The sequence below is a fragment of the Notechis scutatus genome, chromosome 2 (genome assembly GCF_049901735.1).
Source record: "Notechis scutatus isolate UNSWTSFEM ecotype Mainland chromosome 2, rNotScu1.2, whole genome shotgun sequence".
Classification (NCBI taxonomy): Eukaryota; Metazoa; Chordata; class Lepidosauria; order Squamata; family Elapidae; genus Notechis; species Notechis scutatus.
The window spans coordinates 194,190,895-194,335,073 of record NC_142010.1 but is presented as its reverse complement, the minus strand read 5'-3'; the positions used below and the strand labels follow the sequence as shown (position 1 = coordinate 194,335,073).

Below are 144,179 nucleotides of genomic sequence, written 5' to 3'. Positions count from 1 at the left end.
ATGTTGTACGTAACCATTATTTGAGCTTTGCTTAATGACTGCAACTGGAAATTCTTTAAATGCTGTCATCAGTTTGTGTGGTCACATGAGATTGTTCCTTACAACTGTGTTTCTTAGCGGCACAGTTCCCCAGCTACAATTACTATCATTAAACATTTAAAACAGAAGTACTCAGGGTTTACAGGTGTCCCTTTTAAGTGTTCAAAGTCAGTGAGGTCTTTGCTTTATTGGGAGGACATTGTTGGTTTAAAGCATGGGCGTCAAACTTGCGTTATCACGGCATCGTCAGGTGATGTATTGCGACTTTGCTAAACTGGGCATGGGAATAGCCAATGCATGATGCATCCAGGCCACTGGCCATGAGTTTGACACCACTCGTTTAAAGGCTCTGCAAGGCTTCAAGCATTTGCCATTTAGCCACTCTGCCAAATCCTCCCCCAATAAATGGGTGCCTTAAAAGGGCGCCTACTGTGGGTGCCTTAAAAGGGACACCAGTGAGTCGCAAGTGTTCCTGTTTTCAAAGAGGTAAAGGTGAGTTCTTATGCATGTTACAAGCAATGACTCTTTCCCCAACTCTTTTCATTTTTGCAAACCCATTTTAAAAACTCGTGAATTTATTCTTTTTTTTTCTTTTTTCTTTTCCTTCTGGGAACTAATCTATAAGGAATAGCTTTGTAGCACCACTTTGATATTTTTTTTTAATGTGTGAATGATTGTCTCCTAGCAAAGGATAGCTTTTGTGGTAGTTCTCCAATAGAAAAATCTCTGCAGACATGCACATATATACCTGATGGTACATGCTTTTTGCTTTTTGACTTCCTACAGAGATGGCCCTTATCCAGCACTGCTGGAATGCAGCCTCATACTGTGTATTGTCTCCTAATATAAGTGACTCCCAATCCAATTAAAATAACATGCTGTATTCTTTTTTTTTTTTCAAGGGGGACAGAAAATGATTGCAAAGCCAGTGAATAGCTTTTCCTTGGAACATTTCCTCTGCATTTGGACTGATAATGAATTGGATGAGTCCTGTGATGACAGCTTCTAGTGCAGTTGCTGTGTATTGAGGATGACTGAAACATTCTGATCTGTCTGTATGTGTTAATGTAAAAGGAAGGCACAAGAAGATATTTCTTTTCCTTCCTTCCTTCCTTCCTTCCTTCCTTCCTTCCTTCCTTCCTTCCTTCCTTCCTTCCTTCCTTCCTTCCTTCTTTCTCTGCATACCAATTTTTGCATCACATGCCCCTGTTCTGCATAGCTCTACATCAATGGTTTAATTCTCCAGAAATCACAAGTAATGTATCCTATATTTGCATTACACTAAAGATAAGAGAAAGAAATGCAGTTGCTTAGCTATTTGCATCCCTTGCTCTGAGTAGGTCTAAAACATGGGTGTCAAACTCGCTGCGTCACATTGCCATCACGTGACATTTTGCAATGTTTTTCCCATTTGTGGAGCTGGGGTGGGCTGCATGCATCTGGCCCGCAGGCTGCCAGTTTGACACCCCTGGTCTAAAACATATGCTTTTCAATTTATTATATCAATTTATAGAGCCACTTAGCATCTCTGGGCAGGGAGCAGATGATTAAAACCAATAGAATAAATAACAACTATGATTCAAGGATAGCTCAATCAAATCCAAACCACATAACCATCATTGTCAGAGAAATTCACAATGATGGGTTCATTCAAACTGCAGGAACGTCAAGTGTTCAAGCCTTTTCAAAATATCAACATAGTCAGGACCAAAAGATGCTAGTGGTGAAGTATGATGTTCCAAGGGGTTAGCATTGCCACAGAGAAGGTCCACATCCCACTAGATAGCACTGCTTAGAATAGAATAAGATAGGATAGGATAGGATAGGATAGGATAGAATAGAATAGAATAGAATAGAATAGAATAGAATAGAATAGAATAGAATAGAATAGAATAGAATAGAATAGAATAGAATAGAATTCTTTATTGGCCAAGTGTGATTGGACACACAAGGAATTTGCCTTGGTGCAAATGCTCTCAGTATACATAAAAGAAAAGATACATTCGTCAAGAATCAAGAATCATAAGGTACAACACTTAATGATAGTCATAGGGTACAATAAGCAGTCAAATCATACTAGGAAACAGTCAATATAGATCGTAAGGATACAAGCAACGAAGTTACTGTCATACAGTCACAAGTGGGAGGGGATGAATGATAAGGAGTGATGAGAAGGTTAATAATAATAGCAGTGCAGACTTTGTAAATAGTTGGACAATGTTGAGGGACATGGAGAATGTCAGATTTTCTTCCTCCTCATTTTATTCTACTTAAGTGTTTCTCTCCTTGTGACTTGATTTTGCTTACTACTGCTTACTTGCCATGTCAATAAGTCCATCTGTATCATAGTTACCCCTGTCCAAAATTACAATCTATTACTAGACATTAAGGTCTACAATACCAGGCTGTAAAAATCCAAATGTCTTCTGGGTAACAGAAAATCCTGAAACGTTCTACATCTCTTTGCTTTCATCTAGAGGTTCTTTAGAGTTTTACAACCTAGCTATGTTAATGCCCACTCCAGAAAATCTTGTTCCCTCCATTCTTACCTCATACACACATTTCTTTATTCCTTATCACGTTGTGCAGGCAAACCTGCTCAAATGATTCATTGATGTGTGGTAAGGCAACAATGAACTCCTTTTTTTCAAGCAGATGCTTTTCAGTCCTTTTCTCTTCATAGGCAGATGATAAAATACCTGATTGGTACCTATTGTTTTGCACATCAATGGCTAGTTTATCATTATTGTACTGTCAGTATTACACATTAATCCTTTCTTCTTTTCTATATTCTAAGTCCCACCAAGTCTTAGGGTCATGATAAGCAAGCCATTAATCATTCATTCACCAGAATCTGACAAATCCTCTTTCATTTGGATCTACTTCTGTTGCATTTTGTTTCTATTTAAAAGGGGAGAACAGGTTAAGATAAAAAGCAGAAAATCAGGCGTGCATACAGAAACACCAAACCCACTGTCACCTAACAAATTTAGAGCTCCTCATTTTAATAATTGATTATATTTGAAATCCTGTTGATCCCTCTGCCTAGACATCATGTAGAGAATTAATGAATAGCAATGAATAATGGGATAGAATACATGTTCACATTCCCATTTAATTTTATTTATTTTTAGGGTATGCTAATCCATATGCTTCTTGCAAGATTTACCACAGATCTATGTCTGCTTGTGTGTGACATATATACATAGAGCACTGCTACAAATCACAAAAGCACTTAGATAGATTGTTCTGTCAGTGCTCTCAAAGCAGTAGCAACACAGAAAAATTAGAATATAAGAAGAGCTCTAATGAATCAGACCATGGGCTCGTGTTAGACATTTTTTTAATTTGCTCCTTGCTTTCTTTTATTACCTCCAGAGTGACACGATCCTAAACATGTTTGTATTGTGCTGAAGCTCAAGAAAATAAATTAGAATTTTTTTTTTGCCCTGTTAACCAGTATTTTCACCCCTTGCACACCTCTGCCATAGGGCAAGCAAGGATCCAGGGTGGAACATCAAAATAGACCAAAGAGAGGAAATAGTGCATTGATGTGTAAAGGAGATATTATGGTTATATACTCTGTTGGTATCTCTGAATTTTGGAAGGCCAGATGAATATAAGCTTTGTTGAGCCAGGCTTTAAGTCTCTCAGACCTAGCATTATGTGACAAATAGTGGCCCACTAGATATCTTTAGGAAGCTTACAAGATTGGACTGAAAAGAGGTAACTGCTCTCTACTGTTGCTTTCCAACAGTGAGAGAAGGTTCCAAATGGATCCAAGAAAATCCCAGTTTGTAGAGATTTGGGAGACCATCCAGATTGGCTACTATTGCTATAAATGCTGGCAGAGTTACACATTTTAATTGTGCATCATATGAAAAAAATAATTTATTTCTGTTGGTTCTCCATATCCCTGGATTTTGTTTACATGAATAACATCAAGTTTGAAAATTGTGAGAGAGGGAGAAAAATGCCTTGTTCTCCATGTTATTTAATATATACCCAACTTTATATCTCTCCATCATGTCTTCCTTTATTCTCCTTTGTTAATAGCATCTCCAGCAGTTCCTCAGAGAGAACCGGTTTGATCTCCGCCAATCTTCGGCACGACCAGAACGGGGCCGAACCGGTAGAATACCACCACTGCTTTAAAACCTATGGACTTCAACTCCATGGCTGACTGGGGGATTCTGGGAGTTGAAGTCCACAAGTCTTAAAGTTGCTGAGATTGGACAACCCTGATCTATATCATTTGAAGAATTAGTTTGTGTTGACCTACACATTCTGCTTATTGGAAAACATGGTGAATCTAAACTACAACATCAGCCTTTTACTCTAATAAACAGATTAACCACTGATGTCCATTTGACAGTGACTTGGAAAGGAAGTTTTCTAAGCCAACCCTCTTCCCAGGAGGTATCTGAGAAGGAAAGTGAAATCTTGTTGAAGAAACATAAATAAGCTAAAACTAGTTCTACAAAGAAATGTTATGAAAAAGCAAGAAAATGGTTCACATTGGTCAAGAAGAAAAAGGGAAAAGAAAAAGGAAGAAAAAGAAATTATGACAGCTTCACATGCACTTTTTGTTAATTATCTAGTTGCATAAAGTACTTTTCTGTAATCATTTAAATTATTGTGACTTAGATTGGTGCAGAAAAATTTAAAAATCATTTTCATTTCTCATTTTACTGCTTTTAAGGAGGGTTGACTTTGCCTATCTTTCTCGTTCTCTTTCTGAATCCTAGTCTACTGATCTACCAGAATAGCTTCAAAATAAGCAGAGAAAGGTTGATCCACTGTGTTTCAGTGGTAATCAATTGTTTCTTGATGTCTCTTTCTTTCTGTTATTTCTCCCACTTGGAACTTGGCCCAGGACAAGAACTTCAAGGTGTGGTTTGATAGTTCATTTCTTTTTATCTGCTGCCCCATTCCTACTATTCTCAAGGTTTTGTTTTTTTAAGCTGTCATTTTGGAATAGGGCATAAAACATTCTGGTCCCTTATTTAAGTAGCAAAGAATAGCTACATTTTAAGCAAAGATTTGAATAAAGTTTAGGCAGTGACATCAAGAAAATGGTTAAGTGTACTACATTATCTTTATAATGTCACATTCTAACTTTCAGATTGCTCTATTCTTCACTGTAGAAAAGTAAAAAAAAAAAAAAGCTAGAACAATTACTACAAAAGCATTTTCACCTAATTATATCAGCGGTGTTACCAGATTTCAAAGGTTTCTTCCTTGGATTCTGTTTTATCTTTTGTCTGTCCTAACATCCATATATTCTCTGTTGCCACTATTTGATTCCTATGAGCCACAGTGATGCAGTGGTTAGAATGCAGTATTGCAGCCTAATTCTGCTGACTGACAGAAGTTTGATCCTGAATGGCTCAAGGTTGACTCATCCTTCCATCCTTCCGTGGTCGGTAAAATGACAGCCCAGATTGTTGTTGGGGGCAATGTGCTGACTCTGCAAACTGCTTAGAGAGGGCTGTGAAGCACTGTGAAGCAGTATATAAGTCTAAGTTGGATTGCTCTGATGCACTTTACCTGGGACTGCCCTTGAAGAACACTCCAACTGGTGCAAAAAGCAACATCATATTTGGACATGTGAGAATTACCTGAGTTATACTTCTGTTGCATAAGCTGCACTGGCTCTTAGTATGCTATTAAGGCTCTAGTTCTCACCTTTAAAATCTTTCATGGCACAAGAGCTCCCGTGAACTCCATGCAGAACTCAAAAACCGTCTAGACAATGGAGAAAAGGACCTATACATAGACTACAGAGCTGATTGCATCAAAAGAAAGTCACACAACCCACAACTCTGCATCCAACCCCACCCCATCCAATCCAACATCACTCAAAAATAGGCATGCACGCCCCTAACTACCTCTATTCCAACCACAACTGGCCTTAAATGCAAGCTACTCAATGCAAGATGCCTTGTAAATAAAATACCTGAATTTCTTCTCTTACTAAATACAGCTAAATTCAACATTATATTTGTCTGTGAAACATGGCTGAATGCATCTCTCCCTGACTCCATTACCACAGTAAGAGACTATCATGTTTACCGATCAGATCATGAAATCCGTAGAGGAGGTGGTGTTGCTATATTCTATAAAAAGTCCCCACATCTAAAAAACATCCAATTTACCCAGGAGCTTGCTATTCCTGACACCATCATCTGTGAATTGTCCTTAAATATCACATTTCAGTTCTTACTATGTTACAGAGCCCCTGATTATGACATCGAACATGCAAACAAGCTAAATACACTACTAACATGGGCAGCATCCTGCCCACATGCTTTTATCTTTCTTGGTGACTTCAATCTACCTCATATTAACTGGACCCTTAACGAATGTACAACTGAACCCACACATGCAACTTTCTACAATGCAGTAACAAATCTGGGATTAGAATAACCAGTAACCAACAACATTGGACTTAACAACTGCCTCGATCTCATCTTCTACAATAGTTTGAATTCAATTTAGGGAATACAAATTAAAGAACCCTTTTCCAACAGTGACCACAACATTGACTTTTGTCTCAACATACGTCGACACAAAAATTATCACAATGACGGAATCCCCAATTATAACTTCAAAAAAGGCAACTATGATCTTATAAACAATGATCTCTCATCCCTTGATTGGCAATTTCTATTCTCTGGATGCAATACTGTAGAAGACCATTACAACATATTTTTACTTGAAGTCAAAAGAGTAATTAAACTATATGTTCCATTAACAACTCCCAAAACCAGAAAAAATAAATTACCCATAACAATAAGGAAGCTTCAATCCAAAAAGAAATCACTTTGGCAGAAAAACAAATCTGGTCACGTTGCCAACTTCAAAAGCCGATACAAAAATTTATGCCACCAGATAAAAACTGAATGCATCAATTATCACATTAAACAAGAAGAAAACCTTCTATGCACCAATTCCACCCACACTTTCTACAATTTTGTAAAAAACAAACTAAAAGACTCAAGATCCATCCCACCCCTGAAAGGACCTAATGGTAAAGACTGCAACGACGACACTGTTAAAGCCAACCTCTTTAACACATTCTTTGGCTCAGTATTTGTAAACAGCAATGGATCATGCCCAGTATTTCCTAGTTGAACCACAGACAACTACAATGATCTAATACATATCCATTTTACAGAAGACAATGTTGAAAAAGCACCATGCAATCTAAAACCATCTCTATCTATTGGACCGGACAGAATATGTGCCTACTTCTTAAAAAAGCTATCCACTGCCATAGCCGAACCTCTAAGCATAATCTTTGAAAAATCTTTCAGGACGAGCTCCTTGCCAAAACTATGGTCACAAGCCACGGTCATCCCCATTTTCAAAAAGGGAGACCCCAGCCTAGTTGAAAATTACAGACCAATCTCCTTATGCTGCATCACCTGTAAAGTCATGGAATCAATTATTAACCAATCCATTATCCTCCACTTAGAGACAAACAACCTACTCTCTAATAAACAACTTCGTTTCAGGAAAAAACTATCCTGTAATCTGCAACTCTTACACTGCAAAAACATATGGACTACACAACTTGATCAGGGTAAAGCAATATATGCAATCTACATAGACTTCTGTAAAGCCTTTGATTCAGTGGTACACGACAAACTACTCCTAAAACTAAAATCTTACGGTATCTCTGGACACCTGCATAACTGGATAGAAGCATTCCTCTGAAACAGACAACAAATGGTCAAAATTGGGAGCGTCCTATCAAATTCTGTACCTGTCAACAGTGGTGTCCCCCAAGGCAGTGTTCTAGGACCAACTCTTTTCATACTCTACATAAGTCACCTCTGTGATCATATCAAGAGCCACTGCGTTCTCTTCGCTGATGATGTAAAACTATTCAACACCACAGACAATACTGCTACCCTCCAAAAAGACCTTGACTATGTATCAGAATGGTCAAACAAATGGCAACTTCAAATCTCAACAAATAAATGCTCTGTCTTACATATTGGCAAAAAAAAATATCAGAAAATAAAATACAGGCTGAATAGTCAAGACCTTGTTGATGACCCAAACTCTGTCAAGGATCTTGGAGTACTCATCTCTAATGACCTAAGTGCTAAAGCCCACTGTAACTACATAGCCAAAAAGGCATTAAGAGTTGTTAACCTAATCCTACGTAGCTTTTTCTCTGGTAATATCACACTACTAACTAGAGCATACAAAACATTTGCTAGACCAATACTCGAATACAGCTCAACAGCCTGGAACCCACATTACGTATCTGATATTAACACAGTTGAGAAAGTCCAGAAATATTTCACAAGAAGAGTTCTCCACTCCTCTACTCATTGCAGAATACCTTATGCCACCAGACTCAAAATTCTAGACCTAGAAAAACTAGAACTACGCCACCTTCGGTCCGATCTAAGTATAGTATATAAAATCATATATTGTAATGTCCTACCTGCCAATGAATACTTCAGCTTCAGCCATAACAACACTAGAGCAAACAATAGATACAAACTCAAGGTTAATAGCACCAAACTTGATTGCAGGAAATACAACTTCAGCAACAGAGTGGTCAATGTCTGGAATACCCTACCTGACTCTGTGGTTTCTTCTGCAAACCCCAAAAACGTTAACCTTAGATTGTCTACTATTGACCTCACCCCTTTCCTAAGAGGTCTGTAGGGGGCGTGCATAAGCGCACCAACGTGCCTACCATCCCTGTCCTATTGTTTCTTTTATTTTTCTTATATGTATCCATGTATTCATAACTATGTTTTTACTTATACCTATTATCTTGTAAGCAATTGACAAAAATAAATAACTAATATATATATATATATTCTTTCTTTTCTGCAAATCTTTTTTCCCTTCTTATATTCTTTGTAGGAAAATCTCCAACTAATGCCTTCTTAAATTTTCTACTGGCTTCTAAATCTTACAAGTGTTGCTTTAGGCTATAGGCTTTAGATCTTGTTGTTATGTCTCAATAAGATACTTAACTGTGTCATTTATCATTAGTCTACATCATAGTTTTCTGTTATCCTCGAGATCTAGAGCACTCTAGTTTGTTATTTTGTGAGTGAGCAAAATATTTTTATGTAAAACATTATTTTTGACTACCATTTTACAGAATAGAATTGTAGAATATTATTGTCTATTACCATGTTACAAACAAATATTTCCAAACTGCAAACATTTTCAGGAAGGAATTTGTTGTTCTATTTACCTACTGATTTTTTTTTTAATTTCAGGGAACCACAATTGGGATCATATCGAGGAAAGTCAGATGAGACACCTATATTAAACTCTTCCTGCTTTTTTCTTGCAATCTAAAACACAAAATATGTTATTGCTGCATACACTTCTATTAAATCATCCATGTTATCTATTAGTTATTTTAAGAATTTACCTAAAGGATGCCTGGATCCATAAAAACCAACCAGGTTATTCACTATACTTTACAGAAGTAGACTTTACTTTGTGAGGGAAGAACAAAAGAATGACTTGGATTGGTGGGATTCACATTTTTTTACTACCAGTTCTGTGGCCGTGGCTTGTAGGTGTGGCATGGCATGGTGGGGATGGCTTGGTGGGCGTGGCAGGAGAAGGATACTGTAAAATCTCTATTTTCACCCCACTCTTGGGGGAAGATTACCACCAGTTCTCCTAACTACTCAAAATTTCTGCTACTGGTTCTTCAGAACAGGTCAGAACCTGCTGAATACCACCTCTGCTTGGATTCCTGTTGGTTGGTTGGCTGGCTGGGTGTGTGTGTGCTGATGGTTGATGGACAGGCTCTCTTCCTCATTGGAATGATGAGTAGGAGTATAGTTTTCCTCGTGGTCCATAGTTCCTTCCCCACCCCATCCACAACAAAGTAATGGGTAGTTCCGCAGGTCAGTCAAGGAGGAGGAAGAAGAGGAAGAGGCCGTGGCTGTTACCTCAGAGTTCTGGAAAGTTGTGAAGGGAGGGCAAATTGTGCAAGCTTAAATCAAATGTGGAAAGATGAAGGACATGTGAATAAATGGGATGCTTCTTGAAGAGGTAGGACTGACTGGAGGTCGCTGACGATGGGTGAGCCCACTTCCTCCCTATGGAAGGAATATCCCCATTATATGTGAGAAGAAGAATGATGCAACATGCCACAGTTTGTCTAGTTGAAACTTAAAAGTGAAGTTTGTTCTTAGACTCATCCATACACTGAAAGCCCTATAGTTATGTGAACTTTGGATGTTATATGTTTCTGTAGACAAGCAGATTAAAAAAAGGGACACACAATAAGAATCTTAAGAGTTCTGGTGTACTGTTCTAGATTGCATTTTAGTGTATATGTACAAAAAAGAAATGTGCACTATGAAATATTGTATAAAAAGAAGATCCTAGAATCACACAACTACCTTAAGAAGTATGATTCCAGGTGCTTAATATAGACAGTATGGCATATCCTAAGAATAGATTGTCAAGAAATCAGAGCAAAGAGAAACTAACAGTTACAAACACAGATTTTTCAAAGCCACTTCTCAAATCCCATCTGCAATATGGAAGAACTGGGCATATAAAATGCCTGTGAACTGTCATTGCTAATTTTTAAAAATGTAAATTGAAATGAAAACTGGACAAAATTATTTAACATTGTTATGTCTCTTTTCTAAACTAGTTTGTATGTTTTAAAATATACACTCAACAATTTATACATATTTTATGAGCATTTTTCCTAACAGGTATCATTTATATGTAATGTATATTTCTATATATACAGTAGGAATATTTTACAGTCTGCAAAAATATTCCTGGTTTATATTGTTTTTCTTAATATAATGCATTTTTGCAATTTTGTCCTAATATATTCATTATTTGTACTCCATTATTTGCTAATGGACGCTTTCTGTGGGGGTGTCTAATTGCAGACTGCATAATTACATTTGAAAAAGTGCAGATACTAGCGCACTATTCCTCATATAGATTTGAAATGTCTAAATTGGATTTCTTTGCATTAAAATGCAAGTTTAATGGGTTTATTTCCATTCCTAGATCTGATTTGTCAACAGCATTAATAATTATACCTAGATAAAATCAGCAGTGATAAATAAAAAATAAATTTTAGGCAGCTTTTTTAAAGATTAATTTCAATATTATTCAATATTAAATCATGGCTAATTTTCTCTGGACTGAGAGAGGTATTAGTATAAGTGTTATATTCATTTGGAACAACAATGCTATAATGAAGCCGCAGTGGAAGTACCCATTACTAAAACATAGTTATAATTTTCTATGAACTTAATTTACATCTATTTCACCTTCGCATACTTTCTATTATTGTGTATGTAGAAAATAAAAGCTTGCTAGGTAAAGTCTTTATCTGTGGAAAAGTGGCAATGTAACTCCAAGTTCTGATTGAGATGAATGTATTTTTGTGGTGATTGTGCCTCTTATGCACTAATTTGAGGACTTCTACACTGACAAATGGGAAAGCATCTGGATTGTACAACAATAGGGCTGGAATAGTCATTTTCATTCAGGGTTGAATGAAAAACATATCCTATAGAAACATACAGGTGTATTAAAAAGTGCAAAACAAGGTATCAACTGGTACAGTGGTGCCCATGCAGCTGAGGAGCTAAAGTCAGCAGCAGAAGAAGGAGCAAAGGTGTCACATCTGATAGAACTGTATCCTTATTTTAGAGCACCCAAAGAATAGTTAAGAAAATATTTATTACATTTTAAATAGTATCCAAATAAACCTGGAAAAAATGCTTCAGAAGACCTGGGCATTGTGTTATGTGCTGGGAAAAGAGACATGGAGTCAAAACACACACACACACAAAGAATATTTAACTCTCAGGCTGGATATCTAGAGTAACATTTTTCTATGGCAAGGTCAAAGTGATTGGAGACCATTTATTGATTATGACATCACTTGCACAATTTGAATCACTGATGTATTTTTACCGAGGCAAGGAGTTTTAAGATTATGTGTGCAAAAGGAGGAACATAGCAGCAATCAAGCATTGAACCTACCCTTTTAATATCATGTATATGCATATGCATATGTATATGTGTCATTTTAGCCATTGTCCACCCACTGGAGGATGAAAGCCTCTTCCATATGTTTCCAACCAAGCTTTATTTTGCCAATTGGGCCTTTAACACTTGCTGATGTCGATCCATCTTTTTTTAGGTCTCTTTCATGGATGCTTTTTTATTAAGTGGGATCCATTCTATGACTGCCTTGGTCCACCTGCCATCAGTTCTTCTTGCTATGTGACCAGCCCATTTCCATTTCAATTCTTCAGCTCTCTTGATGGTATCGTATACTTTTGTTTGTCCTCTAATCCATGTGGAGGTCTTTCTATTTTTTCTTGTAATGCCGAGCATGTATCTTTCCATGGCTCTTTCAATCACTCATAGCTTTTTTATTGATTGTGAGGTTACTGTCCATGTTTCACTGGCATATGTTAGAGCAGGTTAGCACACACTGATCGAAAACTCTTCTCTTTAGGCATAGGGGGAGGCTGTTCTTGAAAATTATGCTTAGCTTGTCAAATGCCTGCCATCCACATTTAACATGCCATTCAATTTCCTTTATTGTATCACCTTCCGCTGAGATCCGTTGGCCAAGATATATGTAGTGGTCTATTACATCTAGTTCTTCTCCAGATATATTTTTTTCTTTCTTTGATGAATTTGGTTTCTTTTTAAGCCTAAATGGTTCTCCTGCTTTGTGTCGCTCTTGTATGCTGACTCTGAAAACTGTTTAGAGAGGGTAGTAAAGCCTGTGAAGAAGTATATGTCTAAGTGCTATTGTTATTGCTATATATACTGTTCTGTATTAACATACTCCAAATACTGACTTCTGATTGGTCCTCACGTACAGCATTATGATTGGTCAACTAAACGGCAATGATTGGTTTGCTGGGAATCAACCGCGATTGGCCGAGCCGATTGCGGGAGATTCAAGGACCTGTCATTGGCCGGCGAGCCGCGAGCAATCCCTATATGAAGGGCTGCCGCAGCTCCGAGATCTTGTACAGATCTATACATGAAATAAAGAGCTTGAAGTACACTGGTCTTGCGTCTCTTTCGTGCCCGATCAAACATACACTGTATTAAAACTAAAGCTAGATGGGGGAAAAACAGGCTTCTCTTTGATTTATTTTTATTTTATTAAATTTCTATTCTTCCCATCTCATTTTCAGCGTGAAAGTCATGAGTTGTAGTATTGCCTCTGCCTGATAGCAACACACAAACACATGCATAGACACATATTCCCTTTCTCATCCACTTTCTCCTATTTTGTCTGTTGCTCTCAGAAGCTACACTTCCTTTCTTATTCACACACACACACACACACACACACACACTGCACCCCCTCCTATTCATGTGTGTGCACTCACAAGCACACACCCACAAGCACATTTTTTCTGTGTCTCTTATTTTTTCTTCCTGTTTTACACACAGAGAGAGATTTACACACACACACACAGTTGCCTCATCTTCTTTATTTGTAGCAGGCACCAATACAACTCACCGACATTCAGCCAGAGCATATCTATCCATATTTCATTTGGCCAAGGTGGACAGATTTCTCCAGCCAGTCAAAATACCCAAGAAAAGAAGTTTTGCCTTCCACTTACTCCTTTAGTCTTTTTGCTCTAATGCCAAACAACAACAACAACAAAAAAAAATAGTGGTGAAAAGAGGCACCTTGCTCGCTCTGCAAACAGCGGTAAGCATACACACAATCACTTCCTCTCTCCTTCTCTCTCTGTACTATACATTATCTTTTTTCCTGCTCTCTCTTTCCCTCTTGGTCTTCTGAAAATAATAATTAAAAAAAGATGGCTCCCATCCCATTTCTCTTATTAAAAATACGTTTCCCTTCATTGAGCAAGAGACAGAAAAAAATTAAAGGCTGCTGGTGGACTGTGCTGGAAGAGATATACTCCTTTAGGTGGTTGGGAGAGTTTGACTTTAATCATAGCTATGTGGGACGGGCAATTGCTGTGTTTCAGAAAACCTTGTGCTGTTTTAGAGGGATGCAGCCAACAGGCAGAGTAGGAGGAGATTAAATAACTAATACTGGAATGCTTCAGGAAAATATAAGAGCCGATTAATTTCATTCAAAAGCAGTGGCACTATATGGCACACAATGTTCCCAAATTCTGCTTTAGGAAGATAGCATGAGAATCATGTAGACATGTTTTTAAATGTTATCATAGGAATTTACATGAGAAATCCACATGCCAGACTAAAATAAAAAAAGTGGCAATTTAACACACTGCCTGAAAAAATGGAAAACAGTACTAGAGGAAGGCTGAATCAGTGTTAATGAGATTCAAACAATACAGACTCAACTGACTCCAGATAAAAGACAAATGCTGGTGTCTCTGCATTTTAATCAGACAGATCACAGTTTCTGATCTATGTTGTGGAGGAGGAGATGAGGTAAGCCTGTACTGGAATATAGTTCCACGAAATTTATTGAGCAACGTTAATTACATGACACCTAACAGTGATGGGTGGAGATGTTGTACATGTGTTCAAGCTATTAAAAATAACTTTCTTTAAAATTACAAGGGCAATGTGCGGTTAAATTACCTTTCTGATTTCTTGCCATTATGATCTGTCAATTAGTTTACTAAAACATTCATTGGAGCAAAAATGCATCTTTACAATATAACATGAAAAGGGAAAGGAAGGAAAAGGAAGGGAAGATAACCATTTTTTTACCCTAAAATGCTTCAATTTTATTTAAACCTAAAACTTGCAACTTCAGATCAAACTTACTATTAAGATAGTAAAGGTGTTAATTACAAGCAAAAACAGGTGTTTCAGATCATTAGAGATGACTAGCAGTTCCTCTTTTGTCTCTTGGGCTATACAAAAGAAAGGACCAAACTAATATATAATATTATATTATTTGTTTTGTAACTTTCTTGTCCCATCTTAGTTTAGTTTTCTATTTATTTTTTAACATAAATGCTTGATGGTAGCAATTATATTTATTTTGAAGTTTGGTTTAACCTATCCACAGTTTAGCCTTTCAAATATCATTTGAAACTAATGGAGTCAAAAGTTCCTGTCCCCATTATGCCCTATATTTCTGATTAATCCCAGATGTTTATTGATTTATGAAAAACGTCTGGATAATGAATGGGAGAATTACAGAGGGAAATACGCAGCAAAATGTATTACTTAAAAATGAATTATTTTCTGTTTAATCACATTATGTTTTCAAGTGTTCTCCAAGCATAGTCTATTATGTCAGCATTCCAAGTAATGCACCCATTCAAAACAGAACTCCGAAGCAGTTTCCTCAAAGAACAATTTATGGAATACATCATATTGGCACAACTGGTGAAAACAAGAGTCTGAAAGTTTCCATGGTTTTCATCTAATTAAAAAGTGAAAGTTTTTCCCTTCCCTCATGTCGTCAGTCACATTGTCCAATAGAGGTGCTAGCTGGTTGCTTGGTTACTCTACTCCTCCTCTCCTAGCCACCTGTTGGAATGATCTTGGTTCCCACAGGAAAACTTTGTTTTGGCAGCATAACCCCAGCTAACTATTCCCCCTTCCCTGTCCCATCTTCTGCCTTGTGGCAACCCTGAAGCCACAAAGATGGCCTTGGCTTCAGGGTTGCCAAAAAAAAAAAAAAACTTGAAAAGAGAAATAGATGATCGATCAATAGATGGATGGAGAGAGAGAGAGGGAGAGGGGAGGATATGTCATTTTAATTACACAGATCAGAAACAAGTAGAAATATATACAGAATATGTATCATCACATATTAAATTCCAGAACCATGTTGTTAAGGCTTCTTACACAATTTAGCAATTATTTTTTTCCAAGGGATCACATGAGAAACTGAGACTGTTGTGGAGGGTTGAACCAAAAGGCTGAACTTAATTCTGCCATCATTGTCCACGTGTTGAGGGAGGAAGGAGCATGGAGCCTTACCTCAGCCTGGCCACCACTCTTCTGCTGCAGGCACAGAAAAGCGCTTTCTCTCACCAGCCGACTAAAGAAACACACTCAGCTTCTTCCCCTGCTCCCTGCAATTTTCAATTGACCACATGCGGGCCAGACAGGGATAGCCAAAGGGCCGGATATGGCCCGAGGATCATAAAAATGCCCAGGTCTGATTTAGGATGACGCTAACCTTCAGGATTGTTGCTTTGCCATATTATTGTCTTACTGCAGGAGTGGGATTCAAAAAATTTAACAACCGGTTCTGTGGGTGGGGCTTAGGTGGTGGGCGGGGCTTGGTGGTCATGTAACTGGGTGGACATGGCTTAGTGGTCATGTTATTGGTTGGGTGCCAACTCAATATCACATCGAGGCACGCATCTCCTCGCCTGGCTTCTCATGATTGTGGGGATGCTGCAACAGTCGAAAGTGTGAAAAATGGTCATAAGTCACTTTTTTCAGTGCCATTATAACTTTGAATGGTCACTCCACACAAACAAAGTACCAGCAAAGAAGGGGAAAAAAACTCCAGAGAAGTTCCTGAGACAGGAAGTCTAGTCCTGCCAAGAATGTAATAAGGGTTAACGGAGAGGCAGTTTCTGTAAGCAACACCAGAATGTTTCCTTTCTGCCTTCCTTACAAGATTAGGCCAGGAATTTCTTCTAACAACCAGTTCTCCTAACTGCTTAGAATGTTAACAACCGGTTCTAGCAAATAGGTGCGAACTGGTAGAATCCCAACCCTGTCTTACTGCTATTTTACAATGTAGTATTGCATCAAGACAGTAATATTTGTCTGTCTGTCTGTCTGTCTTGGTGAAGAAGAGACTGTAACCAAGCAAATGTCAGTTTACAATTCCTAGGCAATGCCCTGCAAGTGATTTTTCTAACTGGAGTTCCAGCTCATTTTTTTAGCATTCCATTGGGCCCTCTTGAAATGGAAGATCCAACTGGAAATCAATAATTTATGTCAGCTCCAGTTGTGCCTCAGGTTAACTTCCAAAGCCCAGCAAATAACTGTTCCTTGTAAGGAGCCGTTCCTGGGTCAGCCATCCCCAAAAGCTTTCCAGAACAGTTTCCCTAATCAAATTTAATTTTCACAGCAGTAGTTAATCTTCAGTATCTTTGCATTTGCAAACCCGACTACAAACAGTTTGTATCTTTATAATGTTTCTAAATGTCGATAACGTTGACCTGGTCTTCTCTATTAAATGTACATTTTGGTTTATCTAAACCATAAATTCATCTGCTATCCCACCCAGGGTGAGATTTAATACTTCTAAGTGGATATTGAACAGTATCTACCACAGGGAACAGGCCAAGCAGTTTGAATCAATTTCCTTATTTTCAGCATACAATATGATAGTCTAGAGTCTATATTTAATATATTTTGTGTGTGATAAATAAACTTTAAAGTCCTTTAAAAAGCGGGGTTAGCACAGTTCTTGTTTTAACAGTTACTTTCTCACTATGGTTTTCTTTCCTTTCCCCCCCCACCCCATCCTTCAAAAATAGTCTAGCTGGAACAGCATGTTTCCTCTGACTAACCACAGTTTTAGCCCTAACACCTCCAGAGACAAGTTGCAATAATTTCATTCTAGAGGAGGCTGGGACTGACTCCAAAAGCCTAGAGCATTCTGGGATGCATTGATTCCTTCCTGAAACTCTCCATTGACTAAAGGTAAATAGGGCAAGGCATTCTGCCAACCATAACTGAAGCCACTTAATGGGGCTGGGAAGAAAAATAAAATAAAAAGCAACATCTATTCTAAATGCTTGCTTTGCAGAATGTTCCCTTTGATTCGGGAATGAAAAGTAGGCCTAGAGATTCTGTTATGCCCAGGCCCAAGTGCATAAAGTTTCAGTTCTGTACATAGCCGCAAATTAGAGGGAATTTAAGGACAGGAATGAATTTGAAAGTTCAGATTTAAAACTTGAGAATCGTATTGATTCTGTGTTGTGCCCCAAATTTGAAATAACCATGGTAAAATTACATTTGGAACAACAGCAGTGTGGAATCATTCTGATCAGACAAGTGTTAGCCACACTTCTGTTAAATTACTTTATCAAGCCCAGAATTAAGAAACTTTAGAAGTGTAAGATCAGATCACAGAAAAAAAGGACAAAACATTTCTCCCTCACAATTATCTTCTCTAGGGTTTCTTTTTTAAATATTTTTTTAATCCTTGCTCCTCTTATTTTCCCAACAATCCTATTGTGAGGTGAGTTTGGCTGAGACCAAATGACTTACCCAAAGTCACCTAGCCAGATTTTGATATCTACGGTGGAACTAGAACTTAAACTCTCCTGGTTTCTACTTCCAGCAATCTCACTCTCTGAAAGATTCTAGGGAGTAGCCATAATAAAATTCACACTCCACAGAGCAGTTATTATTAGTGTTAACATCAAAGCTTGATACAGGTATTGAGAAGGTGATATTTCTAGAATACTGATCATCTTTAATCCAGGGTTTCAAACCATTTTGGGCAAAACAACATATCTATGATTTTGAAAGCGTGCCTATAGTATTCCAATATAATGACTCCCATGGGGTACAACTATCAGAGCCACTGATTTATGGAACCTGAGATATTCTTCCCCATGTCTTTTGTAGCTTCTCCTTATTTACCCTGGGCTTCCCTTTCTCTTTTTTCAAGATGGGGTGAGGGGAAAGCACTGAATCACTTCCTTTTTATTTTTAAAGAATGCTTATGAGAGCCACGAATCCCAAAGATACCCCTTGAAATAAAGAATCAGAACAATTTGGAAGAAACCTTGGAATTCTTCTAGTCCACCCCCCTGCCCAAGCAGGAGACCCTATATTATGTCTAACAAGTGGCTGTCCAGTCTCTTCTTGAAAACCTCCAGGGACGAAGCATCCACAATTTCTGAAGGCAAGCTGCTCCTCTGCTTAATTGTTCTCACTGTGAGGAAGTTTCTCCTTAATTCCAGGTTGCTTCTCTCCTTGATTAGTTTCCATCCGTTGTTTCTTCTCTTGCCTTTTGGTGCTTTGGAAAATATCCCAGAAAAGGAGCCAGTGGCAAACCACTTCCATAATGTAGCTGTGTGCACATGTCCACAAAATCACCATGAGCTCAGCTCCATTCAAAGAAGGCTTTACCTTAAGAGCCAGAAAATTACCCAATAGACAGAAACCTACTGTTTTCTCTGGCCACTGTAGAATTCCACTTGGTTAAAGAAAAAAAAGTATATAATGTTTGGTATATAAGTATATAATTTGGAAAATAAATTGATCCCCTCTTCTTTGTGGTAGCCCCTCAAATATTAGAACACTGCTATCATGTCTTCTAGTCCTTATTACTCTAAAGTAGCCAGACCCAATTCCTGCAACCATTCTTCATATGTGATGCTAGAGGCTGGTATTTTGTGTAGCAGCTTATTAACTTTCCATTTCCATGAGAAGAAAAAGGTAAAAGTTGGCAGAAAACCTGGGAATTATCAAAAGAGATCCACAAGCATTAGTTGTCTGGGGATACTGAAGAGTCCAGGAGCCAGCAAACTGTAGTGTCAGCCAAAGTGATGAATGTGGGCAGTCTGCCAATCTCACCCTTATGTACATGCATCCAGTGTTTAGCACGAGTATGTTACACAGGGGGTGTGTGTCACAGTGTCATGACATATGTTTTTCATTCTCTAGCATTCTCCAATGCTAGAACTATAAAACCTTGTCAAGAATGCCAGGCAAGAAGGGAGTAAATTGTGTCAAATGAAAGGTTGTTCTCCTTACTTTAATCTAAAATACAAAGCTTGTAAAGTTATCAGCATGTTGTTCCTGTTTGATGCACATTTGCTGCCTTCAGAGGCCCTAAATCATATCCTATCATCTGAGCCATTGTTGGCTGAGATGACGGATGCTTTAATGGAGCAGGAAAAATATCTAAGCTATCAAATGTGCCTTATGGAACATTTGGAAGCTTCAATTAATGCAAAAATCCACGTTAGGATAGCGAATAGTTTTGGGACAGTATTTCTCCAAAATACGTTTGCAGTAGCTGCCAATTTGTCTGAGGTCTTGGTGTCTTGAACAATATGCTTATAGCTTTACATTCAAAGTGCTGACCTTAAGCTTTGAAATATGGACTCTTTTTTCTGCATCTCAGAACAATAAAGATGTTAAATACGTAGGAGTGAGCATTCATTTTTGAAATAATTCATTTTTGAAATATTTTAAGCCCATTTTTTTCATATATGTCTCAAGATGGCAAACATTCCAGTTCTCCTTCCTCCTCCTCTTTTCTACACAACAACAACAAAATAAATTGTGTGAGATGCATGGGACTGTGAGAGAGAGAGAGTACCTGGTCCAAAATCACTCAGCCATTTTTTTTCATGGTTAAGGCAGGAGTAATGCTCACAGTCTTCTGCTTGCTAGGCCAACACCTTAACCATCACGCCAAACTGTGTCTCAATTTTAATTAAATATGAATTAAAATACATTTCATGCTGGCCTCCGTAACTTGTATCCTAACCCTACTTTTTAGCTTCCTTTTGATTGTGGCCTCTGGCACATCACTCAGGAATTAAGTGTGGCCTTCAATCCTACCCCAACCCAAAGTTTGACAGCCTTACTTTAAAGCTTTAAATTGCTTAGACCTGAATATCTGTGGGACTTTCTGTGAATACTAAATTGTCTGCTTCACTTACATACTGTAACTATTTACACAGGCAGCACTATCACTATCACTGTTTAGCTTCAGGGTGCTGCCAGAAGCTGCATAAAGAACACTTGTGTATTGAACAAAGAACCTGGGTTTCATGGAGGTATATAAAAAGCATGGGAAAGGGAAAAGAAATCAGAGAGAATCAGCGAAACACCACTATAGCCCCAGATCCTACACTAGTCTTTAAAAAGCAGAACAAACCAAACAGACATATCACCAGTAACACTTTGGAAAGGCAAATTTTTGAAAGTACATTTATCACTTTTATCATCAAGAATATGAGAAAAAGAGAAAATTCTTTCACAGAATTGCTCTAGTTAATAATGGTGAGGTTCAGAGATAATTTATTAGAGAGTGTATAATCACCTTGAAGGAACTATTAGTAGGATACACAATACTACACATAGATTTTCAAAACTGATTGGCTGCCAGATGAGAAGATGTAATCCTGTAGATGGAACCAGGGGTGGGATTCTACCAGTTTGCACCTATTCACTAGAACCGGTTGTTAACATTCTAAGCAGTTCAGAGAATCGGTTGTTAGAAGAAATTACTGGCCTAATCCTGTAAGGAAGGCAGGAACGAAACATTCTGGTGTTGCTTACAGAAAGTGCCTTTCCGTTAACCCTGATTACATTCTTGGCAGGACTAGACTTCCTGTCTCAGGAACTTCTCTGGAGTTTTTTTCCCCTTCTTTGCTGGTACTTTGCTTGTGTGGAGTGACCATTCAAAGTTACAATGGCACTGAAAAAAGTGACTTAGGACCATTTTTCACACTTACGACTGTTGCAACTTCCCCACAATCATGAGCAGGGGTGGGATTCAAATTTTTTAACAACTGGTTCTGTGGGTGTGGCTTAGTTGGTGGGTGTGGCTTGGTGGTCATGTGACTGGCTGGGCATGGCCAACTCAACATCACTCACATCGAGGCACGCATCTCTTCGCCTGGCCTCTTATGACTCGGGATGCTGCAACAGTCGTAAGTGTGAGAAATGGTCATAAATCACTCTTTTCAGTGCCATTGTAACTTTGAATGGTCACTCCACACAAGCAAAGTACCAGCAAAGGAGGAAAAAAAAACCTCCAGAGAAGTTCCAGAGACAGGAAGTCTAGTCCTGAAGAGGCAGTTTCTGTAAAAAAGTTTCTGGTCATGAGAGGCCAGGCAAGGAGATGTGTGCCTCGATGTGAGTGATATTGAGTTGGCCACACCTAGCCAATAACATGACCACCAAGTCATGTCCACCCAGTCACATGACCACCAAGCCACGCCCACCACCTAAGCCACGCCCACAGAACTGGCTGTTAAAAAATTTGAATCCCACCCCTGGATGGAACCTACTTTTTCCTTCCATCCCGATTGAGTTTGAGATTACACCAAGAACCCTGTTGGAGAGAGCTAGGTAATAGTTCTTCCAACTTTGCTCACCAATGTATCAGAATCAAGTTGGCAAATATCTTCTTTCATCATTGGTGTTCAAGCATCATTTCCCATTGGCAATCTGGCATTCCCCCTGAAGCATATAGGGTGATATGATGGAAGTGTTCCATTTATCTAAGGAGTTGCCACAAAGAATAGGGAATCAATCTATTCTCCAAAGCACCTGAAGGAGAACAAAAATGGATGGAAAGCAATCAAGAAGAGGATCAAACTGGATATAAGGAGAAATCTCTTGATAGTTAGAATGATCAGTGGAACAGTTTACGGTCTGATCTAAGTATAGAATATAAAATCATACAAGGTCCTACCTGTCCTACCTTGCAATATCGTACCTGTCAATGAATACTTCAGCTTCAACCATAACAATACAAGAGGAAACAATAGATACAAACTCAAGGTTAATCGCACCAAACTTGACTGCAGGAAATACGACTTCAGCAACAGAGTGGTCAATGTCTGGAATACTCTACCTGACTCTGTGGTTTCTTCCCCAAACCCCAAAAACTTTAACCTTAGACTGTCTACTATTGACCTCACCCCTTTCCTAAGAGGTCTGTAGGGGGCGTGCATAAGCGCACCAACGTACCTACCATCTCTGTCCTATTGTTTCTTTTTATTTTTCTTATATGTATCCATAACTATGTTTTTACTTATACCTATTATCTTGTAAGCAATTGACAAACCAAATAAAATAAATAAATAAATAAATAAATAAAAAGTTGTCCATGCTCCATCACTGGAGGTTTTTAAGAAGAGCTTGAACAACTATTTGTCTGAAATGGTATAGGGTTTCCTGCTTGAGCAAGAAATCCAATGTCCCTTCCAATTCTTGTTATTCTGTTCTGAATAGTTGAACTGGATATTCATCTTTATGGGCTTGAAAAATGTCTCTTAGAAGATTTGATTGTCTTCTCTTGCGCTTAGCATATGGACTTTTTCGGATAATGAGATACTTGAAGCTAAGTCCCAACTTTGAACCAAGGTAGAATGGATTCAGTCCTGATTGCCTATTCAGGTATTTTTAGCAATATATAAAATGTCCTAAAATGAAAAGGAGAGAAAAAAGAACTTTTTTTCCCCATTGGTGCTTCAATTTCTTATTGTTTTTCTTTTCACTTAATTCCTAGGAGGTAATAAAACACGGAACAATCTCTTTTCAGTTTTATACAGGTTGACACCATGTTCCTTTATATTCTCTTCAGTCTCATTATCTCCTGTAAATAGTGTGTATTCCAACTGCGGTATTCATGAATTTCATCACTAGGTCTCACTGTAACAAAAACATCACTTGTGTAACAGATTGAAAAGTTTTTGTGTCGGTCTTATTTTTTTATTCAGCAATTTAAACTCACTTGAGCCAATTCTTTGTTCACCATTTTGCAGTAACTTTCAATGTTTCTTCATCAAATATCATTTTTTTAAAAAAATTACAATATTTCATAAACTCTTTGGACTGGTGTTCCTTTTCTGCCCACCAGTAGTAATAAAATCTCATATTCAAACTTTTTTTTTTTTTTTGCCCAAAGGCAAAGAAATTCACACAGGCAAGTTTGGCAAACATTTATTCATCACAGCAGCTCAGCTGCATGAATATTGCCCAGATATGTGATGTAGAAGGCATTCAAAGGTAACTTTTTTTTTTTTTTTTACTATGGAATGAAATGGTGGACAAAAAAGAGGAAAAACAGACATCTTTTTATTCTAAGAAGCATTTTACATCTTCCTATTGCTCAGATCAAACCAAATCAAACCTTTATTATTAGGAGGGAAGAGTACAAACAATTAAAAACATTAATTAAGTCTAAACAAGAATGTTTAAAAAAGACAGGCATACGTCTATAAAAAATTTCTAAGGAGAGGTATGATAATACAATATATACATTGGAGAAACCCATGCTCTGTTGTTAACATGTATCCAGAATCACAGGGACTTGTCTCTTTGGGTGAGGAATCTTCCTGTACTGGACATCAAGGACAGCTTAGGGGAAGGTATGATGTTGTGCCAGAGTAAAGGCCCTCCAGTGTTTAGTTCAATATGAAATATGTCATAGGGGAAGTAATCTGTTAGATTCACGGGCCATAAAGGCTGGCTACTTGCCTAGATCCAATTGGTGCTTGGAGCATGCTACATGCTATTTAATGAGTTCTTTGGACTGATTATATCCCAGGCTGAGTAGGAGGCATGGAGAGAAGCACAGATATGATACTTTAGTTGCCACTACCTGTTTCCATGTGAATTGAAAATGATCATAATTAGTGGGGCATGGCCAAGAGGAAAAGGGGATGGCCTTCCCAATGCTAAAATTCTCCATGCCTGACCACAATTCACAGCCTGTTTAAATGGCAAAGCTAGTTAGATTAGCATTTTTTGATGTAGTATGGAAGGAGAGCCTTGGAAGAGTCAGCACGAGCCCTTCCTTCCCTCTTTATTTCTCCCTTCCTTTAAGACATCATGATATATTCATCATATACTGATGATATATTACTTGCATGTACACTGAGAAATTATGCACTGGAGAAAAACCCCTTGTGTGTCCGATCACACTTGCTAATAAAACTAGTCTACTCTACTCTACCCTACTCTACTGATTTAGACAATGGTGGGATGCTGCTGGTTTAACAACTGGTTCAATGAGCGTGCACTTTGCCTAAAGTGCTTGCATGCAGCGCTGAAAATGGAGCATTCAGAAGCTCAGTGCTTATCTTCCAAGTCAGCAATGGTAAGTAGAACAACGAGGGAGGGAAATCAGCTGTGCCGCGTGATTGAGATGAGCTACAAAGCAGGAAATAAACGACAGGGTAGGGTGGGTGGGGTCAACTGATCATCGGAACTGCCAGTTTGCTCGAATTGGTCCGAGCCCGCAGAATCCCGCCACTGTATTTAGACCACATCTATTTTCCCACTGTTAAGAAGAAGATGCCCTGGAGATACTTGTATATGTTGAGAGGAGGAGAGATTGCAGCTGTGAGGAAAGGCGGGAGAAGAGATGGTTGCAGGTGGGAAAGAGGAACTGCCACAGAAAAAGACAGCTTGAAGTAGAAATGAAATGAGAAAAATCAGTGCAGAATTCAGATGCATAAGCAGTCCAAAGTTGAGTGCTGGAGACTAGCAGCCATACCAGCTCCTCCAGAAAGTCCAAAACAAGCAACAACAGATTGCTAGAAATGCTCCCCCCATCCCAGCAAAAAAAGCTGATGACTGTGAGATATTGAACTTCCTGCAGCAGGTCAGGATGGCAGCATCTGGCACAGTCCTGGAAATAACAAATGCTGGCAGCAAATCTAAAACAGCTAAAAAGCAGTCCCGGACAAGAGTGGTCAAGAATTTACACAGCTGTAAGGATTTCAAGCCTGCCTGTAAAGAAGGGAGAAAAGGAAGAACTGGATTTATGAAAACTGATAATAATTGCAAAGTCCTTAGAATTAAATAAATAGTGATAGGGATTAGAGATAAGCAGTTACTATAAGCTTTGTTTAAGTGAAGAGTTGTTTTTTTGTAGAATGAAACTTTCGTTGAAACAAAAGAAAACACAAACTATGCTCTTGTCTGTGCTTTACACCATTCCCCAAAAGAGTGTATTTAGGAGAAGCAAAGGGTGTAAAAGCATTGTAGATAAATGAGTTTGAACTAGGTCCAAGTACATAACAGAATTCCACCAGAATTTCAACAAGAGTAAAGTGGTGCAGCCCCATCATTCTCCTACTGAAAAGTTCACACGTGTAAAAGTTAAGTAAGGGGAATCCCAAAAAGTTCCCCAGTTTGGGAACCTTTATCCAAAGGCCCTTTCCCCATTGCTGACTTTAAAGTGCTATCCTTGAATCTGCTGGAAACTATATTCACATTGCTGAATGGTGCAGCTATGGATGTTCAGAACATGATGGCAAGTGACATCTAGTTGAATCTTTCATCTTTACTGATGGTTTCAGTTGATTGGTAAACAGCTGCTCATTATGGCACCGTAGCAGAAGTTGGATGAACATCTGTCTCTCATGTCCAAGTTCTTTTTTATGTCTCTCTTCCTACACCGAATTCTTTTACAGTACAAGCTGAACAATTTTCTTTAAAACACACACACAACCATATCAAAGACAAGAAGGGACTGGATTACAAGTAGAACCTTTTTCAAGACCTTTTTACATTGACAACAAAGGCCAACTTCCAGATTCCAGATTCTGCTTTATCTTCTAGAGCAATACTAGAGCCATCGTTCTACAATCTTTTTGCTAAACTTACAGGACAGGTAGTCCTGACTTATAACCATCCATATAGCGACTGTTTGAAGTACTGAAAAAAGTGACTTACAATTGGTTCTTGTACTTAAAACTGTCGTAGCATCGCAACATGATCAAAATTTGTGTGCTTGGCAACTGGCATGTATTTACCATGGTTGCAGCATCCTGGGGTCATATGGTCACAATTTGCAACTTTCCCAGCCAGCATCTGACAAGCAAAATCAATGGGGGAAGCCAAATTCACTTAATAGGACTAGCACTTAGACTTATATACCACTTCACATGCTTTTACAGCCCTCTCTAAGTGGTTTACAGAGTCAGCATATTTGCCCCCAACAGTCTGGGTTCTCATTTTACTGACCTCAGAAGGGTGGAAGGCTGAGTCATCCTTGAGCCAGTTAGACTCAAACTGCCACCCTACTGGCAGCCGGCAGTCAGCAGAATTCTAACCACTGCACCACTGCAGCTCTTACTGGCTGCACGGGTCACTTAATAACTGAAAAAGGTATTTTTAAAAGGTCATAAAATTGGGCCCAACTCATTTAACCATCACCTTGCTCGTAATGAAAATTCTGATTCCAATTTGGTCATACTTCAGGGACTACCTGTACCTCTGGATCAACAGTTCAAAGCTAATGTGCAATTATGATAGGCATTCTTTTAAATTTATTGGCTGCAGGTTGCTTCCACGTACAGATGTTACCACTATTAGTAAATGTGTGTGGTTGTGTCAGGGAACAAGCTAGAAAAGTTTTGCCAGGGTGACACAATGGAAGACCCTATTGCTAAAAAAAAAAAAAGTAATAATACAGCTTTGCAACTGTTGTGCAAATCCAAAGGCCCATTGGAACAGCCCTTCTGGGTCCAACTTTTTAGGAAGACAATACAGAAGGCTAACTGCAAATTGAAAAGGAAGACCTATGTACTATTGCTTTTACATACTTGCAGCTTACACAGTTACATTTTTTGATATTAAGAGATTTTATACACTTGCAGTGTTTAGAATGGTCCGGGGTGGGTGGGTGGGGGAACCACCTCTTTAATGCATGGGACCAGGTTTACCTGATGACAACATCATGTGGACTTAGCAAAAAGAGAAGCTACCAGATCAGAGTAATGTTAGCCCACTGAAATGATTCATAACAATCAAATGTTGACCAAAACAAGAACACAATATTTCCATCACCTACTTAAGTCTTGAACTTTGGCAGAGGTCCAGTAAAGAGAGGAGCAACCAAAAACACAATCATTGATCATGACCTAGAAATGATGCTATTGTGTCTTGGGATTTGTATAATACATTTGAAAAATAACACTGTGGTTGTTTTTAGATCAAATTACCATTTTCTTTTATAAGCTGAGAGCAGTATAATGTTCTCCTCTTCTTTCCCTTGTTGTAATTACTGTTGTTGCTACTACTATTAAATTTTCATCCCAAATTTTCATCCATCACAAAAGACAGATCTTATAAATAATATGTAGATATTAGCACACTCTCTCTGTTTTTTTCCCCCAGCCAGCCACTGATAAATCTTGGTTCTAGAGCATTTGGGGAGTTGAAATGGAATTTTGCCCAGACATAAAGTGCCTTGTTTTTATGTGACTTTGGAGCATGTGTGCCTGAAACATCAATTAATTCTCATTAAGCAAATGCAGCAATAGACATCCCATTTCTTCCAAGCCAGCATGTTGAATTCTCTGCTGACAGTAATTATTCAAGTTTAGGTTATTTCTCTAAAATTCTTTTGTTTCTGGCCCTTCATATCAAGAGGAAGCAAGTGCTGCTGGCAAACACTTCTCTTTCAGCTGGTAGAAGCTGAACTAATAGGAAGTTAAGTGTTCTCTGTTAGGTATTGAAAAATCAGCAAGCAAGCTTTGTATGAAATTCAGATCACGCATGCACATATGCATACACAAGTGTGTGTATGTGATCTGCATGTATGTGTAAATGTATATATGTATGTATATATACAAGTAGTCCTTGACTTACAATAGTTCGTTCTGTGACCATTTAAAGTTATAACAGCACTGAAAAATGTGACTTAGGACAGGTTTTTTTACAATTACAAATTACCGTTACAGTTACCATATTTTTTTTTGCAGCATCCTCATGTTTATGTGATGGAAATTGAGATGTTTGGCAACTGGTTCATATTTATGACCATTGCTGTGTCTCCAGGTCAGCTTTTGTGACCTTCTGACAAACAAAGTCAATGGAAAAGCCAGATTCACTTAAAAAAACTGGGTTGCTAACTTAACTGCAGTGATTCATTTAACAACTGAGGCAAGAAAGGTTCTAAAATGGAGCAAAACTCACTTAACAAATGTCTCACAACATTAATTTTGGGCACAATTGGGTCATAAGTCGAGGACTACCTGTATGAATATGTTTGGGTATATACTGCAAATAGAATTATTTTGGAAGTTTTGGAATTCTATCTGTATCTATCTATCTATCTATCTATCTATCTATCTATCTATCTATCTATCTATCTATCTATCTATCTTATATAGAGATAGAGATAGAGATATAAACAGACATACACATACATACAGTGTATACACACACACACACACACACACACACACACACACATACAGTGTATGTATGTGTATTTAGATATAGATAGATACACACACACATGCATATGTGTGTGTGTGTGTGTGTGTGTGTGTGTAGGTCTAGGTGTGTTTGGGTCTTTTCCTGTGTAAGATTAAGAGTATCTTGGCGACGTTTCGGCGAGGTCCCACTCGCCATCCTCAGGCTGGTGCTTTCGGCTTTGTGCCAGTGCAAGCAGTGTGTGATCGGAGCTGCTGTCTCTCTATAAATGCTGGGGGGTGGGGTGGTGGTGTGCTGGGCTGGTTGGCTGCACTGCTGCCTCTTGATTGGTTGATGGAGTTGATGTTGATATAATGGGCTGTGTGATGGCCTTGTGAGTTTTGTTGTGGAGAAATCCTGGATCTTGTGCTGTAATCTCCTGTGTCGTTTGTTTTGTAGTGATCTTTTTTCTATTAACCTCTCATGTTTTAACGGCTTGGGTAATGGGTTGTGTGATGGGCTTGCAAGTTCTTTTGTTGTGGTATCCTGGGTCCTGCGTTGTAATCTCCTGGGTCGTTTGTGTTTTGATCTCTTTTCCATTAGCCTCCTGTGCGCAGCCAACCAGCCCAGCACACCAGCCCCCACCACCAGTATTTATAGAAAGACTGCAGCTCTGATCACACACTGCTTGACTGGCACAAAGCCGAAATTACCAGCCTGAGGATGGCGAGTGGGACCTCGCCGAAACGTCACCAAGATACTCTTAATCTTACATGGGAAAAGACCCAAACACACCTAGACCTACATACCTGTACCTGTGAAAATCTACGAAAACATATACATACATACATACATACATACATACATACATACATACACACACACACACACACAGGCACAGACACAGACACAGACACACAGACACAGACACAGACACAGATATATACATATATATACATATATACACACACACACACGCTTAGATAGATAGATATATATATATGATAGATAGATAGATAGATAGATAGATAGATAGATAGATAGATATGACAGATAGACAGACAGATAGATATATACACTTACATACATTTACACACACACACACACACAGTATATATCCTTTCTTAAAAAATCAAAATATTGTTAGCATTAGCAAACAATGCAGATATTTGGTTTCCTCTTATGTTTGCACAGCTGTACATCATCCCTTCAGTTGTCCCATTGTTCACTTTACTTGTTTTATTTCAGCAACCTTTTCATCAATCAGTGTTTCAGAATCACTGTCTGGAGACTTACACTCTCTACCATTGAGCTCAAGGACCTACAAAAGTCATACTTGCTGGGTACTGAAGTAAGCAAACATTTCCTCAAGTTACTGACAGCATTGTAGCCCCTGCCATGGATTCAAAGCTTCATTTGCACAGCCTCAGTACAATGCTCATATTAAGAACTAGAAAGGGTTCGGGTTCGGGTTAAACAAAGTCAGCAAGGTATTTTCTTAAGCCTGGCAACAGGTTCATGGATGGAACTGGCTCAGTCACTACATTAGCTCCTACAACAAACAGACACAGTTTGGGAAGGTGGTTCAGATATCTCCCTGCAAGAAAAATGGCAGCTGAATTCCCTTTAGGTCAGAATGCCCTGACTTCACTGATGCTTCCTAAGGACTGTCATTTTTCTCTCTTCCAATTGATTGTCCTTGTAACAAACTGGAACTGAACACACTCAAAACCGTAGAAATGGTGGTAGACTTTAGGAGAAACCCTCCCATACTACCACCTCTTACAATACTAGTCAACACAGTATCAACAGTATCAAATTTCTGGGTTCTAGCATATCACAAGACCAAAAATGGACACCTAACATCAAAAATGTCATCAAAAAAGCACAACAAAGAATGTTCTTTCTGCGCCAACTCAGAAAGCTCAAACTGCCCAAGGAGCTGCTGATACAGTTCAACAGAGGAGTTATTGAGTCTGTCATCTGCACCTCTATAACTGTCTGTTTTGGTTCTTCAACCCAACAAGTCAGACACAGACTCCAGAGGGTAATTAGGACTGCAGAAAAAACAATTATCAACCTGCCTTCAATCGAGGACCTGTATACTGCACGAGTCAAAAAGAGGGCTGTGAAAATATTTACAGACCTCTCACATCCCGGACACAAACTGTTTCAACTCTTTCCCTCAAAACGACGCTATAGAGCACTGCACACCAGAACAACGAGACACAATAACAGTTTTTTCCAGAATGCCATCACTCTGCTAAACAAATAATTCCCTCAACACTGTCCAACTATTTACAAACTCTGCATTACTATTACTATTAATCTTCTCATCACTCCTTATCACCCATCCCCTCCCACTAGTGACTGTATGACTGTAACTTTGTCACTTGTATCCTTATGATTTATATTGACTGTTTCCTAGTATGATTTGATTGCTTATTGTACCCTATGACTATTATTAAGTGTTGTACCTTATGATTCTTGACTCTTGATGAATGTATCTTTTCTTTTATGTATACTGAGAGTATTTGCACCAAGACAAATTCCTTGTGTGTCCAATCACACTTGGCCAATAAAGTATTCTATTCTATTCTATTCTATTCTATTCTGTTCTGTTCTGTTCTGTTCTGTTCTGTTCTGTTCTATTCTATTCTGTTCTATTCTATTCTATTCTATCTAATATGGGCAATTCCTATCAGCAACTAATCTCACACGGTTCTTTATTGAGTATGCATTCAATAAGAGCCAGTTTGGCATAGTGGATAATAGTGGACAACAACCAGTTCCTGTTATATATGATGTATGCCATGTAACAAGTTTCTTATTGTATTATTATTATGTTATATATGATGTGTGCCATGTAAAGAAAAGCAACTAAGATGATTAAAGGCCTGGAAATTAAAACATATGAAGAAGGGCTGGAAGATTTGGGTTTGGGTAGTCTAGAGAAAAGAAGAACTAGGAGGATATGATAGCAGTATTCCAGTATTTGAGATACTGCCACAAAGAAGAGAGGGTCAATTTATTTTCCAAAGCACCAGAGGGCAGGACAAGAAACAACGAATGGAAACTAATCAAGAAGAGAAGCAACTTTGCATTGAGGAAAAACTTCCTAACAGTGAGGACAATTAACCAGTGGAACAGCTTGCCTTCAGATGTTGTGGGTGCTTCATCACTGGAAGAGACTGGACAGTCACTTGTCTGAAATAGTATAGTAGTATCTCCTGCTTGAGCAGGGGGCTTGAGTAGAAGACCTCCAAGGTCCCTTCCAGCTCTATTCTGATTCTGAAAACAGAAATGTGAAAAGGAACACATAGGTGCCATGAATTTGAGGCTATAGTCAGATGGATGCACTACTTGTGGGCTGAGTGCAGCTGGAGCTGTGAGCTTGGATTTTTGAGGATAGACAGGCCATTCAATTTAATATGTGAATGGGCATGGCCAAAGTTCTGATCATTATGAAAAGCTAGAAACCAGGAGATTGTGAGTTCTAGTTCTGCCTCAGCCACAAAGCCAGAGAGTATTGACCCATTCATGCTCTCTCCATCGTAAGGAGAAGGCAGTGGCAAAACACTTCTGAAAAATGAAATAATAGAAAATACTTGTAGCTTAAATTCTGGCAGTGGTTTGCTCTCCAAGCTTGTTTCAATTTAGTTTCTGAATGTTTTGTTACCAGACTGGGTAACATCAGCAGCAGGATTTTGGCAACAGAAATTTTGGGCTCAATTGTCATAAATCGAGGACTACCTGTATAAGTGCAAAGACTGGTTGTAAGTCACTTTCTTCTGTGTCATTGTAACATTGAATGGTCACTGAACAAATGGTTGTAAGTCAAGCTCTGCAAGTACTATGGAAATCAATTGCTTGGAGAAGTCCAGAAGATAGTGTTATCCTTCTTTCCTTAGAACAACCTCAGGAGGGAACCTTGTTGCTCTACTTCACAAGATAATTGTGTTTCATGACCTTTATGAGAAATTAGTTCCTCTCTCAAAACCCATTAGAAGGTTCCCAAGCCCAGGGAGGAAGAAAGTGATATAAAACACAATAGAATCCAATGAAGATTGATGTCATCTAACTGGCTAGAAGACAGGAGATTAGACAGGTAAAAGTTTATATTTGATACAGAAATTAAGTTCCCATTTCTCCTCTTTTATAAGAGGCTTAGTGTGCAATGATTTCATAACCCACAAAAGTGTCTTTTTATCATGTCCTGGATATACTCTTACAGAGAAGGATTAGTCATGAGTAATCCATCAAGTGTCATTTTACTCATTTTTCTCCCTTCAGTTTTGACTGTTAGATTCCTGGCTGCCCTGTATGAGTTTGTCATTTTGGAAAAGTTGACACAGATTTGGATTTCCAATCATGTACATAATTTTGGTAGCAATTTCCCCCCAATGTACTGCATTCTCTCCCCCCCCCCCACTTATGATCATAAATGAATCCCCTTTTGTCTACATTCTTCCTAGTACACACATTTTAACATGTTTTGAGTGGACAACTTCATTTGGAAGCAGAGCTGTAAAATTGCAATAGCTAAGGAGAAAGTGGTTCGGTTTTTGTGTGGCTCCAAGAACTAAATTACGCAGGTTCACATTAAAATAAACAAATTTCTTTCGCTCCCTAGCAACAATAACCAAAGTAACCTATTATTACATTTTCTGTTTTTAGATTGCATTCTCTTTTTTAAAAATAAATTTTAATAAGTTTCCAAATTTTAAAAACATAAAATAAAACTTTATACATTGTTATTAACATCAAGACACCTTTTGCATCTCCTCACATTTTTCAGTAAATGAATTTACTTATTCCTTTACCATTACATCTTACTCTTACTATAAATCAATATCTTTTATCCTTACATATCAATCTTCTCCATGGTATATTTACATATTTACATATTCCCTCATTCTTTCCCTAATTGCCTTTTTATTTTCTTTTTATTTCTAAACCACTCATACTAGGCATCCCAGGCCCTATAATAAATTGAATCTTCTCTGTCTTTTATTTTCATCGTTAGCCTGTCCATCTCTATACAATCAATTATTTTTTTTATAACCATGCCTTCCGGTGGAACCCTTTTTTCCTTCCAGAGTTGTCCGTACGAAATCCTTGCAGCTGTTAATATATGTAACATAATATATCTATCTGTTTTATTGCATTTTTGTGTCATTATACCTAATAAATTTTTTTTCCGTATTTGTGATTTCTTCTATCCATTGTCTAATTGTATTCCAATATTTTTTCCCTTCCTGGCATGTCCACCAGGTATGAAAATAAGTGCCTTTTTCTTTTCCACATTTCCAACAATTTGGGTCTGAGTTAAACATTTTTGCCAATCTAGTGGGAGGAAGGTGCCATCTGTAGAACATTTTGTATTGATTTTCCTTGTATGCTGTGGATGTAATTAGTTTGTAATTTGATCCCCACGTTCTCTCCCAATTTTCCAGGTCTATATTGTGGCCAACATTTTTTGCCCATACCACCATCGTCTCTTTGACCACCTCCTCTTCCATCTTAAAATCTAGTAGAAACTTATATATTCTTGAAATCATTTTCTTTTTCATTTCTTGTAGAATTTTATATAATTGATGCTTTTCCATGCAGAAACCAAATTGTTCTTTGTCCTTCTGATATCTCACCTGAATTTGCATGTATGGCCACCAATCTATCTTTATATTTTGTTGCTGTAATTCTTGTCTCGTTTTAATCTTCCTTGTGTGTCTAATAGGTCTTTGTAATTCCTCTTTTTTCCCAGATCCATTGCATTTGGGTAGATTTGTGCTTCCATAGTTGACAGCTCGGTATTTTAGTATAATGATTCTTTTTAATCTTGTTCCATGTCTGAATTAATGAATCTCTAATTATGTGTCTCTGTAAAAAATGCATGCTGTTTACATTTCCCATCCCATAGGAACCTATGCCACCTTCTCTGCAAATCGTGACCCTCTATCGACAATACTCTTCTATTTTCCAGGTTGATCCAATCTTTAATCCATACCATAGCTGCAGCCTGATAATACATTTCCCAGTCAGGGAGTCCAAAGCCACCCCTTTCTCTTTTGTCCTGTAACAATTTCATTTTTATCCTAGCTTTTTCCCTATCCCAAACAAATTTACTTATTATTCGATCTAATTCTCTAAAAAAGATTTTATCCAATCTTATTGGTACAGTTTGAAAAGATACAGCATTTTTGGTAGGGTAGACATTTTAATTGCCGCAATTTTCCCCAGTAGTGATAGCTGTAATTCCCCCCATATTTCCAGTTCTTTTTTTATTTGTATTATTAATTTGTCATAGTTATCTTTTTTGATTGAAGAGCATCTTGCTGTTAACCAAATGCCTAAATATTTTACCTTTTTCACACTTTGCATTCCCAATTTTCCTTCTAATTCTTTTTTTTTTTTTTGCTTATCTTTTAAATTTTTAGTCAATAATTTTGTTTTGTTTTTATTAATCTTAAGGCCTGTGACCTTGCCAAATTCCTCTATTTCCTTTATTAATTTTACTCCCGTATCATTTGGATTTTCTCAATCCAAAGATCAATATAAGTGCTCTAATCAAGTGGGTGATTTCATGAGCCCAGCTTTAGATTAGTTTTGCAGGTCATCTTTGTGCAGAAATATAGTATTTATTCATTTATTTCCCACATTTATTATTTTTATAAAAAATTCAAGGCAACAAACAGATCTAATATTTTTTCCTTTTCCTTGTGGCAACTCTATGAGGTGTGTTGGATTGAGAGTGAGTGATTGGCCCAAAGTCACCCAACTGGTGTGCAAGACGAGGGTGAAACTTGAGCTCACAATCTCCTGATTTCTAGCCTGATACCTGAATCACTAGACTTATATATTGAATATTATTTATGAAGACAATTAGAAATTCTGATTCATTTGTGTAAATTATACATTTTTATGCTTGCAGGTAGAAGAAACGGATAGGTGTGGTGTGTGGTGGGTTGATGATCTATAGCAGGAATATCAAACTCAAGGCCTGAGGTCTGGATCCGGCCCATGCGGTGCTTACATCTGGCCCTGGAAATTGCGAAGGACCAGCCTGCAACACCTCTTCCAGCAAAAATGGAGCTCATGAGGATTGTATGTTGTCCTCCCGAGCTCCATTTTCACTGGCAGAGGGTTGCAGGAGGCCATTGCAGCCGAAAATGGAGCCTGTTTTTGCTGGTAGAGCACTAGGTCCACTACAGGTGCCCCCAACACCAGTGACATCATGCTGGCCATGCCCAGCCAGGCCATGCCCAACCCGCACCTCCCCCTGAGGTCAAACACAACCCCAATGCGTCCCTCAATGAAATCAAGTTTGACCCCCACATCTACAGCTAAAAATGCTTCTTCAATGCTGGCAAACTAAAATTAGTTTGAATTTACAACACCACATAGAGTTGCCATGAAGAATGTGAAGAAGAGATCTTGGATGGAAAAGAATGGATATAGGAAGGAACTAGGCAGGGTTAAAAAAAAAAAAAAAAGGAATAGGATTTGCAGCTGGCTGAGAGATCCAGCAATCATCACAAATTTAATTTGTCACCCTTCTTCCAGAACCAGATTTAATTTCTGCTGAAATATTGGAGAGTTCACCATCTCTGTCGTTCTATTATTAGCAGCCATCAATTGGTAATTAATCTCATTTGTGGGCTGAGTTGTCTTTTGGATAAAGCTATACAGAAAAACACTTGTAGTGATTAGTGAGGTAAAAAAAAAGAATCACTTCATCACAAAACTGGCCAGGAGGTTTATGCATAGCAGTTCCAAGGTAAGTTGAAAACTATCAGTCCGGGTGGTATTCATATGTCTTTCTCTCTTTCAAAATATGTGGTAGGTGGGAAGACTTTTAAGAATGTATGAGGTGTGTCTCGTTTCTTCCATAAGCAGAAATTCCTTGCATGCTCGCAACATGGTGGGATCCCTACAGAGACTCTCCTTTACAAGATTTTTGGAACTAATCTTGTGACCATCCTGCTCATTTCAGGAACAAAATTAAGCAGCTTTAAGGTCCCAAGAATGCATGAAATATATTTGCTGTTAGAGAAAAGGCCAAGGAGAACCAACTACCATCATTATTATTTTTTCCAACAAGAGAACATTCCCACTATTGCCTAAATAGTCCAGAAACTTGTTTCTCTGGATTTTTTTTAAATTAAAAAGCTGCGTTTCAAACTCCTAGCATGGAACTCTGCTTGTACACAGCGAGCCTTGAAATTGATTAGGATTTTTGTGGTTTGAACATCCCTAACATAACAAATAGAATTTTATTTCATGATTTCTTTCTCATGGTGGATCATATGGCCTGGTTAATATTTATCCTGACTTGGAGCTATCTTTTAAGTCAGATGTTACTGGCGGTGGGATTCTACCGGTTCAGACCAGTTCAGGAGATCTGGTAGTTTTGGTGAGCATTTGGCCCCACCCACCTGCCCCTGGTCTTTCCTGTGCTTTATTTCCTGGTTTTTTCAGCACAGCTGATTTGTGCAGCAAAGCAGTTTGCTGCACCTCAGCTGTTTTAGTCCCAGGGGCCGCAGTAGAAGGTAAGTAATTCAGTTGAAAATGGGCTTTTTAAAATGTAGAGCACCAAACCAGTTGTTACACAGGTTGAATCGCACCACTGGATGTTATGTTATATTGGCAGGAAGGCCTGTGTAAATGCAGGACCACACTACTAAACTAGTGATTCTGTGATAAGCCCTCAGATATAATTAATAGAGAATATTCTGGAATGTTTTGCTGAATATATACTTCATTTGTTTTAACAATGCACATTGCTGTTCATTTCCACCTGCTTTGCTCCTAATAAGATATATGAGAAGGGAAAACAGTAATATCTCTTAAACAATGCCAGGAGTTATCTATATGTACAAAAATAAAACTTGAATGAGCAACCTTTAAATTGATGATTCCTTGGTGTATCATACAGTAAAAATGCTAAATGGTTTTTCAGAAACATAAAATACTTCTAGATCCGTAATGGCAATAATAAAGGAGAAAACAATCAGAACAATAAGAGCATTAATATGAAGAACGTCTCCTTTTTAATTTCTTGGCCAAATTTCAAATGATTTTCAAGGGCAGACTGTGTTTCTAATGTGATGGAAAAATATGTTTTCAAGTCTGTACTACAGAATTAGTCATTTCAGTGTTCTTTGTTAGTTATATTTGTTAACAGCTTGGGTTTTTCAATGTATAAATGGAAGGGAACATAGTGCTGTGCTGTGCTGTGCTATGAATTGATCTGTCTGTCTAGCGATCGATCAATCATTTTCACTCTGTTTGAAATATTGCTTCATTTGAAGGAATTTTGAACTTTTGCTGTTGCAATACAATTAATCCAACTTCTCACGGCTGTTGTTTTTCTACTAGAGTAGCATTTGGCAAACAGAACTACCAAGCAAAATTAATTAAGAAATATGTGTCTGGTCACATATTTATGTAATGATGCATATGATTACCATCTTTCCGATCTCCCTGTAGAGCAAAATGTTCATGGATGATAGATATACAGGTAGTTCGCAACTTACGACCATAATTGAGCCCAAAATTTATGTTGCAATCTGAGACATTTGTTAAGTGTAAGACATTTTACAGCCTTTCTTGCCACAGTGGTTAAGTGAATAATTGCAGCTGTTAAATTAGTAACAGTGTTGTTAAGTCCCAAAGGTGCTTTTTTCAAGAGGTGACTGGACTTTCTGGTTTTTCTTTGAAAACATTTTGCTTCGCATCCAAGAAGCTTCTTCAGCTCTGATCGGAAGGTGGGAAATGGAAGGATTATACTCCTTGCAGACAGCTGGTCATTTGCATTCTTTTAGCAGGTCATTAAGGTCATCTGGAGGTTTATCTGTGTCATGGGGTCACCTGAGTAGTGCAAATGGATGTGGAGCAGAGGTGGTATTCAGCAGGTTCTGATCAGTTCTAGATAACCAGTAGCAGAAATTTTGAGTAGTTCGGAGAACTGGTAAATATCACCTCTGACTGGAGATTTTACAGTATCCTTCCCCTTCCATGCCCACCAAGCCACGTCCACAGAACCGGTAGTAAAAAAATTTGAATCCCACTACTGATGTGGAGCCTTCTTGGAACTGTTGAAAGGACTGTGTTATAAACTGGGAACAGATGATGTTGTATTCTTCTCCCTCTGTTGAGATAGGGCTGTTCAATTTTACATAGATGGCCTCTTTGACCTCTCTTTCAAACCAGCTCTCCTCTCTGTCCAAACTATGGACTTTGTTGCCTTCAAAAAGGTGTACTGTGCCTTTTAAATGCAGATGGACTGCTGGATCTACTCCTGATGGGTTTGTTCTCCTATGTTGTGCCATGCGTTTATGAAGTGGTTGCTTTGTTTCCCCAGTGTACAGATCTGCACATGGCTCACTGCACTGGACTGCATATATCATGTTGCTCAGTTTGTGTCTGGGTGTTTTACCCTTGGGGTGGACAAGCTTCTGCCTTAGTGTACTTTTGGGTTTGAAGTGTGCACATATGTTGTGTTGGCTGAAGGTCCTCCTGAGCTTTTTCGATATGCCTGCAACGTACGGAATGGCAACGTTGCTTCCTTGTGATTCTTGTCACCTCCTCAGTAGTTTGCCTATGGCAAGACATAGCACAGTGTCAGGAAAGCGAGATTATAGTGTGTTTGACCTACATCACCAAATCATGACCTGCTTCTCTGAAAGAAACAGATCCTGATAGGCAATGATTCTTAAATTTGGTTAATGCTATGAGAACATAGATTTAGAGGATATGTTTCTCTCCATTGCTACTTTAGATTTTGCAGTATCCATGGAGACATTTAACTATTCCAACAGGTTCTCTTGGAGAGTGTTGGATGATCCATCTTTATTATATGAAGCACAGTAAAGAGCTCTGCAAAAAAGCAGAGCCTGTGTATGTAAAACTACAGGAAGTCCTTGATTTACAACAGTTTATTTAGTGACTGTTCAAACTTACAACAGCACTGGAAAAAGTGACTTATGACTGTTTTTCACAATTGCAACCATTGCAGTATCCCCATAGTCACATGATCAAAATTCAGAGCCTTGGCAATTGATTCATATTTACGATGGACACAGCATTCTGGGAGCATGTGATCAGCTTTTGTGACCGTCTGACAAGCAATGGGGAAGCCAGATTCACTTAACAACCTCGTTACTAACTTAACAACTGCAATAATTCACTTAACAACTGCATTAATTCACTTAACAGCTGTGGCAAGAAAGTTCGAAAAATGGAGCAAAACAAATGTCTCAACAATAGAAAATTTGGGCTCAATGGTGCTCATAAGTCAAAGACTACCTGTACTAATATCTAATATTTAAAATAAAAATTGCTTAATTCTCAAAATGATTATTATTTCTTTAGAAATTTAAAAAAAACCTTTACCTGGGTGAAATATGGAATCACATCTTAAGAAAAGAAATGAATTTCCTATAAACCTTAGAAAAAGTGACTATGCAATCATTTAACAGGTAGCTATCGTGGATGGAGTGGGTTTAAAAACCACTGCCATTTTGTTAGGCAAATCCACACACTCTGACCCAGTTTCAACTGCCAGGAAAAATGTGCTCATTCCCCCTTTCCTCCCTCATATGGTAACTTGGATAGCTTCTCAGAATCAGCTGTTAAATCTTTCCCTTTTGACCATCTTATTATAATAATAATCTATGGTCATTCTGAGTGACCTGTTCTCCAAAATCATATTGAGATCTGTTCTCCCATCTTCTTCCAGGGCAATCCAAAATCCTAATGGTGTCCTCCAGGAACTGATCCTTAAAGACAAATGCAGACTTTACACATGATTTATCTATGATGACAATATAATACTAAACTACATGCATGGTGCAGACAATCCATGCCTCAGATTCATATAATCTCTGAACATAACCATTTCTTATTGTTGCATCGTCTCCTAAAACTTATTACTCTCTCAATGTCCCTTTTCTGAGTATTCATAATACCTGTGGCATCATACCAGACTCTGAAGAATGAGTAAAATAGTTCCTACCTATTGTTTTTGTAAGCCTGATAAGCAATTTTGAAACAAAGGTTAAAACACAAATCACTAGTACTCCAGAGTTGTTCTGTTGGAACCTATTTGTAGAAACATAAATCTCTGACTAAAATGACTCAACTGGGACTATTTTACAGAAGGCTGTCTAGGTTTTGGATGCCATAGATGTTTGTGAATGTTGGTTACTGTTGGAAGCTGTTTCTTGCAAAGCTGAACAATAGAACCTCCTGTGGATTACATTTTTTTTTTTTTTTGTGGCAATGGCAAAAGCTTCAGTTACAGAATGTCTGAGAGCTGAACTTTCAGTCCCCAAAAGCAAGAAACACACCTTGTGATTCTTCCAAGCTGATTACTGAATTGTTCCATGCCTAGAGACAGAATCTTGCCAAATTGAAGCACTCTATTATCTATGTGAAGTGTACACTCTGAGAACCATTAGGGATGGCCTGTCTTCACCCTCTTTCTCTCACGCAAACTACCTGAACTGAGCTGCCTCTTATTCCTCTGGAACACATTCTGGCAAAGCAGCCTAAACATTCCATCACATGAACTTCCAGTAAAACAATGTGATTCAGTGTGATCCATTTCCTAATCTGGAATTATATTGGATGAGTTGTGATGTACTTAGATCCCGCTAGTGGCTTTGCTTTCCTGACCTGCTCTTATGAAAACAAAGGCATAAGAAGATGGGATCTTTTCTGGATCCAGAATGGCACTGGATGAGGCTCAATAAAATGCAGAACGCAGGAGAATTCTTCCTCTTGCAAACCAAAGTTATGATGCAGCATGATGCAGCACAATGAACAGTCTACAACTTTAATGATAAGCATTACATCATTGCATTTGGTAAAGCCATTCTCACGGCCTAGCCTAGTAAAGGGAGGTGGCAATTTTGTCTTTTACTGCCCTCTGGTGAATATCCTAAAAGCCATTTTATATTACCTCTAAAGACAGCTACTTATATTCTACACACATTTTGTAGAAATGAGACCTGAAAAATAGACAGATTCAAGAAAGAAGGTAGAAAATTTATTGAAAGTTGATCCATTTTAATTTATTGGTTTGTTTGTCAAACATGTACAAGATAACAAGCATAAGTATGAACATAAACAAGAACAAAGGAAATAAATATAGATAAATGGGGACAGTAAGATAGGGAAGGTAGGCACGCTGGTGCGCTTATGCACGCCCCCTTTAAGGACCTCTTAAGAATGGGGTGAGGTCCACTGTAGACAGTTTGAGGTTGAAGCTGTGAGGGGTTAAGGCTGTAACAATGGAGTCTGGTAGGGCGTTCCAGGCATTGACCACTCTGTTGCTGAAGTTGTATTGCATCAACTTTATAAACTTTATAAAACTCATATTGCATCAACTTAATAAACAATTTGTATAAACAATTATACAAATTCAAAAAACTAAGGAAACAATAGTAATGTATCAAACTCCTATATGACATGTATGCCCTATAAATTACTTATTTTGAACCGATATAGCCATCTACAGGTTATTGGAATTTGTTAAGCTTGTATAGAGACATTTCAGAACTATGATCCTCAGAAATCCCAATTATACAATTTGTAAATTTATTTTGCATTCATCTCCATATTTTCTTCCAATGTTTTACTGTTATATAGTCACTCTTCTTATATATCCATTAATTAATGTTCCTTGGTTGTGAAAATTGGTGAAGCCAGTTTTACTATAACTATCCCAGCTTTCTACACATGATGCAATCAGCACAGTATTGATTATTCTTCTTTTCTTCTTTTTTTGTAATTATCCTGCTGTTTAGATGTGTAGCATTAATCCTTTCCTCTGAGGCTTTTGTTTCAAAAATTAAAAGTCATACTAGAGTGTACCCTGAATATTGGAATATAACTTTGTAATATAAATTTAGCACATCATATGGAGTCCCAGTTTTTAATTACTGTATAATATACAATATTCTATATTTTATATCACATATTCCAATACAAACATGGAAACTACAGTAATTAAAAGATCTAAGTAAAAGTATTTCAGAGACAAACTCTTGGTGACTTCATGCACACATCTGCAAAATTTTCTTGATAGTGGTATAGAAATGGTTTGCTATCCTCTTCCAAGATTATTGTTGTTGTTATTGTTGTTGTTATTATTATTATAAACTTTTATTCATTACACATGAAACTCAGTCAACTGATCATTTAAAAATGCATCACAAATATTACTGACTGGCTCTGATAGTTGATAGGGGTTGCTGCCAGCATTCTAGGTGTCAACAAGTATCTTCTTAAAATGTATTTTGTTCTGAGTAGTGCAGCTCCACTGGCACTACAGCAAATACATCAGGAAGCTGCAACTTCTTGATGTATTTTGCAAAATTCTTGGACATGATACCAAGTGCCCCGATGACAATGGGTATCACTGTTACATGTTTCATCCATAATCGTGGGGTATCACTGTTACATGTTTCATCCATAATCACGTAGTTTCAATGGCCAGGTTGTGATATTTCGTGATTTTTTCCAGTTCTTTTTCTTCAACTCTGGCATGTCCTGGTACAGTGATATCAATAAATTGTATGTTTCAGTTTTCAGCAACCATGATATCTGGCATGTTGTGTTCCAAATGACAATCCGTCTGTATTCAAAAGTCCCACAAAATCTTCCCCTACTTATTTTCGACAACTTTCTCCACTTTATGTTCCCATGACTTTTCGGATACAGGTAAGTCGTATTTTTTACATAATAACCAGTGGATTAATTTAACAACTCGGTCGTGTCTAGCTTTGTAATGAGTTTGTGCAATTTTGCTGCACTCACATATTAAATGTGAAACAGTTTCAACTTTGTCATTGCAAAGTCAGCAGTTTGGATTGTCAGTGGATTTTTTATATCTTCGCTTTCATGACACTAGTTTGTAATGCTTGTTCTTGAGCAGCAAGTGTTAAACCTTCTGTTTCTTTCTTGATGGTTCCCATCTTAAGACATGCCCATGTCAAGTTGTTATCACATTTTCTTTCAATGTTTTCAATGCTGTCCATGCAAAGCTCTGGTTTTCCAACCATTTAATCTGTCATCCACCTGTTTTTCCTTATATTCTGCCTTTGTTTCTGTTGTTTTTATAATGTTCTCTGTTTTCACAGCCTATAGCAATTTTTATGTACTTTAGTTCACGTAGTCATTCAAACTTTGTTTTTCTTCTACAGTTTGATGGATTTCCAATAGCCCTCTGCCTCCTATTCTTCTCAGCAGATACAACCTGTCAATGTCACTTTATGGATGTAAAGCATGGTACACCTTCACAAAGTTTGCACGTTTTCCTGTCCAATTTTCCTGTTCAGCCATAGTCCAGTTGATGATTCCAGCTAGGTAGAGTATCTCTGGAACTGCCCATGTGTTAATGGCTTGAATTATGTTTCCAGCATTCAGTTTTGATTTTAATATTTTGTGGACCCTCCTGATGTATTCCTTTTGCATTGGCTCTTTGACTTCTCCATTCAATATGTTATCTGCTTCCAATATGCCTAAGTATTTGTAACCTTCATCCTTTGCTAATGCTTTCACGATGCTTCCATTTCCCAGTTCTATTCCTTCTATTTTCTCCATTTTTCCTCGCTTCATGGATAATATAGCACATTTTTCAGTCCAAAGTTCATTCTGATGTCGTTGCTGAACAATCAAACTGTGTTGAATATTGATTCAAGTTCAGTGGGGCTTTTTGCATACATTTTAAAATCATCCATGGACAGTAGATGGTTTATCTTGCCATGCTGGCTTGAGATTTGGTATCCCAGTTTTGTGTTTTGTAGGATTATAGTCAGTGGAATTAATGCAATGTTGAACAGTATATTATTATTATCATTATTATTATCTCTTTTCTTCATTCAATATGAAACTCAGTCAACTGAACATCTTAAAATATATCACAAATACCAGTGGCTGGTGCTAATGGTTGATACAAGTTGCTGCCAGCGTCCTAGGTATCAACTAAGTGTCTTCTTAAAATATACAATGTAGCACAATTTTTTGCAGTTCCGCTGGTGTTATTGCAGGACGCTGCAATTCCTTGTTGTGTTTTGTAAAATTCTTGGACATGGTACCAAGTGCCCTGATGACAATGGGTATCACTGTTACATTTTCATCCATAATTGTGTAGTTTCGATGGCCAGGTCATGATAGTTCATGATTTTTTCAAGTTCTTTTTCTTCTACTCTGGCGTCTCAATAAAAAAATTAATAAATTGTATGCTTTAGCCCTCGACAATCTGGCATGTTGTGTTCCAAATGATGATCCATCTGTATTCAAAAGTCCCACAAAATCTTCACCTTATTTCCAACAACTTTTTCCACTTTATGTGCCCATGACTTTTCGGATATAGGTAGGGCATATTTTTTTTACATAATGATCAGTGGATTAATTGTTGTTGTTGTTGTTGTCATCTAATCTGAAGACCTGCTATTTCTTGCTGATTTCCCATTTCACAAAGCTCAACTTAGATTCTGAGCCCAGAAAAACCGAATTAGCTTTATCAGTTTAAATACTACTTATACATTATTAAGCAATTATATCACTTAATTACTAATTAAATAATTCAATCTTTATATTTTAAATACATAAATAAATAATATCATATAACTATATAATAGACTCCACTCTATCATGGCTTCCCTGGCCAGTTGACAAAGTCATATTTAAGGACCTTCTGGAAGATCCATAGAGTTGGGCCAACCTCACCTCAGGGAAAATATGTTTCACTTGACAATTCATGACATAAAAGAATCTCCTCCTAGGTCCCTCCCAATGAAATTCCATGCCTCTCCTGCTAGACCTGATGGGATGGGTAGATGTACCTAAGAGAGGCAGTCCTGCAAATAAATTGATTCCATACTGTGTAGAGCTTTAAAGATCATAACCAGCTATTGAACTGGATCCAGAAGGCAGCAAGAAGTTGTTTTAATCCAAAGCTTTTAACAATAGGGCAGGTCATCTCAGCTGCTCAATACCTTCTGCTGTTAACTTTGAGGTGCCTGGTTTATAGAACCACAGAGATGACCTTGGAGAAAGAATGTACAGCTAGCAAAACATTATCTAATCCGGGGGAAAAATAAATATCAGAAAGAAATTTAAAGTGACTCTACCTTAACTCTCTTTGGTATAAAAAGGAAGGAAAGGGAAATTCTGCTGGGCTTTCAAGATAGATGTCAGCATTTCTAGGTAGGCAAGGTCAGGAAACTGATTCCACCAAAATACTGGAGCTGTATTTTGCTGATATAGGCTACAGTAGTATAAACCTGAAAGTCTGTCAATGTTTTTTTTTCCTTATTCCAAAATTTTTCAAGGCAGAGTCAGTATAAATTTCCTTCTAATGTTATTTGCTTTTTCTGGGATTAAACTGTGTTTTATGATAGCAGTGTTCCAATATCTAAGGGGCTGCCACAAGAAGAGAGAGTCCATTTGTTCTCCAAAGCATCTGAGGGCAGGACAAGAAGCAACAGATGGAAATTGATCAAGGAGAGATCCAACCTAGAACTAAGGAGAAATTTCCTGATTGAACTCTTGGCAACTAGCTTGTTAAAACATGCTTCATTATATGTATGTTACAGTGTCTTTTCTTCTACAAGGTAATAAAATTAGAGCACAAGCATGCTGTCTATGGGGCAGCTCATATCCCTTTCTTTGTTATGGAACAACACAAATAACCTCATGTTGCATCACTGGAACATACTTGGTTACTTGGATTATTATGCAATACTTGGCAGTAGCCACCAGCATCAATCTTTATCTGAACAAATAAATTAGTAATTTCTTTTATTACTTTAGCCATGGGAAACGCTTCTATGTAATGTATATGGTTCTCATTTGAATAGAGCTAATTTATTTTACTTCTCTCAGTCCAGCAATAAAGGGTTTAATGAAGAGCATCAAATTCACTTTCCTCTGAAGTTCACCATCAAAGAGTTGTTATAATTCAACTATGGCATTAGTTGTTGAACCAGGAGAATGTCTGTAATGTGGAGTGTTCCATTGTACCCAACAAAATACACAGGTGAGTAATTTTGAAAAACTGTTAACATATAATTGCAAAAGTAGAATATTAGCCTCTGAAAAGGTAGGAGGGAGGGCGGAAGGGAGAGAAGGAGGTGACAGAGATAGTTAGATGAGAGAGAGAGAGAGAGAGAGAGAGAGAGAGAGAGAGAGAGAGAGAGAGAGAGAGAGAGAGAGAGAGAGGGAGAACAACTGTACAGTCGACAAAATGCAAGACAATAATTCTGTGAAAACACACACCTTGGAATAATGAATTTTTCTATACTGTTACTTATCTAAAAGTGGCTCCATATTAATCCTGCCCCTAAAAAATTCTGAAAAAATACTATAGTCCCCTGATACAAATCTAGAGAATTGTACAAAGACTATGAAGTTGTAAGTGAGTGGGATTGGACACAGAGGATGACAACAAAAAGTGATGGAAGTGAAACATGATCAATAAATAATCATGACATAGTATAGATTTTCATACATATCGTTGGTCAGCAATCACAATCCAAATATGTCAGTGGTTTTGCTTTTAGTTTATTAAGCTGCATACTTCCTAAATTAGCCAAATATTTTTAATGGTTGTTTTTTTTCTATGTTTAGGTCTACATTTGAGAAAATGGCATGCTTCTTGTCAAATGGCTCAGGGAACTCAACAGCTTTATTTGATTCTTATGCATATTTATCAGAGGATTACATTATAATAATTCTAGAAACACATGAGCTAAGTGATTTAGGAAGATTAAAATTTAAAGTCATTTTAGAGTTGAGTTTGACTGCTTTAACATTACCTGGGTGTTTCTCACATTTCTCACTCCTGGATTTTTCTCAAACCCCCAGTTTTACTTATACCATGGGACTTCTTAGAACTGACCAGGCTGAGTCATAGAACATAGAATCACAGAGTTGGAAGGGACCTTGGAGGTCATCTAGTCCAACCCCCTGCTTAAGCAGGAGGCTCTATACCATTTCACACAAGTGGCTGTCCTGTCTCTTCTTAAAAGCCTTCAGTAATGGAGAACCCACAACTTCTGAAAGCAAACCATGCTTTATTGCTCTCACTGTCAGATAATTTTTCCACAGTTCTAGGTTGCTTCTCTCCTTGATTAGTTTCCATTTATTGATTCTTGTCTTGCTTTCTAGTACTTTGGAAAGTAGGTTGACCCCTCCTCGTCTTTGTGGTAGCCCTGCAAAAATTGGAACACTGCTACAGTATCTAGTCACCCCAGTCCTTCTTTTCACTAGACTAGACATACACAATTCCTGCAACCATTCTTCATAAGTTTTAGCCTCTAGCTTTCTAATCATCCAGACCCTGCTTAACTTTCTAGACCATGGGCTTGATCAACTTTGCTATACTTTGCAAGATATCTCTGCTTCTGAAATCAAAATAGTATATTGAGGGTTGAGAAATTTTCAGATTCATTTTTTCAGGAAATTAACTTAAAGACAAAAAGACTTCTCCAGAACAGGGATATCTCAGGCAAGGACCCTTCAGTGCGTACACACACACACACACATTTCAGGCATGCCTTGAATCGGGTAGATTCTATTTGGTCGCACACCTTAGATACCATGTTGGACTTTCAAGGTGATAATAGCACTTCCAGTTCATCCTTGAACAGAGCATGAAGACTCTTGTCAACACTTCTAAATAAGATACCTCCAACAGATAAAATGAAATTTGAGGCAAACAAAAATGTGCAAAACAATTACAAACATGTATAGTAACTGAAATTCGTGCAAGAGTGTTTGAGTTACTTAACATCTGATTTATTATCAATATTATTTTAAATGCATGTAAAATTAGTTTAAAAAGTGGTAAAATGTTACATGTTAGCAGACTCTGAGATGGGGAAATCACAACTAAATTTCAGACAAGAAGGTTGTGGGATTTGAGGATAATTGTGTGTGCATTTATAAAGCATGATTTAACATCTCCTTGAATTTTGTGGACCTGATTTATCGAGGTTGTGTAGTTGTAGAAGGAATGAATTCAGTTATTTTTTTTCCATGAGATCAATCAATCAATAAGCCAAGTCAACCAGTGAATGCAGCTAAAGAAAAAAAAATCAAGGTAAGAGATTAAATGATCAATGCCATGAAGTGATATTGTGCAGCGAGTCTATTTATCATCCACCTGTTCCCCCAAAATAAGACCAGGTCTTGTATTCTTTTGGGTCCAAAAATAAGCACTAGGGCTTATTTTTAAGGGCTGTGTTATTCCCCCCCCCCATGTAAGGGAAGCCCACTTCCTCTGCTTGTTTGTGGTAGGGCAGGAGGCCATGCAGCATGCCAGTGCTACTGCTGCAAGGCTGTGGGTGGTGGAGCTGCTCCCGTGTCCTGCACTGGCTTACCTCAGGGCCCCCGCAGCCAGGCCACCCATGCCACAATACCAACCTTGCCTTGCGGTGACACCTCCAGCAGCCTCATCCAGCATGGCCACCTCTGCTTGCTCGTGGTCGCAATGCAGCAGGAGGCCAAGCAATGTACCGGTGAGGTGGGGGATGGAGCTGCGCCATGCATCCCGCACCGGCCTACCTCAGGACCCCTGCAGCCAGGACATCCACACCCCAAATAGCTGCCTCACCTCGTGGCTATGGCACCAACACTCCACTTGGTCTTCTGTTCCGCTGCGGCTACAAGCAAGCAGAAGAAGTGGGTTGGCAGCCACGTGGGATCCTGTTGCACTTGGCTGCCACCGCAAGACTGGTGTCAGGGCATGGATGGCCTGGCTTTGGGGGTCCTGAGTTAAGCCGGTGTGGGGCATATGGGGCAGCTCCACCACCTTGCCTTGCCTCATGGCTGTAGCACTGCATGCAACCAGATGGAATGGGAGAACCATGTTTTATATATCTTATTTCTTATTCTCATTTTTCTCTTTGCACTTTTCTTTCAAAATATGTTTGAATATTAATAACTCGGATTGGTAAATTAGGATGTTGGTTTGAGCTCCGAGCTTGGCCATGTGCTTGCAAACATTTTATCACCATTCAAGGAGACATCATCAGTGTGCTTTGAATTGACCATTCAGACTGACGATGTCTCATTGAATGGTGATGAAACATTTGCAACCAAATGGCCAAGCTCGGAGCTCAAACCAGCAGTCTAACATCTCTTTTTCTTTTCTTTTTATATTTTTCTTAGTTTGTGCTAGTCTTTTATCTTTGTAAGCTCTAATAAAACTATTGCAAAAAAGAGGATGGATTGGCAGATTAATAGTTCTTCCTCAATGTTATGGGAGGTGGAATATGATCATTCTTAGCTGATGGTGCAAATTGTTAAGGAATGACCTTTCGGCATGCTAACCAGTTATACAACCTCAGGCTTTAAAGGATCGCAGATGGGTTTTTTTTTTTTTGGAAAAAAATCCTCAGAATGGAGAAACCTATAAAACAATCTTACTAAACATTAGCAAGTCAAAGTCCACTGAAGGACTCACAATCCCTGACATTTTCAGTCTGCGTCGACTTCCCCATCTGGGGAATCTTGTCACATCTGAATCTCAGATCTTAAATCTGATTTTGATCGTTGCTTATTTGCATACCCTTAGTCTATGTGGCCGAATCTTACATATCTTAAGGTAGAAAGAGCTCAAGAGAATATTTGCATTGCTCAAGAAGAATAAGGATATATTAATCAGAAGGCACAAAGGTTTTGCCACCAGTACAGTTAACGCTGTTCTCTTCACCTGCTGTCCCTTAAAAGTTAAAGGTACATAAAGACATGGTTAAAGAGCAATATCCATAAATTACCATGACAGTTGAGGTGATTAAAGCACATGCTTTGATTGCAGCCATTAATCTCTAAAAGTCTCCCCACATTTAATTTAATTATACCCAGGTGTATATTTCTTTTTAATTTATTAGTTTTGTCAGTCACCACTTTCATTGTTGTTCTAGAGTTTGTAAAGAGGGTAACACAGTTATACAGATTGACATACCGGAAATTAAAATATAAACACTGATTCTCAATGTCAAGCAGGGTTTTGTTTTTAAAAGAGACATTTCATGCACAAGACTGCCAGACACCAATGTTTGTCACTGTAACCACAGTTTAGTTTCAAATTAAGTGTATTTATCTTACATGGATTGTTTTTTTAAAGTATGCTAATATGTTTCCGTCTTCATTTGTTCATTCTCTGGGCTAATGTTTTTCAGTGTTATTCAGCTTTTAAGGTTGTTTGATTCTTTTAACAACAACAACAAAAATCTTTACACTTTTGAAAGTGGCATATTTTTTTCCTAGTCCGTATGGTTCAGAATCTCAGAACCATAAAAGCAATGATTAAACTTAAAACAAAATGGGGCGGCAAGGTGTAATAACTGCACACAGTGCAAATTATTATATCAAAATATTATTGGGAGACTATAAAAGGAAAATGGGCTTACTCAGCGGTCTAAGCACTGAATTTGCTTGAAAGAAAATCATCACCCTGCCTCCTGGGATGTTAAGGCAAGTACTGTGACACTTCATATATTTCTCAAAAAAAAAAAAAAAAATGTATCGTTGGTATATATAGACTTTTCATTTCCAGCATTCTTTGTCCTTAGTATTTTCTCATATTGCGCAGATACAGACTGATAGAAATAATGTGAAATCATTATTGGAATGACAAAATAATAACTAGGCAAAAATAGTGTCTGTAGGACTGCTACAGAACCATGCATTTGTGGCAATAGATAAAAATAGTTGGGAGAAATTGCAAAACTTCACACTATTTAAAGTGGAATGAGCATATTAAGCGGTTATAGAATTCTGTTGAATGGGGATAGAATTTAGACTGAGGAGAACAGAATGGTGTCTCTTGAAAAAGCACACTACTTCTTTAACTATGTTTGGGCATGCTCATTCACTTATAACTAACCTCATAAGGGAGTGGCAGGTGGGGCCTGGATGATGAGATTGAAAGTTTGTGGCTTGATCAAGATTCATCAGCAAGTTTGCGGCAGAGCCTTAAAGAGAAGGTATCTGGTTTGGAGTTTAGCTACATCCATGATGCAAAGCTGTGTCTCTTCATCATAGCTGCATCTAGGTCTTCAACAAAAGTGACTCTGTAATCTCAAAATTAGACTGAATATACAGGTAGCCAACTACTCAACAAGTGACTATAGTTGTAGGATGCTGGTAAAATGAGAATTGTGAGTCAAGCATAGGTGCTGTGTGCAATGAGTTGGATGAGGTCCCGGAAACCTTTTGATAATTAATTCATGTATCAGTTTTAGCTCAGCGAGGTATCTGGATTCACAATTACAGAATTACTGAGGTATCTTCTTTATTAGTGCTCTAAATAATTATTCTTGGACTGTCCAAGATAATTTAAATTACCAAGATTTGGTAATTTAAATGACCAAATACCATGTTTGGTGATTTAAATTTCTCTATTTTGTTCCAATTTTTCTTTTCATTATTATGATCCTATGTTTTTTTGGCAAACATAAAACATTTTCTTGCGTAATTATTGCAACTAGCCTTATTCAAGTCAGCTCATTGATCATCACATTTTATAGTGCCTTCTTTAGGGTTGTGGCCTAATCTGGAGGAACTGCAGATCGAACCTGGGAGAGTTCTAGCTTGGCCTACTGTTAGATCAGCTCTCTTGCAATGATGTGAGCAACTCTTCCTACTCAAGAGAGCTAGATTATCCCTCATCGTCCAAGTGATCCGCCTGTTGCTTGGTGGAATGGATTGGTGGCTTTTTCCCCCCCTCCTTATGTCAACTAGAAGCTATATAGTGAGCAGGACTATCGGGGTGATGGTGGAGTAAGGTCTCTGTGCTATGTGTAGGAATTCAAAGCAGGGGTGTATGGCTTTGATTGCTCTGTTTTAAAGCACCATTGTTTTCATAGCGGTCAGAGGCCAATGTCCCAGAACCAAAGAAAGACAATGATCTTAAATGGATAGAGGGAGAGCAAAAGGGAATTGAGAACACCTTGTTCTTCTCTGACTTCTCTTTTTAACATTTCCTCCTTCCCACTCTCATTCCCTGGTATGGACAGGGAAGGGATAGATAACTATCCCTTTTGGGGATAGATTGGGTGGGGTTTTTGGATAGAATTTTTCAACCTAGCCAGGACTAGGTTCAAAAATAATAATAATAGAGACCTTCTGACAACTGATCACAGACTCTCAGCTGAATGCATGTTATGTTCCTAATAGCCATTGCCAAATCAATTCTCCATAGATTTGTCTATTCAGGTTGTTAATCAAAGTTTACAATCAGTTCAAAGCTTGCTTTTCACTGAATAAACATTCTTAAAACAATGTTCATGTTCTCAGGAGTGCTGTTTTATTTTTTCAAAGTGATAGATTTGACAACCTCTCTTTAGACCATTATACATCGTGTTTAAAACTCCAGGACACAAAACTCCTGCTATTATTATTTCCACATTGGCACTCGTAAAGCACACAGAATGAAAACTATTATATGCTGGTGTGGTGTTTGTCCATTAGTTCTAATTTCTCATCAACAGTTGATAAAGAAATCTATATAATAAAGTAACTACACCAAAGGAATATTCTTAAGATCTTAAGTTCTAAAAATTGTCCCCAGGCAAACATTAATTTTTGGCAGCAGTCCTATTAGAGAATGAGAAGTACTTATTATCCTATATGCATAGTATGAGCGTGCAATTTGCAAAACATATGTTGTGATACCAATGAGCACATGACAGAGTTCTTATTTTAAGAAAATGCTAAAATAACAAAACCTAAAATAACAAAACATGAATGAATCCATGGCTGGTCATATCATACCATCTTTCAGAGATGGGAAGAGAGACAGAGATCAAATAGGACTGGAAAAACTTTAATTTTGCATTCTGCCCTCCCGCCTTTTTTTAAGGTAGGATACCATCTCTTTCCTATTGCTTATGCAAGTTTCTTTCATTTTTAATCACTTTATAATGACTGGAGATCGTTTGAGATATTTTGAGACTGTAGTTGCAGCTTTAATTACTCAATCCAGAGACTTTTGATAAGTAATGGAACTGAACAGATGCTGAAACTTGGGTGGTGGGTGGTTGGCAATGCATGTACCGCCTTAGTATTTGATTATGTTGAGAAAAAGAAGAAGGAGCTTTCATAGATTAACATGAATGAGTTGATTTGGAAATGAATGATGTCAGGGTGTCTATAAAGTAAGACAAATTATGTCCACCAATGAGGCAGGTTTCTTTTTATATTTGGAGATTCCCTTTCCTCCCCTGCCCTCCCTTCCCTTCCCCTGCCCCGCTCCCTACCCTTGCCCCTCCTCTCCTCTCCTCTCCCTTTCCTTGATGAGATAGTAGTGAATACTCAAAGGATATTTATTTACAAATGAAGGCAAATATACATGTCAAAGGATAATGTTGCAGGATCCAATCTGGGTCAGTCACTAGGACCAGAGATTTTGCCTTCCGAGATTCCGAGAAAGTAGTTTCCTGAAGAGGGGCTCCAACACCAGTCCAAAAGCTCAGAAGACAAAACCTCTGGTCCCAGTAACCGACACAGATTGGATCCTGCAATGTTTATTTAATTGTAGGAAATTATTAAAAGAATACATTATAAAGATGGGATGAATATCATTACTTTTCAGTATTTTTTGAAAATATATATATATAAATATATTTGGGTTCTGGGGATGTGATACACAACATAACTGTCATACATAATATTCATGTTCCATCATTTAATTATGAAAATATTCATTTTTAGTATAAAAGTATGTAATTCAATTATCTGAACAATATCAGAAATGTATAAGACAGCCATTTCCATGCATTTACCTGGGAATATGTGTTATCAATATCACTTGGATTTACATCTGAGTAAATATGTAAAATTGGAGCAGTTAAGATCACAACTATGCAGCTCCAGAACCACAGGCAACAAAAAAGGTTTTGGTTGCAGTCCAAAAATTGCAGCCAAATGGAAATTTTAATGTAACAGGTGGAAGAAATTATTAAATATATGAGACAACCTTATTCACTGTATTAAAACAAATGTGATTTTATTTTAATTATATTTAAAAAGCAGTTCAATGAAATAAAATGTTGTTTTTGCAGTCCCCTTACGCTCATTTATCCTACAAAGGTTCATTTATCCTTCATAATATGGTCTTTGACAGTTCCTTCATCTGAAGAAGATTGCTGATTCAGGGACACTTCCCAGAGGGCTGCGCTTTTCAGCAAGCAGCAGATTCATTAAAGTAGCTATGGCCTTGCAATGGCCATTATTTTTTGAAGGAAGGCCTGGGGAAGTGAATGCAATTTTTCCTGTGCTTTTTAAACTTTTCCTTGGACTAGTATAACCTCTGCTGAATCCTCAGGCTTCTTGGAGATTGTCACAGTACCTTTTCTTTTCCAATCGCTGTTTTGGTCAAGCTGGCTGCACGTGAAGGAAAAAGTCACACACTAGAAAACAACTTCCTTTGGAGAAGTCAAAGGCAGATTTCATCACTTAAAGAATTCAAAAGAAGTTGTCATTATTTCCATGCATCTAGGAATAGTGTCAGCGTTCCAACTAACCAACTCCAAACCAAAAAAGTCCGAGACAAGCATTTTCTCAAAGTTCCATTTTATTAGAGTTGTCATATTGGCACATCTGGGAAAACCCGAATCTGAGAGTTCTGGGTTTTTCCTTCCCAAAATAAATTCAAAGATCCATCCCTGCATCATCAGTCCAACATATGGCCCAATCAAATCGTCATCCCAACTGAAGACATTCCTCCAGACACTCCTTGCTAGGGGCAGGGCAACATGTCCTTGACTTTCTGAGAAAGAATGTTGTTGTGTCTAATCTTCTGCCCCACTATGAAATCCCCCCTCCCAAATTGCCAGGCACTGAATATGGCAGTCTCAAAGCTTCCAAGTAAAAAAATGGCTTCCAAGGCTGACACAATCATATTCTGGAGCTAAAGATGGCAAACCAACATTTAAAGCTGCCATTTAGGAGCTTCTTTGGGATGCTGACTTAGCTATAGAATCATTTCAGACTTCTGTCTGAGTAGAAAAGAGTTTTTTAGCGGTATGTTTCCATTAAAGAAACCTTCCTTTGAATCACCCTGTGACAATGGATGGTCAGATTGTACAGCCAAAGTGACTCAAGGCATGGAACCCAGTTGCGTGCCTTCAAAACACATCAAAGATCATGATAATAAAGAGATTTTTCTGAGTTAGTCAGATTTCGGTAAGTGGCAACATCTCTTGCACACCTTGTTAAAGTTAAAGGGGAGCTTTGAGTGATATGATGGGGCTCTAAGACACTGACTTAAATAGCCTGCCAAAGAGATTCATCCCCTCCAGGTAGTGGTGGGATTCAAATTGTTTTACCACTGGTTCAGTGGGTGTGGCTTGGTGGGTATATTTTGCCTAACACTTGTGCACAGCTTTCCCTACCCCAACTGAGACCTGCAGCGCCAATCAACTGAGTGGATAAAGAAGAGAAAAGCGCAGGGGCAGGTAGGTGGGAGGGCCAATCCTGTGGTTCTCTCTTCTTTCTCCTGTTAGCTGATTGTCCCAGGATTTTTTTCCTTCTCTCAGCTGGAGGCTTTTTTTAAACTACCAGTTTGGTCGAACTGGTCCAAACCGGTAGCATACCACCACTGCCCTCCAGGAATCTTGCATATCAACCTGCTGGAGAGGTTCTCTGCAGCCATTCCTAAAAGGGATAACTTTCCTACATTATTGACTTTGAAAAGACAACAGCATTGTTTCAATGCCAGTGTCTTTCCTTCACACAGTGCCATTCCCTCACAGGAAGCTTTGGTGATCTGACTAATAAGACATATAAATTAGGCCTGCATTTTAAATACAAAAGTACCTTTACTCTTCACCCGGTATTTCAATATTGTCTTTTCTACCCATTCTTCTTATATCAGTTTATTAAAAGGTGGCTTTTGAGAAAGGAAATAACAATGGCATTACAATTATTATTTGGCAGGTGTTCAGAACCCTAGAGGCGCAGTGGTTAAAATGCAGTATTGTATATGCTGTTGGTGCAGAAATAGAAATGTGATGTTTGATGAGGGAAAATGTACAATAAAAAATAATATATATTAAAAAAAATGTAGTATTGCAGGCAAACTCTGCCCACAGCCTGGAGTTCAGTCCTGATGGGGCTCAAGTTGACTCATCCTTCTATTCTTCTGAGGTCATTAAAATGACAGCCCAGATTGTTGGAGATGATATGCAAATAATGCTTACATTGGAAACAGCCCAGAAAGTGCTGTAAAGCGCTACGGGAGGGGAGTGGCTTACATAAGTTTAGATGCTATTTTCCATAGCAGCCCTTTCCCTATGGAAGATCCTTCCCTCTGAAATTCAGCAGGCCTCTTTCTTTTTAACCTTCCAAAAAGCACTGAAGACCTAGCTTTTCCCCCCAAGTGATCAAACAGGGCTGGGCTGTCAAACTCCAGGTCTGTGGGCCGGATGCATCACGTGCTGGCCATGCCCACGCTTGGTTTAGCGAAGGGGGAATAAGTCCCGATACGTCACATGATGCTGCCACGGTGATGTGAGTTTGACACCCCTGAAATAGGGTGAGGTGGGTGAAAGGATTTAATAAATGTATGTTAGAATTTAAACTTTGGTGCCAGGTTTTTAACGTTGATGGTTTTAATAGATTTAATATAACGTTTTATTATTGATATTGTTATTTATTTATTTATTTTATTTATTTATTTGATTTGCCAATTGTTTACAAGATAATAAGTATAAATGTATACATAGTTGTGAATACATGAAATGGTTACATATAAGAAAAATAAAAGAATAAGAGAAACAATAGGACAGGGACGGTAGGCACGTTGGTGTGCTTATGCACGCCCCCTAATTGTTATTATATTTGTTATAATTGTTATTATAATTGTTATAATTGTTGATTGGGAGCAGTGGTGGTTATGCTACTGGTTCGGACCGGTTCAGCTGAACCGGTAGTAAAAAAAAGCCAACGATCAGCTGAGAGGAGGAAAAAAAAAGTCCTCAGGTAATCAGCTGAGAGGAAAAAGAAAAGGGCAGGATTGGCCCTCCCACCTGCCCCTGCGCTTTTCTCTCCTTTATCCTCTCATCTGATTGGCACTGCAGGTCTCAGCTGGTGTGGGGAAAGCTGGCGTTAGGCAAAGCCTGCCCACCAAGCCACGCCCACTGAACCGGTGGTAAAACAATATGAATCCCACCACTGATAGGGGGCCACCCTGGTTTCGATATAAGATGGGCAACTATATAAATTAAATATTTCAGGCTTGTATGAAGATATCTGGATTATCAATGACTTGTGTATTTTAAGAAACAGAGATTCCACTTGTTACTTTAACCTCAACAAAATTAAGCCATAATTTTAAGTGGATAATTTATTCAGTCTGCAATCTTGGACCTTTTAAAGCCTAATATAAAGTGCAGAATTTATAACAAGAAATCTGGGTCATTTTGAGGGTGGTGGTTTTCAACTTGTTCTTTCTTTTTTCTCCCCCTTACTCTTAATTCTTTTTCATCCCATCTGGCTGATCAGAACACTAAAGCCTATATATATATTTCCCTGGCAATATGGTTGGTCTTAATAAAGGAATCTGATTTTTCTCATGGAACAGTAGCACCATCTTCACTTTATGTGAATCAAAGGGCAGTAATCACTGGGGATTCCTATATTGGCAGCTTGAGTAAAATAAGATAGCATAGATTCTCATTCCTGTGATTACCTTTGGGCAATGCTATTAGAACCGGCACTCTAAATACTGGCAGCTATGAATCAAAGCATGTGTCAACCAACTTCTATCATTCTTTTTCGAGAGATGGGGTTTCGTATTTTGGTGTCATATCAGTTAAAGAATTATATGATAAAGAATTAGCAGAAATAGAATGGGGAAAAAGAGATCTAGGAGATTCAGAAGACGTCCATAATGTTACTCTTGTATCCTGAGATCTATTTTGATTGTCACTCTTCTCTTTCACTTATTCTACTCTTAATATTATGTTACTAATTATGTGGAATCCAAGGGGAAATAAACGACTTCCACTACAATTTAAGGCACCAATCAGAAAGAAACTTCCATATTAATAACTGAACGTCATATGTCATAGGTGATAGATCTAATTTTGGCAAAATGACAGGCTGGACTATATGATTTATTTTTTTTAATTTCTTTCTGGCTGTTAACGTGAAGAAAGCAACAACCAGGTTAAGGTCATCTGAGAATATAAAAGAATAATATGGAAAAGTCTGGCTCAGGACTGTTTATTACTTTTTGGATAAATGAAAAATGTATGGTGTGAAATTTCTTCTTTCTTCTTTTGCTGTTAAATAGTCTATGCGTGAAGGGAAGGGCAGATCATGATGCAAAGAATTATTCTGAGCTGAATTCATTTTGTCTCATTAGTTCTGCATAATACTTAAGTAACATATTTCTGGGATTTCCTTGCTGAATTGAGGCTGCCTTTCAGAGGATTTAAATTCAAGGGCTCTGATGGGGAAGGTTTGATTCTTGTGATTTGAGGATGTTGATAGCTCCCTTTGGAAGGAAACTATTTTACATTAAAAAAGGACAAGCCCTCTGCAGTGACTCATACAAATTAGAGATGCACCTAATATTATTTGGTTAAAAGGTCAGTTCAACATTTTCTGGACAGCATGGAAGTTTTGGAAGAGATATACTTCTGATAGAAAAGCATATTTGTACCACAGGGGTTGAATTGTTGAGTTTTTGGTTGTTTGCTTGCAGAGTTTCATTACCCAACTAAGGAACATAGATAATAGATGATAGATAGATGACAGATAGATAGATAGATAGATAGATAGATAGATAGATAGATAGATAGACAGAAAGAAAGACAGAAAGAAAGAAAGAAAGAAAGAAAGAAAGAAAGAAAGAAAGAAAGAAAGAAAGAAAGAAAGAAAGAAAGAAAGAAAGAAAGAAAGAAAGAAAGAAAGAAAGAAAGAAAGAAAGAAAGAAAGAAAGAAAGAAAGAAAGAAAGAGACAGGCAGACAGGCAGCAGCCTGGACAGAGAGTTTTGATTTTGTTCCTGGGATCTGTGGGAGCCACTCTCCAAGCTTAGGAGTGTCAGCCCCAAATGGTAACTACCACCACTGTGCCCACTTCAGCTTTTCCTTTCCATATTCTCTACACATCCTCTCCTCTCAGGCCCTATTACCTCTCCAGCTTCTCATTCTCTTTATTCCTGGTGTTGCTGTCATTTGATACCGCTACATCTGTTACCACCACTGTCTTCTGGTCCTTATTATTTCTGTCCAAGTCTTGGCAAAAAGTCCATAAAGGATTTCTAGAATTTTATAAAAACATATTTTTTTTAACCCTGAGGACAACTTTTATATTTCTTTTTTCTGCTTTTGACAATATTTTTATTTAATCGAGCTGTCATAGGATTAAATCTCTATTTAAGCTTCCTTTCTCCATTTCATGATTTCTGCCATCTGTGTTTTATAACTCACATTTTCTTTATTTTTCAATATTTGTACATCAGCTAGGATTTGTAGCCACTTTGTCCATAAATTTTCCCATATTGTTATTCATCACATCTTTCACTTCTTTATAATCTTCTGCGAAAAAAAATACATTTACAGATGCAGAAATTATTGTTATCAGTTTAGTTATAGATTTCCTTCCCAACTCTTCAAAAATATTTTGAAATGCCTCAAGTATCATACCTTTTTGTCTGTTATTTTATAAATTTTACTTTTCTTTTTCTTTCCTGGAATATTAGTAAACTTTAATGTCCCATTTCTATTTTTCACAAAGACTCATGCGTCTTTGTTGTTTTATTTTCAACTTTCAGCCACTGATCTCTTTCCTAATTTATTTTTTATTTATTAAATTTATACACTGCCCATCTCACCATCAAGTGACTCTCAGTGACTTACAACTCCATGCATAACAGTATAAAACAATTATATGATTAATAACATTTAAAACATTAGATACTGAAATTAAAATATTAAAATTAACAAGTAGATAAAAGAACCAATGCTTAGATGGGGTAGAGATGGGACATTTTTGTAACACAAATAGACTGAACAAGTTGTGTTCCCACCAACATATTGTTTGGTTTACTCAATTTTTCAAAAGTCTTAGCAAAAGTCCTGGTATTCTAAACTTGTCTGGTTCAATAATCCATTTAAAACTTTCTTAAATTAAATTTAGTTTTTTGGCATTTGTTTTACATTCTTTAAACTGTTAGTTAGTCTTTCTTCTACTTTAGGATGAAATTTTATTCACCAAGTAGTTTTTCAAATTTGTTCTTTGGAAGATCTTTTTAAACTGAAAAATAAACATAAAATAAAAAGTTATTAGAAAGTGAGGTGGACAAGCCCAGTGTCCTTAAAAGTTCCACCATGGTTTTTTTAACTCCTGGGCCCCACATTTCAACTGCTGTCCTATGGTCTTCTTGTGAGGAGTTGCCATTTAGACCACAAGTGGGCAATCTCTCTTCTCCTTGTCCAGAGAGGTTCTGTTGAAGGCAGCTTGCTTGTGGGTCCATCAGTCATTGCTGCAGCATCTTCTCCACTCTTTTGGAGACATCTAGTTCACCATTTCCCTTACCCAGAAGTCCAAGACTTGGCATATGGTTCCTAACATGATTTTACTTTTTTTTAGATGTAATAAAATGTATGACATTCAGACTGTGTCATGTATATGTTGATTAGAATATTATATTTGTGGAGTGAGAATAATGCAATAAATTTATTTGTTTTTTTTAATCAGAATGCTTATCAAAAATTTTTAAAGCAAAATATCAGAACAGTATTTGCTGCAACTAAATAAAAGCATCTATTTTCCTGCTCTGTCCTTTGATGCTACTTCTAAGCACTTTTAATGTTCCAAAACAGAAATGTGCTTCTGATGGATTTCAGAAGGTTATTTTCAACTCCTATTTTTAATGTTTATTTTCATTAGAAATGCAAAAGTTTCAGTTCCCTGGATGATAGAATAAGGCATATATTTAAAAAACCACACAATGCAACAATATTGTCTGTTATTCCTAAGTTTAAATAGAAATTAATTAGAGGATATCGGTGTAATACTTTCCTCTTTCAAATAAGCACAAGTTTTCCTTTCTTCTTTTTGGCACTAAAAGAGGGGCTTTTGAATATTGTTGTCAAACAATACCATGGAAATATGAAATCTTTTAAAACCCATTTCTACCTGCTTGGTTACGTTCTCTTCTATACTTAAACAGAGAACTTTTATAAATGGTGAGCTTGTGCTGCAGTCGTAATGGCCAAGCCTTAACACTGTTATTCCCTTGAAAGAAGGACACAGATGTTCACCTAAGAAATAAAAGAAAGAAAGAAAAAGAATACAGGGTTAGTTTCTTCCAAAATGCAACTCATTCTCTCCCATTTCTCATTCAAAAACATTGACCCAGTTTTCTTGCTTAGAGTCTCCTATTTAAAAAAAAGATACAGAACTGGCTATAAAACAAATACCATGTCTCCAGTCAAAATCCCCCTTTATATGCAAAGCCTCCAGGTTTAATGCAGAGCTTCCTAGTTACTTAAATGACACAGTATCCAAAATATTTACAGTGATATACTTGTGTATAATTGCAACTTATAAATAATATGTTCATTGTATTATTTTTGTGTACCTTCTCAGGTGGCTTATGTGGTATTTATCCATAATACTGAAACTGTTGTTTTTCCCCCTTTTTATTCAAAGTGGTAGCAGAAAATTAAATAAGAGAAGAAACTCGAAGTAGTGATTTTTAGGGCATTTTACCAGTTTTAGGATGGGGCAAGAGTAGAAGGAGTAGTTGTTTGTCATTCAGGGCCCCTTTACTAGAAAGACAAGACAAGACAACATATACAACACAAAGTAAGATGCAGTTTGGCTAGGCTCCAGCTGGTGATGTCAGCATTTCATTCAAAATATTATTTTGGTTACATTGTAAGCAACACAATACCATTGTATTAAATGTTTTACTGCCCAGAACAATGAGACTTCTCACAGAAGCCAAATATAAGTGTTGCTTGGAAAGAGTGTGACATTATTCCAAAACAATTAATTTTCATCTGTTCCTGATTTGTTCTAGGATTAACAAAAGAAAATGTAGGTAGGAAGAAGAAACTAATAATAAAAAAATAATTTTATTTCTCAGTTTTCTTTTTAATTTAAGGAGGCATTTTTTTTTGAAAGACAGCCAAGGCACTGTATTCCATTTTCTAGCATAGTGAGACAAATAAAATAAACTTTTGAATGTTTCCCCTCAGTAGAAAGAAGAACTTGAAGGCCTTTGAAAGTTCTCAAAAATCCTACATTTTTAATATTAATAAATCTGTTGCAGATTTCTACAGAAATAGAAAATAATGTCTGTCATTCTATCCTTGCCAGATAGGTTCTGCCAAATTTTTGCATTTGCAGGTAGCTGTAGTTGGAGGGTGGCTTTTATCTAAATCAGGGGTATCAAACTCAAGGCCCGTGGGCCGCATTTGGCCCACGGGGTGCTTCTATCTGGCCTGTGGGGCCATCCTGGAAGTAGTGAAGGACCAGCCTACGGTGCCTCTGCGAGCATGCGGCCCTCCCAGACTCCATTTTCACTTGCAGAGGGCTGCAGGAGGATCCCCCCAGCCATGTCCAGGCCACCACAAGTGCCCCTTGACATGAGTGATGTCAAGATGGCCATGCCCATCCTGGCCACTCCCATCCTGGTCATGCGCATCCATCCGCAAGGTCAAACACAACCCTGATGTGGCCCTCAATGAAATCGAGTTTGACACCCCTGATTTTACTCCGTTCCTAAGCAGGAAGTTGCATAGGTCACTGGTACAATCAAATGCATTACTACTAGTAATTATACCTTTAGAAAAGTTCTATGTTCACATTAGTTTGAATTAGTCAGCTTGAACGCAGTTGGCATTAATTTTGCTAGTGAAATGTTATCTGTCCTTTGTGGCTTTACTATTTACATTGCTTTTGATTTATTTTGGTATTTTTTTATTATTTTGGTCTTACTCATCTATGCTTCAGGTTGAACTGGTAAGACCTAAGGGTAAGAATTGTTCTAATTAAAATAAAATATCACAATTATGAAGGAGAAAGATTCAGAAACCCACATTTCCAAACTATGGTCTGATGTCCAGCTTTCCTATTGTAAAATTCTGTATTGAATGTAGACCCCCCATTAACTTATTTTTCAAAATGGTGTAATTTTGTTTTGCAACATACAGCAGACTACAATGTGCTTTACTTTGCATGAGGACAGCAAGAATAATTAGTGTAATTGATGATGAGACAGAAATGCTTTGATTTCTCTAGAGCCTTATTCTGTTCCAAGATACAAAATTACTTTCTTGAAGACGGCAGATTCTTCTTATGCATGTATACACTGTGGTACGGTAAGCTGATTTGATCGAAAATAGGTTGTACTTTGCATCCAGGTTAGAGACCAGGAGTAACACCCTGAAGGAGTATGCCCAATGTGCTGACTTTCCAACCAGCTTAAGAAAAAGAATTATTTTTTCCTTCTTTTTCTCCTTGTCTTTAATTTAGAAATGAAAATAAAGCACAGCTGTCTAAAGAAAGAGTTAACATAACAAAGCACTGATTAATTTTAGCAAGTATCTAAGATGAGGGAGGGGTTGAAAAAGACTGGAATTGTCTCTCTGAGTTTGTTTGTGTGTATGTTTGTGTGTTATCAAATCAATGTTGAGTCCTGGCGACTGCATGGATAAATTCCTGCAATTCATATTTTGGCAAGATTTCAGAAGTGGCTCGCCCTTGCCTGATTCCCAGGGCTGAGACAGAGTGACTCCTGATGCTTTGGAAAATAAATCGATCACCTTTTGTTTGTGGCAGCCCCTCAGTTTTTTGGGGGTGAGTGTATATGTCTGTTAACATAAAACAATTGTATACTAAAAATATAAGCACAGATTATTTCCTTTATTTGTGCTATAACAATAAAATATCACAATGGGATTTGGAATGGGAGTTCCCTGACTTTTATATTATATTTGGATAAAGTTGGTATAAAATGTTTTATCATTGATATTTATTTATTTATTTATTTATTTATTTATTTATTTATTTATTTGATTTGATTTGATTTGCCAATTGTTTACAAGATAATAAGTATAAGTGTATACATAGTTGTGAATACATGAAATGGGTACATATAAGAAAAATAAAAGAAGAATAAGAGAAACAATAGGACAGGGACGGTAGGCACGTTGGTGCGCTTTATGCACGCCCCTACAGACCTCTTAGGAAAGGGGTGAGGTCAATAGTAGACAGTCTAAGGTTAAAGTTTTTGGGGTTTGGGGAAGAAACTACAGAGTCGGGTAGAGTATTCCAGACATTGACCACTCTATTGCTGAAGTCGTAATGATATTGTTAATATGTATGCTTTATTCATCAAGTGTCTATGGAGATTCTCAGTCATCCAAATCATGGTCGTTCCAAAGATGCTTTTTCAAGAGGCAACTGGGCTTATTGGGTTTTCTTTGAAGACATTTTGCTTCTCACCCAAGAAGCTTCTTCAGCTCTGGCTGGATGGCGGGGAATGGAAGGATTTATACTCCTTGCAGACAGCTGGTCATTTGCATTCTTTTAGAGACTCATTGAGGCCACCTGGAGGTTTATCTGTGTCATCAGGGTCACTTGAGTAGTGCAAATGGGTGTGGAGTCTTCTTGGAACACAGTCTACAACTGTGTTGTAGACTGGAGATAGATGATGTCATATCCCTCCACCTCTGTTGAGAGAGGGCTGTTCAATTTTGACATAGATTGCCTCTTTGACCCTTCTTTCAAACCAGCGCTTCTCTCTGTCCAAAATGTGGACTTTGCTGTCTTCAAAAAGTGGCTTTTAAATTCAGATGGACTACTGAATCTACTCCTGATGAGTTTGTTCTCCTATGCTGTGCCAGGCGTTTATGAAGTGATTGGATTTTTTTTCCAATGTATAGATCTGCTCATGGCTCTCTGCACTGTACTGCATATACCATGTTGCTCAGTTTGTGCCTGGGTGTTTTATCTTTGGGGTGGACAAGCTTCTTCCTTAGTATATTTTTGGGTTTGAAGTGTGCACATATGTTGTTTTGGCTGAAGATCCTCCTAAGCTCTTCCGATATTCCTGCAATATATGGAATTCGTGTATGGAATGCCAGCATTGGTTTGTTTATTGTTCTCTGTGTTGTGTGTTACAGAGAAGTTCCGGTAGGGTATTTTTTGAGATTTCATGAAGGCCCACTTGGAAAAGCCACATGTTCTGAAGGTTTCCTTGATGTATTTTAGTTCTTTTTCTTTCCCATCTTTGTTGGTAGGCAAGCCTTCAGCTCCGTGTGTAGAGTTCCAATGACTCCCATTTTGTGCTCAAGATTCAGGCAGTTGGCAACTGACCCACATTTATGACGGTTGCAGTGTCCCAGGGTCATGGGATCACCCTTTTCAATCTTCTGATAAGTAAAGTCAATGGGTAAAGCAGAAACTGTGTTACTTACTTAAGAATGATTCACTTAACAATTGTGGCAAGAAAGGGCGTAAAATGGACCAAAACTCTCTTAACAACTTTCTCGCTTAGAAACATAAATTTTGGGCTCAATTGTGGACATCAGTTGAGGACTGCCTGTAGTCGTCCATTTTTTGTTAGGAATGTAAGTCACCTAATAGTTGGGTTGGAAAATATATAAACCAGGATAGACATTTTAATACTGTCTCTTTAAGAGAATGCTAAAACTGTAATTGGGTGTGGTTCCTCAAATGGCCATAAGATGGAGCCAGAAACCTGGATTGTTTAGTCCATTCCTGTCCTGTTCTGTTGTTCTGGAGAGTGTTGCCATTCCTACTGAGTGTTACTGATCATAGTTCGTCTTGGATTTGATGTAAGTCTGTTACTGAACTGTTTTTGATACTGGACTTTGTTATTTGGATTATCCCTGGACTGAAAACTGACTGCTTTAACTGTGAATGACTTGGACTGTGTTTGAACTTTGCTTAACCATTTACTGGAAGTAAAAACCTACATTTTACTATACAGTGTATCTGTGTGCTGTTTGTGTATTATTCTTCACCACTCTCACTACGTCTTCCTGTGTGCGCTCATTCTCCTAACGGAGAATTACCTCCCAGGATCATGGGATCACCCTTTTCAATCTTCTGACAAGCAAAGTCAATGGGTAAAGCAGAAACTGTGTTACTTACTTAAGAACTCAATGATTCATTTAACAATTGTGTCAAGAAAGGGTGTAAAATGGACCAAAACTTACTTAACAACTTTCTCGCTTAGAAACATAAATTTTGGGCTCAATTGTGGACATCAGTCGAGAACTGCCTGTAGTCATCCATTTTCCATCTTCTTTGAATCTGAACTCAGCTTCTTCATATTCAGAGCATTGCAGTCTCGAGGCAAAGCTACCTTCCCTTTTTATTTAAAGACTTCATACTAGTCAAATCAGGATCCAAGATTAACTGAAATTCTGACACTTAACAATTTCCCTCTACGACTCTCATTTCAGAAGCTTTATGAAAGACCTTTTGTTGATTTCTCCCATTTCTCCAGAAAGATATGCAGTATCACAAAAGTACTGTATTATTGCCTTTCTAAACAGCGAAACCAGGACACTTTTGCAAATGAGCAGCAATTCTGGCTCATCATATTTACAGTGATGTGTCGGGACCCAGCATATTGTATTTTCCCCAATGTGAATTTTGTTTTTAGTGTTGGCTTAAACAACTGGTGTTTTTCACATACATAAAAATGCCAGAGAATCTAATTGGTTCATAGGAAGGAGAGTTGCTGCTTTTATTTGTAGTAAGAAGAGAGAGTTTAACTTCAAATCACAGCCTGCAATCTCCTTGCTAATTGACAGATCAGTTTTTCCTCAATGTAAGGTTCAGGTTTCAAAGGTATGTTTGCTAAATTAGCTGCTTTTTTTTTTTGCCCTTGCTTATCTTACATTGCAGAACTATTGAACAATTTCGCCCTTTTCCTGCACAGTTTTTTCCTTGCTTAGCTCAGTATTCTCCAATGGTCATTACTGAATACTACGAATGACTGATTCAGTGTACAGAAAAATGTGACAAATAAGGTCAAAAGATGCCTTTATATCAGCACCTTTTCTAGCTTACCTTTTCAAAAACAGGAGAAATGTTCAGGAGTGGGTAACACAAAGATGCATTGTAGGACATGTTAAAATGAACGTGTTCAAAGCACAACTGTATGTCTTATTTTTTATCACTGAATTCTCTACTTTGGCATTCTTTCTTCTACGGTCTTCATTTGTATTGCCTTCAAATGCCAATGAGAAATGATCTGGAAGAAAAATAGTTCATTGTGCTTTGTCTTTTAAGAACTAAAATATGGATATATATCAGGTGATAATTAAAAAGTTGGTGTAAATTTGAAAACAATTAACAGCGTTCTCAGAACTCACTAAACAGCTTCAGCCTCTTTTTTTACATGCAAAAATAAATTTGAATTCTTTGATAATCAGATGCCTTCTTGAATCTGGAATCTAAGTAAGGTTTTCACAAAGATTTCAAGACAATAAGATGCAAGAGATTTTCCTACTTTCAGTCCTTTTCTGTGCATTATGGGAAGTATGATTAATTTTAAGCTAAATGGAGGTGAGAAACAGTCATTGTCAACAATATGAGCTTAAAGGAATGACAAAAGCAGAAAAATCCTGAACTGCTGTGTTAGAGTGTGCAACTAAGGCATATTAAATACTGTAGTTTTATGTTTCAAAGGATCACAATGAAATGGGGAAAAATCTATTAAAAAGAATCAGAGAATAAAATATAGGGCCTGATTAGTACAAGCTACTATTTTTACTGTAGATATATGAATTTTGAGATAATCTGCAAGCTGTAGTAAATAGCTGATGGGAAGCTATAGTATATATTGCTTAATAGTTCACAGAATTATTATGACTAGACTCTGCATCATTTTATTCATAGTTGAATGTCAAAAACCCAAAATTTCGGAATAGTGCTTGATAGAATGATATTAGCATCTCTAGTATCTAATGTCAGGCACAAAGAATCAGGACCATCCGTTAGGCTGCAGCATAGAAGATTTACTAAAGCCTATTCACAAAAGTCTAGACAACTAAAGTTCCACACTAAATTGACAGTAGAGAAGGGTCAACAAAATTCAGGAGGGATTGAATTTGGACCTTTTGTGAGAACATAAACAACTCCACACATCCAGTTCTGCCTGCTGTCCTTATACATCAACACATGTACAGTATAACTGCTATGGCTAAGACCAACATTATTTCAGAAACTCTTGACAAACTCTATATATGGGTACTGGAGATACCAACAATGATCTCCCAAGCCAACGTGGGAAAAGAAATTTGCTAAAGGAAATAAACTTTTCCCCCTGCATTAAAACTAGAGCAGCAGCAGAATTTTCTGGTTCATTTTTGTTCCCCGGTGAGTATAAAGGACAAATCTACTTTCAAATGAGTTAAAATTGAATTGAAAAGCCATAGCTACTTAATGTCATTCAATCACATAACAAATGTTGAAGGACACTTTCCAGCTGCAGGCATAGAGCACTCTAGGCCTCCTCATTCTAATATTTAAACAACTAAAGACTCCATTTAAAGAAGCAGACCGGTTCTATTTTCCTATTCTTGCATATATAAGTTGAAAACCAACAGCAGTGTCAACAGTTTATATCAGTACCAGGTCGCTCCATGATTGAATGGCATGGGTAGATCTGATGGGACAGATAGGAACCACTGGAGAAAAGTGATCCCACCAGTAACTTGGTTCCATGCCACATACCAGGGTGTTGCATGTCTGGACATGTTGCTGCCTTCTGGACCAGCTGACACTTCCAAATGCTCCTTAAATGCAGCCTCATGTAGCATACAATGCAATAGTCCTATCAAGAAGCAACTAAGATACGAGTTGCCAATTTCAAAAGCCGATACAAAAATTTATGCCACCAGATAAAGACCGAATGCATCAATTATCACATTAAACAAGAGGAAAACCTTCTAAGCACCAATTCCACCCGTGCTTTTACAATTTTGTAAACAACAAACTAAAAGACTCAAGGTCTATCCCACCCTTGATAGGACCTGATGGTAAAGACTGCAACGACGACACCATTAAAGCCAACATCTTTAACACATTCTTCAGCTCAGTATTTGTAAACAGCAATGGATCATGCCCAGTATTTCCTAGCCGTACCACAGATAACAACAATGATCTAATACATATCGATTTTACAGAAGACAATGTTGAAAAAGCACTACGCAATCTAAAACCATCTCTATCTATTGGACCGGATGGAATATGTGCCTACTTCTTTAAAAAGCTATCCACTGCCATAGCCAAACCTCTAAGCATAATCTTTGAAAAATCTTTCAGGACCAGCTCCTTGCCTAACCTATGGTCACAAGCCACAGTCATCCCCATCTTCAAAAAGGAGACCCAAGCCTAGTTGAAAATTACAGACCAATCTCCTTATGCTGCGTCACCTGTAAAGTCATGGAATCAATTATTAACCAATCCATCATCCTCCACTTAGAGACAAACAACCTACTCTCCAATAAACAATTTGGTTTCAGAAAAAAACTATCCTGTAATCTGCAACTCTTACACTGCAAAAACATATGGACGACACAACTCGACCAGGGCAAAGCAATAGACACAATCTACATAGACTTCTGTAAAGCCTTTGATTCAGTGGTACACGACAAACTACTCCTAAAAATAAAATCCTATGGTATCTCTGGACAACTGAATAACTGGATAGAAGCATTCCTGGCAAACAGACAACAAATGGTCAAAATTGGGAGCGTCCTATCAAATTCTGTACCTGTCAATAGTGGTGTCCCCCAAGGCAGTGTTCTAGGACCAACTCTCTTCATACTCTACATAAATGACCTCTCTGATCATATTAAGAGCAATTGCGTTCTTTTCGCTGATGATGTAAAGCTGTTCAATACCACAGACAATAGTGCTACCCTACAAAAAGATCTTGACTATGTATCAGAATGGTCAAACAAATGGCAACTTCAAATCTCAACAAATAAATGCTCTGTCTTACATATTGGCAAAAAAATCAGAAAATAAAATACAAGCTGAATAGTCAAGATCTTGTTGATGACCCAAGCTCTGTAAAGGACCTTGGAATACTCACCTCTAATGATCTAAGTGCTAGAGCCCACTGCAACTACATAGCCAAAAAGGCATTAAGAGTTGTTAACCTAATCCTACGTAGCTTCTTCTCTGGTAATATCACACTACTAACCAGAGCATACAAAACATTTGCTAGACCAATACTCGAATACAGTTCATCAGTCTGGAACCCACATTACGTATCTGATATTAGCACAATTGAGAAAGTCCAGAAATATTTCACAAGAAGAGTTCTCCACCCTCTACTCATTGTAGAATACCTTATGCCACCAGACTTGAAATTCTAGAACTAGAAAACCTTGAATTACGCCGTCTTCGGTCTGATTTAAGCATGGTATATAAAATCATACATTGCAATGTCCTACCTGTCAATGAATACTTCAGCTTCAACCATAACAACACAAGAGCACACAATAGATACAAACTCAAAGTTAACCGCACCAAACTTGATTGCAGGAAATACGACTTCAGCAATAGAGTGGTCAATGTCTGGAATACTCTACCCGACTCTGTAGTTTCTTCCCCAAACCCCAAAAACTTTAACCTTAGACTGTCTACTATTGACCTCACCCCTTTCCTAAGAGGTCTGTAGGGGCGTGCATAAGCGCACCAACGTGCCTACCGTCCCTGTCCTATTGTTTCTCTTATTCTTCTTTTATTTTTCTTATATGTACCCATTTCATGTATTCACAACTATGTATACACTTATACTTATTATCTTGTTAACAATTGGCAAATCAAATAAATAAATAAATAAATAAATAAATAAATAAATAAATAAATAAATAAATAAATAAATAAATAAATAAATAAATAAATGATTATGCTGGCACACAAAATACATTTGTGCAAGGCATAATGCACACCACTTTTTGGCCTTGGGAAAACCAGCCTTTCTCTCTCTAGCTTCCTTTTATTTATTTGCATTGAACAGACCTTCCTAAATTATGAGAAGGCTAATTATTACATCGGGATGCAGAAATGATCCAATCCTTTTTAGGAGGGTAATTCAAAGCTGTAAAGTGGTTCATTCAATTCAGTGTTATCATCAGATCAGCCTATCCCAAGTCTTTGAAAAGGACTAGATAAACAAAAATGTCAGATCCAGTCTAAACGTCTGGCTGATTGTACAACCAATCATAATACTCCAGATTTATAATTTGGAGGGAGAATCTGGTGTTCTTTCTTGAACATAGTAAAACTGATAGTTTGAAATTGAGTAGAGATATGAAGAATTAGCCATTTGTTTTGGGTTTTTCCACACAGTATATATTATCAGTCACTATGCCCAATCAACTAGTTAATGCAGCTCACAAAATATCACTGTATTCAGGAAGAGATTATAGAGACAGTTGAAATTAAGTAAATTTTCTCATTTTCCAAGATCTCTGTTCTACAAAAACAATTTGATGAAGTGATCAATGATGGTTTAATCACAAGAGTCAGTCCAAATTGAACAGATCTCTCAATTCACTTTTTCCCCCATCTCCTTTTTTTACCATGAAACTTTTACTTACATTATTGCATGGTTTTTTATTTATCACTTATCCCACTATTGTTTGCAACATAATGAACTCCTTCCCTTCCCACACACAATTTTTTTTAAAGGAATATAAATGTCAGAATTAAAATGAAGTTCGGATATGTGTGTTTTACCCAGATAAATGAAAATCTGTTCTGAATTATCCTCTCCCTGTTATTAAGAGTTCAGTCTAAACCGATGTATGCCATGCAAGATGGATGATAGATTGATTCCATCTCAGTTTTTTTGAATATATTGCAAGGATTAAGTGTACACAAAAATTAAAACATACACATTTTGAATACTATTCAACATTTTTTAAAAAATTATGCACAAAATACATTGAACAATGTGCATGCATAAATGTATATATGAAAGCAAGGCATGCTAGAATTCTACCATATAAGAGATAATTGTTTAAAATGTATGTAAGTATAGACCAAAATATTTATATCAATATCATTTTTCAGGAAGATGGGTTTTTTTTTTTGGCCAAATTCACAAATAGATGAGTTATGAGAAATTAATGAAGCTAAATTTAATGAAGTTGAAAGAAGTTGAAACCAACTACTTCTTGTTCTTAAAATATCCCATCTTGTTCTTATACTCTATTTAATATATTGCCACCCATGATAAAGAAAATTATAAAAAAAAATGTTATTGCCTACAAATGATAAGAACTCACTCACAGACAGACCGGTGGTTCCAACTCTTATCCATGAATTGAGGTGGTTAAAGTCCTATAACAAAATAATTTTCAATCCTTAGTCTTTATAATTATGTGAATTTTGTAAAAAGTTCACTAATGGACATCTGTGCTTAATGACCTCACAAAAGTAGCTTTCAACCATGGCATAGGAGAATGACCTAGGCTTCAGATGCGTTGCATTAATTGTTGCCAGCAGTTACATAAGGAGAAATTGAAGGATATAAGCTAGATTTTTTTATGTCTTCTCAGGACACAGAAGAGTAAAGAAGATGATTAGGGGACTGGAGGCTAAAACATGAAGAATTGTTGCAGGAACTGGATATGTCTAGTTTAATGAAAAGAAGGATTAGAGTAGGAGGGTCAAACTCGCAGCCCGTGGGCCAGATGCCCATCCCTATTTTATTGAAAGAAGGAAATGTCACAATATGTCACATGACAACAATGTGACAACATGAGTTTGACACTCCTGCTTTAGATAGAGGGTTCCATGATAGCAATTTTCCAATATCTGAAAGGATGCCACAAAGAAGTGAAGGGGAGGTCAATCTATTCTCCAAAATACCTGAAGGCAGGGCAAGAAGCAATGGATGGAAACTAAATAAGGAGAGAACCAACCTAAAACCAAGAAGAAATTTCCTGACAGTTAGAAAAATTAATCAGTGGAATGGCTTGCTTTCTGAAGTTGTGGGTACTCCAACACTGGAGCTTTTTAAGAAGAGATTGGACAATCATTTGTCTGAATGGTGAAGAGTTTCCTGCCTGAGAAGTGTATTGGGCTAGAAGACCTCCAAGGTCCCTTCCAACTCTTGTTATTCTGTTACAAGGACCTTTAACAACATGATGTGAGATGCAAATAATCAGGAACATTCATTCAAGAAGAGTTTATTATTGCTACCTATACACAAGAATCTGTTGTGGCCCTGATTCCCGAGCCTATGCTGTCAGAGGAAGCGGACCTGGAAGATGAGGAGGAGGAACTGGGAATGCCTTCCTCCCCAGGACCTTCCTCCCTGATAATGCCTCAGGTTCCATCAGACAACCGAGAGGAACAACCTGAGATTAATCAGGAGGAAGGCATATCGGAGCAGCCCCTGACAGGGAGTAAAGAGGAAGAGTGTTGGCTTGATCCTAAGCAGCGTTGTAGGGAGAAACGTGAGCAGCAACGTAGGAGGCATGGGAGGGTCAGAGAGTGAGCTGAGTCATTGAGCCACACCCCACAGGGGATAAAAGTGGGTGTGTTTTCTCCTGAAACTTTATACGGGACAAAGTTTAACCTTGCTTCAGATTTTCTTTGTGGACTGCCTTGTGACTTTCTGTGAGTAAAATTTTATTTACTATCAGTTCGGACTTGGCAGGCAGGACGTGTTGGAATGGCAAGAATATTATCAGTTCCAAAGAATTAACTCTGTGAAGTCCAAGCCAGCTTGCCTGCCTGTGTTTGTGTGAATTTGTACTTTTTCATCTTTTGGGAAAGAGGAAAGGTGAGACAGGTGAGAAAGGTGAGGACAAGAGGAAAGAATCTAGTCAGCTAACAGTCAAATCTAAATGGTTGCTAGATAAGGATCAACAGAATTCAAGGGGAACTGGACTTGAGTCTCTTGTGTCAATGCAATGACTCCAAATTTATGACAAGTTTAACCCCTGTTCTTCTCCTACAAATGATCAAGGACCATAGTCATTTATATTAGCTGCTGTAATAGCTAATAATTGGGCTCTATCCCCTATGATGGGAGGAACCAACTACTAACTGTATATATAATTCATACAGCTTGAAAATTGTTACTGTGATCAAAATAGCATGCCAATTAGCAATTTCCTGTGCTAAAACCATTTATGTAAGCACTAAATAACCCATTTGACTGCTCAAATCTAATTCCATTTTACCATTCTGAAAAGGACCAATCCTTACTGTATTGGCATGATTCTTCTTTTTCTTTGAGGACAGAATAGGTAAACAATTTTGATTTAAATGCCTGTCAACTGGTGCGCAATCTTTGAGTAAACAGGCAATCTGTTCTATTCATATGCAACTGAACAGGCAAAATTTCACTTCCTCCTTTAAACAAAGGTGGACATTGTGGGAATCAGGTGATTCTTGAACATAAATATGCATTTTTTGCTACGGAAGCAGTAATGTGTTCTACAATTGATAAATAGCCACACTGAGTTAAGGAAAATGAGAAAAGTGTAAAGACTTAAAACTAGAATTCTGTATTTGCTGTATTTTCTTAAGATTCCTTTTGCACATTGTCAGAAATGAGTATATGGTCCAGGTCCTCTAGTGATTGATCCCACCTATTTATCGCCCCTCCACAGATTTCTCCTTCATTTTATCACTTGAGGCAACATCTGCAAATAGAAGCCAAAAACTGGTCTAGCTAGAAAGAGCTGCTGCCACCTGCCATTTTAATTTGCTTATACTGTCTTTGCACTTCATAAAAACAGAAGGAGGGAAACAATAAATAGGGTATCAAAATGGTAAGTCTCCAGATTGAAGAGTTCAATACCATGGGGGAAACAAATTACATAAAAAATATGAAATGCCACATTTCTTTAGACAATTTCATTTTACGACAATATGGACATCAAATGATTCTTTAAATAAACACATTTTGCATAATGGAGGGATAACAAATATAAAATAAACACATTTTAAATAAATCGGTAGCAATAAAAAGAAGGAAAAATGGGGTCAGGACACACATACACACTATATATGTATGTATGTATATGTATACACACACACACACACACACACACACACACACACACACACACACACACACACACACACACACACACACACACACACATATATATATATATATATATATATATATATATATATATATATATATATATATATATATATAAATCTGTCTGTTTTGAAGGCAGTCTTGATGTGATGCCTGTGTAGTATCTTGAGAAATCCTAAGAAACCCCAAAGATAAATTTGACCTGGAAAACCAAGGCATATACGAAGTCCCCTGTGCATCATGCCCGGCCACATACATTGGACAGACCAATGGAAGAATAAGTACCTGCCTGGATGAACACAAAAATGCAGTCAAAAAGCTGGAACACACTTCCTCACTAGTCCAACACATGAAAGCAACAGGTCATTGCATCGACTTCAGTGGCACCAAAACCTTAGCCACTATAGAAAACCCCAGCCACAGAATTATCAGAGAAGCCATAGAGATTGAAAAAAGACCTGAAAGCATGAATAGAAGAGATGATTCCACCAGACTGTCAATTATTTGGAAGCCTGCACTCAAAAACAAAAAAAATCTCCACAGCACAAGCCAGGCAAACACCTGGGCACAAACAGATCCCCCCTGATACCTCCAGCTTAAACACACCCAAACCAGGCATCCAGATGAAACCTAACTTCCTAATAAATGATAGCCGTCCATTTACTCGGAGCCAAGCTGCACTAAAAGCCTCCAATACAGGAACACAATGTTGACAGCCAATCAACACAAAAAAAGCCACAAAACAGACAGAAGATATTAGAAACACCAATCAAGCAGAACACAGCAAACTCCAAGACCAATAAACACAGACCAAGTCTCCCAACCAATCAGGATGAAGAAAAAACCATTCTGGCACAGCAGTAGGATAGCCCCAAATTTAAAACTGAAACGGCTGTGAAAGTCTGCCTCACAGACAAACACAATACAGAAGCCTGATGATGGCATATGAGATTCTGCCGAATATATATATATATATATATATATATATTTGTAGATTTTCACAGGTACAGGTATGCAGGTCTTGGTGTGTTCGGGTCTTTTCCTGTGTAAGATTGAGAGTATCTTGGCAATGTTTTGACAAGATCCCACTCACCATCTTCAGGCTGGTGCTTTTGGCTTCGTGCTTGTGCAAGCAAAGTGTGATCGGAGCTGCCGTCTCTCTTTCAGTACTGGTGGAGAGGTGTGGTGTGCTGGCTCTGTTGTTGTTATTTCTTGATTGGTTGATGGAATTGGTGTTTCCAGATTGGTTGGCTTTTTCGTAAGAACCTGTGTGGCTGAGGTACTGGCTATGTGTCTATCAGCCTCTTGTGTTGTCACGACCTGGGTAATGGGCTTTGTGATGACCTTCTGAGTTCTATTGTTGTGACATCCTGGGTCTTGTGGTGTAATCTCCTGGGTCGTTGGCTGTGTTGTAACATCCTAAGGTTTTGTGGTGTAACCTCTTGAGTTCCGTGATGTGATGTCCTAAGCGGATGGTTGTGATGTAACGTTCTGGGTTTTGGTTTGGCTCCAAGTTTGAGGTCTGGCTTGTGTTCATGGCATGTGTCAGTTTGCTTAGTTTGGGTATCAGAGTATGTGGAAGCTGGTGATGCAGCCATGGTCTGGTTTCTGGGCGGTGGTTGCCTTTCATCTATGGGATGGGTTTGGGTTTGAGTCTGGTGAGGGAGATTGGTGGTGGCATCATGTGTTGTTTTGGGTCTAGTGTTGGTTTTCGTGGCTGGGACTCGTTTGTTGATAAGGGCTAGTTTCTAGATGTCTGGTAGGTGGGAGGTATCATCCTGCTTATTCATGTTATGGGGGTGTTTCTCTATTTTAATGGCTTCCCTGATTATTCTCTTGTTGAAGTGTTCAGTATTGGAGATTAATTTGGTTCCCTCAAAATTTTATGAAAGTTTATGAAATACCATGCAACAATTGCCCAGCCACATCCATTCGACAAACCAACAGGAGAATAAATGCATGCATTGCAGAACACAAGAATGCAGTCAGAAAAGAAGAAAATACTTCCTCCCTTTTCCAGCACCTTAAAGCCACAGGACATGAAATTAATTTTGAGGGAACCAAATTTGAGGGAACCAAAGGGAGCTTGACAATCCTGGTGTAGCAACAGGACTCTTATCTCTATCTTGCTCGATCTCTATATCTTGATTATCTTAATCTCTATCATCTCTCCCTCTCCCTCCCTCTCTTTCTCTTTCTCTCTCATGTAACTATCTATCACTTCTCTCTCTCTCCCTCTCCATCCATCCATCCATCCATCCATCCATCCATCCATCCATCCATCCATCTAGTTTACATACATACATAGTTAACATACATACATATATTCATAAGTTTGCATACCCTGGCAGAATTTATGATTTCTTGGCCATTTTTCAGAGAATATGAATGATAACACAAAAACTTTTCTTTCACTCATGGATAGTGGTTGGCTGAAGCCATTTATTATCAATCAACTGTGTTTACTCTTTTTAAATCATAATGACAACAGAAATTACCCAAACCCCATTCCCCTTTCCCTATGGGAGGGGCCATTCACTGTCCACCTGTGGCTTTACTCCCAAGTTGACCCTTGTTCCTTAGCTGTTCCCTTCTCCTGGCAGCTCTGCGTATGTGCACACTGGGAACAGGCTCCAGCTGTTCTTCTGCCCCAGCGATCTCTGACTCCAAAGGCAGCTGATAACTGTCAGACGGCCCTGGCCCCATCTCTGCCTCTGATGCAAAGCACTCATCAGAGCCTTCCCCAGACTCCAGGACTGGCCCATGTTCCTCCCCAACCTCCTCACTGTCCAAATCTGGCAGGCCACAACAGCATCTTTGTCTCTTCCTTGCCATCTTGGTTGATCTTTAAGTCAATTTTAATATTAATATTTATTGTTTTAATATTTTATATTCTTGTTTTTATGGCTTGTAAACAACCTATTGTCACATGTAAGTGAGTTGGGTAACTTATAGGTTAAATCAATCAATAAATAAATCTGGTGCCATCCAGATGCTTTAAACTACAACTCCCAGAATCCTTTCTCATTTATCAAACCAGCAAGATGCAAGCTGAAGTCTAGCTAGAACAGGCTATCTATCCTTGCCAATCACTCTCTGGTGGAACAGTAATGTTCTTTCATTGTTTGGAAACTAATCTGACAGCTATCCCAGGTCATTCCGAGCTATCCTGAGCTATTTAATAATCAGAGATATCACTTTTATGTTTTCAGGAAAATCAACAGGATCACAATAATGATCTTATAAAGAAGATGAATCGGAACAGCCAAAATATTTTTAAGTTCACCATGCTAGTTTGAGGAGGGGCGAGATAATTATTTTTGTCCAGGAAATATGGCTAAAACTATGAAGTCATACATTTTGTTTTCTCTCGGATTTTTCCAGTTTAAAATTACTTCCTCCTTTTCCTCCAGCTGCTCGAGAAGTTTTTGTTTCTTATATTTGTCTTAATATTCTGTCTCATTTCTGCAGCGCATTACTCTCACAAACATGTAGTGCTCCTCTTGTGTAACCCAAGTTGGCCCGTTGAGCTGAAGGCTTCTTGTCGTGCAAATAAAACAGAAGGAGATGTGCAGAAATAAAGAACTGGGAAGTCAAGTGCTGAAACACCGAAAGAGAAAAGATCTGTGTCAAAGCAGGAGGTATGAAAAGCTGGAGTGATGAAGGTGGGTGGGCAAGGGGTGAAGGATCAACAAGCTGTCTTGAAAAAGATGAAGGGATTGCCAAACCAGAAGAAGGTTTTCTTCTTATCATACAGAACATGACTTTTGTCTTCTTTTGACAAGCTCACTCACCTTGCACTGCCAACACAATTTCCTTCCTTTATAATTGATGTCATTTCAAGAAAAGAACTTTGGCTGGTTCTCTCATTTAGCTTTGTAAATTCTCCCTCTCTGGTCTTACCCTCTGGCTAAAGAACTCTGTAGCCCAACTATTTGATCCTATTGTTAAGAGAAATCTGCTCCTCTATTCTAAAGGAAGAGAATTTAGCAGATCAACCAAAACATTGCTTTGCTGTGACTTCTCCCTGAAAGTTATTTCTTTAATCATTTTAATTGATGTGTGTTGTTCGAATATTTACAGCATGACTACTATTGTGAGACAACCAGGAGCAAAACATAGGACACAAAGGCTTTGTCTTTTAACCGTAGTTTATATACAAGACTACCATATATATACATACACGTGTTAGGCAAATACCCAGGCAATCAATCAATCTTCAACTCTATAGCTGCTTGAGCAATGTGCAACAAATCAAAGTGGGAAGGACCAAAAAAAGGGAATTATTGTAGGCATATTAAAAACTCAATAAGATAGAAAGAGTATTGTTGCATACAGAGGGGTCTTTTCCTCATTATGGATAAAGATCCTTGTCAGCTGGTGCTCCATTCAAAATCCAAGAAAGAAATACTTAGACTCCATTAATCAGAGAAAAGATATCTTTTACTGGAAATCAAGTGATAGCAACAAAATAATTCTGAATCTGAGAAAATGGGCACGTAAATCACATATACAAAGTAATGGCAACATTCCCACCCCCAATAGTTCAACTGGCTCATCCAATTAAACGTTGTGTATATCATCATGTGGGCATCTCCAGGTGGTGATGAGGCCGCTGTCCCTTGACCTTGACATATTTTGATAAAGAGTTGCAGCTGCGCATAGCATAGGATAGAAGCCTAAGCAAGAATCTACCCCCCCGCCATCTTCTACAGTTCTGGTTTGTAACACCTCCAGCTCACTTCCCATAACCATTCCCCTCTCCTCCCCCCATTATTTATGACAGCTGAAAGATGCAAAGCAAAGGGAGAAAATCTTGAAGGCTGACAATCCTACACAAACTTTGTACATGGCTGTCCACAGGATTTTGCCATTTTCGTCAAGATGATTCTGCAAATGTATACACACACACACACACACACACACACACACACACACACACACACTACAACACTGTTTTATAATTCTGCCCCAACTTGCTCCCCATCTCATAGGCAACAATGATTTTATAGTATGGCATTTATGCATACAATTCGCTAAAGCTGAGCCCCAAACCCTCCATATATATGTTCAATGCCCTAAGTTACTTATAAAAAAAACAATGTAGGAGGGATTTAAAAATCAAGCAAACAAATCTGTAATTAGAAAAAATATGGGCTATTTCTCTTAAGTATCTGCCTTCAGTGGAAGGGGTAAACATCACTGACAATTTCTCAAAGGCAAGACCTTCTCTTCAATGATATACAGGTAGTCCTTGACTTATGACCATAATTGAGCCCAAAATTTCTGTTTCTAAGCCAGACATTTCTTAAGTGAATTTTGCCCCATTTTACGACCTTTCTTGCCATGATTATTAAGTGAATCCCTGCGATTGTTAAGTTACTCACACACTGTTATTAAGTGACTCTGGCTTCCCCATTGACTTTGCTTGTCAGAAGGTCATAGAAGATGATCACATGACCTTGGAACACAGCAATGGTCATACATATATGATGGTTGGGAAATGTCCAAATTTTGATCATGCGACCATGGGGATGCTGCAACTGTCCTAAACATGGTCCTACGTCACTTTTTTCAATGCCGTTGTAACTTCGAACGGCCACTAAATGAAGTGTTGCAATTTCAAAACAGCTAGTTCCCTTTAACAATTTATACAATGCAGTTAAAAAACCAACAGCGGAAGATGGAAGCATTTCATATTGACTTGTCAGTACCAAACTTACAATAACATGGTTAAAATCGACATACAACATAGGGTCTGGAGCAGAGGTGGTATTCAGCTGGTTTGGACTGGTTCTGGTGTACCGGTAGTGGAAATTTTGGCCAGATCGGAGAACCGGCAGATACCAGCTCTCTTTGGTCCCGCTAACCTGCCCCCCCCATTACCCCTGCCATTACCCTACCTATATTCCCTTGTTTTTTACCTCACCTGATTCACGCACCAGATCAGGTTGTCATGCCTCAGCTGAGCTAAAAAACAGCTCAGCTCACCAGCATTGACAGAGGTCAGTGTTTGAGCTCTGCATGCGCATGTGAAGCGATAGGAAACAAGTTGGAAACCCACCACTCGTCTAGTGAGAGCGTTAGTTAGATGTGTAACTGTTAAAAGCAAGTAGGAGGAGGAGCTACTTGGGGTTGCTTTGTGGTTTTATAGAAGCTTCATATACCATGGAAGTTACAGGCAGCAGGAAAGACTGTAATACAATGATGAGACCCTTGAGGACTCTCCGGACTAAATATAAATGCAAGGCCATCATGCCTCACCCTTGAGAATTTCTCTGAATTTTTCATGTCCTTGGAAAGAATTTTGAGAGCAAGTTCTCTTTAATCAAATTGAATGGGAACTGAGAGCAAAAGGCAGGATAATTCATCTACCCAGTCCTTTACCCCATTTAAATCTATTTTACACTCAACATCAAATGTCCCCTTGAGGCTGCCTCCCACTGGGGGCTGTTTTGAGGTTCAGATGTGATATTTGGCACATCCCATAGAGATTTAGTACTTAACCGAGGTCAGGTTCCTTCATATTTGGGAAAGGTGTGTATTTTTATATTTTTCAAATGACAGCTTGCTAGGTATCTAAGATCTGTCAGGAAAACTGAAATAATGAAATATTCTTGAAAAGCATAAGAGATATAGGAAGAGATAGTTACTGGGCTGATAACGGATATGGTCTACATGACAAATGAAAAATTGAATTGAAATGCAGCCAGCATGGTTCCTTTTTGAGTAGTCAAACAATGGAAGCTAAGGGAAACAAATGGATTGGATCATTTCAATATCTTCTTAGTGATGAAAGCAATACTGATTTTAATGGTGTGCCCAGCAGTTGCCATTTTAATTTCTTAGACAATCCTGCATGTCACAGGAATTACTATACTTTTTTCTCTTTTGTGAATGCTACTGAAATATCTCTTATGGATGATTCTATAAAAATGAACTATCAACTGACTGTGTGCCTTGCTGTCCTCCCACAGTCTAGATAAAATATAAGCATGTAAAACAAATGAAATATCTAGCTACTTAATCAAGGATTTATATTTAAATTTGGTTCTGGAAATGAACAGTAAGGAAAAGACCCTGCTTTTAGTCTTAGTGGAGCCCAGGATCTAGTGCAATATTTCTCAGCCTTAGCAACTTTAAAATGAGGACCTCAACTCCCAAATTCCCCCTGCTGGCTGGAGAATTCTGGGAGTTGAAATCCGTTCAGCTTAAATTTGCCAAGATCAAGAAACTCTGCTTAATAGGAACATTAGAAAAAATTCTGAACTGATTAGAAAAAAAAGTCAATACTAGTAAATGTTACAATACCTAAAACAATGATATAATTCCAGCCAAATCACATGTATCTTTAATAGGGGAAGTATATCTAAAAGAAATTAAATAAAAAGGAATGACTTTAAGGCAAAGCCACAATGGTATTATTATTATTAGTGTATGGCATTGTTACATTAGCCAGGAGACTGCAATGCTATTGCAAAGTAGTAATTTGACTGCTAAGATATCAGTTCTATTGTAAGAAATGCTTGGCACTTCCCACTTGATACGCCACAGAGGGGGAGCTGGCTTCACAACAGAAAGAAAGATAAGTGGCTCTTCCTGCAACATCATCCAAGGCCTTTTCCCTCCCTGGAGCCACCTCCCAAATGGGCACAACTGGGAAGGTTCAGAGGGCAGGAATCTGACTGCCTGCATAGAGCACCAGCTCGTCCTGCCCCCCCCCCTGAAGTTTTTATCTCTTATTAATTAAACAGAAGCTGTGATGAGTGACAGAAACTCACCCTGACATGCAGTGCTAGGACACAAACCACTGAACTATCTCCAGCATCATTAAGCCCTTACCACCACACCTCTAGCCATAATGGTTAAATTTCTCCAAGTGGCTTGGACTATCAAAACAACAGCATTAATCATTTAACCAAAACAAATCAGGAAAGATATCAACATTAACCACATTAATTAAGCTATTAAAGAGAACATGCCAAAACATCTATGAAACGGGCAAATTGTATATTGTGACTTAGTAGGAAAGGAATGGGGAATTTTTCCCCCCATTTTGCCAATCTACCAAGGGATTAAAAAAGGATTAAAAAAGAACTTTTAACTGTGGAAACAGTGATGCTCAAAAGGCCCTGTGCCTTTAAATCCTTCCTAGATCTGGACAATCCCGACATATGCAGTCTCGATACCTCAAATCAAAGTTGAAATGGGTCAGCTCAACTTGGCAGCTAACTTTGCTCTCCTAAAAGGGAGCTTACAGTGTAGGCATGAGTGACATAACTACCGACCGTCCTTTTAGCTCTAGATCAAAGCAACATAGCAACTTGGTTCTGGCATTTCAAATACTTGATTCATCATGCTGCTTTGAAGAGGCAGTGATTGAAGCTTTGACAAACTGAAACACCCCTTTGAAGCTGCATAACATCCTTGCAAACAGTAGTGGGTGCTGAAAACAGGGAGGGAGGGTGACAGAGGTGTGAGAAGCAAGGGTGTTTCATACCAGGGCTTCACTTTACATTAAAAAGTGATCTCTGACTAGCTTTTGCATGTTTCCTACTTCAAGGTTTCGTATCCTCTAGAGCAGGGGTCTCCAACCTTGGCAACTTTAAGCCTGGAGGACTTCAACTCCCAGAATTCCCCAGCCAGCTTTGCTGGCTGGGGAATTCTGGGAGTTGAAGTCCTCCAGGCTTAAAGTTGCCAAGGTTGGAGACCCCTGCTCTAGAAGACTGTTGGATGCTGAAATGAGAAAACAGAAGCTAACATTTCTGGAGAAGAAGTAGAGGGATTACTAGGATGAAGAAGAGTTGGGAGTTGTTTCCCATACCATCTAATAAGGAGCTGAGAACCCTAGATTGAGGGGCATTAGAGAAGCCAGGACTGAACCCAATCTTAGTCTTTGATTTAGGAATGATGATGAAGGAAATTCAGGATGAGTTAAAACTAAGACTGTGTTTACTAGTTAGGGTGATTTCATGCTATCTCCATTATATGGCAAATACTTTCAATACTAGTTTCTGGAACCTGTATAAGATGTCCTCAAGCATTCATGTGACTGTGTGAAGACTTGAATATGATTAGAGAAAGAGAGCTTACTTCTTATCCTTTTCAATCATAACTTATTCAGCTGGAAGAAATTAAGCTGTCATTCATATAAAAACCTGTTCTCTAAATGGCCAAAGACCCTGCTTTATTAGGATAACACAGATGCAACTTATTTTCAGACATTTTACTTGAATACGTGGAGCTTGGACAGAATCAATGGTAGACTTTTCTCTTTAATCATCTTTCAAGACTTCACATGTTCAAATGAATACTGGAAAGGACTAATGGAATATCACAAATCTGAATTTTTGTCCCTGGATGTCTTCCATGAGAAATTGTGATTTCCTTTAGAACATTCGAGATCACTTCAAAATAAGTCTTTCATTGTGACAGCTTCCTACAGATTGTTGTTGGCTATTCTGAGAACAATGTTGAACTAGATTGTGCTTTGGTTTAATTTAGAACATTGTTCTTTTGCTCATGATATTTGCCAAAATAAGTTCTACCATCATTACAAATGCAGACCAAAGAGGATGAGAACTGGTGTTTTAAATTACATTTAAAGAACTAAATAGAGGTAATTTTTTGAAAACCAACATGCATTAATAATTAAATGAATAATGAACGAAACCAAAATCTCTTCCACATGATAATATGTTCCTGACACAGCTATAGTTTAAAATAATAGTGGCACTTTGGTACTCAATTGTTTTGAAACCCGTTGAATTTGGTACTCAATACATTTTGATGTGAACATTTTATCTTGGTACTCATCATTTATTTGGTACTTGATGCACAAGTTAGATTTTGTTGGTGTCAGCTGCCTTGCAACTCACTACATTATTCCTTATGGGGGGAAAATATTTTGTACTCATCATTTTTATGTACTTATTGCACCTCCCTGAACTAATTAATGATAAATACTGAGGTACCACTATAGTGCAGACTTAAGCATAATGATCTTCTTCATATGTTTTGGATTACAGATATTTTTCCATGTTAGTTCGGTTTGATAAACATGTAGTTCAAATATCTGGCTGGGTGGCTGGCTGGGTGGCTGGCTGGCTGACTGACTGGCTGTATGGATGGATGGAAGGAAGGAAGGAAGGAAGGAAGGAAGGAAGGAAGGAAGGAAGGAAGGAAGGAAGGAAGGAAGGAATTAAGGAATTAAGGAAGGAAGGAAGGAAGGAAGGAAGGAAGGAAGGAAGGAAGGAAGGAAGGAAGGAAGGAAGGTAGGAAGGAAGGCAGGCAGGCAGGCAAGTGGATAGTAATCTACAGTATCAATTATTATGCAGCATATTTTGAAACATATAATAATATTAATAATCAAGTTTGATTATATGTCCAATTAGAATTTCATAAAATTTTAGGATTATTATTATTTTTTAATCTCAAGAAAATCTCCAAACAAGTTTAGAATTAGTTTGGTCTGTTCTTTCCTGCATTTCATGGTGCTGTTTTATTTTAATTTTCTTTTCTCTTATCTACCTATTTTATATTTTTTCAGGAGTGTGAGGGAATAAAGGTTTCATTAAAGCTAGACAACATTTTTTTAAAAAAAATCTTTGATGTGGAAATAAATCTAATTAGAGTTTATTGTCCAGGAGTTTTAGATTACAGCAATCTTTCTTTTTTGTGCACTTAAGATAGGCTAGTGATGATTGTGGGTACAAATGTTTATCTGTCCTTTAATTTACTTTTGAGTATTTCTGTTATCATAAATTGCTAGGCAATTTCTTTAGAGTTATAAAAAAGGAAGAAAAGAAGATTTTAAAAATTGGACTCGGTCTCCATGTAAATCCCTGCAGTTTGCTGCAGTTTCTACTTAACAGGCAATGAAAAAAAATAGCAGCAATAGCTTTCTTTCTTTCCTTTTATGTAATACCCAATCTTTTATTCATTTCATTTTTATTATTTCACTTTTATTTTAAGAATATATAATAGTACATCCATGGAAAATACAAAGACCAGAAAGAATTAAAAGTTTACTTACTATTTAAAATAATAACAACACAATCAAATTTACATTATGTCATCACCATGTATAAAGTTATCTAAACTTATTGGAGTCAAATCAAAGTCAACATTTAACAGAAGAAGCCAATGCAGTAAGAATTAAAAGCCAGAAATCTCTCTCTTTCTCTCTCTGTCATATTTAGGGCATTCCTCTTTATGATGACAAAATAGATAAAATCTAATACTCTAAAACTTTAAGTTTAGAAAACCCCAAAATGTAGATGTGGTACATTTTATTTATTTCAAATGATCCTATTGGCTTTTTAAGCCTACAGTATATGTGAGATATATTGTACTATTTCAATTTTGTCTCTTCCCCAGAAGCAAAAGTGTTTTTTAAGATTTGAGGGAAATCTTTGTTCAAATCCTTGTTGACTAACCAATTCCCAAATGCTGAAGAAAATCAATTTGCATTTTGTCTTTCCTTGAGGCCCCAAAACACTTAGCCTCAGTGTTCATGTGTATACACATAGGTGTTGACCTAATGCTTCCTGTTACAGTATTTCAGAGAAGCAAACATATGTCTTTTGCGGGAAGCCATATTTTATTAACCTTTTGAAGGATGTGGTGGGTTATAAAAAAAGACAATAGCCTTGGACAACATTGATTGTACGTGAAAGTGAATAAAAATCCCATTTTTTGATTGTCCTGTCAATGTGTTTAAAAATAAAAATTAAATATTGCACTAAAATTTGGAAATGAAAAATGTGACTCTAAAAGCACATGAAGCTTAAGTTAGCATCGTGGAGACAGTGTTTAGTTTGAGTTAGAAAGTCTTGACCTAGGAATGAAAGACATTATATGGCCACAGCTGGCATAACCCTGGCAGAGAATTGGGACACGTTTGTTGTACTTTCATGCCATTTCTATCTTTTCTTGTTAAGCCAGATGTCAGTGGGAAGAACTGTGTGACCTTTTGAACATACATTGTCATCTGTTTCTTTTTGTTGTGGCCCGACTGGCCAGCAGAGCTGGCAGCAGATTTGGACAATGAGGAGGTTGGGGAGGAACATGGGCCAGTCCTGGAATCTGGGGAGGGCTTTGACGAATGCTCTGAGTCGGAGGCAAAGATGGGACCAGGGCCGTCTGACAATTATCAGCTGCTTTCAGAGTCCAGACATCAGTGAGGCAGAACAGCCTGAGCCTGTTCCCAGTGTGCACATGTGCAGAGTTGCCAGACGAAGGGAACAGCTGAGGAACAAGGGCCGACTTGGAAGTAAAGCCACAGGTGGACAGCGAAAGAGGAGTGAGGCTTTGCAGGAGACAATTAGTTCCTTCCGGCATGCTTGCCAAGTATTGCGGCATCTGAAAAATATCAGCCTGGCCCCTCTCTAAGTTTGATAAAGGTTTGTAATTGGAAACTATCTTGAAAGACTGTTGGCTGGGACATTGTTGGATAGGAAATTCATTGTAAATCATACAAAGGAGCTTTATCAGGATGAAGATGAGGCTTTGTGCTGTTGGGGAAGCCTAGGTCAGAACACCTTCCCAGATTTTGTCTGAGGAAGGGTACTTCCTGGGAGAGCTGGTTTGCCTTGATATTGGGCAATCCCAACAAAAATGGATTTCAAGCACAGAGTGACCACGTTTTCTCCTCTGCTCTAATGCATATGATAGACACCAGTGTTCTTCACATTCAGGAACATTAAGATATGTGGACTTCAACAAAGCTGCAGTTGCACATCTTAACGTTGCTAAGGCTGAGAATCACCTGTATTGGGCTTATTCTGCCTTGTCCCATCATTAGAATGAACAGATAACTGTTTCTTGAGGACAGAACTGACAATGCCACCTTTATTAACCCTTCACTCACTTCAAAGTCAGCCTCAACCACGTTTCTCTGCTGCATCCATTTCTGAAGGAACACTTTTCCATGGCAGGCCTTCCTCAGTGCTCCTGTCCATTTGCTAGAGCAGTGGCTTCCAACCTTTTGGGCACCAGGGACCAGTTCCGTGGAGAAGGTTTTTCCATGGACTGGTGGGGGTGTGGTTTTGTGTGCTGCTTGCATTCCGTGGATGGGGCTTCACTTGTTTATGGTGCATGGTTGCCAGTGTGGCCTGGACCAGTGCTGGCCCACGGACGGAGGGTTGGGGACCCCTGGGATAGAGTGCTTCATTATACCTCAAGCTACTTCAGCAATTCACTGGCTACCTAGCAGAGGGAGGACTACTCCTTCAACTGAGCCACATTTGATTTTGTACTTTAATAGTATCTATGCCTCCCTTTACCTGCATTGCTGAAATAGCATAGTAATTTAAGATCTTCACTTAGTATACGGAAAACAACCAATTTGAAACCCAGCAGATTATTTTTTTAAAAAAAAATATCATTTTAAAATATCACTTCCTACTTCTCCTTCAACCTTTTAAAAAGTTTTTAATTTATTCTTCTTCCATTCACCTTAAATGGAAAAAATTTATCCTTAGCTCCCAGATAGGCCATATATTATTAAGCCGGCAAAACTTTATATACTAAGTGAAGATATTAACCATTATACTATTTCAACAGTGCTAGTAAAGGCAAGTATAGAAACAATGAGAGTTCGTGCGGTAAATAATTGATTTGGTTAGCTTGTTTTGTCTGCATGTATTTTGCATTTTTGTAATTTAGCTCCCTATATAAAGAAAAGTGATATGCCAATGCTTTCCTGAGACAGAATGATGGGGAAAACACAGTAATAGGAGTGAAACTGGTCAAAAGGAGGACAGGCTTGCCTGCAATCAGGACTAAAACCTTCACAGAGTGTTGTGAAAGTGTCTCAGGCCAAACAGGATTTTCCTTAATCCCTGGAGTCCTAGATGAAGCAGCCATGACCATAACATAGGAGTAGCTTAAATGTTAAAGTCAGACATGTCAGTGCTTAGAGACAGGCCAGAGAAGAAGCTCCAACGATGAATACTAACACTACCTTTAAAGATTTCCCCTGACCAGTTGTTTCCAACTGTTGGGGGAAATGCTCATCTTTATTTCTTAGCTGAAGAAGCCAATGCTGTCCGAAAACATTTATGTGGTCATGTGGCCAGCAGGATTATACGCTAAGGCACATGAAACACTGTTACCTTCCCACCGAAGTGGTATCTATTTATCTATTTGCATTTGCATGCTTTCAAACTGCTAGGTTGGCAGGAGCTGGGGCAAGGATGGGAGCTCATCCCGTCGCATGGCGCTTGGGTCTCGAATTGCCAACCTTCTTGTCCACAAGCGCAGCATCTTAACTGCTATTTTATTTATAATTCTGCATGCTTGCTGGTTGTCTTCTTTTTCTCATGTTATCTTATACCCCAAGTAAACTTCAGTTTATACCTAAAAAGTTTGCTGTGTGATTTTGGATTCTGAATTACAGCCTTCCTCGTGTGCATGAGTACACAAGTTATTAAAAAGCATCTGTTCATGTTCTCAGATTTGTGTAAGTTATTATTACATTCTGGATTCATGTATTTATTACATGCTATTTATTTATTTTTAATAGGGAATTCTGGAGTTTGCTAGAAGGAAAAAGTTGGTTAATATCCTCACCCTGTGATCCATACCAGTGATCCCCCCCCCCAATATTATGTATCTACATGTCCCCAGGTGAAAAAAAGTTTTATATATTATTATATATTTTAAAAGCCTAGCAAAGGTGAAACAGGAAAACTCTGCTAGGGCACTAAGGGAATAAGCCTTTCAGTTTCTCCCTCCTTGGGAAAAAAAAGGAAATAATTAAAATGAGAAGTCTTACATGTAATACTTCTATCAAGAGCCTTCTCATTCGCCATCATATTATGGTAATTTTTCTCATGGTATATGGTGCCGAAGAACATTTTAAACAATTGTGACAGTAGAGAATGGTAGAGGTTTATCCCCTCATTCACTAATACTTGCCTTTACTAGCACTGCTGAAATACTAACTGACTTACAGTAATACTAACAGAGACTGAAAACGCCTCTAGTACCTACAATTATGACCACAATTAAGCCCAAAATTTCCATTGCTAAGCGAGACATGCCCCATTTTGCAACCTTTCTTGCTACAGTCATTAAGTGAATCATTGCCCTTGTTAAATTGGTAACATGGTTGTTAAGTGAATCTGGATTCCCCATTGACTTTGCTTGTCAGAAGGTTGCAAAAGGTGATCACATGATTCCCGGGACATTGCGACCGGCATATAAATTGATCACCTGATACGTATGAATCAGTTGCTAAGCATCTGAATTGATCACCTGATCACAGGGATGCTGTAATGGTTGTAAGTGTGAAAAATGGTCACAAGTCACTTTTTTCAGTGATGTAACTTCGAATGGTCATTAAATGAACTGTTGTAACTTGAGGATTACCAGTATTCGTATCAACAGTTTATACAAAATACCATAAAATCATTCTTTAAAGCCAGAACTGGGATTGACTACTTACTGTATATTCTAGCTGATACCTGAACCAACAACCTCTTAAAAAAGATTTTATTATAATCGACGAAAGAAAAACATAGAACTATGCAGTCGCTTGTTGGAATGTTATTGTCTTTCAATTGTTATTGTATTATGAAAAGCATTCAGCTAAATCTAAAAGCCAGTCTTTTTATGGTTAAGAATAAGGCGAAAAGAATGGAACTTGATTTTTAGACAAAGCGTTAGTTGGCAATCTTAGTAAAAATGATCCTCTCTTGAACTTAGGAGAAAAAAAATATCAGTTCTTATGCTATGGAAATCAATCCCAAAAAGCCAGCTATTGCTTTTTTTTCCTTTCAAAGCACACTGAAGAGGTGTGAAGATTCAATAGCAGCTATTTCCTTAAGTGTTGGAGACTGGAAAATGATTCTTCTATTGTCCCCTTTTTCAAGAAATGCTTAAAAATGCTTATAAGTTGCTCGGTTCCTTTGTCTTCTTTCTTAATAGACGTTTTCTCCCATAGTGGTTACACTTTCCATTCCAGTGTCAAATTGGGTCAGTGGAAGTGATCAATGGAACAATAAAGTTGGAGGACTAGAACAAGACTGCACCCCAAGTTTTTAAGAGACCCGGAAAAGTTATTTTTCTGTACATTGATGAAAGAAATAATTATGTTAGATAATTTTGCAGAGCAAACTCAACATTACTATGGGAAGGGTTCATTTCCTTGATCATGTGTATTATTTCACTTATAGTACCAAGATTAACAGAGACAAACAATCAAGCAGTGAACAACAGCCTGATCAAGAAACTATCAAGGAGAAAACAACAGCCCTACCAACAATAACAGGGTAAGCTACTGCATATAAACAGAGAGCAAATCCCATTCCCTTCTAGCATTGAAGATGTTACACAGATTGGTAATAAAATGTCTGTAAGAAAACAACAAAGCTCAGAGAGCACCAAGAATTGCACAGTATTTTCACTTTCTTCAAAATATGGTAACCCATCCTGGTGGGTCCTCTTACTCATTCTAGAACTGAGTTCTGGACGTCTGCTTGGAAGACCTTCCCTGATAGTTCTTTAGACACCAACAGCAATTCCAGGCTCATGAACCTAGAATAAGAGCATAGCAATTGTGTTTAATGTTGACTAAAAGCCCATTTTCAACCTCTAGATTTGTCCATCTCATTCTGACATAATCCTACTCTTCTTCCTGGAAACACCACATGGAATTAAATGACCAAAACTGGGATTTTCAACTAAAATGCTGAAGTCTTTGAGAAAAGCACAGGCAATGGTAGTTCTTAGGCAATGGATTCTTCATATAAAATCATAAATAGTGCAGTGAAGGGTCACCCTAATCATAACTGGGTCATAGAAAATATTGCTTTAAACCAGCATTTTTGTATGTGTATAATCAGCTTATAAACAACACATTTCACAGAGCTTTTGTATTATACTTGTTCGATATGTGGTCATCAGCAGTGTTGAAAGGTCAGTCCCAGGAATCCATCATGCTAAAAAAAATAGGAGCACTGAATTATGGACTTGTGTTTTGCTTTATTGAAATTTGACTGAAATATTTTTAATGAGACACTAGCACCTCTTTTTAGCCCATTGCATGGGCAGGCAGAAGAACTCTCTGTATAACTTCTTTTGACAGATAAAAATCCTAAAATAATTATTGCATTTGGGAAGTTTGCAATTCTAGACTGCAACATGAGTACTTTAATATCAAAATAAACTAACTGCAATCATGAATCTTTTTATATGCATGCCACATTGTATTTTTGTGTTGTCAGGGTCTGTGAGCTGTAATAAAAATGCTCATATGGTCTGAATTCAGGGTCAGGTTAAATTAAAAATAAACCCAGCCCAATAAAGCTAAGTACAGGCAGTCCCTGGATTAAGAATGAGTTTCATTGTTCCCAATTCTGTATTTAACTTGAACTTGTTTGTAAGTTGGAACCCAACTTACAAACAGTCTGTCTATTACTAAAAATAACACATTGACAAAAATTTCCATCTGTCAATAACAAAAGGCCATACGGCTTAAATGGAACATATACCCAAACTCAGCAGAGGAAATAATCATCAAGGCAATTAACATGTGGCAATTCCAGTCATTGGATACACAGCTGGAGTAGTGGACTGGGTTCAAGCAGTCTGGATAGGCAAACCAGAGAAATCATGACATTGAATCATAACCTTCATCCATGCAGCAGTGCTGACAGGCTGTACTTATTAAGGAGCATAGGTGAGCGTGGAATGTTGCAAATACACCAGACAAGGGGGAAAAAGAGGCATTGGAAGAATATCTGAAGGACTGTGAAGAAGATGCACCAAAGCTACTATACTGTGAAGGCTTATTGCAGTGGCCCCCAACCTTTTGGACACCAGGGATCCATTCAGTGGAGAAAGATTTTTCTGTGGACCGGAGGGGCCATGGTTTTGCATGCTGTCTACATCCTACGAATGGAGTTTTGCTTATTTGTGTGGACTGGTTGCTGGCATACCACAGATCGGTGCTAGCCCATGGACTGGGGGTCTGGATAGTGGATGTGCCAGTTCCTGGAGGCAGTAGAAAAGAAGAGAAAGAACTGGAGAAAACCATAAAATATAAAGACCTGCAAATAGAAGTTGAATGACTGTAGCCAAAGAAAGCAAAGATGGTACCAATAGTAATAGGTGCCTTGAGTGTAGTCCCAGACAACCGGAGCACAATTTGAACACTTGTCAGCACTGACGAAATCATTGGACAATTGCAGAAATTTACTCAGAATAGCTTAGACCATGTTTCCCCAAAAATTAGACCTAACCAGAAAATAAGTCCTAATACATCTTTTGAAGCAAAAATTAATATAAGACCTGGTCTTATTTTTGGGGAAACATGCCACAATAACTTAAACCTCATCAAACAACAAGTCTGCCTATCCTATCCTATCCTATCCTATCCTATCCTATCCTATCTAATCCTATCCTATCCTATCCTATCCTATCCTATCTGTTTGGGAAAGACTTGATAGGTGGATAGAAATGCCAAATCCAGTCTAAACATCAGGCTGATTGTGCAACCAATCATAATGTTAAAAAGGGGTGTCATACCAAACATTCTTGGATGGCACCTAGAAAATCTGCCCATTGACAAATTTTCTCCCTGTCAACTCCAAAAGGCCAACCTTATGATATACTATGCCAATACATTTCAGCTTCCATTTCTATGCTTGGCAAGAACTGAATTTGTCTGAAGGCCAATATCCATTAAAGAACTGGCAGCTGTGGTTTCACATTATTCTGTATATAAAAATAGGAGGAGAGAAAGCTTTTGGTAAGGATTTGGACAGAGGAATCATAGATCCACTTCTCCCGCCCCCCCAAAAAAAATAAGATACTTATATTTATGATTAATAAAACTGGCTCATTTCAAGGATAAATAAGTGCAAAATCAGGTAGTCATCAACTTATCAGTGGTGGGATTCATAAACAATCATAAATATTATGATTTAAATAATCATCGTCATAAATATGATCTAGTTGCCCAGCACCCATTTTTGATCATGTGACCACAGGAATGCTCCAATGGTCATAAGTGTGAAAAATGGTCACAAATCACTTTTTTCAGTGTTGTTGTAACTTGGAATAGTCACTGAATGAACTGTTGTAGGGTTGAGGACTATCTGTATAATTAAAGTGAATGGACTTAAATATATGTGGTATATTCAATATCGAATGCAGTGGTGGGATTCAAAAAAATGTATTACTGGTTCTGTGGGCATGGCTTGATGGGCATGGCTTGGCTTGGTGGGTGTACTTGGTGGGGATGCCAGGGAAAGAATACTGTATAATCTCCATTCCTACCCCACTCCTGCAAAATCCCATTCTCTCCCCATCCCGCTAACATGCTTTCCAGATTGGTTCTCCTATGCGAGCAACAAAAGAAGACCCAGCCAATCAGCTGGGAATCGGGAGGCAGAGAATAGATGGGGACAGGGCCAGTCAGAGGTGGCATTTGCCAGTTCTCCGAACTACTCAAAATTTCCAGTACTGGTTCTCCAGAACTGGTCAGAACCTGCTGAACACCACCTCTGATCAAATGTTGTAAAAATTCCCTGCCTAGGTCATATCTGTATTTCTATCAGGTCAAAACATAATGTAATCACACTGTGAAATTATCATCTCACCAGCGGCAGCTGATAAAGTGACAAGAGAGCCAGGAAACTCACAAAACCACAAAGTAGGAAATTTAGCGAATCATAAACTGATGCTTAGTAGTAGCTATTTATATTGTTAAATTATCTGTGTTACGCTTAGAGAAATCTAAGCATTTGCTCCACTCTCCCCTAGAAATTAATTAGTCTCAGCACTTTGCATATGTACCGATATTAGTAAAACTTGATTTTCAGTTATTTGAAGACAGCATTACAATTTTCTTGTGGTTAAGTGAATAAAGAAGGAAGAGATTTACATAAGCCCAGTCTTGCTTTTGTTTTATAAAATCCATTTGTAAAACCCTGTTTGTGGGTTACCTATCATTTTTATTACTGCATGTATTTCCTGACAGAACAGTTAATCAGTGGAACAACTTGGCTCCAGAAGTTGTGAATCCTCAACACTGGAAGTTTTTAAAAAGATGTTGGATAACCATTTGTCTGAAGTGGTGTACGGTTTCCTGCCTAGGCAGGGGTAGGTCCCTTCCAACTCTGTTTCCAATTCTATTCTATTCTATTCTATTCTATTCTATTCTATTCTATTCTATTCTATTCTATTCTATTCTATTCTATTCTATTGTACTCTACACTACTCTACTCTATTCTACTCTACTCTACTCTACTCTACTCTACTCTACTCTATTCTATTCTACTCTACTCTACTCTATTCTGTGTAAGAATATTATATATTGCATACATGCAGAATCATGTTCCATACTGAAATTAACTTGTAGTGTACATTATCAAGCTGAATGCATATCCTTTGGCTCTTATTTCAACCATGAATTAGGCTGCATCTATACTGTTAAATGTTAGTCTGTAGGCACCTAAGAAAATGGATTTGTATTGTTTCTTTGGATAGGAAGAAGTAGGAAAAAAATTTCCAAAAGTGGGGATCACTGCTATAAAGTCTCTATCCTTGTATGCATTCACTAGAAATGTTAACACTTTCCTTAAGTATAAAAGGCCTTAATATCCCAGTATCTCAATAGCCTGAATCCAAGTTAGGGATGATAAATCTGTAAATTTTTGTTCTATGTAAACTTACTTTTGTCTCCAACCTGTGTTTTATTTTGCTGCCTGTCCATCACTTTTTTTCATGAAAATTTATATACATTTTTCACAATTCTGTAGAATTTTTTAAAAATATTGATGTTTGTTAATATAAGGGGGCATTATATTATTTGGGGGCATTTATTGTTGCATTCCTGTTTTTCACGTGTAGTTTTTTCAATGGTTTTTTTTTTTGGATTATTCTTGTTTACATTATTTATATCATTTGCCTTTATCTGAGTTTTTAAGATGAGAATTATATGTCATTCGGAATGATACCATTCGAAAGGAATACAGGTAGCCCTCATGTTATGACCACAAGTGAGCCCAAAATTTATGTTTGCTAAGTGAAACGTTTGTTAAGTGAGTTTTGCCCCATTTTTACAACTTTTCTTGCTACATTTCTTAAAGGAATCACTGCAGTTGTTAAACTAATAACCTGAATCTGATCTCCCCCTTGACTTCGCTTGTCAGAAGGTCACCAAAGGTGATCACATGGCCCCAGGACACTGTAACCACCAGAAATGTGAGTCAGTGTCAAGCATCCAACTATAAATCATATGACCATGGGGATGCTGCAACGGTCATAAGTGTGAAAAAGGTCATAAATCACCTTTTTTCAGTGATGTTGTAACTTCAAACAGTCACTAAGCAAACTATTGTAAGTTGAGGACTATTTGCATATGTAGAATCCTCTTTGAGTTGGCTATTTGCTTGCAGATGTTTCATTACCAGGTGTTTCTGTTCATAGACATTAATATCTTAGACAAGCAAACAGCAGCCTAGGAACTACAGAGGAAAACTATATTCCTACCAACAATGACAAGTCAAGGTACTGAATATAAACAGACAGGAAACCCCACTCCTTTCTAGCAATAAGATGTTACTTAGAGACCAAATAAAATCTCTACAAGCAAACATCCAAGCTCAGAGAACACTAAGGACTCTAGCACTCAGAGTGAGGCTCAACTCCTTGGCATGCATGTCATGTAACCTAGAAATATGTTCACGTTTTTAGGTGCAAACTTCCAGAACATGTGCATATTGAACATGTATTTTACTTGATTAGCTCCATCATAACATTTTAAAAAGGACGTGGTGACTCAGTGGCTAAGACGCTGAGCTTGTTGATCAGAAAGGTCAGCAGTTTGGCGTAACGGAGTGAGCTCCCGTTACTTGTCCCAGCATCTGCCAACCTAGCAGTTCGAAAGCATGTAAAAATGCAAGTAGAAAAATAGGGACCACTTTGGTGGGAAGGTAACAGCGTTCTGTGCGCCTTCGGTGTTTAGTCATGCTGGCCACATGACCATGGGACATCTTCGGACAGCTCTGGCTCTTTGGCTTTGTAAAGGAGATGAGCACCGCCCCCTAGAGCCGGAAACGACTAGCACGTATGTGTGAGGGGAACCTTTACCTTTACCTTAACATTTGAAAAGTCTGTATTGTGCTTTATTATCTTGGTAAAGGAACCAAATGTAATACGTGATGCTTAATATGGCAATACAATGAGTTTTAAGTTACCTGAATTATTTGAAAACAGTTTAATAGGAGCCACGGTGGCGCAGTGGTTAGAGTGCAGAACTGCAGGCTGCTCCTGCTGATCACCGGCTGCCTGCAATTTGGCAGTTTGAATCTCACCAGGCTCAAGGTTGACTCAGTCTTCCATCCTTCCGAGGTCGGTAAAATGAGGACCCAGGATTGTTGGGGGAAATATGCTGACTCTGTAAACCACTTAGAGAGGGCTGTAAAGCACTGTGAAGTGGTATGTATGTCTAAGTGCTATTGCTATTATAAGTAGAAGATTTAAGGTATATTTCAGACAATACTCAGATAAGATACTATTATTTAAGTCCAGGCAGGAAGATGTTACCCTGCTGAATATATTAGGTTACACTTTAAATATTTCTTGGTTATAGCAATAGCACTTAGTGTTGTAAACCACTTCATAGTGCTTTACATCCCTCTCTAAACAGCTTACAAAATCAGCCTGTTGCCCCCAACAATCTGGATCCTTATTTTACTGAAGGATGGAAGGCTGAGACAACCTTGAACCGGTGAGAATCAAACTCCAGGCAGTCAGCAGAATTAGCCTGCAATACTGCACTTAACAACTGCGCCACCATGGCTCATCTACATATTATAGTTAACAAACTATATAGGAACTGATCTGAAGAATTGATCTCTCTTTTTTACAAATAGAATCAGCTGCATATTATCTCTCTCAGGAAATGATATTTTCCTTAAGAAGAAATGTTATCTTTTAAGTGCCTCAGTGGGATACAGAAAGTTGAATCCTTGTTATGATAATTATTATTATTATAAGAATTATGTTTCATTGAGAAGCCAGATGTTTCGAATTTTTGTCAACGTATTGAGTCCTTCCCAAGGATCAGGGATGTGATGTGGATGTTTGATGTTGTTAAAGGTATTGTTGCGGGATGTAGACTGTTCCAAATAAATTTGCCTTTGCAATTGACTGATGGTGACTTTGTCAATTCCAGTGGTTTTTAAATGGTTCTCCAATTGTTTTGGCATTGCATTCAAGGTTCCTATTTCTATTGGAAATACTTTCGCTTTCTTTTGCCACAGTTGTTCTATTTCTTATTATTATCGTCAAATTTATTTGCTGCCCATCTTGCGGTTCAAGGCAACTCTGAGCAGATGTGAAACAAAGAAACTGAGTTTCTTTTTCCAGCATGAATAACTAATGCATAAAATTGGTTTGTTTTCATGGTATTCTCCCCTGCCATTGCCTGCCAAGCATTTGGAACCTATTTTCGATAACAGATTTAACATATAAATTGGACCAAACTTGGCAAAAATCAGAAATATTTAACAGGGCACAGATGGTAAAGCAGAAAAGCAATATCCAGAGATTTGGGTGACTTGAGTGTGCTCTAACCTCTCATCACCTGCTGTGGCCCAAATATGAATAAAAATATTTAAAGAATCACCATACAAGTGCTGTAAATCATGTAAATTTATAAGTCCCACTATATTATTCCCTGAAACCATGCACTAAAAAGATCATGAATGGAAAGTAGAACATTGCCACTTTGTATGTTAAATGTGGTAACAGAAATAATCTGTTACCATTTTTTTTACTTGCTTTTTTTTTTTAACCTTATGAGAAAAAGGCAACCATTAGCTGGGAACCTCATGTGCCTCTCAGTTTGAATAGTTCCAGAAAAATAAGAAAGATATTAAGTACTGGTGGCTATAGAGGATTGTGAATAGGAAGACATGCAATTTCTTTCCTTATGAACTATAATAAAATCACAATCAATGGACTTTACTTATTGGAATCATAAAACACCCTTAGCCTCTGCTAACAGTTTGTTCCTTTGGGACTGTGAGAATGCCACAGTTTCTTTGGTCTGGATGAATGCTAACTAATTATTGAATTCACAGTACATTGGAAAAGGACATTGCTTTCCTGCTGCTATCACAGCAGATTCAAAAATGTGTTGTTGTTTTTTTTTTTAAAAAAAACACTACACACCTCAAGCAGCATTTTGTGTTTTTGCCAGGCTGATATTGAACATTGATCTTCTTATTTCAGGTTATGGAAGAAAATGCAAGCAACCCAGTTGGACCTCTGATGGACAACAGAGAATTATTTGAACATCAATGGCCTTATGATTCTTGCAATTTCTCTCTTATTTCTCTGCTATTTCAATTAGATTCCATTTAAATGAATATTCAAGTTGATGCAATTAAGATTTGAAAATGCAAATACATTTAGAATTATTCTTCAGAAGTCTATAACTTTGAACCCATCCAAGTCATCCATCTTCCTGTTTCCCAAATCTTTGCAGTGCTTGTTAAATCCAAGTTGGATTTTTTTTTCCTGCATAAGCTTTTCTCTTTAATATTAAAATGATCAGATTCTGCTGCTTCTAAACTGGCCAATCACTGAGTTCTTGATCTAATTAGTAATTAACAAAATCTTCCCCATCCCTCCCTTATATAAAGAAGAGAAGGAGATGTCTTTCCTTCTTTGTCTATACATTTTGTGCTTTGTCTGGTATTAAGCAATTAAAATAAGGAGAAAGAGCCTGCTGCATCCAGTAGAAGGGAAAAGCAATAATGAAAATGCAAACAAATGGTGTTAGATGCAGCAGCTCTATCAGCACATTAACACAGCAGAAAACCTAGATGCAGATGTCTTGAGAACATACAGTACTCTTAGTTATGGACAACATGATTACACTTAACCCTTCCCAAGTAGGTCACAGCAGCTATTTCTATCTATTGATATGCAAACATTTGGACGTTTCTATCTATTGATATGCAAACATTTAGAAGCTGAATGAGATTATTTTATAAGTCTTGGTTAACCACAAAAAGGTTCCTATGAGTGCAGAAGGCTGAGAGAGTGATGAACATTCTGCAGCGGAGAACTGGAGAAATTCCAGAAATTTGGTTTGGAGCAGAAATATACTTTTAATTTCCAAATGTAAATAACAATCTATGTAATGTAGCTACTTTCAAAATTAACAACTACACATGATTCAAAAAGTAAAAAAGACAACCCATTGAAACTATTTTGTTGTGACCTTTGCTCTCAATGTTATTTCCAAACCAAATCCTTCCATGTTCTATAAAGCCAAACCAAAAATTTCTTACTAATTTTCAGTTTGGACAACAATACTTTGTCTAACTGAGGAGTCCTTGGTGCTCTCTGAGCTTGCTTGTTTTCTTGCAAACGTTTCATTACCCAACTAGGTAACATCATCAGTGCTAATAAAGAGTGCAGTTTGCTGTCAGTTTATATTCTAGTGGCTTGCCTGTCACTGTTGATGTGTGTGTGGGAGGGAACTTAGAGATTCTTTGGCTGGGCTGTTTGCTGTTGGCTTCTTTTGTAGTTTCTTTACTGTTTCTTTACTGTTTCAGACCAGGTTTTCCAAAGAGCACAGGACAATCACTTGAAGCAGAGGTGAAGTTTATTCAAGGACATGACTGACAATCTCAATAAGACTGACAATCAGAGCAAGACATACAATCACAAGAATCTATGGTAGCTACGACATTAACAGCTTTAGAGTGATTATTTTGATAGGGAATTCTTTCTATTGGCCCTAAAAATCATACAAACTATGCTTTAATGTACTAGCATCAGACTCATGTTTGGGGGTGTGAAAAATAAGCAATCGGTTTTAGGTAGAAAGCTGTTGTTTGATAATTTGATGAGGGAAAGAATTCAGTTCCTATGTCTTATCACTTATATGTCTGAGCATATTAAAGCAGTTATAGAAATTCTGCACAATGGTTTTTACAGATTTCATCCGGGTCAATGGTTTCTAAAGTTATGCTTTCTCCAAACTTGTTCCTAGGTCTGTTGAGATATTTTAGAGTCTGCATGAGCCCCCATTTCTGATAGGACCTGGGAAGTTAAAAACCAGAGGTGTATTTTGACAGTGGTAACTGCTTTAGGTATCTCTTCCTTCTGCATGTTACAAAGAGATCACCTTTTGTCCCCCTTTTTTTTAAAAAAAAGTTACCTTTTTTTAGTTGCCAGTGTTTGCTTCTACTATTACATCAATGTTTTGACTGATTTATCTGTTTACACTGTTGTAAAGTTTTATATTAATTATTTCAGATTTATACATGGCTGGTTGAGTTGTCAATCATTGTGATGGATACTGGGTCATTTCCAATGCTACCCTCACAGAACGGGTTACTGGAAGCTAAATTAAGTGTCCTCTATTTATCATGGAAGTGCTTAGAATATTTCAAAAATATTATATGAAAGGTCCAAAGATCTTAAGCTGTTACAGAGGCTTAAAGAAAATCTCCAAAAGCTGGGCCAAGGGAACTTTTATAATTATAGGATTTTATTCATTTGCACCTAGCCAAAGTACAGAATTTTTTGTATTTTGTACAAAAATGTACATGGTACATTTTTTGCTATGTACCATGACACTGGCATTATCTTATTCCCTGTCTGTGTGCTTAAGTTGTGCTTACCTATAGTAGCATTAATGTTTTCCTCCTTATTCTGACATTATCCAAGGCTAACATCACAGCACATGAAATCTTTTAGGTTTCAGCCCCCATTACTATGAAATGAAGCTGTATGATTGACGGTGAATGGCAACAGAGTCAACAGAGTCAGGATAGGGGTGGCAATGGGAAAGAAAACATATCGCTGTAGAAATCTGTTGATTTAGGAATAGAATACTTTGGGGGTCTACCGAAGGGAATACTTTAACTTAGTAATGGAGAAAGGCTGTTATCTCTATCTCTATTTTCACTCCTAGTGTCCACAAGGGAGGAAAATAGAGAGGGCAGGAGAGGAAATGATTGCATATATGTGTGTTTTATTTTATTTTGTTTATTTATTTGATTTATATAGCTGCCCATCTCAACCAGTGATTCTGGGCAATATATATCATAAGAAGAATTAAAAGAATGCAAATAAATATGTTTGGTCGGTTTGGTCTAGTGGTTAAGGCACCGGGCTAGAAAACAGGAGACTGAGAGTTCTAATCCCACCTTAGCCATAAAAGCCAGCTGGCCCAGGGTCACCCTTTCTCATCCCAAACCCACCTCACTGGGTTATTGTTGCTGGGAAAATAGGAGGAGGGAGGCATATTGGATATGTTCACCACTTTGAGTTATCTGAAAAATAATAAAGGCGATAAACAAATAAACAAATAAACAAACAAGCAAATAAACAAATAAATAAATAAATAAATAAAAAATGCCACGATGGTGCAATGGTTAGATGCAGTATTGCAGGCTGACTGCTGATTGCCAGCAGTTCTGTAGTTCGATCCTGACAAGCTCAAGGTTGATTCAGCCTTCCATCCTTCCGAGGTCAGTAAAATGAGGCCCCAGATTTTGGGGGGCAATAGGCTTACTCTGTAAACCACTTAGAGAGAGGTTGTAAAGTATTGTGAAGCGGGATATAAGTCTAAGTATTATTGCTACAAAATAGTCTTCTTTTTTCTTTCTCTTTCACCACTCTGGATGTCAGGGTAAATAAGTGGTTGCTGAGCAAAATTATTGTCATGGATGTTAATACAGCCAAGAAACTGGGCCCTTAACACAGTCAGTGTCCTAGGCTCAGCCACATAACCAAATTTTCACTACAATAGAAGGACCAAGTCATCCTATCTCTGAAGGGACAATGTTCCAAAGGGTAGGAGTGACAGCAGAGTAGGCTAAATAATATTAAAATAGAATATATTAACAGAGTTGAAAGGGACCTTTGAAGTCTTCTAAGCAACCCCTTGCTTAGGCAGGAAACTCTATACCACTTCAGATAAATGGTTATCCAATCTCTTCTTAAAAACTTCCGGTGTTGGAGCATTTACAACTTCTGAAGGCAAGTTGTTCCACTGATTAATTATTCTGTCAGGAAATTTTTCCTTAGTTCTAAGTTCCTTCTCTCCTTGATTAGTTTCCACCCATTACTTCTTGTCCTACCCTTGGGTGCTTGACTCCCTCTTCTTTGTGGCAGCTCCTGAGATATTGGAATACAGCTATCATGTCACCCCTAGTCCTTGTTTTCATCTCCTGGTTCCCGCCAGCCGACATTCCTTAGATGACAGGACTCATAACATGCCCAACCTGTTAGACTGAATTCGATGGGTGAAAATGACTAGGAGAAAACAGTCCCTTAAGTAACCTGAACCCAAGCCAAGAAGGGCTTTAAAAGTGATACTTAGCATTTCAAATTGCACCTGGAAGCACACTTGCAACCAATGCAGCTCACGTAGTTTCAAATATTCAACACCTTTTATTATCAATGCAGCTGCATTCTGTACCTAAGCATGCCATAGCTTGTATACTTGCATCAGATATCCTGTGTATCATGAAAACCTTATGTGCATGTAGTCATTTTAGTGTCAGTGATGTTCATTACAAATGCTGTCTCCATCTTTCTCTCTTTCCTTAGCTCCCAACACTCAACCTATCGGTATGCAACATACAAACACCCACACCTGAACATCCACCTGGGACTTACAATAGCAATTCACTGTATTACTTTTATTTGATATTAATTAGTAAGTGAAACAATCAGTTCCTATCATCACTTGGCTTGTTCTTGTTCTTTTTTTTCCTAATGGCTATTTAGAGAATGGTTATTCTCAGCAAAATTCTTCTCATTTCAATTACAACCCAGAATTCAATCAAACAATTCTTCTGGGAAAGCAGACATGAGCAAATAATTAAAAGAGAAATTCACTTTATATAAGTGTGTTGAAATTAAAGGACCACTTGCACATTTTGGGCTCCACTGCCAAATCTATGCGGCCCATATGTGTTTCAATGTCTTTTGCAAACTTAATTGTATTTTAAGGGCAATCTTGATAGAAATCTTACAAAAAAAAAACATGAAGGGAACTGACGGTAATGGAGGTAAACAGGTTAGTAACATTATTAACCTGTTGATATATTGTGGAGAATCTTGTTCAATAACAGTGTCTCTAATGAAAAAATATAATCCATCATGATATGCTCTTATAGGAAATTTGAAGTTTTTCTATGTCCAACTACAATATATACTTTTTAAATGGGTATTTTTCTTATTTCTTCTTTAAAAAATAAGTTTTATAAGAAGGTGTTTATCTCAAACTCTTTTAGTTTTTAATCAAAATATCATTTTATATAACACTTTATCTTTCTTTTACACCCCTCTTGTTTTTCCATACTTTCAATTATATGTCCAATATGAAAATAAGATGCAAAGAAGCAGCATATTATAATATGTTGTGTTCAATCAACATATTATTGCATGGTTAACTGAACCACAGTTTATTCAGTTAACCCAATTTTGGGGTTAATGTGGTATAATGTGACTGAGTCTCTAATATATATAAATATATGGCTAAAGTGGAATTGGCCCATATGTGTTTCAATGTCTTTTGCAAACCTAATTGTATTTTAAGGGCAATCTTGATAGAAATCTTACAAAAAAAAAAAAACATTAAGGGAACTGATGGCAAGGCAATGGGAAAGAAATGCAAAATACAGAGAAGTTGGGAACTAAATATTTATGACAAAATAGTATTGATTGAAGAAACAAATATCAGAACGATTGAAGACTGAGGAATTCAGGTCATCCAAATCCTATTTGATAAGATCAGACCAACATCAGGTATGGTTCATAGTAACATGCTTAGGTTTTACTACAAATGATTAATAAAAAGTAGCTAGCCATCAAGGGCAGAGTGGTAAAACAGCAGCCACTGCATATACATACATAATATGTGTGTACTTTCCATATACATACATAATATGTGTGTATGTATGCATATATATGGAAAGAACACAACAATGCAATGGTGTGTGTGTGTGTGTGTGTGTGTGTGTGTGTGTATTCCCAGCATGTTGAAAATTCCACTTGGAAGAACTGTGTCAAGAGTTAACAACCTTCCCTTCCCCTTTCTTTGATTCTTTCTTTCTTTCTTTCTTTCTTTCTTTCTTTCTTTCTTTCTTTCTTTCTTTCTTTCTTTCTTTCTTTCTTTCTTTCTTTTCCTTCCTTCCTTCCTTCCTTCCTTCCTTCCTTCCTTCCTTCCTTCCTTCCTTTTTTCTTTCATTATAACATTTTGGAATTGACTTTGCTGACCTCTGAATGTAAGAACTAGATAAAGATTATTTTGATTTTTCACCACCAATGTTAGCAGAAAGAAAGAGGAATGCATGAAAGTAGCATTGGTCAAATATAGCCACAGGTTTTTTTTTCTTCTTTGAATATTTAGCCTGGAAGCATGGGATACGTTTCTCATTTGCACTTCATATTGTGAAAGAGATTTATACCTTTATGCAATGGAGAATAAATAGACTCCAGATACCCTTGTGTCAGTGCTTGTATTAGTAAGAATCGCTTTTGGATAGGCATCTCTGTTTAATGACCATGTCAGTTCCCCCCACAGAGCACTGCTTTGAAAAAGTAACATACAAACAGACCAAAAGATAAACCATGTTCAAAAGAAGTGATTGACACTAAACCGTGACCAGTTTATTGAAGTTATGAAAACTTGATTTGCCTCAACGGTAATAGAAAAACTCCAAGATGCTCGACAATTTTTTATTCTACAGAAAATTCTATTTCCAGTTTATAGTTGCTCAAGACTATTTTTTTTTCTGCAGAAGTTCTATTTCTAACTTTAAAAAAAAACATGCAGCATTCTGCCTCTACTATCTATGATTGCAAGGTCAAAAAAGTGAGAGATCTTGGATTATTTTGTTACTATTGAATTTGTACCATAAAACTGTCTGTCTCATGCTTTCTTATTTTTTTCCTCTTCTCTCTCTCCCTTCTTTCCTTCTTAGTATATCTCTATGCCTCAATAGTATTTGGGAGGAATAATATAGCCTATCTTCCCGTTTTCTGACATCTGTCAACATCTTTTCCATTATTATTATTTTAATTTTAAAAAATGAATGGAAAGCTAGCATGCTGCAAAGCGCCAGCCTCAAACACAAGTTATGATTCCAGCAGTGTCCATGCGTGTCATACATAGGACACAGGGATTTTTAGAAAATAAAGTGATGGTTATCATTGTTTAGTGCTTTGTTTGCCAGCTAGCGATAGTATTATAATCATTTTGTGAGAGTGTCTATAACATGCTTCCAAAATGCCAGATGTGAAGCAGCAAGGAGGATTCCTGCTATGCCCAACTCCATTGAGGAGAAGACCAGTTTTGGAGAAAATGAATAGAATAGAGTGGAGTGGAATGGGAGTAGGGTAGAGTAGAGTAGAGTAGAGTAGAGTAGAGTAGAGTAGAGTAGAGTAGAGTAGAGTAGAGTAGAGTAGAGTAGAACAGAATTCTTTATTGCCCAACTTGTGAAAGTTCATATTTTTCTTATTGACAATATGACCTTTAATCATTAATATTGCAGAATCTACTCTGATCCTTAAAATTTAGGATACAACAATTTTCTGGCAGTTCCTTTAGGAGATGTATAATAGGTCAAAAGTTACTCCTGGTCCTTCTTTCCTTCCTATCATCCATCCATCATCTATCTATCTATCTATCTATCTATCTATCTATCTATCTATCTATCTATCTATCTATCTATCTATCTATCTATCTATCCATCTATCATCTAATTATCTATCTGTCTGTCTGTCTGTCTGTCTGTCTTTCTGTCTATCTTCTATCTATCTATCTATCTATCTATCTATCTATCTATCTATCTATCTATCTATCTATCTGATCTAGCTAGTTAGTTATAAGAGAGAGAACTGCCAGGATAACTTGGGAATGAGGAATTTACATCTGTTTAAGTAACTAAATCTCTACTACAATGATTTGTTTTCTGGACAGAAAAATAGCAACACAACCAAGTCCTTGAAACCAACGTTGTCTTGTCAAGTAGCATGTCACATGTATTTTCATTTCACTCAAAACAGATTGCATTTCCTTGATAGAAAAGAGAAGAAAACTATGTTCTATGTCACACAGATGCTCCACAGCACATAATGTACTGGAGTGCAGTAAAATTAAGGCACCATCAATACATACAAAAGAAAGCTTGAGGGTGGTTAAAAAATCTGACTGCAATGCAAATGTCTCTTCTGCTATTAGCCTTATGTGTTTACTCTTTCCTTGTCTATTTTTGTCACCTGTTCCTTTAAGTGGGACAAACAAGGACAACGGGTAGACCACCTGAGAGATACACATCTGGAGCTATTTCATAGCAGAAATCCCTTCTGTAGATGAACAATAAAGCTCACCACTGAGCTGTAACATCTAATTATCTGAGGGGGCACCAAACATAAGGAATTGGTCAGTCTTAGTATAATGCCACTTTCTGCATCACCTCCATTCAGGTCTCCCCTTGTCATTTATTTAGAAGCTGATGGATGCATCCATTCAGCTGTCATCCAAAGGAATATGCCTCTGGAAGAAAAGGATTTGTTAAGTTATTTTGAAAATGTAGCCATCAAAAAGGCAAGGACACAATTGTGCTTCTCATCCAGGTGATAAAATGTGCACGTAATCAGATTCACAAAGGGGAAAAAGTTACCTGATTTCAGATGAGATACCTCTAACCACCCTAGGAGCAAAAATCATAGTATTACTTTGCTGCATCTATTCAAGCTATCTTAATCATTGATAAACTAATTAGCTTATCAATAATCTCTGGTTCTTGTTCCTTCCCTATGACTCTTTAAGGGCTAATAAATATGTAGTAAACAGGGGAGCATAACCACTATACATTACTGCCTATAGATGATCAAAGAAAGTTAAGGTGTCGACTCACACTACATCATTTCTTCAGTCTGCATTTTTTTACACATACACATATTAGTGATTTCATTCATTTTGTTGAGCGGAGGAATAAAATACTGGAAACTGTGCGAACTGTATTGGAACAATATCGAAACCTTCATAACCTTCACTATCCATCTATCCTGTCGGGTGTTAATAAAATAGAATATAAGCTTATGTTATCATAAATGCATCAATCTTTAAAAACTCTGTTTTAATTCTTAATTTATTAGAGATGATTTTATATGAATTTAGTTGTGCATTTTCTTCAAAATGTATCGGTATAGTTTGATTTGGATTAATCATATGCCCTTAACTTCGTGTTGACTCCTAGTGACCAGATGGATTGTTTTTTCTTTAGAAATATTTTGATATCTTTCGATTATTAAGAACAACAAGAGTTGAAGAAAAAATGTCCTAAAGCATATATTGCCCTAATGTTGAAAATAAGTAAAGGAATTCTAAATATTTGTTTCTTCAATAATCTCTACAAATTAATAGATTATATCAGCTTCATATTTTTAGATTCAAGCATTCAAATTCATATAACTAACAAGACACAATGAGAAAGAGAGAGAGAGAGAGAGGACATATTACATAAAATATCTCTATTTGTTGAAAGATACATATTTTTTTCATTTCAAGTCTGTAAGATGAAATAAAATCACCTTCAACAGAACTTTTGCAAGAAAATTGAAATAATCCTACAATAAATATAGTAAAATACAGGAAAAAATGCATGCAACATACTGTAAGTGCGTATTCTTTATTCTTCACTTAAAATATAGTGTTTCGATAGACTAAGGTAGCAGAAACATCTACAACAAAATTTTTAAAAAAAGGCAAGATAGTGACTGCAACATATGATCTTTATGTGCCTTATACCTGTGGGTGGGATTCTATGGGTTTGGACCAGTTCGGCTCACCAAACCGATTGTTATACTGGTTGAACCCTGCCACTAGCCTTATATATGCCACTTATGTAAAAAGGGGGAGAAATAAGGCTTTAAGAATGTGGTTTCAGCCTTCTACTTATCTTCCTTTAAAAATAAATAAGAATGTCTACTCAATAGACATTGTTATATGTAACAGAAGCTCTTTTTCAACTTATTTTGTTGCTCTGACTTCAAAAAAACAAAAAAACAATTTAAGGATAACATTTTCAATGCCATTGAATTTGGCTAGAATTCATTTTCCTCTATGGCCAGCATAGTATATGGCATAGTATTTCACTCTGCCAGTCTGTCTCTGCTAAATATACTAAGAAACCGAATACTTAGCAGCATGCCCCAGCTCTGATATAACTGTATCTTAACATTGTGGAGGGGGGGTCTTTCATGGGGATAAGCCCATTTTGCCACTAGTCCCCCTCCCCTCTATGTCTTGGCACCTCAGAAAGCACATTGATCAGAGGCAGCAAAGCACAAGGCTGTGATATTCCAGAACAGCAAGTGAAACTGTAAGAGTTTTCTTACAAAATAGCTTTTTTTTTTTCCAGAAAGGTCACTGCATTGGCTCCATCAGACTCTTTACTAGATATTAGACACTTCGGAGGCTATTGTATTGTTCTTAAGTTTGCTGTCCTCCCTGTAAGAGGCATTGTGGAAATCTTTAAAAAAAATTATTTCAGCAAAACCTCCAAATGCCTCCAGCTGAACTTTGACAAGACTAATGTCTCCTGAAGGATCTACAATCCCTGCTATTTTCATCCCATTCTGCCAAATAATGATTCGGCTTCAGGCATTTTGAAGTTTCCCCATTATAGGTCTATGGACAAATCTTTTATCTAATCAAATATTGAAGCACCTTGAATAGAATTGGGTTGCTCTCAATTCCTGAATATCTAACTCCAATCCAATCATGGCCGATTGGCTTAGGCCAAATTGCAATAATGAAAAAGCTGCCCTTGAGTCATTAAATGTAGGCCTTTGAAATTAATTGCTTGAATATCCTACCTTATTTTGGCCTTACAAGGAAGTATACAACTTAGCATTACAAGCAGCAATGAGCAATGAGCTGTAATGAGAGCTATCTACAGGGAAGTTGATGGAGGCAAATGATAGAAGCAGCTTTGCCTTATCATGATTCAAGCTCCACCCTTTTGTACATGCACTTTAAGCGTGGGTTGCAAAGATGCAACATTACTGGAATCATTTTGGCAAAAGCATTAGATCCTGTGGATGCCTCTATTAATCTTCTGCAAGGAACCTTAATGGCTTGAGCTGATAGCGCAATCACAACAGTGTGGGATATGGGGCTGTAGTACAAAACTATTAACAAATGTTCCATGTTGCAAACAGTTATGCTAGACTTTAGAAAAGACTGATTCTTCACTGATATGAGAACGCAAACCTTTACAGAGGTCAGGTAATGCTGACCATTACCAATGCTCATAATGCCTGAACAGTGTTCATGTAATCATGACAATAAGTCATGAGTATTATCTTCCCCGTTGTTGAAGAGGCCACTTCAGTGAGACTACATGGTGAACTAAACATCTCCAAAATAATGCATTGCAGCAAGAACAGCAGTCAAGAGGGAATTTCTGGACAGCCAAATCTCTCTGGATAAAGGAGATAACCATGAGATCGTCAGCTTACACTCTGGACAGCTGCTTCTCATGAGTAAACTGCAGGAACTGAGATTTCTGCATGAGTTTATTTATTTTATTTATTTATTTGATTTGCCAATTGTTTACAAGATAATAAGTATAAATGTATACATAGTTGTGAATACATGAAATGGTTACATATAAGTGATTAGTAGCTGAAAGATTTCCACAACTCACAGCCACAAAGTAACCTGATGGATACCAAGTTCTGCCAAGTCTAAATTCTTAATCACTTTTGGAAATTGCTTCTTAACTCCTTTTCAACTACTAAGAACTCTAAAAACTATTCAGAACCTATCAAACTTAATAACATGCACAGATGAGATTCCTTTATTTCTTAGCAAAAAATAAATAAACTAAAAGTATTTTTTTTAAAAAAAAAAACAAACCTCTTTTTTAAAATAAACAACTAAGGGCAATTGAAATGTTGATTTTGAAAAGTTATAAATGGATTAATGTTCCAGATGGATTTGAAGTAAGATTTTGAAATTAATCATAAAAAGCTTTCCCGTGGGAAAATACTAATGTTTTGAATTTTTGAAAGAAAACATGATAGCATGGGAATTTGAACAGTAGATCTTTAGAGAGAACCAGAAGAAACTAAAGATTACAATTAAAGCAGATGTATGCTTAAATTTGGCTTACTAACATAAAATAGGATAAGATATTTTAACACTAGATGTACTGGAAGATATTTGTGAGCAATGAGGATATTTGTGAGCAAAACCAGATCCAGAAGTTAATCGTATTTCTGCCATTACAAATCGACTTTGTTCAGATGCTAATGAATATTTTTGTATTAGTTTTTATATGTTTAACTGTAATGTTTAATAAAATTATTATAAAAAGAGAAAGTACTGCTGAAGGCTCATTCAGAAGGAAGAATCAAAGAAAAAATATTTATTTCCTTACTGCTGCCATTCCCTTCTCCATCCAGAAACAGAAAAAAAATCTTATTGGGTATAAGTCTGGATCCAACCTCTAGAGGAATATAACTTTCTATTAAAATTTATAAATGGCTCAGCTTTTTTCCCATTAGACTGTGTAAATGATTATTATCTTATTTATGAGTAGATGGAATAATGTATGGTTTCAAATTTACTGCAACTAATTAATCTTCTGAATTTTGTGCAAGCCTTGTTTAATCTCTACTTTGCACTTGCAGTTATTGCAAACCTTTGGATGCATATTCAAGAGGATCTAGGGATATTTAGTGATTGTATTTCAAGTAAGTCTTCCTCTTAAATTTAGGCTGCCAACAACTTTGTGAGTTAGGTTGGGCTTTAAGTTGATGAATCATTTGACGTCATTATGTAAAATTCTTGGCTAAGCTGAGAACTCCTCCATCCTTGATCAGCACTACAAATACTGCCTTCCCTACCCTGCTACCTTCTACAACAGATGTGTCACACAATGGCCACGTCCATCCCCGGTTTAGCGAAGGGAGAAAAAGTCACGATACGTCATGTGATGCCGCCATAATGCTGTGAGTTTGACACCCCTGGTCTAGAAAGTGCTGCATTCTCAGATATTAATGGCTTTGGTGGCAAAGGATTCTGGGGCTTGAAATGCTCAGCTCCATTCAATCGCTCTGACCCTACCCCAAATTAAGAAATTACAAGGTTGTAAAAAGGGAGAAGACTGCACCATCAGCCTTCCTTGAGTTTATGGAGAAACATGGATTATAAATTTAATAAATAAATAAACTGCACTGGATCTGCCCCTTTCCATTCCCTGTCAACTGCTGCATATCACAGCTCCAAGCTCACTTTATATGGCTTGCTTCCCACTAATTTGATGGGATAGGGAAAGAATAAGCAAGAACTGATGTGATACATAAATAGATCTAATATTTTTACCTTTTCCTTTCTCTTGGTTATTAATTAGCAACTAACAACACTGTAAGTGAATATGCATGATTCACAGTTAGATTAGTTGGATCTAGTGATGGCTTCAATGAAAGTTTAAAGTTTTGGAGCAATTACTAATTAATTACATCTATTTATTTGATTGATTGATTTTGTATGTATGTGCACTGTTGAGTCAGTGTTGAATCCCGGCAACTGCCAAGACAAGTTCCTGTGGTGTTCTTGGCAAGAGTTTCTATGTGATATTCTAATTTACTAGCTAAGGTTTTCAAATGGACTTATTTTTTCCTCCCATTTGGAGGTGACATGGAACTTGCAATGAGTGTCCATTTTGTCTTTCTTTTTTGAAAATTTAACCTGATTTTGGAACTATTGGCTTGTTTTATTAAGCCACTCAGTGACATTTGACATATTAAGGTAGAACAAAATATCTATTACTACTATATATCAATAATATTCTAGGCTTTATTGATAATATTTACTTAATAAAAGCAGTTTGGTTTAATGGTTAAGACATCAGGCCAGAAATTAGGAGATTATGAATTTTACTGCCACTTTAGACATGAAAGACACTGGGCGTCTTTGAACCAAGCACTCTCTCAACAACAGCAGGCTTGGGAGAACTGGTATGATTCAACTGGTATGATTCAACTGGTATAACAACCGGTTTGGTGATTGTGCACTTCACATGTGCACGCACACTTTGCACACACGTGTGTGCACACCATTTTAAGAAGCCCATTTTCAGCTATAATACCTTCTACTGCAGCCCTGGTTAGCAAAACAGCTGAGGCACGGCAAAACTTCTCTGCCGTGCTGTGCTCCAAAACAAGGAAATAAAGCACAGAAAAGAGCAGGGGTGGGTGGGTGGGGCCAAATGATCACCGGAACTATCGGTTCACCCGAACTGGTCCGAACCAGTAGAATCCCAGCCCTGCTTGTGAGACAAGCTGGTTGATCAATTCCTGTGGCATCCAATTGATTAATAAAAAAAGCAGACCTTGCATTTGTAGGATAATATTAGAAAGAAAGAAAAAGTTAATTCTCACTTCTCTTTACCAAAATATATGGATGTTGTATGACACATTTCCACTGACAGAATATTTATAGCTCAGGGTTGAATTGTGACGTCCTTAGGGCTTTGTGAGCCTGGCTGTTGGCTTGCAGATGTTTTCATTATCCAACTGCATAGCATCATCAGTACTAGAAGGGAATGGAGTTTGCTATATAAACAGACAATAAAGCCCACTCCCTTCTGGCACTGATGATGTTACCTAGTTGATAATGAAATGTCTGCAAGAATACAATGAACCTCAAAGAGCACCAAGATCCCCAAAACTCTTTTTTAGGTAATTCCATTCAAAATAATTCATATTTTTTCTATCTTTTTTTCTAAATATATATAAAAATGGGAGTTATATTTTGTTTAAACTGATACATTTATGTATGTATGTCTTGATATACTTTCTAGAAAAATATTTGGTATGCTCAAAGAACAACAAAAATAACAAAATAACAAAAAAAGGATATATTAACTCATTGTTCTAAGTTGCTTGCAGAATTCCCACATCCATTTTAGTGCAACATTTCAGTTGTGAATAAAGATTAGCTGTAGATTTGAGAATGTCCAACATTTTCTTCTAGTAATAATAATAATTTTAGGAAAATTAGATGCTGCTAATCATGTCTGATGCAAAAGGTAAAGTTAAAAGACCATATTGTCATCCAACAGTTTGAAGTAAGTGAAATTTTGTGTGTAAAATATTAATTAGCAATGAATTGACCAAAGCCATCCAGAGTCATCCAAGCCCCCCAATGAACTGAAAACCACACAATGAATTGAAAGCCGCCCAGAATCACCTTGTAAGGGAGATGGGCAGCAGATAAATTGAATGAATGAATGAATGAATGAATGAATGAATGAATGAATGAATGAATATATACAATTACTATTTTTTCATGAACTCCAGTAAGAAGGCAAACCAATGAACCAACCAACCAAAGCAAAACCATCAGACTCAAACATCCCTAAATGTTATTTTAAAGACATCCTAAAACATGACAGATTTTTCTGGGTAGAAACATCAAAGTTTCTTTTCCAGGGAAACAAAACCATTTGGGACATTGGAAAATACATACAAAACCTTTGCCAGACCAATTTTTGAATACAGCTTGTCCGCCTGGAACCCACACTGTATATTGGACATTAACACGATTGAGCGGGTTCAGAAGTATTTCTCGAGAAGAGTACTCTATTCCTCTACTCACAATAGAATTCTCTATGTCTCCAGGCTTGAAATTTTGGGCTTGGACAATCTGGAATCGTGCCACCTGTGGTGTGATCTAAACAGAGTACACAAAATTGTCTGCTACAATGTCTTGCCTGTCAACAATTTCTTCAGCTTCAACCACAATAATACAAGGGCGAACAATCAATACAAACTCAAGGTAAACTACTTCAAACTCGATTGCAGAAAATATGACTTCAGCAACAGAGTGGTCAATGCCTGGAATGCTCTACCCAACTCCATTGTTACAGCCCCAAACCCTCACAGCTTCAACCTCAAACTGTCTATCATAGACCTCACCGCAAACTTAAGAGGTTCTTAAAGGGGGCATGCATAAGTGCACCAGCATGCCTACTGTCCCTGTCTTACTGTCCCCATTTATTGGTATGTACTTCCTTTGTTCATGTTTATGTTCATACCTATACTTGTTATCTTGTACATGTTTGACAAAGAAACAATTAAATAAATGGAAGCATTTTAAGTTTATACTAGCACAAATGATACATCCATGTGGAAGATTGCAAAATAGTCCAAAAGAGACAGGGATGAAGCATTTCTTCTTTTATCAGCTTGGCAAAACAGATCAGAAGGAGGAACCTTTGAGGCAAAAAGTAGCTATCACCAAGAATGAAATGCTTTTATATAACATATTGTGTTGCAGTGAGAAATGGGAAAGAAAACCAGAAAGAGAAGACCTTGGGTGTCACATATTGCTGAGAATCTAGAAATTTGTAGGCAAACAGTAAAAGGGGGATGAGGAAAGAAAGTTACTTCAGCACCTTTAATCTGTACATTCCATTTTTATTTTAGATTCAATTTGCCTGCAAAGAGAGATGGGGGAAGAGAGGTGATATTTCTTATTTGTTTTTTAAGAGATGTGCTAAATGGCAAGGAAATATAGAACATAGGGGAGAGTTAGGAGAGCTTTTAATTCATAGCTCCGGCGTGCAGTAAATCTATTCCTTGAGCAGTTTTATTTCTTTTATCAAGTAGGGTTTCATCTAATGGATGGCACCCCCATAAAATGGTGACTGGGTTGTGACTAATGGCACAATGGGCGTAACTCATCACAGTGATGAAAAGTAAAGCAAACAGAACTTTAGCAACAGCTTTGCAAAAAGGAGGAAAAAAAATTAGTTAAAATCAACCTTTCAAAAGGCTCCTCTTCCAAATATGACATTAGTTTTTCTCTTCCTTGAATACTAAAAAGTTTATATCTACTGTTGCAGGGTTCCCGTTCTTTAAAAAGATGAGGAAGGAGATCAGGAGGCCTATTGCAAGTAGCCAGGCAGGCATTAGGAGGTAATTTCCTTTGTTTTTGAACATATTAAGGTCAGCACTAACTTCAAAAGCTTAAAAAGTTGTGGTTAAGATTACAATGCTAAGTTGTATCCTTCCTCAGTTTGGTTCCCTTAAGGTATGTTATTCATAATTTTGCTTGTGTTGAACATCTTGTTTGAATCCTAATGTTAGAGAAATTGATTGGTTAACTAAGCACATCTCAAATACATTACAGGTGATCCTCAACTTACAATCCCAATTGAATCCAAAAATTTTGTTGCCAAGCCAGACAACTGTCTGTTAAGTGAGTTTTGTTCCTTTTTACCACCTTTCTACAGTTGCTAAGTGAATCACTGCAGTTGTAAAGTTAGTAACAAGGTTGTAAAGTAAATGCGGCTTCCCCACTGACTTTCCTTTTTTTTTGGGGGGGGGGGGGTGTCGCCAAAGCTGATCACATGACCCTTAGACATTGCAACCATGATAAATATCAACCAATTGCCAAGTGTCTGAATTTTGATCACATGACCTGCTGCAAGGGTTGTAAGTATGAAAAACAGTCATAAGTCACTTTTTTTCAGTGCCATTGTAACTTTGAATGGTCACTAAACAACAAGTTGTAAGTTGAGGACTACCTGTAGTTCAGTTGCTCCACTATGCCCAAAATATGCGGAAAAACAAATCTGGTCACGTTGCTAATTTCAAAAACCGATACAAAAATTTATGCCACCAGATAAAGACCGAATGCACCAATTATCACATTAAACAAGAGGAATACCAATTCCACCCGTGCTTTTTACAATTTTGTAAACAACAAACTGAAAGACTCAAGGTCCATCCCTCCCTTGATAGGACCCGATGGTAAAGACTGCAGCGACGACACCATTAAAGCCAACATCTTTAACACATTCTTGGCTCAGTGTTTGTAAACAGTAATGGATCATGCCCAATGTTTCCTAGCCGTACCACAGATAACAACAATGATCTAATACATATCGATTTTACAGTAGACAACGTTGAAAAAGCACTACGCAACCTAAAACCATCTCTATCTATTGGACCGGATGGAATATGTGCCTACTTCTTAAGAAAGCTATCCACTGCCATAGCCAAACCTCTAAGCATAATCTTTGAAAAATCTTTCAGGACCAGCTCCTTGCCTAACCTATGGTTACAAGCCACAGTCATCCCTATCTTCAAAAGGGAGACCCAAGCCTAGTTGAAAATTACAGACCAATCTCCTTATGCTGCGTCACCTGTAAAGTCATGGAATCAATTATTAACCAATCCATCATCCTCCATTTAGAGACAAACAACCTACTCTCCAATAAACAATTTGGTTTCAGGAAAAAACTATCCTGTAATCTGCAACTCTTACACTGCAAAAACATATGGACTACACAACTCAACCAGGGCAAAGCAATAGACGCAATCTACATAGACTTCTGCAAAGCCTTTGATTCAGTGGTACACGACAAACTACTCCTAAAAATAAAATCTTATGGTATCTCTGGACAACTGAATAACTGGATAGAAGCATTCCTGTCAAACAGACAACAAATGGTCAAAATCGGGAACGCCCTATCAAATCCAGTACCTGTCAATAGTGGTGTTCCCCAAGGCAGTGTTCTAGGACCAACTCTCTTCATAATCTACATAAACGACCTTTGTGATCATATCAAGAGCAATTGCGTTCTCTTCGCTGATGATGTAAAGCTGTTCAATACCACAGACAATACTACTACCCTACAAAAGACCTAGACTGTGTATCTGAATGGTCTAACATATGGCAACTTCAAATCTCAACAAATAAATGCTCTGTCTTACATATTGGTAAAAAAATCAGAAAATAAAATACAAGCTGAATAGTCAAGATCTTGTTGATGACCCAAGCTCTGTAAAGGACCTTGGAATACTCACCTCTAATGATCTAAGTGCTAGAGCCCACTGCAACTACATAGCCAAAAAGGCATTAAGAGTTGTTAACCTAATCCTACGTTGCTTTTTCTCTGGTAATATCTCACTACTAACCAGAGCATACAAAACATTTGCTAGACCAATACTCGAATACAGTTCATCAGTCTGGAATCCTTATTACGTATGTGATATTAACACAATTGAGAAAGTCCAGAAGTATTTCACAAGAAGAGTTCTCCACTCTTCTACCCATTGTAGAATACCTTATGCCACCAGACTCGAAATTCTAAAACTAGAAAACCTCGAATTACGCCGTCTTCGGTCCAACTTAAGCATGGTATATAAAATCATACATTGCAATGTCCTACCTGTCAATGAATACTTCAGCTTTAACCATAACAACACAAGAGCACACAACAGATACAAACTCAAAGTAAACCGCACCAAACTTGATTGCAGGAAATACGACTTCAGCAATAGAGTGGTCAATGTCTGGAATACTCTACCCGACTCTGTAGTCTCTTCCCCAAACCCCAAAAACTTTAACCTTAGACTGTCTACTATTGACCTCACCCCTTTCCTAAGAGGTCTGTAGGGGCGTGCATAAGCGCACCAACGTGCCTACCGTCCCTGTCCTATTGTTTCTCTTATTCTTTTATTTTTCTTATATGTACCCATTTCATATATTCACAACTATGTATACACTTGTACTTATTATCTTGTAAACAATTGACAAATCAAATAAATAAAATAAAATAAATAAATAAAGTTTGAGCCAGCTTATCTTACTTAGCAAATCATGGTCCAATGGAACATTCTGGAGTTATCCGGAATATTCTATTTCTGGAACAAAAGATTTTCACATATCTAATTATCTTCTTTGAACTAGCTATTGTCTCTTTAAAGGAGGTAATATCAAATAATCAACAGTCTTCTCCTTCCTTATGGAAAAAGCAATTCAGGGAACTGTTGAAATAAGACTATTTCTATCTGTATTTATAAAATATTTCTACCAATCCTCTGGCATACTTTATATTTCACAATAAAGCATGCAGTTGCGTTCTAATGTAAAAATAGCAGAGCACCATGGTAAAATGTAGAAACAGATCCAAAAGTAATACAAACATGCAGAAACAGGCAGGATAAAAAGTGCTACAAACTAGGGCAGCTTGTTCTGTCTCAGCTCAGCTTTCTTTTTCTTTATAAATATAATCTTATTGAAGAAATTTTGACAAGGTAAAACAATGTCTTATAAAAGAAACAAAATCTGAAAGAATAGGGAATAAGGGGGGAAAAAGAACTTCCTATTATTTTTTACAGTGATTATAAATTTAACCTTTCTCTCGCTCTAAGGTTGTGCTGGACTGTAGTATGGAGGTGGATGCTCAGGAGGAAGGGGCTACATTCAGAGGAGTAAAAGGCAAGTTCAATAACTACCCATGTTTCCTCAAAAATAAGACAGTGTCTTATATTAATTAATGCATCACGTTAGGGATTATTTTCCAGTTAGGTCTTATTTTAAGGGAAATATGTTACTAAATGTGTCCATCTGGCTGACAATCTTAACTTATTTTGGGGGTAGGGCTTATATTATGAGCATCCTAAAATCATGCTAGGGCTTACTTTCTGTTTGGGTCTTATTTTTGGGGAAACAGGTTATGTATAAGAGAAAGAGGATGAAGCCCCCCCCCCAATAGTTCCCAGAATATATTGTAGATACAGATAGTAGAATGTTCAGTCTGGCAAGATTTTGTCTGTAAGTGTGAAAAGGTAAAGGAAACGACTTGGAAGAATCAATGTGTCTTTTTTTGCTCTGGGGCCTGACATCAGCTCAACTTTCAACCACATATTTATCTTGATACCTTCCTGAACCTCAAATGCTCTAAATGCTAACTGGTGTTCTCTGAGCTTGGCTGTTTGCTCTCAGATTATCCAACTAGGTAATATCTTCAGGGCTAGAAGGAAGTGGGATTTGCTCTCTGTTTTTACACAGTAGCTCTCCCTGTGAGGGTTGGGCCGGATGCATCATGCCCAACTCAAAGGGGGGGGGGAGGTCATGATACATCATGTGACAGCAATGTGATGCTGCAAGTTTGACACCCATGTGATAGAGAACCAAAAGCAGCAAGCTAAATTGGAGAGATTCTCATGCCAGGTAACTAGCATCTGGATCCCTCTGGTGATGTCAGGATTGATGTGATAGTGGAGGTGATGGTAAAAATGTCCTTTGGAAGTAATCACTTTGAAATAATTCTTCCCTGTTAGGATTTGTATTTGCATGAAGGGTTGAGAACGGCACTTTCAGGTCATATAATTGTGGCTATAAAATTAAATATAGGTAGTTGTCAACTTACGACCACAATTGAGACCAAAATTTCTGTTGCTAAGTGAAACATTTAAGTGAGTTTTGCCCTTCTCATTTTACGACCTCTCTTGCCACAGTTTGCTAAGTGAATCGATCCAGTTATTAAGTTAGTGATCCTGTTGTTTAAGTAAATCTGGCTTTCCCATTGACTTTGCAATGGGGATAGGTCGCAAAAAGGTGATCACATGAGCCCTGGACAGCGCAACCATCATAAATATCAGATGCCAAGCTGACTTAATTTTCACCACGTACTGTAACCATGGAGATGTTGCAATGGTTGTAAGTATGAAAAACGGCCATACTGTAAGTCACTTTTTTCAGTGCCATTATAATTTTGAACGGTCACTAAGTGAACTGTTGTAAGTCGAGGGCAACCTGTGTACACATCCCAGTAAAACCTTTCCTAAGCAGCGGTAAACAGATATATAGAATTGCTAGGCCCCAGGTTCTCAGGATATACCTGTGCCAGGAGTCAATTTTATCCAATGGAAGGAACAATGTATCCCTTTATCATTGCAATAGATTGTTAGGATATCCATCTCCCCTGTGTGTCCTTTCGTGCCTTTGGAGTCAAGCAAATGTAAATCAGGAGACTTTTTTTGAATTATGGCACCTGACGATTCACAAGGTAATCTTGCAAACACAGCAGTGAAATATATAGGTTGCAAATTGCTTAAGTGACATCTCAGCTATTACTGTAAATTATTGTTGCAGTACATCTCCTTTTTACAGTATTTCAACTGGATTACATTTTAAAACTTTATCTTTCTCAAAATAAATACTTTGTGCCTTTTTTTGCATTCTTCTGTTTTGTTCAGACTCTGCGTGGCGTAAAAGTGCTTGATTTTAATCACAAGAATAACCTAATCTTTAAAGAAGCAACATGTGCTTCATGTTTCCAAATCCTTCAGTAATCGGGTTTTAATAGAGAATAATGGGGAAATATGCCCCAAAACCAACCTTTTGTATTTGCAAACATTATTTTTATTTAACATGTCATTTAATTTCCCAGGCACATCTTCATGAATTTTTGTACTGCAGAAAATAAACTAAAATGTAATTAATGTACATTTCTTTCATAATGGACACATCAGTACAAGCATTGTTTGCCAAGAAAAGGAGGGGAAGGAAGTAAAACTGTTTCTTGTTAATACATAGCAGAATTTCCCCCCTTTAAAAAAGGCTTCTTTTTTTAAATTATAAGATACAGTGCAACTAGTATGTCCTAAGTTATGATGAATCCATATATCATGGTCCAAGATTCAGATGCTGGTTGAGGAAGACATCGCAACAAAATCTGTGGAATGTCAGCCTCAAAAGACACAAAGCCAAGAATCACTTGAGATTGATCAGACACAGGAAGAACTCAAGTGGTCAGATTATTTTGATGGCTTCAGACCACTCAATCCACCACCCAAAAGTAGAGCAAACAGCAGTGCAGCTAGGCTTCTTGCTGAGTAATGGGAGTAAATGTTTTGATTGGTGACAGCTGGCTGCAGGAGTTCCTCTGACCTACCTTATCTTTATTGGAAGGATCTATTGATCTCAAACTTTTGTCCCTGTTTATGTAAGAAACCTTGGATTACTGACATTTGGACTGGCTGGCAACCTTGACCTGGATTTTTGAACTTTGGACTGATCCTTCTGTGTGCTCTTATTTGAAAGCTGATGCTCTGTTTTAGTTTCCATGCTATTGTCCCTTGCACTTGAGTAAACTGAGAAATATCATAGCAACTATATGTGAATCATAACTGAAACCTAAGGCAGGATACAATGTAAATGTTATCATATATATCAATTTGAATTTTAAGAACTTTAGGAGATTATAACCAGGTTTTTAATGTAATTATTTGCCAACATGTATACTGATAGCCATAAGTGATTATCATTCTAAATGGAGTTATTTGTAGTGATCATATCATAATTCTGCTCTATTCATTAGGGATCCACTATCTAAAACCTTACAATCTGCCACAGAGCTTTGGTTTCCAGCTGAGAAATCTTTCCTAATTGGACAGGAAATCTGCCAGCAATGAGGTACCAAACTCCATATAAAAGACTCAAGGAGATGCTCAAAATGTGAAGGGTTTTGACATGTGTTGACACAATAGGTGGAGGCATGAAAAATGCAATACTCCCACCCACCCTCAATTTGGTGTCTTCAAATTAATTTAGTATTGACTGTTTCACTTAATCTAGGTGTGCAAGGTGATGTGAAATTGTACTAATCCATAGTACATAAACATTCTTGAAATTCTTAGGGAAAGGCAGATATGCAATTTGATTTCTGCATGTGTTTCTTATATGATGAAGATACTTGTAGTCATTTTAACAGGGACTGAGGGTTCAGTGACTTCTCTAGCATAATGATATGCCAGAGATACAAAAAGATATATGCACTATAACACACACACACACACACACACACACACACACACACACACACAAATATAGTGTCCCAAGATAATGTTGCAGTCTGGAAGGGGTTTAGTCTTCAAGCTTTCCTCAGGGAACTTTCTTTCACATATTCATATCTTGCAATTTTAATTGTTTCTGAATTTAGTTTGTATTGGAATGATAGATGAATGATGCCTTTTTAGTTTATAATATCTATAGCTTTAATTTTCTCTTATTTTGAAGCACCTTGAATTTTTTAAAATGGTGGAATGTAGATCATACAACATAATGGCTACGGCTTTCTCACCTATGTTGTTTATTTCATATGAAAACTTGAATTTTCTCCCTGAATTCTACTTTATGATGAAGAAGTTCCAAAATTAACTATAAAAATGAAGTAGGCATAATTCTCCATAGCTTCTCAGTTCAGTTTACATTCATTCACTCCACCACCTCGGCCTCTGATACAAAAAAAAACCTGCAAGAAAAAGAGGTCTTAATAAAAAGGATTTAAGTCTGAGGAAGTGTGGTTTGTGTAGATTGAACTATTTATTTGTTGAGTTTATACCTTGCTTTCCATTTATACAATATTGCTGTGTTGAGCCCACAGAGGCCTACATGGAAAAGGCAGGTCTCTCAATCTTACTTTTGTATCATAAATCACCTGCCATTAAAAGTCCAGTGATGGAGTAGCAGAGGGGGGAGAGATTTCTTTTCCCCACAGAAGAAGCTCCCAATGATGGACTTCCTTCTATAAAGAAAATTGGGCATCTACAATATCCTATGGGCCTAGAGATCATAAGGTTTTACTTTTCAAGGACTAAATACTAGCTCTGCTGAAAGTTTCCATTCAGAGGCTTCAATTCATTGGTGGCTCAATTAAACCACCCCATTAAACTGAAGCTTTGCATCAAACTGTTAAACACATTTATTCCACTGGATTAAATCAGATGCTTTTCATTAGTTTGTAATTCAGGGGATTTTTGTCCATCCCGTATACATACTATTTTTTTCCAGATCAAAATTAAATCTTTAAATCAAACTGCCCATTCAAAATAAATCAGATATTTATCCTGGATCTTGGCTTATCCACAGGCTACAGCTCTACAAAACAATAGAAAACAGTTTCAGGGCTGTGCTACACATTTTAAACTAAATTTACAATTTATTACAAAGTGTGAAGTGTGAAGTTCATGTGGGTTTCTATTAAATTGCTGGACATGTTCAATCATCCAGCTTTCTTGTAATATAGTGGTTTTAACAATGTGTGATAAAGTAGACTATTTACTTGAACCCTCCAAGGTCATTTCTGGATTGCAGTACCTTAAATGAAGTTGTATTCTGAACAGATCTGTAAACAGTAATTAATCTTCTGACCATTGTAAAGGATGTTTAAAGGAACTGTGAAAAGATGATGTTTTTCATAATATACAAAGTTTATGTTTTTTGTTAACTGTGTGTCAGTCTTAACTCCTGGCTACTGCCTGCACAAATCTCTCTAGTTTTCTTGGCCACATTTTTGAAGTCATATGCCACTGCCTTCTTTCTAGGGCTGAGAAAAAATGACTAGCCCAGTCACACAGCTGGCTTTTTGCCTAGAGCACAGGGGTGGGATTCCGGTACGGACCAGTTTGGGCGAACTGGTATTTCCGGTGATTAGTTGGCCCCACCCACCTGCCTCTGCCCTAGTCTATCCTTTATTTTATTTTTTTTCTTCAGCACAGCTGATTCGCACAGCACAGCGAATTGGCACGTATTAGCTGTTTTACTCACGGGGCTTTAGCAGAAGATAAGTTTTAGCTTAAAATTGGTGGTTTTCAAACTCTGCTCATGCACGCTCATCGAACCAGTTGTTACACCGGTTGAATCTGTCCACTGCTAAAGCAGGATTAGACCTTTCAATCTCCCTACTTCTTCTTCTTCTTCTTTTTTTTTTTTTTGAAAATTTTATTTGGGTTTTCACAAAAACAAAATACAAATAAAACATCTTTTTTTGAAAATAGCATGGTCCCAGGTTATCACTTCTTCATACAGACACAAAACTCAATTTCATGCTCATTTTTATATTCTATTCCATATCTTATTACCATTTTATATTTTCTACATAGTTTTTCCCTTCTTTTAATTTTCTCAACTTTGCTTTAATTATCTCATCTCGATTCAAATCATTATATTTATACTTTTGTCTGTCCTGTTTCAATTTCACATTATCTTTTCTTATTAAGCAAATTTTTCCCTGTAGTTACCAATTAGAGTATGACACCTTTATATCCTTTAATTTTATCCATTCAAACTCTTATTTAAGCTTCAATGTATACCTTTAAGATTATAGCATTCAATATAATACATAACTAAGAATGGTACATTCTTAAAATAGAGACTATATTCTTAAAAAGAAATATATATATATATATATATATATATATATATATATATATATATATATATATATGTGTGTGTGTGTGTGTGTGTGTGTGTGTGTGTGTGTGTGTGTGTAAATAAAACACACATTCCATTCCAATTCAATTCTATCATTAATATGCATTAAAATCTTAACATCTTTAACATTTCTTTTCAATTAAATATCATACTTCCTTGGGAACACTTATAAACTTTCCATAGTTAATTCTTTTTTTTCCATATTTCTCACTTATATTTTTATAAATCATTACTAATAATTAAAAATGTTCCCTTTTAATTCTCTCAATCATTTTAATTCATTTATTTATTAACAAACATCCCACTACATTACAGAAAATATTTTATCCATCATCATATTTTCTAAAATTATTTCTATTTGTAAGATAACAATGCTATCTTATGTACCTTTGCAGAATCCCTTTTGCAATTAAATTTTCACCCATTATCTCTAAACAAGCTTATGGTTACAATCCTTATATCTTTTCTCTGTTTCTCCATTTCTTGTTTCTGTTTTTTACAACTTCTTTTCCTTGCCTTCTTCCCCCTCTTCTTCTCCCTCCCCTTTTTACCCCCTCGTCTCTCTACTTCTAACTCTCTCATCTGTAATCCCCTCTTCTGTTGCTTTCTAATATTATACTTATCTTTCAAATTGTTCTTCTTTTTGGTTGTATTTTTCTAGTCTTAAACCTTTCACTCTCTTTCCCCCTTTTCTCCCCCCCCCACTTAAAATTATTTGATCATTAAAGATGGCTTCTTCTTTGTCCTAATCTTCTTGTTCTGCAAGCGTTTCTTGTTGCTTCTCATAGTTCCAGATCTCCATTTCTAAGAATTGAAACACGAAGCCAAAAGAACTTCTTCCTTCTTGTGCATCTTCTTTCCATTTTTTAAGTTCCATTTTCAGTTCTTCTAAGAGTGATACCATTTTAAAAACTTTTAAACAACCACCCGGTTAATTTTAGTCATCTAGATGCAAAAACAAAAAATCACCAAATAATCAAAAATAATCCAAGGCTGTTTCTACTTGCTTCTTTTTTCCACTTTCTCTTCCTGGGGTTCTATTATTTTGTTACCAAGTTTCAATTAAAATGTATCTTTGAGGAATCTTGTTAAAATTTCACTGTAAGTTCCTTTTAATTACAGTTCCATTCCTTAATTCCAGGCAGTCTCCTCCATTTTTCCAGATCCTGCCCTTTTATTCTTTTTTTTTCTCCTTTCCTGCTTTTAAAAACTGTTAAATGTCCCGAAATCTTTATTGTCCCTTTGACTTTTATTTTCAGCTTAGATGCCTATTAATGTCAAAGTGGATTTTTTTTCAATTTCTTCATTAAGTCTCTTAGCAATCAGTATAAGGAAAGGAAGAAAAAAAACTAATCCTTTCCCTTCTCTCTCTCCTTCGCAGCTTCAAAATCTTCTTTGGGAACAATGTTGTTAAGTTTAAATTCCAGGGTACCTTATTTGTTGCTTTTCCTGTTTGACCCGGTCAACCAAAATTTTCTCTTCTTATCTTCCTCCTGCACATTCTTTTCCGGTCGAGTTCTTCTTTATGGTGGCCATTTCTGACCACCGCTACAACTGCCTTCGGGAAAGGGAGTAATGGCCAGCTGGGGAGGAGAGATGCGGCTCTCCTCAACCCTGCTGGCAGTCTCCCTCCTCTTCACCACCTCTATGGGGTGGCTTAGCCCCAAAACCAGCCAGCTCGGGGCACTCCAGCAGCGAGCACGGATCGAAGCCTCGCAGAGATGAGATTTCGGCCTGTTGCTGAAGAAGCTCAAAACAGAAGATCTCAATCTCCCTACTTCTAATATAGTTCCTTTGACTACACCAAAATGGCATTCCTTATAAGAGGTAGTTCTCGGTTTATGACCACAATTGGGACCAGAATTTCCACTGCTAACTGGACATTGTTAAGTGCGTCACACCTGATTTTAAGACCTGCAGCCACAATTTGTTAAGAGAATCAGTGCAGTTGATTCAGTTGATCAGTACAGTTGTTAAGTGAATCTGGCTTAATTAACTTTGCTTCTCAGAAGCCCTCTAGGAAGGTCACTAATAGAGATCACATAACTCTAGGACACTGCAACCATCATAAATACAGACCTTGGCATCGGAAACAACCCCATGGACCCTATTCCCCTACCAATCCTTTTAGTCTCTTCCCCCACTTTACCCCATGGTGCTACTGCTCCTACTGGTTGTCTTTTGGGCCCTCCAAACATAGGACAGAACTCCCTCAGTCCCACATCCAACTCCAAAACTGTTTTATACCATTCCCCCAATTTCTAGGCAACCCCCCTATAAAGACAAGCCTGCCTCAATCCTCTATCCAAACCAGATCTAAATTCTCTAATCAATAGTCTTTCTGGCCAGGTGTGCAACCTAGTTGCTACTTTCCAAAATTCTCTGACATACTCCACAGCAGGCCTCCCATCCTGCTTCAATTACATTAATGCTTCTTCATATTGATGTATTCTTGACCTATCTTCAAATTGAATTTTGAGTGCATCCAAAAACAAACCAACATCAATCAATTCCTTTGGATGCACACTATGCAACTCTGCAGCCCAATCGTCAGCATCACCTGTTAACACTGTAGTTATCGCAACTATAATAGACCATTGAGAAGGATAGCAATTTGAATATAATTCTAGGTGGTTCACAATTTGGCTTAAAAATAATGCTAACCTATCAGGGTTCCCATCAAAGGAAGTATTTATAGGAGGAGGACCACCCCAAACCATTCTTTGGGGCTAATGTCCAGATGTGCCTGATGGACCCCAGGAATGAATTGTTTGTCTATTCCCCATTTGCGTATCTCTAAATTCAACCCTGGAACCTGGGACTGGTTTAGAGGTTTTACTCCGAGTTCCTGATACTCCTACTACATCTGCTAATGATTCATCTACTTCCATAAAAAATTCTCCTTCTGACTTCCTCCTACTCATCTCCCTGCTATTTCTGGCACTTGAACTAAAGAAAGATGTGTCTTCCATTCTAAATCCCCTCTCTAGACTTTCCCAAATGGTCAGGGGAGTAGAGTCATGAATGCTTAAGTCACCATACTTGACACGGAGCAGTTCCAACGTACCAGTATTTAAACTGGTCGTAGAAGTACTACATTCATCTTCATTAGCAATCCATCGTTCTCTCCACTTCTCAAATGTCCTGGAGGTCAGCGGCATAAATGTAGGAGGTTTCCCCTGTGAAACCTTTCCCCTTATATCATCTCTCAACTCCAATCCTGCTTTCTGTTCCTTCTGGATTTTCGGCCTTACCACAGGCTGAGGATCCTCTTCACATCTCACATTATCTGTTTGTTCACTTTCCAAAGACACCACATTATCGTCCAACTGAATTGAGGGCTGCTCAGACACCACGCCAGCCTCTCCAACAGCATTATCCACATCCATCTCTGAAACATCCTCAAAACCTCCATCAACAGCAGTACTATAATATACAATATATAATAAATATATAATAAAATATATAATATATATTATATATAATATAATATATAATATATAATATATATTATATTATATATAATATAATATATTATATATAATATTATATTATATATAAAAATATATAATAAAGTACAGCCATAATATCACAGGTAACGAAATATTATAGAATGTAAGAGATCCAACTTTCCTCTCAGCTACTCTTTGGCACAAATGCAGAGAGAAAATAAGACACTCTTCGCTTTAGTATTTCGTAACACAAAAGCTTATTGTTTATTCCTTCCTCCGCAAGCAGTCCAAGAGAATAGCTAAGCAAACAAAATAAAGTTGGATCTAACCCGAGTTTCCTGGGACTCAATATTTATAATGATTTCCCCTGATTACCCTTCATTACCCCTGATTACCCTTATTACCCCTGATTACCATTTTTAATGATAATTATTCATATGAACTCAATCACATGAATCGTGGTTAATGCATTTCACCTCACAGCATTGTACATAGACCGCGCATATAATTATGATACAGAGTTTATTCTGATGAAGAGGAATGCCATCCTTCAGGTTGCTGTGGCTTCGATGCAAACGCGTGTGTTGCATAGTCGCGACAGCAAGTCACTTTTTTCAGTGCTGTTGTAACTTTGAATGGTTGCCAAACGAATGGTTATGTAACTGGAGGACTACCTGTAGCCATATTTCATATTTGCCTTGATGGAATAGGCGTTGAATTGTGAGGAAAGAGTCTAGTAGCACTTGGTGGAGCAGTGGTCAGAATGCAGTATTGCAGGCTAATTCTGCCAACTGCCAGCAGTTTGATTCTCGTTGGCTCAAAGTTGACTCAGCCTTCCATCCTTCCGAGGTGGGTAAAAAAAGGACCCAGATTGTTGGAGGTAATATGCTGGATATTTCCCCGAAAATACAATGTACTCTGAAAATAAGTCCTAGCTTGATTTTTACAAGTGCACACAATATAAGCCCTACCCCTCCAAAAAATAACCCCTTATTAAGACTCTGCCCACTCCAGGGTGCATGGTTAAAAATGAAGCTAGAGTGGAGATAGGGATGGTGGAGCTGCCCTACTAGTTACATTGGGACAGTTGCAGCCAGGCCTCACACGCTCCGACACCTGCCTTACCAATCCATTTCTTCTGCAGCTGTCAAGGCTTTCCTGAAGGCATCTGCAGCTGATAATAAAACTCCGGATTGATGCACGCAAGTGAGGTGAGTCAGTAGATGACATTCCCCCTGAAAATAATGGTGCCTTTTTTGGTGGCAAAAAAAATAAGACAGGGTCTTATTTTTTATAAATTGATTTATAACACTGTAAACCACTTAAAACACAATTCATTCTGTGGAGTTGCAGTTTTCTACTTGTTGAACATTTCTTGACAATGCATAGACTGTTTTTGCTATCCCATTGAGAAGCTATCCACTTCTAAGGCTAGATCTCTGCACCTGCCCTCACAGAGATGCATTAGAAACTGGAGTGAACAATGACCTTTGGTTTAATGATGTGCAAGTTTGGATTTTATTTATGCTTCAGGTCCACAAAAGTAACGTACAGCTATTTGTTCTTTGGGAAATAGCATTTGGCTGTATCCTTTTTCGGGCTAACTTGCTCTAATAGGTAAGTATTATTGCATCAGGAGTGTGGAAATGAATAGGCTTGTTAAAACTGAAAATGTACTGCAGGTGATTATACCTGCTGCTTTCTCAAAGGCTCAGAGATCATTTCAATCCATCGAGGGCTAAGCAGCGCAGTATTTATTTCATGTCTCCCATAACCTCATGCAGAATTCTCAGAAGCTTGCAGGAATCTTGCACTAATCACCCTCTGGCTGAAAATTGGATTCAAGGAAATGAGGGTGGACTTCTCCCTGGATAGCATCGGTTATTTGAAAGTAACGGATAAAAAATGAAAAACCACTTCTATTTCCTTTCCTTTTTAGAGCAAGACTTAGACAATCAGGAAATACCCATGAAACACAGATATCATCAAGGTTATAAGAAGCACCTTATTAGCCAAGCTGTGATGGAGAAATCCAATTACTTTATTCATTTATTCCTTATGAATGGGAAACTTTAAAAAAAAAAAAAACAGTGGGGCACAAGGACCATCATACCCATCAACCAAGCAAGGTTGCCGGAAGATTGCATTTTATTTCATTTTTATTTGTTTCTTTGTTCTAAAGATTTTTTAAAAAGGCATGGGATAATTAGAAAACATGCATTTTTGCCAGGGACAGTGAAAATAGAATCCTTTGAAACTTCATCTCTTTGTATGAAATTGAGGGTGGGGACGTGATCTCTTTTTTTCCCATAGAGTTTTATTGAAAAGGTGAATCCACTTCATAATGGATGGATGCTTTTTCCAGTTAAAGAATAAGGATAAATGCATGAGCACATAACATACACAACCACCACGCTCATATCACAGAATATAGCAGAAGGATACAGATTTCAATAAGGAACCAGTCTACTTCTCAGCTTGGTACATATATTGTACTATGATTCTACAGTTATTTGAGGAACCTTTCAGCCTATACTTTTAAGTAAAATGGAAATAATGTGCAATTTGGCATCCGGTTAATTTTCTGTCTTTACCCTTCTCTAAATCTTGTGCTGTAAGTCTGAAGTTAAAAAAATAAAAATTGCCATTTATTTATTTTTATATGTTTGCATATTTACTAAATGTATATGTTGCCTATCTCCCTGATTAGGTGACTCTGGGTGGCTTACAAAGAGTAAAATGATAGATGATAGATAGATAGATAGATAGATAGATAGATAGATAGATAGATAGATAGATAGATAGATAGATAGATAGATAGATAGATAGATATAGATAGGCAGGTAGACAGAGATAGATAGATAGATAGATAGATAGATAGATAGATAGATAGATAGATAGATAGATAGATAGATAGATAGATAGATAGATAGATAGATAGATGATAGATAGATAGGTAGGTAGGTAGATAGATAGATAGATAGATAGATAGATAGATAGATAGATAGATAGATAGATAGTAGATAGATGCTAAGATGAAATCCAGTCTGTCATGGTCTAACTCTACTAAAATCACAAGAGAGGTGATAGATAGATAGATAGATAGATAGATAGATAGATAGATAGATAGATAGATAGAGATAGAGATAGAGATAGAGATAGAGATAGAGATAGAGATAGAGATAGAGATAGAGATAGAGATAGAGATAGAGATAGAGATAGATACAGATGATAGACAGAGATAGACAGACAGACAGATAGACATACATATTTTAATAAAAATTGGATCCAAAGAGATGGATGTCACAAGGATGAGATCTGATCCCATCAGCTATCTCCATTGGTGAGCACCCCTTTCAAGGCTTCAGACTAAGTGGCAAAACCAAGTTTTGATAGCCTTCCAGAAGGTTAAAAAGGTGGGAGAAGTTCTCACTTCTAGTGGTAGAGTGTTCCACAGGACTGGGACCACAGTAGAAAAAGTTCTTCTCCTTGACCTCACCCACTGGAATTCCTTAGCAGACAGCATCTGCAGCAGGCTTCTTACACTAGAGCAAGTGGGGAGGTCTAATTCCATTGGGGAGAGAGGGCTCCTCAGCTACCTTGGACCCATGCCATTTTAAGTGTGTGTATCTGTGTGCATAAAATGCATTTAGAAATGTGTAAGTGGATTGTAGCACTATAGCCACCAGTCTTCCAAACCCACATATCACTCCCATTAGGGTAGAAAGCACCAGATTTGTGAGGTAAGAATGGACTCTCTACTCTCCCACTTAACTAAAGTGACAACCTTAGACAAATGGGAGAGCAGAGTCCACTCTCACCTCACAGATCTGGTGCTTTCTGCCCAAATGTAGCACCTGGATTACTGGAGAACCACTATCCCCATCAGATTTTGACAGAACTTCTAATCAACTGTCAAAATGTGTCTCCTGTTTGTTGCTTTTCCACTGGCAGGTGAGGCCAGAAAAATCTACCAATTGCAGTATTTACATTTGTCTTACCTTAAATTTGTGAGGCCCAACCTGTCACTGGACCGAATTCCTGAAGAAGAATAGGCCTCAGGAATGAGGGTAGCTCACATACACCTCAGGGATTGGAAGAAAACATATTTAACACAGAAGTGAGACTTTGAAAATTAAATGGAAATGTAGTCATGCTGTTTTAAGATTATTTGGAAGGATCTCTGGATACTACTGTGTTCATTTTGATTTAGCAACACCATTGTAGCTGTTGAGTATGTTCTTCCAACTGCATGATATGGCCCATTAGGAACTGTGGGACTTGCCTTATATCAGGCATTTTCTGCAGAAAAGCACACATTTTTCTGTAGAAGTAGAGCCCCTCCTTTTCTACTACAACTACAGGGCTTTCTACTACAACAACAGGATACTTGCATGTTTTCCCTCCATGTATATTTTATTAGAGTCCATTCTTCGCCCCCTCCTTCCCTCCCTCCCTCTCTTCACCAACAGACTAAACTTCACCGATTCCCCTTCTCACCCTAGGTGTTTCCCTGATTTTCTTTATATGTCAGTAATCTGTACCCGATGGTGGCCTCATATTAGAGTTTCATTATTGCTTGCCTGTGTGCGCTTAAGTGTAATGAAGTGTGTAATTTCCCTGGAATCATTTGCGATGCCTTGAGGTACAGATCTGTTTGATATGGTCCACTCCGGTCACTGAGCTGTTGAACAGCACCGTTATTGTAGCCAAACTCTCTGGAGCTAAAAAAAACAAAACAGAATAGCAATGTTAGTAACCCCATGAGCATCTTTTGTCCCACACAATCTGTTCAGCACCAGGCTGAAACGGTTTCCTAGGCAGCACCTGCTCACATATAATCTTAATGTTCCATTGTCTCATTGAAATCCCCAGAAGTTATAATCTAAAATCATTTACTGCAAATTAATGGTTTCTTGCCTCCCTTTAAGTTACATCAGTAGAGATGCAAGCTTATTAGTTTTCAGCCTGGAATAATAATAATAATAACAACAACAACTACAAATTTGCTATCAGTCAATTGCAGAAGGCAGCTTTACTTGGAACAGCTTCCATCCTGCGGCGATATGTGTAACACCATCAAATATCCAGATTTGTCTATCCCAGGTCCTTGGTAAGGACTCACTCGGTAAACAAAAATGCCAAAGCCAGTCTGAACATCTGGTTGACTGTGCGATAATAATAATAATAATAATAATAATAATAATAATAATAATAATAATAATAATAATAATAATAATAATAATAATAATAATAATAATAATAATAATAATAATAATAATAATAATAATATATTTGCACATATACTACATTGACATGTTATGACAACCTAGATTCTTATGGTCAACTGACAAATGTAATTTCACATTTATGTGTATATCATCATCCTCATCACCATCATCACGCAGCGAGGCACTACCTTGAGGTAGTTGTGTGGTTGCATGCTTCAAGGAGGATAAGAGCTATGCCAGAAGCTCAACTTTAGTTGAAAGTTTTTATCAGAGGATCCCAACAAATCGTGGGTATTCAATAAACAATATGGTGATATGTAATTTATAGAAACCTAATGTCAACTTTGAACCGAACCTGGCAGCAGTCATCTTTTTGTTTCTCAGTTGCCACACAGATGAGGAAGCGGGGGGAAAGAGGTTGGAATGACATACTAGACACAATAGAGAAACCATGGGAAAGATTTTGAATTGGTTTTCCTTTGAAGATGTAATGATACAATAAAGAAGAACTTTGAGAAGGATCCTAGTCTCAGAGTTCTGATTTGCTTGGGTTCGTTAGTTGGGGCCTTGACATTAAACCAATTCTAAATCTTTCCTGCAGTTTCAGCATAATTAAACTAAGAAATAACCCCATCCCCAAGTGTCACAGGTCACATTAGTCAATTGGGTCAACTGATGGGCTCTCCAGGCATTTCTTCTCCAACCTTATCCATTGCCAGTATAGAGATTACCTTGGTTCTTAGCCTTGACACTTAAACTAGATCAGCTGTCTACCAGATGTTAAGTGAATCACTGCAGTTGTTAGTAACACAGTTGCTAGGACAACAACCAGCTTCCTCATTGAGTTTGCTTGACATTGCAACCATCATAAATATGAGTCAGTTGCCAAGCATCCATATTTTGATCATGAGGATGCTGCAATGAACATGTGTGAAAAATAGCCATAAGTCATTTTTTTTCAGTTCCATTGTAATTTTGGATGGTCACCAAATGAGGTGAGTTGTAAGTCGAGGGCTACCTGTACTGCAAGGAAGTGAAACTGAAGGCAAAACATACCTGATAATGAAAGATCCAACAAAAAGAGTAGGGCCAGGCCAATTATTTCTTAACAACAATTTTCAAATTGACAACTGATGTGACAGCTGAAGTAGTCTAATAGCATATCTGATGCTGTAGCACAAGAATTTTATTAAAGACAATTAATCTTGCAAAATATTCAGAACACAGAGCCCATCACTGATTGGTCAACTTAACTGATACCGTAATTTCTCCTTCCATCATTTTCAGTAGAAAAACTGGACATTCATTCAATTGTGTTCAGAGGCTCAAATGAATTCCCACAAGAATTTGGGTTGCTCACGTTGAACAAAATAAAATCACAGAAATGATCATTAAATTTGCTAATTATGAGACTTTTCCCCCCAGTTTCTTATTTTTCTGTTCTTAGGTGTGGTTCATCACATTCTTGAATGATTCTGAGCACTAATAAAAGATTGTAGTAAACGGATCTTTAAACATCTACATTTCTTTAAGCATCTGCATCTTTGTTTATAATGTAAAGGTAAGGCTCCCCATTTCTGCAGTTTTCCCTAGCTTAGTACATTTTGTTTATTTTCATTAATATGTGCATATTTGTGCAGAAATCTAATGGGCTTTTTAATTGGAAAACTGTGAGGGTTGTGAATAGTACCTGAGTTTAAATGTATGAATGGGTGCAAAGATGGGAAAATTAAATACATTTCCATTCAAATGGAAACCTTACCAAATGCCCATCCTTAATTACAGTTTTCTTTTCTTAAATAGAACAGAATATCATTTCTCATGACATCTCTACAGAGAAAACAAACAGATTTTCAAATTCCCTTGGGATTCTTTTTTCAGACTGTCTTTATCAAAATTTGAGCAGGGCAGGGGAAAGCATAATATAAAAAGTTCTTCCAGTAAGATTTAACAGCCATGAGATGAAGCACAGGAGGTGTTATAATTGTGAGTATGGTAGATGAAAAAAATAGGTTAGATTATTCAAAAGAACCTACTGGAATAAATGCATTTTTTTTTTAATATTAGCAAAGTTAGAACACAAATAAGCAATAGAAAAAAACCATAGGATGGGATATTGATGCAAGATTGTAAATCCATTAAAAACTATACCTCATCTTTAGCATGGAATAGTCATATTAGCTAAATTAATGCCATCTAAATAAATAACTCAGTGATGTTTATAGAACAATATGCATTCAATTCCTTGTGAATTCTATAAGGGCTAAGCATGTAATGGAGTTTATTATGGAAAAAAAATATCACTTCTAGGAAATGACATTATATTCTTGGAAAGAGCTCAGCTCTTCTGAATATCGAGATTTCTTTTTTTTTTTTCAGAGTACCTGACCAATGTCAAAGCTGTTGCTTAGCAACCTCAGCCCACCTTCCCTAGGTTTGATTTTCTGCAGGAAGACTTCATGCTGAAAATGTGTCCTTGCCAAACAGTGTTAAATGTAACAAACCAATAACTCAAGGAATAAGACCTTCACCTTTATGGGAACTTTCCTAGCCTTGTATGGAATGAGCATGTCTCGGGGGAATGGGTGATGCATCACAAAGCTTGCTTCCCAGAACAACCTTCTTAATTTCTGTGATGGAATAAAGTGGTTATGGTGAGGTGGTTTTCCTGCAGATGTTTACACAACACATGAACAACTTCACCATACTTTCAACTGGGAAACTGAGCATCTTAGACTAAGCTAAGTCCAAGAATAGTAGAAAATCTCTAAAAGCCTGGCACTCAGACAAATAGGCGATCAACAGGCACATAGAGATAAACAACATCTACATATCATCCAAAAGAGACAATCAAAGGACTAAAAAGGAAACAAAAAAATGCCAAAGCACTTCCTTGCCAACAATCAACACCCATATAAACAGAGATTAACACCAAGATTAACACTAGACCAACAATCAAGTAGTAAAAAAAATGCCCTCATCAAGGAACTACTAGCTCATTGCGAGGTTCTTGGTGCTCTCTAAGCTGTTGTTTTCTTGCAGACATTTTATTACCAAGATAGGTAACATTATCAGTGCTAGAAGGGAGTGGAGTCAGCCAAGCTCAGAGAGCACCAATTACCCCACAGTTCAACCTTGAGCTTCAAATATTCTCTTGCATCAATCAAAAGGCCAAATCAAGGAATCACTATGATCAATTCCACTAACACTGTCAAGGCAAGGCACTTTGTATATAAACCAGAGGTGGTATTCAGCAGGTTCTGACCAGTTCTGGAGAACTGGTAGTGGAAATTTTGAGTAATTTGGAGAACCAGTAGTGGAAATTTTGAGTAGTTCAGAATACCACCTCTGACTGGTCCCGCCCCCAACTATTCTCCGCCTCCTGAGTCTCAGCTAATTGGCTGGGTCTTCTTTTGTTGCCCTGCACAGGAGAACGGAACTGGAAAGCAGGTTAGTGGGGTGGGGAAAGAGTGGGGATTTTACAGTATCCTTCTCCTGGAGTAGGATGGAAATGGAGACTTTGCAGTATTTTTCCCCTGGAGTGGAGTGGGAATGGAGATTTTACAACATCCTTCCTCTGCCATGCCCACCAAGCCACACCCACAGAACCAGTAGTAAAAAAAATTGAATCCCACCACTGATATAAACAGAGAGCAAAACCCACCGTAAGACTTTATAATACAGAATTGTTTTATGCCAGTTGTTGGGCAGGCAAGTAAGACAAAAAAAAAAATCATAAAAGACCTTAAAAATAAAATCGCTCTATAAAAGAACACATTGTTCCCCATCTACCATACCGTTTTCTTGTTTATTTTCACAAAACTTGCATTATTTTTACTTCTCTTTTACCCAGAATGCAAGACCAGTGGGATTACGTGAGAATGAATTATTCATTTGGTCACCAAATGATTCCAAGTAAAACATAAAAGCGTCTCTGTAATACATATGGATAGGAGCAGCAACGAATTAGCCCCTTCCTCCACTTTTTCTTCTCAGTGTCTCTAAGCATTGGCATAAGTGTTATGCATTAATACCCTTGCTTATAAGTAGCCAGAAATAGCTGAAAGTCTAGTTTTCATACTTAGCTACATTTCCAATGATGCATTGCAAAGCAAAATAGGGTTTTTCCTCCCTTCTGTAAAATAATCCCATCTCTTACTTATGCATCTTTCCCCCACCCCCCCCACCCCGGGTAACCCAGGAAAACAAAAACAAAAAAGGTTCACATGATGTTTTTAAACAGTAGGAATATTGCTACAAATCCTAAATTCATTGCCTTTTCCATTCAGATGAACTAAATTCAGGCAGAAGAATTTAAACGGGGTGATACATATTTTGTCCAAACAGAACGGCATTAAATTTAATATGATTTGTTTTGAAATCAGTCTGGATACAATTACTATTTTAAAGGGGGGGGGGATTAATATCCACACACAACTCAATCTGTAATAAAAAGGGGGAAAGGGAGTGAATTTTTTTAGATTATTAATCAGTCATTTTTTATTAATAGTCACAGATCAAAATACCATCATATTAAAGTAAAAAGATGCTGTACATCATTCTGCATTGTTTAAAGAAGAGATGCAAACCCTAATTAAATCAGGAGCAAGTGTATTGAGTAACATGGCATGGCAAGCCATTCATGCTGGAGTATAGGAAGTCCTTAACTTACAAATATTTGTATAGCGACTGTTCAAATTTACAACAGCCCTAAAAAAGTAACTTACAACCAGTTCTCATACTGTGAGAAGTACCCCCCTCCCCAGAGAATTAAATAATTTGGGGAATATTAAAAGAGGCGGAATATTATATTTCCTCAAAGGAGAAATGGAGAAACATGCTCTTAAAGGCAGAAAGCAACCCCAATCATCCTGCTATAGGAAAACTCAAGCTGCTTCAAGCAGAACCCTGCAGTCTTTAGAGATGGATATTTTGTGCCCATTAAGAAATCCAGGCCAGCCTATTCATAAACAAAACACCTTCAGCCTGGCTCCCCCAGGCTGGATCTGATGGGATTAAGAATTTACATTCCCCCACCCAAATTCTTAACAGGACCTTTAGGACATAATAGGATTAACCACCACCATTGAAATAGTAAAAGACACAAAGCTCACTACATTGCACAACCCCCTGGAGCATCTCAATCACCAAAATCAATCACCAGAATCCTCTAAAAATCCATCCACTCACTCAGCCATTTTGTCAGACTCCTCAGAAACATTTCTGCTGTCACTGAAGTTTCTGGAAACCAAATAAACAGACCTTCTTTACAACCAGCAAGCTCCATTTTATTTCCTGTGTCTTTTTCCCAGTTTGGAACCGGACTAGATTTTTCTTCCTACATGACCATTGCAGCATCCCCACAATCACATGATCAAAATTCAGATGCTTGGCAACCAACATGTATTTAGGAAGTTTGCAGTGCCTTGGGATCATGTGATTACTATTTTCAACCTTCTCAACCAACTTCCAACCATGAGGAAGCCAGGTTCACTTACTGATTGCAAGATTCACTTAACAACTGCAGTGATTCATTTAACAAACATGGCAACAAAAATATTGCAAAATAAAAGCAACTCGCTTAACAATGGAAATTGTTAAGCCTTGCCTAACAATGGAAATTCTGGTCCCAGTTATGGACATAAGTTGAAGACTGCCTATATAAGGAAATTATGTGGCTGTTAACTCTTGGGGAATTTTGCAAAAAGCAGTCATTCTACTACTGATCAGATTAAAGAAGTTGAAGATATATTTCATTACACTGACAAGGAAAAGTTTGAACACAGAACACTTGTAACTGGACATAAACCAAGGATTCTGCAAATTCCAGCTTCATATTGGCTGGTTATTATATCATAGGGGATCTAATTATTTCCACAACAGCTGAATATAGTAGACCAAAACATAGAAACATAAAGCTCTGAAATGTTCAGAAATCACTAGTTGATCTGATTGATTTAAAACCACTGGTTAAATTTCCTAGTGGAATGACTGGAGAGATCCTGCTGTAATCGAAGTAATGTATCTATAACCTTGATGAAAATGCACAAAGGACATAAACCAAGGTTGAGTTTGTGCCTTTTAAATGTGGACTTGCTTACAGTTAAGAGCTGAGATGTGGAATGCTGAGTTTTATATCTGTTAATTAATGTTGCTATTTTAGGACTCTGTTTGGACTTTTTGCTGACACCTGGATTGGAGAAGGCATTACTTATTTGGATTTGCCTATAGCTGAGTTATGGGCCTTATGAAAGATTTTATAACTGTTAATTGAGATGAGGTGAAAAGATAGTGAAATTGTTTACAACAGTCGTGATATGGCTGAGAAGTTGCTTATTAAAGGTTTTTCCTCCTCTATTTCTATTTCTGCTCTCTTGCAATTTTTTCTTTCTGTGTATTATCTTTTACTGTGATAACTAAAACTTTTATAAAAATTATTTTTAAAAGAACCCTCACCCTGAGCTCATCTGTACAACAAAGCTAGCTACGATTGACAGCAAAAAGCCATACCACAACTGTCTGTCACCTGTGCCACTTGTGTATGAAAACAAGACACCATTCAATAAAGTTTGAGGAGCTAAATCTTGGGAGTGGAGATTTCCCTTACCCTAGAGTTAAAAATGACAACATGTGTCTGCCTCAGAACAGCATGCTTAGGAATTGGACAATTTCATGAGTAACAAAATTTTATCCCTAAATTTAACTGGATGCCATAAAGCAGCTGCATCAGTCCCTTAGCTTCGAATAATGTTATCGTAACCATAATATGTTACGTCCTACTGAGTAGTCATAATAGATTGAGTTCCAAATAGTGAGACTATTTGCATAGTAGACTTTCAGAACTAGTATCTATGATAGCACAGAAATCCATTGGAAGGAAGGTGGTTCAGAATTCACTATTTTTTCATAAAACATCAACTCGTAGACTTTTTCAACGTGTGAGTAATTGAGACACCAGACTCTGATATTTTGGCATTTTAATCATTCACATAATAGATGTGGCATGCTAGATTCATGCATGCTCACTCCATCTTGCTCTTTCATTGCTTTCCATGCAACATCTAATTCTGGAACTCTCTTATGATTGCTGTAGTTTTTGCAACAGTTATATCATTCCTTTAAATTGGTAGAAAATAATTTTCCACGGTAACTTGGAAGGAGTTTATGCCTTGTGCCAAACCTACTTTTTCTCCATTTTGCATCCTCACCAAACCTAGGTGTAGTTTTACATTTAAAAAAAAATATTTAAGGGTGGTTCTTTAGCCTGCTGATCTGTACAAACAGCTACACTTAATTAATTTTGCAGATGGTTCAGTACATGCTAATACAATGGTAAAAGAAAGATGTGGGAAAGTATTAGAGTTTTTTTTTTTTTTTTTTTGTATCCCTAATCACTACAGAGATAGAATATACTTCTCTTCAATCCAAGCATAAAGAAATATAGCTGCTTGCTTTTACAAAATCCTGCATGTCAGCTTAATAACAAAATAATAGGAACTATTGTGACACTGTTATGACTGGGAATTTATGCATCATTCATGCATTCAATACATACACTTTAGGCAAACCAGATCTATGGAAATAGGGTAAAATTGTCTGGTTAAAACAACAACAACAACTTTTGTCTGTAACATGCAAGTCCCAGTTGTAAATTATCTTGTTCTTTGCTTCAAGGAGCGCAAATGACACAACATGTGTTTAAACCAGATTTTGGGTAATCAGAAACATCTGGAATTCCTCTCTCTCTCTCTCTCTCTGGTCTAGATGTAAAGAAACATCATAACTGCTTTTTTAAAAGCTCTATAATTCAATCTCTACTCTACCATGGACTCAGATAAAATAAACTATTGTTACATATCTAGATGTTCTATATTTTTGAAGAGTGCCTGAGTTTCTTATCTATTATCTGGCTTTCCAGCCTAGTCGAGCATATAGAATTTGATAACTTGACTTTCTAAAAAACCTTACATATTTTCATCTCAAAACTGTCTATCATATATCTCTAGTGGGAAGACAAAGTACAGTATTTAAAGGGAAAAACATGGAAATCTATTCAGGGCCTGCTTTATGCATAGGATTAGTAGTCTTGTGATTGTAGATATACAGTAAAGTGATAAATTTAGTTTTGAGAAAGTATTTATATCAAAGCCCCCTGTAGAAAGAGATGTACAATAATATGTACCAGTAACACACTTAAGAGTAATAGGATGAGGATGTATCCTCCAGCATCAGGGAAGCTAGCTTGGAACTAAAATCTTGTCTCAGACAAGAGCCTGAACAATATCCTTAAAAGCACAATCCATTCTAAGAATACAGTATACATATAAAGAAACCAACACTCATCCTCACTGGATATGCTTACAGTCATCATTCATCATCATCTTAGCCATTGTCTATCCACTACTGGATGAAGGCCTCTTCTGCATGTTTCTAACCTATATGGGCCTGAGCTTTCTTTTCCCAGTTGGGCCCACAATCAGGGGTGAACTGCTGAGGGTTCGCAGGGGTTCGGGAGAGCCCCTAGCTAAGATTCTGTGCAGTTCAGAGAATCCCCAAATTCCACTCCTGACTGGCTCTGCCCACCCCACCCCGCCCTTCCCAGGAGTCCCCATGCAGCCCATTTTGGATGCAGGAAGTGCAGGGTGCACGTGGAGGCTCGGGGAGGGTGAAAAATGGGCCTCCTGGAAGTTCAGGAAGGCCAGAAATAGGCCTGTTTCCGGCTTCCAGAGAGCCTCCGGAGCCTGGGGAGGCCGTTTTTGCCTTCCCGGAGGTTTAAGGAAAGCCTCTGGAGCCCAGAGGGGGCAAAAATGCCCCCCCCGCTGCCATGGTGCAGGAGGCTGACTAGGCCATGCTCACCATGGCCATGCCCACCAGTAACCAGGCAGAGAACCCTTTGCTAAAATGTTTGAAGCCCACCCCTGCCCGCAATACTTGCTTATGTCATCAATCTATCTTGTTTTAGGTCTCTTTCATCGACGCCTTTTATCAAGTGGGATCCATTCTATGCCTTGTTCCACCTGCTATAGTTCTTCTTGCTATGTGACCAACCCCATTTTCATTTCAATACTTTAGCTCTCTTGATGGTATTGTATACTTTTGTTTGTTCTCTAATCCATGTGCAGGTCTTTCTATTTCTTCTTATAATTCCGAGCATGTATCTTTCCATGGATCTTTCAGTGACTCCTACCTTTTGTATTGATTGTGAGGTTAGTGTCCATATTTCACCGACATACATTAGAGCAGGTATCACACATTGATCGAAAACTTTTCTCTTCAAGCATAAGGGGAGGTGGTTCTTGAAAATTATGCTTAAATTATGCTTACTGTAATTGTCTCTACTGGTTATCTTCTCACTGTTGCCATGTTGCCTTTGTATGAATTAGACCTCTAAACTGCT

At 37.6% G+C, this 144,179-nt stretch overlaps 1 protein-coding gene across 4 annotated transcripts; it reads left to right on the top strand.

Moving 5' to 3' along the window:
- Positions 1–37,364: 37,364 nt before the first annotated feature.
- On the top strand, positions 37,365–100,455 carry LOC148132457 (uncharacterized). 4 transcript variants are annotated; one of them, XR_015748021.1, is made up of 6 exons: positions 37,365–37,454; positions 44,115–44,277; positions 46,806–46,954; positions 92,195–92,290; positions 96,004–96,125; positions 100,266–100,455. XR_015748021.1 is itself a non-coding variant. In XM_087957732.1 (5 exons), the coding sequence occupies exons 2-5, from the start codon at positions 79,581–79,583 to the stop codon at positions 100,325–100,327; spliced, it is 354 nt and encodes a 117-aa protein (XP_087813858.1). In that variant the 5' UTR covers positions 37,392–37,454; positions 79,485–79,580; the 3' UTR covers positions 100,328–100,455. The 4 variants fall into 4 exon arrangements, 1 of the variants encoding a protein (XP_087813858.1); XR_015748022.1 differs by lacking the exon at positions 96,004–96,125; XM_087957732.1 differs by lacking the exons at positions 44,115–44,277; positions 46,806–46,954 and adding an exon at positions 79,485–79,654 and having other exon boundaries at positions 37,392–37,454.
- The last annotated feature ends 43,724 nt before the right edge of the window (positions 100,456–144,179 follow it).

Bases quoted from the DNA above. Each gene is read 5' to 3' on its own strand.
- LOC148132457 (XM_087957732.1), top strand. From the start codon at position 79,581: ATGTGCAGAAATAAAGAACTGGGAAGTCAAGTGCTGAAACACCGAAAG. The intron at 79,655-92,194 runs GTATGAAAAGCT...TTTCACTTATAG, and splicing joins GATCTGTGTCAAAGCAGGAG to TACCAAGATTAACAGAGACA. The intron at 96,126-100,265 runs GTAGGTCCCTTC...TTCTTATTTCAG, and splicing joins GGTTTCCTGCCTAGGCAGGG to GTTATGGAAGAAAATGCAAG.